Raw genomic sequence first — 144,179 nt, forward strand, 5'->3', positions numbered from 1 at the left:
GGGCAACATTCCTTCTAGAAAATTAATAAAGACCATTTGTATATCGTGATGTACCAATTAAACCACAGGCACCGGTTTAAAAAGCAATTTTCTCCAGCTAAATTATCTAATTCCGTTGATAACAAATATCTTATATGCTATAATAGATGATGGTTTTGTAAAAAAGAAAAAGAAGCTCGTTTATGATTGAATCTCAGAGGCATTCTTATCATTAAAGGGGTTCTTCCTCTGAGAGAAGAGAAGCTGGGTTCCTCCTTCTCCGCTGAGAGGGGATAAGCTGGGTTCCTCCTCACGTTCATAAACTCCCTAATAGCATAATACCGGTTTAGTTAACATAATACATGTTTTCATGAAAATTGAACTCTCAGGAAATTATATTTGATTAAAATAAATAAAGTAATATTGTATTTATAAATAGTTTTATATAACACAGACTATATTTCGAGACTGTGGCTTTATTTTCAGCACTAAAAAATAACAATCCATTATAATTAATTAATTTTAAATGAAATAGCAGAATATCTAAATAAAAAAGAAATACAATGACAAATGTGTAAATAAAAAAAATATTTATTTTGCTATCCGTGTTTCCAAATAATTCTCATTTAATCTACTATCTAAGTTTCCAACTTGTACTAAAAGTTCTTTCAGTTTTAATAATATAGATATGAACCGAAGTCTAACAAATGAACCTGTGTTCAAGATACGAAGTGAGAAATATCAAATATATATGAAACATAAAATAGCCACACTCTATGTCAATTATTAAAAGCCCGCAAAAAAAAAAACATATTTCCCCCAACATATAAAACAAAAATTGCCTGTAGTCTGCATCTACACACATGTGATATGTCAAATTGAGACATTATTATCTTCTGGTAAAGCAGTTGTTCTGGCCACTTCTGACAATTCCAAAACAATATAATACATCTGAAGTAATTCTTATATTGTATTTGACTGATATACCAAATACATATAAATCAGTTGTTAATGATATAGTGTCCGTATTTCATTCAACTCATCACCCATATTCAAACATGTATGATCATGCAAGTTGTTGGAATAAAAAATGTTACTTGGCTCATAAACATCAGAATTCCCTACCTAACCAATTATTATTAATATGGTGTTGGAGGACTAATATGAGTGAAACTGCAAATATGCATGTTACAAGATTCTCAAAGGAAAAAGGTATATCATAATTAGCTCATGAAAAAAATTTGAGCTCATTGTCCTTTTCACTTTTACTTTGAAAAATATTTGTGCTTCTTCACAGTTTCCAAAACTAAGATAATTCATATTTTTTGTGACAAAAAAAAAAAAAGATAATTCATATTTTTAGGAGAGGACGTATATTCAATCTAAACTTGATATATTTTTATTCAATATATATCCAAACATAAATTTTGTATTTTTATAAAAAATTAGTGTTATTTAATTAATGATTTGAAAATATACTACTAAATATCTTATTATTGAAAAAAATTAACTGTCCTTTTAAGAGATTACAATATATCCCGATAGATAGAGTTTCTTAGTTTAAAACTCATTTCTATATGTGAAATTTGATCTTTGTATTTTAGTTAGGAAGTTACATATCCAACCATATCCAACCATATATAAATCATGCAAATTTGTTAGGATCACTATTTAATTTTTTTTAATGATAACAAAATTATAATTAGGGCAATTCTTCAAATAGATTATTTTCAAGTTTTTGTCATAAAAAAAGTTATAAGGAGGAAAATGACCAAATGTTTCATTTAATAGGAGAAAAACTTGTATACCCTAGATATATAAATACAAATAAATAAATAAGAAGTAAATAAAAATAATAAATTTTTTTTATAGTTTCAGATTATAGGTTTTCAAATTATAACTTTTTATATTTTTTGAATTTTGTTTTCAACTTTTCTTTCGAAATTTGAAAATACTTTTTGAAACTATTTTTAAGATTTTCAAAACTTTAATATTTATTTTATTTTATAAAATTTTAAACCTTAATCTCAAATTTCCACCCCTTAACTATAAACCCTAAGGTATAAATTAGTTAACACAATAGGTAAAAGTGTGTATTTACTTTTTTATGAAACATTTTGATCATCTTGATCTTTATAGTCTATATTTGTGATAACAAACTTTTTTAGTGCTACCCTATGGTATTTCTCTATAATTATCCTTCAAAACACTAATCTAATAACATTACACTTATAATATAGTAAAATTTTCATTCAGATAGCATACAGTATATTAGTTAAACTACCAATTTACATTGAAAAGTATAATATAGATTTTTTCAAAACCATAGTTGTTTACTAGGATTATGTAGTCTAGATATTTTCTTATTATGTTATTTTATATATTTGATTCTATATCTTGGATCCTATTTTTTCAAAAAAAAAAGCTGCTAATTAATGACTGACAGACAAATAAAATGATAGTGTATTTATTTGATTTAGTATGTGATAACTGAATTTGTAAGGATATATTCAAATATTTATTAATAGATGTTTTCTGAAATATTAATAATAGTTATATGAATCTACTCTATTTATACTCCTAATTATTTCCTGTAAAATTCTCATACTAAAACATTTGGTATGATTTCGTATTAATAAGGAATTAGTCAATTAAGTATAGGCTTATAAATACACAATCTTTAGAGATCATTATTATTTAGCTCACAAATTGATAAAATAACACTAACGAGTATTTCTATTCACTTAGTTTCTCTCTAGTTTTCTAAATTTGATCTTCTTTTGACTGATCTAATTTACAAAAAGATATATAATACTGGAGTAAAATAAAAATATAAAAAAGTGAAGCTATTTGTAAGATATTAAAAGCTATAAAAATAAACAAATTATGTTTTGAAATATTTGAAAAACATATTTAAAATATATATACGTGTGTGTGTGTGTGTGTGTGTGTTAGTATTTATTTTTTTAGTATATAGTGTAGTGACAAAAAAAGTATATATAGTGTATTTTTGTTTCTCTGCCCTTAGGGGAGTCTTTACTAAAAGATAAAAGCATCACAAGAATATGGTATAAGGCTATAAGCTAAAGCTACTTTGCAACTTTTTCCCGTTACAAAAAAAAACAGAATATTTGTGCTTTACTTATCATTTAGCATTATAAAACCGGAAAAGAGATTTTTTTTCAAAAATATGTGTGATTGGTGGTACATATAAATGAGAGACGAGATACTTCTCCCACCAGGATATTTTTCTTTAAATTGTACAACCAAATTATATTTTCGTTGTCCAACGGGTTTGATCGATGGACTTTTTGTTTTAGGTGAGTTGTCCCAATTAACATGTCTTCATTTACATTTAAAAGTCTTAGGAATTTAGCATATGTATAATTATTTATAGGTAATATAGTCTAAAATCAAGTTACAAAAAAATATAATTTAAAATCATGGGAGCTTGTTTGTAATTTTTTACTTAAAATCAAAATATAATGGAAATAGTTTATACTCGAGTGATAGAAGCTTGTTACATTTGTAGTTGTATCCACCTGTTGGATTTGAGAATCTAACTCTAGACAAAAATGTATCCTCCTTAATCATTTATACTTTAATTTTATTTTTTATACTTTTCTCTCGATCATCGGACGATGCAGTTTCCTATGGTTTTTTGTATCAGTTGTCGAAATATTATTTGAGGTATTAAATGAGTGTCATATGAAGGTGGAGCTATATGGGATTTCATGTTTTATAATTATGTAGGTTTGCTGGGTTTGGATAAAGAAATAATATATATACTATTAAAGTACAAGCACATTTGGATTTTTACTCTATTTACCCCTATTAAAAAGACTTTCTTTTGTATTCATTAATGACATTTTGGACATTCTGCATTTGTTTCTTTTTTAATTGTTTTTGGTTTATCATTAACCACCGGTTTCCTAATTCAATTTTGGTATGTGATTATTCTGTGTTTGATACTGCATTATTTTAATATTTTTTCAACCGGACATGTTTGAAACTGCATCGTTTTTTCTCAAACTATTTAATGGTTTGGTTTTAAACCGCTTTTTCCTAAATATAATCCCAACTATCTAACAAAAATTATTTATAAAAAATAAAAATTGTTTATTGGTTCAACCAGTGGTTCAACCGGTAACTGGATTTCGATTTTAGTAGTTTTTATTGGATTTTTAAATTTTGTTTTTTTTTTCAAACCCAAACTGAATTTATCTTTGATCAACCGGTAATCCGTTCAACCACAGGTCTCAGTCGAATTTCAAAACACCGATCAAAACTATAAAACTGTTATATTGATTTATATTTAAAATATCTAATTCAAAATTAAAAACCTAAAAATACATGTATAATATAGTTTTACCGAACATAAATCTGGATATAAAATACATATATGAGACGGATTATATAAATACATATACAAGATAAATGTGATTATATAAAATTTTCACCAAACATAAATCCGCGCTTTGAAAGCGCGGGTCAAAATCTAGTATGTTATTAAAGATTATGGACATTTCACATAAAGTAAAAAGAGTTTGCTTGAAGAATAAGTTAAAGGAAAGTTGGTTAATGTGGAAAAACAGTTTCAAAAAAAAAAAGTTGCTTAATGTGTATTTGAAAATCCTGAAAACCAAGTTTTGGTCTACTATATATGGAACATACATCGGACTTAGTTTGTTTGGCGTTGGTGTTAACGATGTTTGTGAAAGAGTTGGCCATTGTTTGGAGCTTGTGGTAAGCGTGTTGTGTGTTGAATTGTCATACTCGTGTGTGTCACTGATGTGCATTGGGTACTGATGTACTTGGTGAAGTATTTCTAGAAATATGGAAAATGGAAACTTCGAATCATGGAAAATTTATTCCATGATTTTGGTAAAATCTGAACTCTAGTCGGAGTTTGCTCAAGGTAAATTTACTTCAAAGAGTCCATATAATAGAAGAGAGTGAAAATTCAAAAGGAATGTGCTAGTTTTACGTGTTTGCGAATTGGTGCGTAATTTTTTTCTTGTTCTTGTGGATTCGCAATCTGGACGAGGTCAAGATAATGTAAGAAATTTCGTGAACAAAATTTATGTGCCTTTTACTTTTTCTATTTTATTTTTTTCGTCATCGCACTTACATTATCTACAAATGAAAAACTTTGTTGATTTTGTTTTTAAATTAATATTTTTCTAGATATCAAATTTGAGTATAAATGATATGAATAAAATTAAGCCTTTGGTCAAAAGAAAAGAATGGATGAAATATTTGGAAAAGCTGGTATGATATATTTTGATTCCAAATTATAACTGAGAATGTTTTCTTAAGAATGAATAATTAAAATGGAGAAAAATAAAACTAAAGACAAAAACATTTTAATTGAAAAGAAGAGTTAGAGCTAACTCATAAAATGATATAGATGTCCAAAAATGATATAGATGTATAGATGAAGTGGGTAGACAAATTTTTATATATACTTTTTAACTTTTTTGTGAAAGATATATACTTTTTAACTTGTCTAAATAAGTTGTTCAGATTTCTGTTAGCAATTATCATTAGCTTTTTTACAGTTATACTCATAATTTGTTTCTATATTACTTTTATTTTCTATCTTTTCCATTTTTAACGTTTTAAAAAGCATAAACTGTAATTATTTTATGTGAGATGTGTAACATCAAGTTTGTCCTCAATAAAAAACTTAGACGAAGCAATAAAATGCTAGAATGATTTTATGTGAGACAATATGTGAATGTCATCCATCGACTGAGAGTTAATTATGTATAAGATTAGAAAATGCTTAAAATGATTGTAGCAGCTCTAAGAAATTTGAAAATAGGGCTCATATTTTATGATTTGAAGCTATAAAAAATCAAAAATATTCATTATCAATGATCAAGGTAAACACTAATTTAAACAAAAAACATGTGAAAGCTTACAAAAACTATGAATTTTCAAAATAAAGTTTAATACTTATAATACTGAAAACATATTTCTATTTTTTGTCAATATATACATTTATATTTTTACCATCTTAACATTATAAACTAATTATAGTATTATCAATCGAATTTAACTACCTAAATGATGAACAGTTTTTAGAACAACAACTCTAAGACATCTTTTCGCAACATATTTATATTATTAGAGACACTTCTTGTTATGACTAAAAAGTATTTGGTATAAGTTTCGAAAACGGTATGAAATTTTCAAAAAAAAAATAATTTATGGCCTTTCCTAGGCTTACTCAAAAACGTGATTAACAAACAGTATACAGCCATCTAACGTTGCTAATACATATAAATTTCTGTTAGCTCAGATGGAAAACACAAACAAGTTGTTTATCGGTTAAAAAGGTAAAGCGTATGTTATTCCAGCAAGTTAAAAAACAAAACTTAAAAAGGCTAGTTTAGCAAATTGGTTCTCTATACAACGTATAGTTGTGTCACGAAATGTACATATGGGGCGAGCAGTAGTGGTCAAGCTAGTCAAAGGAAAAGCAATGAGAAAGTAGGAATTAATAAAATAGAAGCCTATTGGTTTTGTAGGCTCAGTTAGTGTCTGACCCTTCTAAGTCATGAACCCTAACTCCCTACCTATATCTCTCTCCACCAATTACATCTTCCTCCTTTTCTTCCATACATGAAGAATCAAATAAATCTTAAAATGACTACCAAATTACGAAGTCTTAAACATTTTCTTTGAGAAAAGGTTTTCGAAAAATAATAAGAACTTAAAGACATACAATGACAAAGATGTCGGGTAGATTTAAGCCAATCATGATTCATCCATCTAGAAACAAAAATTAATTTTTAATAGTTACAACTACTTGTTACAACAACAAAAAAAGAAGTCGGTGTTCTCAAAAGAAAAAAGGAAAGGTTTATTAGCAAGACAGTAAAATTTAAAATAGTAACATAATCTACATCGGTATGGTTTTTAAATTAAAAACAAATATGATATTGAACAAACAGCAATTCTCAACATCATAAAAATGTTCTCCTTTGACCTCCAATAAGACGAATTTCGAAAATCTTATTAATCAATACATGTCTCCAATTACCTAAGCAAGAAAAACAAAAAATATATAATGTCCATCTTTTTATAAGATATAGATGCCAATATATATTTTGTAACTAGATGCCAATATTATCTTCCATTAAAGCACACAATCGAGAAAAAGAAAGAGATGGGGTTGCTATCAAACAACAAAGCAACGCCCACGTGAAGGGATAACCAAATAGGCCTTAGACTTGGTCCCTTTCGTTTTCTCCTCCCACTTTTCTTCATGTAGCTATCACCACATTTTCATTACCGTTAATCACTATCGCTCCCACAACCTTCTCCTTAACCTTATTCCATCCACACCACACCACACCAATTAAGCCTTTTATTTTAAAATTTTTAATAGAAGATTCTTCTTTACTTTTTGGTTTAAATAAAGGGTTTGTAGTATGATTAGCTACCCAAATAAGATATAGGAGTATGATATAATAATACTAACAAGACAAGCACAATTTCGACGTCAAGTTGTAAAAGTCAGGAAATTAAATTCGATATTGTGAGCATTTAATTAATGTTGCAACTTATTTCAACTCTGATTCAAAGATTGACCTACCGAACCAAGTCTTGAGTTTGTAGCAGAGAAAAACAAAGTCTATTGTGTCTGAATGCCCAAACTAAGCTATTAAGGCTATTTCTTTTGAAGCTTCTAACGTGAACTAACAATTAGATAATAAATAATTAAAGATATAGTTACTCGTTAATTGCTTTCAGTAAGCTTTCATTTCTATAAATTTGTGTCTTATATTCTAAGGGGATTACTTAAAACGAATATGTGTATTAATTCCACACAAATAATTATTAGGATGAGATTGATTTTTTTCCTACACGTTTACCAAAAGTATTCATTTTCACAATCGCTTTTTGTCCTTCTTCCTCAACCTATCTACCTTTATAGCACAAGCACACACACACTAATGAACCAACAGGCTTGATTGAAGAAGGGGAAAAACTGTGTACAGATTACCTATCTCTCTCTTCAATCTAATGTTTCCTTCTATAGACACCAATGGCTATGACCTCTTTGATCCCTTCAGTCTCCATGAAGCAACCATGCTTCCTTCTTTCACTACTCACATCCAAAGCCCTAGTTCTCACCATCATTACCCTTTGCCTTCTTTTCCTTTCTCTTCAGATTTTCTTGATGAATCTGTCTTGATAAGCAAATTCTTGTTACAGCAGCAAGATGATGTTGATTCTCCGAGAAAATTCTGCAAGGAGCTTGAGCAAGAAAAAAATAATGAGTGGGTTGATGGAACCACCTCAGAAAAGGTTTCACCAAGAAGAACTGGAAAGAAAAGGGACAGGCATAGTAAGATCTGCACCGCTCAAGGTCCTAGAGACAGGAGGATGAGACTGTCTCTCCAGATTGCTCGCAAATTCTTTGATCTTCAAGACATGTTGGGTTTCGATAAGCCGAGCAAGACCATCGAATGGCTTATCTCCAAATCAAAGGCTTCCATCAAACAAGTGAAAGAAAGTGCAGCTGCATCAGAAGGAGGAGGAGGAGGAGGAAAACATGAACATCTTCAGGTTAGTGAAAATGCAAATGACGAGACACTGAAAGTCTCAAAGAGAAAAACAAAGAGGGTGGATGACTCTTGTAAGAAGAAAGAGTCGAGAGAGAAAGCTAGAGAACGAGCAAGAGAGAGAACAATGGTGAAGATGAAGATGAGATTATCAGGACTAGTTGACACCTCGAAAACATTTTCAGATCCTAATCAAGAATCAAGAAAGACTAAGGTAACCGGTGGTGCACAAGTAGAAGGGCAAAACCTAGAACAAGAAAGGAGTGCAACTAACTTGAACATGGATTCTGTGAGCATTATAGAGAAGTTTCTTGGACTAACCAGTGAATCTAGCTCTACCATATTTGGAGACTCCGAGGAATCTTACACAAGTCTTGGCTTAATTAGAGGAACTGTTTCAACAGCAGGTGAGAACATTGTGTTAATTAAAAGCCCTAACTATTTTAGTAGTCATAATATTTTGGTTTTGGTCAAGAACTTCATAAAAGATAAAATATCTAATGTTGGTAATCTAGGAGTGGTGATACCAAGGGAACATAACACAACTTCAACAGCCTCAGTAGATAAGGAGAGAAACCATATTTCGACGTTTTCTCTATACGATTATCTCTGCAACTGATGATCATGATGCTCCGTTCTTATGAGGTATTTGGAGTTTCTATATGCATCAACATAAGAGCCTCATGAGCCAGATCTTTCACATATATAAGATTATAATTGTAGACATGTGTGTGTGTGTGTGTGTGTGTGTGTGTGTGTGTGTGTGTGTGTGTGTGTGTGTGTGTGTGTGTGTGTGTGTGGGTTTTGTCTGCTAATTTGGTTGAGGCTTTGGACTGCTTGATTGATGGAGAAATTTATATTCTATATTTGTTGTTTAAAATAATTAATTATTCAGCAAGTTTCTACTCTGGCCTTGATATCAATTTATTGTTGTTTTGCCTTATTTAGTTGGCTGCCTTTCTAAATATCAGTATAAGAAATGTTAACAGTTATGTCACAAACACACCGTTAAACACACAGCAGATGTAACATATAAATTATGATGATATATGGTGACTTCCATACTGATTCAGTGTTTTAATTTGTACGTGCAATCGTTAGTCTTGGGTAAAGAAGCTTTTATTAACCACATTTCTGGATGTGTAAAGCAATAATTTAGATGTTAGGTGGTCTTTTAGATATATACATTCATCTTTGGCGAATCTTGCATATATATGTATAGAGAAATGTTACCTGTTCTTTATATTTTTTTCTAAATTGTTATTGTTGTATGACTGAATTGAGAAGGTGATTTCCTATTAACTCAAACAATCCTTATTGTAAATTGCAAACGCCCGCACATCAATCCTGTCGACTTTCCTCCTAAACAGTTGTCGTTCTTTGTTTTCATAAACATTATGTCAAGGCACTGGAAGCAGTTTTATAGACCAGACAGTCACCCATTAATCATTTGAGTTGGATTGGGCGATATATATGAATAATGTTGTTAGACGGTTTAGACGTTAGACAATTGTCCTAGACACACTCGAGGCCGATTAATCATCCCTAGATACCATGTTTCTCTACATTTTCTTTCAATTTTTCGTTGGCCTATTTAGAAATTTTTTTTTATAACTCAAAGAACTTAATAAACATATTTGTATATCCATAGAAGATGAGGCATCATTAGTTAAACATGTAATATGTATAAGAAATGATGCCTACAGTCTTTAATGATGATGTTCAAATCAAAAAGATACCAATACATTTGAAAGCAGTATATATATAAGATTAATTATCACGTCTATTACTCATTACAAGTTCTTGTATCAAATCCAAAACGACCAAATAAAAGACAACATTTAGAGTTTACAAAAAAAAATTAGAGATGGACATTATTTAGATTTCAACGTTAAGTAGAACCACTAGAGTCATATTTTAGTCTATTATCGTCGTTACATATGCATATATATTTATTAATCTATTTCTTAAATTTATATATTTACACAAGAAAATTATAGAAATATTTTATTTTATCGTTGATTGAATTACATTAAATAAAATTAAAATTGATATAATATATTATATTATAGTATTTATTAATTTAACAAATATTAAGTTACAGAGATTTAACTATATGATAATTTTGTTGCAAGATATGTGACTTACACTAAGTTTATATATGTATATTAACATCAACATATTTCTTTTACAACATCTACATACAATTTACTATATATCAACATGAGGAGTGCACATCTATATTATGAAGAGTTTTTTCTTGGGTTCACCATAGAAACCAAGTTCAATGCCTATCTTTATTTTGTCTTTAGCTATTATTTAAAACAGCTAATAACTTCTGCTTGAAAATTTGTATGTTTATATAAAGTTTTTTTGGAATATCAAGTGTTTCATATTTAACATCAAGTAGTCAAAGAAAACAGGTTAAGTAATTGAGAAGATCAAGTATCAAATAAAATCAAGTAAAAAATAAAATCAAGTAATAAATAAAGTCAAGTAGTTTACAAGTATGCAAAAAATTTACAAGTACTTGATATAGCAAATACTTATTCAGAACGGGTCAAATACAAATAACAAATACAACTACTTGAACAAATCAAATCGGGTAACAAGTACTTCAAAAATGCCGGGTACTTCGTGCCTAGACCTACTACTGAGGAATCAAAGATATAATATGGGCCATAGGCTCAAACAAGTCATCAAGAATTTTTTAAATTAAAGGTTGGGTTTAAAAACACTCTTTATGTCAAACGGGTCGAACAAGCGATATAAATAAAACAAATCCTAACCATAAAATTAGGGCCGAACCAAGATTAGCAAATACCGAACCGAGATTTTAATAGATCTATTTATTATATATATATAAAGTGTATAATATATTATATCTGATTTTATTGATGAAACTGGAAAATATAAGGGTGAAATCCAAATGCCGGCGGAAACAACTTAACATTCCCGATACATAGCCCACAAAAGGGAAGCTCAAACTCAAACAACAGGTACCATACATCAACCACTAAGATCACTAGACTAATCTTCTCTTTATATTGATTAGTTATTAGCTTCTTAATAAGTAAAATATATCAAATCAAACTAAATTATTTTAAACCAGTGGAAGCCAACCCGAACTAGAAATGATCTATATAGGATTTCAGTTTTCATAACAAATGATAGATGTTCTGCCAAAACCTTTACGCTTTAGTAGTGTAGTTCTAACTTCTAACATCTTGTTCTAATTATATTTTGCGTAGTTCATTCGTATTTGTTAAAATGTATTGTAACATTTAACAACTGCAAAATATGACATATTAACTTCGTAGATTCTACAATTTTGCATACATATTCCCATCCTTTCTGTTTCAGGTTATTTATTTATCTTACACTAAAAATTTAAATACTCACGAAGACAACACAGAAGAGGCACTTCTCTCAGATCTAGATACGAGAAAAAGATCGAGAGAACTAACCTGTAAATGTAATTTCCTTCTTGCTTTGGCTTTCTCTCATGACAACCAAAGCTTTGATCATTGGTGTATCTATAACTATGAAACCTGTATATTCTGTAGTGTGTTTCATATAAAGCACAGTAGAAAAATAACTAAGACTGATAAGAATGGAGCCTGCAAAGATATAGAGCAAAATAAAGAAACACAAAGTTTCGTTAAAGGCCAAAACCTCGATCTCTGCTTTAAATGCCTTTTAAATTATATGGAGCAGATGAGAGGAAATAAAGACAGACATAAAAGTTGTAGACACCGACCGTTTCATCCGGTGTAGGAGTATTTATCAAGGATGAAGCTAGGATTTGATTATTTCTGATTTTATAAATAAATAAAAGAGAGTAGATTGGTTTTGCAGCCTCAAACCTGTATTTTTGAGCTAGGTCTAATCAGATTTTGGATCACCCTTTATTATTTTTCTTAAATATAATATAGGGATCATAATAATGATACAGAACTTACCTTATTACATGTGATACGTGGAAGAATACAGAAGTACTTTTGACATTTTTCACTAAACTTTATATTCTCTCTGTTTTACAATAGATGAAGTTTTAGGATGTTTTGATGTTTCAAAATATATGATGTTTTTAACTTTCAATGTTACTTTTTACTTTATTAAAAACTGTGTAACCAATCATACTCAACAATATCTTTTGTAATTGGCTAAATAGTTTTAAATTTATATTTTAATCATGCTTTTTAAAATAAATAACAAATTTCTTAATAATTGTGCACAGCCTAAAACTTCAACTATTTTGGAACAGAGGGAGTATGATTTAGTTAGAGTCAGACTACTCGGTCCACATTAGTTTTATTGTCAGGTTTTGCATTATTTCCACAAATAGATTAATATTGATTATTGGCATATCGTATGCTTGATAATGTTTTTTTTTGGGGTCAAAATGTTAAACATGCTTGATAATATTGACAATAATGTTTAGTTTCAATTGGTAGGCATTGTTGAAGGTTTTGGTTTTGTCTCCAAATTCTCTTTAATATGCAACAAAGTAATAACTGTTATTTATTTATTTGGTTCCATAACTTCTATTGATATTAGGAATGGAAAATGGGATATGCATGTCGAGAAGTATATCTTTTGGCAAGTGTAGCTTGCTTCTAGATCTTCATAGAGACGTAGACTTTAACTGCGGCTCGTACGGATCTTACCGGTTTAGTGCCCCAAAACTCTCACCTCATAAACATATTTATATAAAATGTACAAAAACAGATTTATACCCAAATATTTATCTGTATTTGAGTCTCTTGTCATTATTGCGCTCATATATTAAGTTTCACTTTTTTATACTTGTTAATTTTCTTAATTATAGTTATTACTTATTATCTCTAGTATATCACTCAGATATTTTTCATCAAAGTTTTAGGCTTAATATACCGAAAGATTTACACCTTAGGTCACTTTCTATGTTTATAATTACACCTTAGGTCACTTAGCACTACTAGAACACTTTATCTTCTATTTCACGAGCTTTTCTCTTATTCCCAACATGAGAAAACTCGTTTCTGCTCTTTTCATATTATCTCTAATTAAAATCAAACTAAAATATAAGAATTAAAATATGTGGCCACAGATCAGTTTTCTTTTCTTCTTATCGCATAAAACCAAATCACATAGTTCTCTTTCTTCTTCGTTATCCCTGCAATTTTTTTTTGTAAAATAGAACAATTGTTTTCTATCATCATCTTCATCATCGATTTCTTCTGGGATTTTAACATCCACAAAGAGAATAAGAGACCACAAAGTTGCCACGCTCTCTGTTGAATTAATCGTGACCATCTGCTCAATTCAACCTGCGGCTGAGCTCGATTCCAACCACCTCTCCATGATCTCCTCTCGCCGGGTTTGTGCTCCACTGTGACATGAACACCGCTGTGTTCACCGTCGATAAGCTCTGAAATCACTGTCTCTCCGAGTTCTCTCCATCGCCATCAATCGTCGCGAGTCTCAGTTCGCCGTTGCAGCTCCTCTCCACCGAAATCAAAGCCCAAGTCACATTGAGAGCAGTGTTCAAGCCGTGTACTACGTCGTTGTGCTCAGCTCTGCCGGTTTCGTGCTCTCTGTCGCGACTGTCCCAAAGCAGAGATCGACAATCTGGGTTGCGATCTGTCTGGCTCAATTTATTTACAATTTCATAAATGGTTCTTCGACTTGTGGTTAATCGCGACTTTGCCCCAAATATTTTCTAGTGGGCGGATTTATTTTTGATGGTTTTTCAATGGTTTGAAGGTTTGGTAATGGCGGCCATAGACTCATGAGGATTTAAAGGAGTACATGCATACAAAAAATTTACAATGTACATGTGTACAACAACTTCCCAATGTACCCGAACTTTACTATCGTCTATGGTTGATCTTACATACAACTGGTGTAAACTATAAGCAACAAAAGTGTGCAAACGAACATGTGGAAATCTACAAATTTGTACATATGCGTAAATGTGGATATCTACAAACAAGCGTACATGTGCTCTTTAAGTTACATATATATATGTACACATGTACATTATACATATAAGATATACATATATAGAGATAATGTACACATGTACATTCAAGGGTCTTGTACACATGTACACTTCATTTATGTTTAATTTTAATATTTTTTAAAGGAGAGTGGCAATTTTGTAATTAACTCGTCTTCTTCAAATTAGGGTTTCCTACAATTTCTGCAACTCATCTCCGAGCCGTAATTGATTTTTTTGGCGATTTTACATTCAGAACTTACAGATGTTGTATAGATTAACCGATTATGGTCAAAACACAAACAAACACACAAGTTTTCCCATAGGGTTTGGCTGCTTGACGGAGATACCACGCTTCATTATACATGCCATAGGGTTTGGCTGAATCAGAACTCACTATAGGGTTTGGCTGCTTCTTGGAGATACCACGCTTCTTCTTGTTGTTTTCAGATTTTTTCTGTTGTGAGACAATATCAAGTATTCGTCGGTTATGGCTTATGGGAGAGAAGAAGATGAAGAAAATAAAAAAAACAATTTAATATTTATGTGATTGTTATTGAATAGAAATTAAAAGATAGAGCTTTTAAGGCTAATATGGTATTCAACCACACAGAAAGTGTCTGTGTAGTTCAAAGTGATCTATGATGAAAGACAAAGTCAAAAAGTGACCTCTGGTGTAAATGTCTCTAATATACCGGTATAGTAAATCTCAATATTAACGCGAACTTTTCTTTTCGTTTCCCATCATTTAGATTTCTCATTTTTCATAATTATAGTATAATACACATTTATTTTATGCTTTGAGCTTTTTGTTATCAGCTAATTCTTTTAACCTCAATTTTATATTTTTAATTAATCAATTGAGATGTTGTGTTGATTTATGTTTGAATCAGATATATAAACATTCCGAATGCCGAAAACGTTTACATAATCGAGAGAGAAACCAGGTGGTCAACAGAGTCACGAAAGACTGACTCATTATTCTGAATCATGTCTATTGTTATAGATTGGGTGAAATATGTACTAGAGGTTAATAAACCATGCCATCATAACGTTTGAAATGCATGTTAAGTTGAATATGAGCCTAGAAAAGAAATTAAAAATGTTTTCACCAAGTGGCATATATCACTTTGGCTTTGTATTGGAATTAGAGGTTCGCCCTTTTCCTTGATCTTTAGGGTTTAAATGTGGACCAAATATGCCCAGGTAAAAGAACAAGTGAACCTTTTGAGAAGAGAACAAAAAGGTGAATGTCCGTCAAAAAAAAAAAAGGTGAATGAGATAGTAAGGTGAGTTTGGTGACAGTCATCGTAACGCATGAGTCCTAACAATGAATTTAAAGTAGAACCGTCGCGTTAGTTATTGTTCTCAAGAATGATTTTTCTTTGTCACAATTTTGTGATGTGATCTGCTTGTCTTTAAGATGCGTCTCGGGTGAGGGTATTACATAACACTAGAGTCGGGTCCGCGCTACGCGCGGATAATATATTTAAATAAAGAGAAATTGCACTCCACACATAAGGAAAAGTGGCTATTTAGAGCATCATTAACCATAGCACCATTTTGGGGGTGCTTAACTAATTTTTTAACAATAAATAGGTGTTTAGCAATTTTTTTAAGCACCTTCTAATTAATGTCCTCCAATGCAAGTATCTTTATTTAGGAGTTTAAAAAAAAAAAAAATTAAACATTGACTTTTTAAACATTGACTTATCGAATGCACTCCTTTGCTTTGATGATGCTTCCTCGTCTAACTTGATCCATGAAGCTCCACATACAAACAACACCTATATGCCTCTCCTCTTCCACCTCCATTATTCCCCTGCTCCCATACATATATATGTTCTCTCAGACTTGAGTTTCAAAACCCAAACATGCAGAGAGAGACAAGGAAAGAGAGAGGTATCTATGTATTACTTACCTGCGGATCACCGCACTGAATACGAACATGACGCCCAGATAGATAAGTCCCATATAAGCTACCACCGATATGAAACTGCACATATACTATTCGCATTATACTCTGCTACTTAACCATAAGCCATCATGTCTTATTTCCTTAATCTAATGAGAAACAAAACCTGAAGTTGAGATCATTGGCGTATGAAGAAGAGATAATGAGAAATGTTCCGAAGCCGAACACAAGCGTCGACCTTGATGCATCTCTCCACATCACAAGATCCTCTGTTTCATTTCATTCCATCAGTTATATATAAAACTCAATACTATTGACATTTAGAAAAGAAAACTGTGTGTTTCACTGAACACCATCGAGAATCTCACTCAGGCTCTGCAGTTTGCTCTGTGGATGAGTAGAGTTATCTTCTTCCTCTGCATACGTATCTGGAAATAGTTGTAGAAACAGAGGTTTTTATCGAATTGATAGAAAAATGACTGATGATGAAACAGAGCACTGAGATTCGGGATAAAAAAACCTTGCTTGGTCGGACCGAGTAGACGGAAGTTGCCCTTTTGATCACCGGACCGTACAAGACACGGGAGATTTGAGACGAGAATCATCATGCCGGTGTCCGATTGCTTCAAGGAGGCCGAGAAGAGAGCGAGAGAGACGACGACATATCATCCTTGATTTATCACGGCGGCATCGAGGAAGTCGATTTCGTCGAGAGAGAGATACAGAACAGAGAGAAAGACGAAATGAGAGAGAGATACGGAATGGACAACAGGTGTCCAATAAGACGCGCTGCCTATAGTGCTTAATTAAGCAGCGCATTCTTCTAATTAATCAATTTTCCTTTTTTTTTTAAATCAGAAAATCATTAAGCATCCCTTTAAGCATCTGCGTTAATGATGCTCTTAGGTGTATGCACTTTTGGTCATTTCTTAGGAATCATCGTCATGCTAATTGACTGTTTTATCCTTATCCCTTCAAAACTGATTATGTTTGTGTAACCCCCACATCTTTTTGATACACTATACATCATTGTAAACTAAACCTACAAGCTATCTGACCAATTCATATATTATAATATTATCCTAAAAATAAAGCCAATTACCCCAAAAAGTAAAGTAGATTTCTTGCAACTGAAAGTACCTTTCTTCAGCTTCTCTCTTTGGTTTCTTCTCAGTCTAATCGAAAACTTAATTCTTCGATGTTCATTTTACTGAAGTTTGGAATGAAGAAAAACCGTAGAAATAAGTACAGTTTTTGCTTTAATAGGTTGTGAATCTATGGATGTTGAGTCCTCGCCGCCGTCTGCAACAGCGCGGGGAACTACTGTGGTGGCGAATTTGCTTTCTTCACGGTTTCGATTTCATCCGACTAACAAGGAAGTCGTGAGCTATAACTTGAACATAAACGTTCTTGTTAAACTCGTACACTTCAATGCAATTGGGGAGGTTGGTATCTACAAGTGGGACTTGAAGGTTTGTTGGGTTTCTTTTGTCTCTTTTTTTTTGTTTACGTATTTGTATGATTTGGGTTACTCAGGTAGACCTGTGAGTTTGTTTCTTCTGATTTGGATTCTTTGCGGTTTGGTCTCTTGACTCAATTCTGGGAAAGAGCTTAGCTTTATGGACTGAATTCCTTTTCTGGGGAAGTTTCGTTAAAGATTTACCCTTTTGCTATGTTTAGACTGTAAAACTTTGACGTCAATCGATTTATTATTGTATAAAATCTAGTAATCTTTGGCAGATTCCTTAAGAGTTCATTGCTATGTTTGCTTGGTTTCATGGTCTCAACCATTTTCTTCTGGTATGTTGAATCTTTTAAGCTGGTTCATCAAGAGATTGCAATGAGTGAATTCTCGTTTTTTGTGTTAGATACCATCACCACATAGAGACGAAGATGATCAAGAAAGGAGTGCGTCTCTTTTGTAACATGGAGTGTGTCTTTAAAGGCAAAGCTCAAAAGTAGCAACTGAGGAAGAGCTTTTTAAATCACTCTTCGAGCTGCAAAGGAAGGAAGATATACGCTCCAAACTAATTTAGATGCATCAAGCGATTTGTATTTATGTGTTAAAAATTTGATTAGTTTTCTAAAAAGTTGTTTTGGCACGATAAACAAATGTAGTTGAAAGTCACTTAAAGATTTATTCTAGATAATAAAAGTTTTAGCCGTATATTATCTACATATAAATTCCAAATGATGTTTAAAATTCATTGTTAGATTGCTAACATATTTAATAACGTAAAGAACTATTGTTAGATGTCTAACCATTTTAATAGCAATAACAATTTGTTCATATATTTAAATGTATCATTGAATTTTTTTGTTAGCTTGCTAACATATCACCCAAAATATAATGATTTGATTGTCTACTGCCAATGGTTACACTGGCAACATTATATATTAAAAGGATAAATATATATATTTAACAAGTCAATAAATTATAAGACACGTTAAATATAAAAGAGATCATTTTTTATTTATTGATACATCCATATTGTAACTTAGGCTTATTATAACTCCTACACACTTTGAAGCTGAGAAAAGCAGTACTAGTATTGTACATAAGACAGATATTAAGGTCCCAGCATGATGCCACCGACTTTCCATACACCTCTTCCGTCACCAGTCACCGCTTGTGTCAGAACACAGACAACATTCATTGGCCCAAATTTGTCTACCCACCCTCACGTAACAAGTTATGAGAAAATACGTAGACTAATCATTAATAACCCCCCAGTTATATTTAATACCCGCATAACCTATTTTTAGCCTACACAAATTAGAAGCCTAAACGGAAGAAGGACTCTTCGGTCTTTTCCAGCCTTTTGCTCTGTTTTGAAGGCCCGCATAAATTCTATCTTGGGTATTTTACTAATTTCCATGTTCTTTTTAGATTATGACCCAATTCACCCAAATAAATTAAATTATATATTTATTTTGTTTGTGTAATGTTTATTATTGAATTTAGATACATTTATCAGTATGTTTTTAAGTCAATGACAAAAAACATTAATCTCTTTTTTTTGTCATCACAAAAAACACGTTAATCAGTAAATAATTATTAGTTTGAATAATATTAAGTAAACGCTGTAAAGGATTTGGTGGTTTCTATATGAAAGGAATTTTTTTGCGAAGCATTATCCAATAGAGTTTGTATAATATGGTGATGCGGTGATTACTTCCCTTTTTAAAATGACAGTAAATTTGAATAATATTTTTATTTATTGAGAAAAAAATGTGTGTTAAGAAGTGTATTTGAGTTCGGCACATTAATTGATTTAGACATCGATAATCATGTATTAAAAAAAGTGTTGTATTGTTGATTGCTCTCTTGTTGTTCGATCCCATGTGGAGCCATGGCTTCCTTTAAATTTGAAGACATCGTGGGAACTTAGCAAACAAACCAAGAAGACTCATGTAATCTGAGTTCTCTACGGTTACTTGCTGAGAGGCTGCGACTGGGACCAGCCAAAAAATTCATCCAATGTAATCAGAATTCCTAGCTTCTAAAGAGCCCAGAAACGGTCCCATGATTTCATTATTTATTTAGTTGGTTCTGTTTTGAGGAAAAAAATGAATTGTTGAAAAGAAAAACTAATACCAAAGTAAAAAAATTATTAGAAAAGCATGCTGACTCGGCAGCCTGAACTCTGTATCAGCCATTGATGGAGTGACATGAGTGTAGGATGAGCTAACCATTACGCCTGATGCGCTTTGATTTCTTCTCTCAGGTTGCTGCAGGGTTGTTTTGGCTTGAAGAAATAGGCATAGCAGCCATGTCAAGTGGGTGATCCTTCGGTGGTAAGACTGCAGGGGAGACTTTTTTTATAACAATCAAGGATAGTCTGTTTGATGTGAAATTGAAGTGGGCCACCTTGATCCTGAATTTGTTTCTGTCCTATGGTATCACTGAAACATTGTAGTATTGGGACCTCAAGCTCAGCACCATCACCACCATTTTCCTATTATAACCGAATTCATTTTATCAACTCCATAGCTATAAAGATGCAAGGATGTAGGAGAATAACACTAACCACAGCATAAATATCGATTAACTCTGTTGCTTTTCTGCATGTCAGCTCTTTCCCAGCATCTCCAAGAATGATGAAAGTGCTATGCTCCCCACTATCATAGACAGATATTTCCACCCGGTAGCTGTGCTAAAGGAGAAGTGATTATTGTACACTTTTCAGAATGCAAATATGTTTTGTCTGATAATCCTTGCAAGCAATGTAATACCACCCAGTGCCAAGCTTGACATCATCAATTGTGGCAATGCAGTCAAAGTAGGCAATCTGAAATTACATGTTAAACTTTGTCAGAAACTAAGGTTACATATGTGTTTTGAGCTTCATAAGCAAACAGAAATTACCTTAGAAGGCTGACGCTTGATGAAGGCAGCAATCTCAAGTATTGTGAGAGTTTCAACATTAGCAACCTCTACAGGGTTCCCTGACGAAGCAACAGCTGGATTCACAGTCTACCTTAAAGAACAATTAACGATCAGGTGATGATTAAGAGTTAAATTACAGAAAACTACAATACTAACCAGTTCAAGTATTCTTTGGTGGGGTCAACGTCGTGGTCCAAAAAAACTCTAGATGACGACATAGAGCTCAGGCACAATTTTCCTGCCATTTGGAACGCATGAAAAATTATACAAAAGCAGTTAGTTTGCCTGGAGGTTTTTGTTTTTGAGATGAGAGAGTTGGAGTTCTTATATGAAGACCGCCACTGCCATTTCTGTCTGAACTGGACTGTCTAGGTTCCAAGACATGAAATGGAAGCAGCAGCGGAAGAGAGACGACCTTCAAGACCGGTGTCTGAAACCAACACGATCATGAAACGTACAGACTCGAGCTTTTGAGAAAGAAGGTTAATTTCGATTGCTATACATCAGGTAAGCCATGTTTCCGACAAAGAGCATGATAAGATTTCTGTTAGAAGAAAAAAAAGATGTCACTAATCTTATAGCAGATCTCTATCAGAACTTCTGATTTAGAAGTGATGTTATTAGTCTCTAGACCCATAAGAGAGATTCAACAAAGATCAAAACTTTCAATCATTTTCTGAATATATCAATCAAAAAGGTTAGATCTTTGAAGAGAACTCACCAGAAAGCGAAGATCACTGAAGAACAGAGGCGGAAGCAGAGGACAGAGGACGATTATTTCAATTCAAAGGCATAACATCATCGAAGTCTTCGAGAAACAAACGCTCATGGAGGAGAGAATCTTTATTGGAGAGGCTTCAATGGAGGCAAGGAATCGAGGGAAAGAGAATCAAACTCAGTGAAGAACACTGATCTTTGTATATGTGTGTGTGTTCGTTGTCTTAAAGAGAAACTTACTTGCAAGGGCCAGCTCCTAGGTGTATTCTCCAGTATTAACATCGATTCATCCAGGTACTCTGAAATTCAAAACAGAGAAAATATAAAGGCCAAGAGTATAAACATGTTGGCGACATATTGCCGACTTACCGTAGCTGTAGCTTCTTATGTTCTTCAGGGGAGGTTTTCTATTAGGGGTGATTAGAAATCAGATGGAGCATTTTAAATAGAAGGAGAAAGAGGGGGAGGTGAAACGAAACCATTTAAGAAGACTTATACGCATAATAGATTGATGAAGCGTTGGTCAAGGTAACGGCAAATTGCAGAGAATTCAATCGGTGAAGACGAAGTGGGATTGTCGGGGAAGAATAAAAGTTTATGCCTCAGACGCGATATGGGCTTAGTTGGGCCGGTTAATAATGTAAAGATAACAAAATACACCAGTTTCGACGATGACATGGCAATTATAAGCTTTTTTATTGGTTTGAATTTGTTTGCCTACGTGGACAACCTCATTGTTCTAGTTCAAGAACTTTTAGTATAGTTTTGATTAAGGATAAATAACAAATTGGTTAAGTGAACCATAAGACCATCTGCAATGGAAATCCTTTCCAAATCCTTAACATGATTACTGAATATAATAATAATAATATTTTGGCTTAATTAGTGAAGGATCAATCCTTAGAGAAGGATTGGAAGGACTCAATCCTTAATACGTGTCTCTCTCTCAATCTCTCCTCCCTCGCTCTCTCTCTCTCAATCTCCCACCATGGTTCCTCTATCATCTTCTTCTTCTTCTTCGTCGCCCAACCCTAGATTGATCCCTCCTCTCCAAATAAAGAGAGCCCCCACAGAGTTTGATATAGTCCTTCCTCCTCCACAACAAACAGAGAAGGAAGGAAGCGTCGATTTGATCGTTCAGATACATTCAAATATCTTTTATTCACATCCGATCAGATTCCGGTCATCTTCTCCGGCTACACTGCCGAGTCGGAAGACTCCTCTTATTCCGAGATGTCTGATAATTCCATCACTTACTCTACTAAATCATCTGATCAGAAACAGGAGGAGGTTGACCAGGCAAGTCCTCACATCACCTCTGTATTTTGCGCCTGAGTTTATGACATGTATGAAATAAACGAGATTTTAATCACTGGTATCTTGTTAAAGGTGAGAGGAGTTGCTATGATGAAGGAAAGCGTACTGCAGAAACACTGGCCATGGATTATCACCGAGGTGCAGGTGTGGAGGTAAATTGCCCCTTAGATTGTATGATTGCAAGCCTCTTAGCACAGTAGATTGAGAAGTTTACATGATTTGCAACTCCTACTCGTTAAGATTTCATGTTGCTGTTTATTGTTGTTACATTTGAAGATGTTGTTTCTTACTTCTGTTGATAGGATAGTTTTGGATATTGGAATATTCAGAACTGATGGCCGTTTGCCTACATCAATGATATATGAGTGTTCTGTAACTATCTTTTTTTTTTACAAATTTTCAGGTTAGGATCGCTCGTATTTTCAACACGTATGGACCGAGAATGTGCCTCGATGATGGGCGTGTTGTTAGTAACTTCGTTGCCCAGGTTTTGCTCTTTCATTAACCCTTAAACCAACTCCTAATCTTTCAAGCCTTTTGGAAAGCACTCTCAGAGGAAAAATGTTTTATATCTATGATTGCAGGCCATCCGCAAAAACCCAATGACTGTTTACGGTGATGGAAAACAAACTCGAAGCTTTCAATATGTTTCTGACTTAGTAAGTAAACAACCTCTGTTTAACCCCATTCTGCTGTATGATTGGTTTCTCCAAGCAGTGTAAACTAATATATCTCTTTTTAGGTGGATGGACTTGTAGCGTTAATGGAACACGATCACATAGGACCAGGCAAGTCCTCACATAATCTGCAGCCTGCATACTACAATTTTGGTGTTCTGTACTCCGAGATGATGCAATATGACAGTGCCTTGGGCTGTTACGAGAAGGCTGCAATTGAGAGACCAATGTATGCCGAAGCATATTGAGTGTTCTGTTGGGAGAAGGCAGATGTGCAACAGAAGTGGCAGATGTTCTGTTGTCCTGATTCTTAGTGGCGCACACAAGTATGTGTAGCTGCTGTAATTCATCTCTTAGTTTGTACATAGCATTGTTCGATGGCCGTGAACGTGTGAAGTACACCCGTGAGCAGCTTCTGAAACTTAAAGAGGTGATTATCTTACTTTAGAAAACTGTAGAACAAAGCTTGTCTAATTTGAAATTGCAAATTTCATATGTTTAACAAAAAAAAAAAATTCTCTTAAAGACTCCTAAAAGGAATCCACCATTGGACTGCTTATTTTGTTAAGAGTCTTTAACTATTCAAAAAAAAAAACTAAAATAGTCCCTAAGGACTCCACAATGGAATCCACCATTGTGGATGCTCTAAGGAGCATTCATTTCTAATGATACACTATTTGCTTTTAAACTCTATAATATTTAATTAAAACCATTTCTTATTCTATTTTTATTAGTCTGACAATATTTTAAAGGAGTCCAGACTAATCTCATAAAAAGAAATACAGTTTATAGATGAATCTTCCATCTTAATATTTAAATGTGACCGAAAACATGATCCATATCTACATTGTCACACATGGCATTCTATATCTTTTTAAAAAATGGCATTCTATATCTTATTCTACAGATAAAATTCAATAAGGTATTCCAGATTTGAAGTCATTGTTATAATGAAAACAAACATTTTTTTTAGTTTAGGTTTCAGACGGTACATTCATTTGTAGTGTATTATTATATGCTTTCCTTAAATCATTTCTTCTTCTTCTTTTTTAATTTCCAGTTTAGTTAGTATAGGATAAAATTAACAAAATTCTCTCTCCTCTCTTTTACAGAGAGAAAGCTCTCTCTATTGTCCTTGTTCTCAATCTTATATCTTTCACAAGGAATAGAGAGAAAGAGAGAACAGAAGAAAGAGTTTGATTTTTTTGCGCCGGTTTAGTCCCGGCTCCCTGATTCCGACGACGCTCCATCTTGGTGGTCGTTTGGCTTCGACTCCGGTATCCTCATCTATCCGTTTGGTGGTGGATATCTGGCTTCAGACACCGCGTCGTGGTTCTTCTCGAAGACGACGGCGGCTCCGGCTTCTTTAGGTTTATCTTGGGTTTGTTCCCATCTACGCCTCTGTTCTCTTCTTTCGGTCAATTGACTCTTGAACATCAAAGTTCCATGGTCCCTCCTTGTTTCTGAATCACTTGAGTGGTATATCAGCGCAAGGAAATTGGGGTTTTCTGTTCGATTGTAGACAATTGTTATATGCTGTTTAGAGCGTAGAATTGTTTGGCGGGACAGACTCGAGGATATTCTCAGGTGGAATCAGTGTAGGTGACGAAGGTGGGCGCGATGGTTTGTCTCCGGCGTGTTCCGGCGAAACATGTTCGTTTCGTTTACTCCGGCGAAAGCTTCAGCCTTTGGACCAAGAAGCGTGTTCAGACGACGGGTGTCTCGTACTTTCGGTGGGGTTGAATTCCCGGCGAAATCGGGTCGCGGTGGTTCGGTTTGCAGGTTCCGTCTGTGTGACGCGTGCCCTGTCGGTGTGGAAACTTCAACACGTGGCCGCTTACGTGTTCGGCTTAGACGTGTAATGGGTTAGTGGTTGGGCTGGATGGTAGGCCCACTGTTCTTAGCTTGCCCTTTTTGTTGGGCCTCTTGTATGTGTTCGTTTAGGGCTTTAGATCCATAATAATAAAATTAGATGGAAAAAAAAAATTCCAGTTTAGTTTTCTTTTATTTGACCATTTGTAATGCGTGACTATAGTTTTGTGGCATTTCACAATTTATATTTCCTATTTATTGTTTGCACTTGATTTTTAAAGACTTATGATACTGCATACTTTCCCCCTATATAAGAAAAAGATTTGATGATCTCTTTTTTACTAGTGCAATCATACTTCGAGCACTGAACTTTAGTGGAAGAGATAACATAAACAGTTAAAAGGCTGGTTTGGAATTGCACATTGCCACCAGTTCCCCCAGTCCACTCAAGAGCCTCTTTCGTGCACTGGAAGACCTTTAATCAAATTTACAATCTCGTCATGTTTTTTCTTCTTCACTATGAGAGATTCACAATCCAAGTCAAATAAGAAAATTTAAGTAAATTCTGAAACAAATTTACCTTTAAGACGTCCATAATCGAAATTACAACGGAAACCTTTGGAATCACGCCCTAAACTCTGTTATGAATCTTTGATCTCATAGCCACCATGACAAATGTCTAACCACATAGCCACCATAAATTATTGTTTAGATCGTTTTTAAAACCAGTGATTTTGTATAGTAGTTTTTAATACTAATTATAAATGCGCGACAAAAAAAATTGTTAACAGCTTGAATACATGAAAGATTTAAAGTCAACCGTTTTATGAATCTTTGATCTCATAGCCACCATGACAAATGTCTAACCACATAGCCACCATAAATTATTGTTTATATCGTTTTAAAAACCAGTGATTTTGTATAGTAGTTTTTAATACTAATTATAAATGGGCGACAGAAAAAATTGTCAACAGCTTGAATATATGAAAGATTTAAAGTCAACCGTTTTAATACAGAAACAAATTTATCATGGAAAATAATAAATATTACTCCTATTATCATTCCATTGAAGTCATATATGGAAAGTGGTTTCATCAAAAGTCCACGACGCAATTTCTTAATTTTCAAAAGCACATGTATAATCAGGGGATAACTAGTCTGTTCTCACGTCGACTATAATTAAACCTATAAACACAATATGAATGATTGCAATCCTCTCCTGGAAATATAATACCATCGATTACACAACTTTGTAATCAAAGATTTCATTGTTCCAAAGATATTTTCATAATTGCTAAGTTGTAATCATGCCTCTTTTTAATTCCTTGAATTCTAAGAAACCTCGATGCATTAGTTTTATTTTCTTTACACGGTTTATTCTCCACAATCATGGTCGTACCTTTGTATGTCAATAATTGATCAGTGTAGATTATGTTTATGTAGGTACTATTTTCTTGAATATCCATTTTCATGATAATGATTTTAAGTTAATAAGTTTAATTGACTTTATATTTTTTGGTGTATATTTTCAAATATTTTTTTTCCAACAATGTTTGCACTAGTCATGCATATTATCGTGACTGGTGACACAAAAATAACAAAAAATAACATATAAACACAAACATAAATCTATATTATTAAGATCGAAATAATTTTGGTACTATTTGAAAACATGGATAACAAGATAAATGAGATTGTTTGCAAAAATAGATAACAAAATAAATATTTACTTTTATTTACACATTTAATCATTGCATTTACAATTAATTAAGATTTCCTTTTTATATTTCTTTTTACAGATTCTACCATTACATTAAAAATTAATTTAAATTAATTAATTACAATGGTTATTGTTTATTTGTGGTGAAAATAAAAACATAAACTGAAATTTATAGTATATATTATATAAAACAATTTTTAAATATAGTATTGCCTATTTAGTTTAGTCAAATATAAAAAATTTGGGAGTTCGATTTTCAACAAAACAAAAATATCATAAAATTAATAATAATTCATAGAAAACTAATACAAAAATTAAAATATTTAGTATGTTGTTTTATTTAAAATAAATTAACAAAAAAGTTAATATATGAATAGTACAATTACACAAATTGCATCAAGTAATAATTTTTTTAAATATAATATTATATATAAAAAATATTATTCAAACATATATATTATAAAATAATATATTTTATCCTATATGTAAATTACAAAATATGAAAAATATACATGGAATTTTTTCTTATAAAACTAGCGGTTTATGAGTTTACATTGAACACAAGTTAAATCAAACATCTGCGCGGAGGTGCGGATCAAGTTCTAGTTATCCTTAAAACTATAGACTGTTATATATAAAATGTAATTATTCGGTTTTCTACCAAAAATCATAAAATAAATTTATTAAAATTTAACACTAGAAATCATGATTATATCGATATTTTCTAATATAGCGTATGAATTTTAGATTGTTTTACTAGAAATCAAATCTATTAAAATATAAAAATATTTTTAGTACTTTAGTTTTTAAATAGTTTCTAAACAGTATCTATGTATTGTCCAAATATTAACATTCATAGAGTTTATATACTATTACCAAAACCAATCCATTTTCTCTGTATTTTGATCAGTTCGGTTTTTATTAGATTGATCACAGATTTAGTAGAAGACAGCAAAAAAAAATCCGTTCTTAGGATTATCAGACTTTCTTCTAAAAAGAAAGAAAATTAAACACGGACTACCACCAAATCTAAAAGGATCGATCACTTGATTATGCCCCACTTTTATGACAATAGAGCACACATGACAAAGCATTCTGCGTTGAAAAGACAAAATCCCACTCCGTGAGACATCTCTTAAACTTTACACTTTGTCAACTATATTATATATACATGAATATTATATATATGAGCTCTTACCAATGTCTTCCAAACCGTCCAGCAAAACTTTCTTTTGTTTTGCTTTCAGATACATACACAGACATTAAAACGATATTTTTGGCCTTTTCTTATTGATTAATAATTCTTTGGCAGGTTATAAAAAGGAAAAAAAAATAGCCTCTTCTTATGCTAAGTTTCCTTCATCATCTATTTACTTCCCTCTCATCTTCCATGGCGTTGAAATTCTTTCAGATTCTCTTAAGAGTTCTTTGGCTCTCTCTCTCCTTCCTCCTCCTCCACCACTTGTACTACGTCAACCTCCACCGTCTCTACTCTCTCAATGTGGAGGAGCCGTCGGTTTTGAAGCACCACGATCACCGTCGTCTCTACACCATTAATAGATTAGTCAGCAGCAGAAAAGCTCCCTCCCACAGTTTTGACTTCACACCTTTCCAACACAGACAGAACAACCACCATCAGCCTCGTTCCGATCAGGGACACGGCGGCGATGAGATTGATCCTCGTTACGGAGTGGAGAAACGCCGTGTTCCCTCCGGACCTAATCCGTTGCACCATTGATGAATGACGATGACACGTGCTTAGTTTGAGTGGTAACATAAGGCAAAGATAAAACTTTACCTAGCATTTTTGTCTGAAAGGGGAAACTTAAAGATTTAGAGTTATTCGTTTTCTTAGATACGTTTTACAATTTGGGTTTTGATACGTTTGTCGTCTTTTAATCATAGTAGACAAAGGGTATTTTAGCTTTTATTTTGATTATTATATCTGTAAATATGTTTCTTTACTCAAGAAATTGACATCTTGATTGTTGTGGAAGACAAAAAATATTGCTTGGTTTGTTTACCTTTTTGAACTTTTTCTTATTTTATGTAAACTGTTATGTATATTAAAAATTTATTTGATACAAATTGGTCGTGTATTACAATGATGGATCTTTAGATAATTATTTTGACTTTGGGATTAGCCAACAACCAGGCAACCAGTAGCTGCGACGGCACGTCACAACTCAGAGATATGTTATTATACCAAATACTCGTTCTATTTTATAAAGAATATATCATTTTGACTTTTTCAGAATATAAAATGATTAAAATACATTTAAAGTTTTTTATTAATTACACACATTCTACCAATAATATTTGAATAAATAAAATTATATATAAAATCAATGTATTTCTAACTAATATTGAGCTAAAATTGTATTGAAATTCTAAAATGACACACTTTTCGTAACAAAAAATATGTTAAAATAACACTTAATATAAAACAGAAGGAGTATATACTAAAGCGCAAGTTCCCTGTCGAATCAAATCCTGACACGTGGAAATTTTAGAAAATGAAAAAAACAAAACAAAACACAAATAACTTAAATAACCAACTTTTTCAAAATAACTTGACAAATTAAATTATGACATATGGAATATATGTTAAAACAGAAAATAATATATTGAAGTTTCAAAATAAATCAAATAACCAACATTTTCAAAATAATTTGACAAATTAAATTATATATGACTTGTGGAATATATGTTAAAACAGAAAATAATATATTGAAAATATTTCATCCCTAATTTCTAGCAATTATATCCACAATTTTCCCAGAATATCTCATCCCATGTTCAAAATCAGTTGACAAAAATTTTGAACTGTTTTCTTCCCCTATATAATTTTTAATCTATTAATTTATTCTCTATTTTTCTTTATTTATCTTATGCATTATCAAATATCGATGCTTTTCAACAAGAGATATATAGCTCAAATGGTCTAGTGGTTATTCAGTTTTAGTTTTGAATAAAAAATAGAGTTTGAGAAAAGTTCAACAACAGAAAAAAGGTATCTGAATTTCTAATTTTTTATTGTAAATTGAGTATTTACAATATTTTTTTGTGCCTTATCTTTACGAAATTACTATTAATTTTAGTATTTCGAAAAAACATGCATGGTACTATATATATAGGGAACAAAATCTTTTTGACATAAGTAACACTCTATTTCAACACAAAAGCTAAAGAGAACAAATGTTCATGCCACATATATGACACGCATGAAACCCCACATTCTAATTTGACGTTTAAATTCTTTAAGTTTTTACATCTATTTTTAGCCAAGGTGCAAATTTAAATTGCCTTAGATTTTTAAGTAATTTTTTTGATAATCTTAATTGTTAATGAACATGAGAAAAGGGGTAAAAAACAATATTTCTCAAAGATTTTCATAAAATTAGAAAATCATAATTTATTTTAGGTGTAAGAAAAAAATGTAGTCATTACAGAAATATAGGGTTTTTGCCAAAGATGATGATCGATCCCTTGTTCAAAAAAAAAAAAAGATGATCGATCCCAAAGAAAGGTGGTGAAAATTTCCAAGCTAAATGCAACCTCTATATAAATGCCACCATCTCTTAATCATGTTTTTAGAATATTTGGCTAAAATAATATTTCTTATATGGAAAATTATTTTAAAATTTCATGATCAAATAATTTAAGAGTATAACTAGATCTCGACCCGCACAACCGTGCGAGTTTTATTTTCATTTTTATATGTATATATATTTATTTAGATCATTAGTAGTATACATTTTTAATTTTAATCATATATTTAAATATTTATAAAGCTATTTCAAATATAATAATGTATAGTTTGCATGTTGTAAATAATCAACTGTTTAAACCGTCGCACGTATTTGTTGCTTCTTATTATATATTTATCTTATTGTATTTGCATTTAGTTATTAAACATATTAATATGGGTATGAAAAACATATTTGACAATTATTTTTTATTTAATTGATGTTAAATTTTTACCCGTCTTTTAAAGCTAGATTTTTTCTAGCAGTATTTTCTATGTTTATTCATTTTACACAATATATTATTATATCTACAAAAGTGAAAGATATGTTAATTTGTATACATGTAGTATATAGTCTGCTAATGTTAAGCCGCTCTATCATATTATATTTTTAACATAAATATTTTCTATTTATGAAAATAAAATTTAAAATTTTATCAATTTAATATAATTTTATCATATTAAGTTCAATATGATAAAAAAATTGACATGATTGATTGTGATTATATAATAGATAAAAATAATATATAATATTTTATTTTTCATTTTATAAAAACAGCTGAGTATATTAATGTATAATAATATTTCAAAACTAATTACAGAATTAGTTATTTACATATAATTTTGAAAATTAAGATCTTGTTAAGATCTTGTTAAGATCTTTTAAAAAGATTTTTCGAAATTTAAAATATATATATTTAAAATTTAAATGAAAAGATATCAAAATATATTATGATTAAAGTAGTTCAAAGATTAATAATGATTAAAAATGTAGTGTGACCAAGTCTAGTAGATAGTCCATTTTTTAAAAAATCATACATTAATTAGAAGTCATGACTTCTGTTTTAATATAATAGATTTAACCGTTCGTGTAGCACGGGATAATACTAGTAAGATAAAATAAAACACATGAAGAGAAAGTACTAATTTTTGTTTCACACGATCGAAGCTAGACGACAAATCCATTGTTTATTTGGACACGGGATAATACTAGTAAGATAAAATAAAACACATGAGAGAAAGTACTAATTTTTGTTTCACACGATCGAAGCTGGACGACAAATCCTTTGTTTATTTGGCTGGTTTGTTTATAACATAGGTCGGTTTATTTGTGTGGATCATCAATTTATATTTCTTAAAAATATACATGTAGTAATCGATTTTATTGTAGTCTGTGTCATATTGAAGTTCAGAAGAGGAGAGATGCAGCTTCAGTTAGACGCCAAGCTATCTCAAAAGAGCTGGGCCTCAAGAAACAGGTGTTAAGTGAAGATGATCCTCTTTACGGGGTATTAAGAGAGGATCAGGTGGGTATCAATTTTGCCACAGGAAAGCCAAAGATAGTCAAAGAAGTGCTCGACGAAATGAGGCAATACCTGTTGTTAGCCACCGATGAGGATAAAGTGGTTCGTGAGGAGCGAGTGAGAACCTCTGTCGCTGAAGTTGAAACAAATCCTATTCTGCAAAGGTCGGTGTTAAGACTTGAAGCGCCACCAGTTATCTCTCATGATTTCAACAAAGGAAAGGGGGTTGTGTTCAGCTACGACAATCTCAAAAAAGATAAAAGGGAAAGAGATCAGCAAGATAAACTGATGGCTGTTGCGATTAGAGCTGGAACTGCAGGAAAATGGAATGCATGAAATATAGAAATGGCTGAAAGCGAGGAGCAAAATTTTGGTGGTAACTTCAGGACTTCTTTTCAAGGTTCAACGGTATTTAGCACAGGTTTTTCGGAACCATGTGCTTCGCCCGGAACCAAAAAGAAGTCGTACCAGAGGAGAAGGCCATCTAAATCAAAGAGAAAGCCAAGACCTTATCTGCTGGCTGAGAAAGAAGAGGGAGTCTTATGGGATAAAGAGGCAGATAAAGGTGAAATGAGGAGCAAAAAAAGAAAGGTAGAAACAGAAGTTGGGGATCTTCTAGTTTCGACGAGGTCTAAAACCCTGAAGGTGGTCCCAAGGGAGGGATCGCCATGTCCCCAATGAGCATATTCAGTTGGAATTGTTAGGGATTGGGGCGTACACAAGACCTGACAATTCAACGACTCCGGGAGATTCGGCGCACGCATTTTCCGGAGATCATGTTCTTAATGGAGACGAAGAAATGTAGAGATATTGTAGTTGACTTGAAGCAGTATTTGGGTTATGATAGAGTTTTCACGGTGGATCCAAGAGGCTTGAGTGGTGGCTTGGCAGTATTTTGGAAAAGCAACATCAGGCTGGAGATTAAATATGCAGATAAGAACCTGATCGATATGCAGGTTCAATATGGTGAAGTCAGTTTCTTTTTGTCGTGTATATATGGAGAACCTGGCCAAGAAGGAAAATACATTGTATGGGAGAGGATTTCTAGAATCGGGGTTGGCCGAAGAGAACAATGGTGCTTGATTGGGGATTTCAATGAAATCTGCAACAATGATGAGAAGCTGGGAGGCCCATTGCGATCTGAAGCGTCTTTTCAACCCTTTAGATATATGCTCTCAGTTTGCGGCATGGAGGAGTTTGAGTCATCAGGAATAAGATACACCTGGACTGGACAGAGATGGAAAAAATGGATTCAAAGCTGCTTGGACAGAGCTTTTGGTAATAAGGCATGGATGCAGGAATTTCCTGGCTCTAATCAAAGATTCTTAGACAAACGTGGGTCTGATCACAGACCTGTTTTGCTGAAACTCCAGCTTCCCAATCAAGAAATGGGAAGCTCTTTCGGTTTGACAAGAAATTTATTTTTCAACCGGGCGTAAAGCAGAAAATTATTGAGGTCTGGAGGGGTGAAAGAGAGACGTCTACCAATCGATGCGTTGCAAAAAGGCTAAGAGACTGCAGAGGTGTACTCAGTGAGTGGAAGAAAAAGAAAACTTTCAATGCTAAAGATCGGATACACTTACTGGAGGAAAGATTGGAATGGTTCCAATCAAGAAACTATCCATGTTGGCACGCAATCAGGGTGATGAAGAAAGAGCTCTGTAGAGCTTATAAAGAAGAGGTGCTATACTGGGGCCAGAAGAGCATGGAGAGATGGTTAAAATATGGGGACCGCAACTCTAATTTCTTTCATGAATCGGTCAAGGCAAACAGGGCAAAGAGGATGCTAGTTAAAATCAAGAATGAAAGAGGAGTTGAGCAGTGGTCTGAAGCGGCTAAGGCACAGGTAGCTACTGATTACTTTAACACGCTCTTCCGATCCTCCGACCCTCCTAGTTATATATCACTCTCTTTTCTGGGATATGAGACCTAGAGTTTCGGAGGCCATGAACCGAGACTTATTAGCAGAAGTCACTGATGAGGAGGTGAAAAGCGCGGTCTTCAGTATCAAAGCTTCGAGTGCACCCGGTCCCGATGGAATGTCAGGACTATTTTTCCAGCAGTATTGGGAAGAAATAGGTCCAAAAGTATCTCTTGAAGTGAAGAAATTCTTTGAGGGAGGAAGAATGCCGCCGGACTGGAACTTCACCTATCTTTGCTTGCTCCCAAAAGTTTAAGACCCAAAGACTATGTCGGATTTAAGACCGATAAGCCTTTGTTCTGTCTTGTATAAAATTATAGCAAAGATTTTGGTGAGGCGTTTGCAGCCTATCTTACCGGAGATCGTTTCAGTTAATCAATCTGCTTTTGTGGCTGAGAGATTGATTACTGATAACATTGGGATTGCACACGAGGCAGTTTACGCCCTCAGAGTCAACCCGAACATCAACCAAGACTTTATGGTGGTGAAGACTGATATGTCAAAAGCATATGACAGGGTTGAGTGGAGCTATTTGAGGAGCTTACTGGAGGCTCTCGGTTTTGACAGGGGATGGATCGAACTGGTTATGGCTTGTATCTCTTCGGTCTCTTTTGCTTTTCTGATGAATGATCAGCCATTTAGGATGATCACACCGCAACGAGGCTTACGTCAGGGTGATCCTCTTTCACCATTTCTCTTCGTCTTATGCACTGAGGGGCTTACACACTTGTTAAATGAAGCGGAAAAGCAAAATCTTCTCTCTGGTCTACAGTTCTCACAGGCGGGTCCATCAGTGAATCATCTGCTTTTTGCAGATGACAGCCTATTCATGTGTAGAGCGAATGAGGACCAAGCAAAGATTTTACATGAGGTGTTGAAGGTGTATGAAAAAGCGACGGGTCAAACAATTAATCTGCAGAAATCGGCCATCTCTTTTGGAGCTCAGGTTGATGAGGTTTCCAAAATGGCGATTCAAAGGCTGCTAGGTATTCAGAATGAAGGTGGATCGAGCAAATATCTAGGCCTACCAGAGTGCTTTAGTGGGTCTAAGATTGAGATGCTGGACTACGTAAAAGGGAGAGTGAATGGAAGACTAAATGCGTGGTATCTAAGGAGATTGTCTTAGGGAGGTAAAGAGATTCTGCTCAAAACCTCAGCCTCTGCTCTTCCTGTTTTTTCCATGTCGGTTTTTAAATTACCGAAGACAATTTGTGCTAACATATCATCTGCAATGGCCAATTTCTGGTGGGGTTCTGATACTCATCTTCGGAAAATACACTGGATTTCATGGGAAAAGCTTTGCCTCCCGAAAGATTGTGGAGGAATGGGATTTAGAGAGTTGGAAGCTTTTAACCAAGCTCTTTTGACAAAACAAGCTTGGAAAGTTCTCTCTTCTCCCCATTGCTTGCTGGCACAGCTGCTCAAAAGTAGATACTTTCCGCATTCTGACTTCTTGGAGGCGAAACTTGGGGAAAGGCCATCATATGGATGGAGAAGCTTACTTGCTGGAAGAGATCTTCTTGTCAAAGGCCTGCGGAAAAAAGTTGGGGATGGTAACTCCATTTCTGTTTGGTGTGATAAGTGGTTTGAGGATGAGGAAGATGGTAATGACATGAGAGCTCCTTGGATTAAAAACATCTCTTTTGATGTAAATCTGAGAGCAAGGGACCTCATTGATTTCCAGAACAGAAGATGGAATATGCAGGCGTTAGAGGAAATATTTGTACCGTCTGATATTCAGGTGTTACTGAGGAATCAATCGGTGACTTCAAGGGAGGATTTTTGGGTGTGGAGATATAACAAATCTGGAAAATACACTGTCAAATCTGGTTATTGGCTTGCCTTGCAGGAAAAAACCAAGGTTCTCCGACAGACAATAGAAGCACTCCCCTTGATCAACGGTCTTAAAGCTCAAGCTTGGAAAGTGCAGACAGCACCAAAAATCAAGACATTTATCTGGAAAGCTCTCTCTCAAGCTCTTCCTGTGTCTGATTGTCTAAAGGATAGGGGTCTTAAGTGTGATGAAAGATGTCAGCTTTGTGGGTTTGAAGGTGAAACAGTCAACCATGTTCTATTTGGTTGTCATCAAGCAAGAAAATGCTGGGCTCTATCAAACATACCCAATCCGCAGAATGGCTTCAGTGACTCCTCGATCTACACAAACGTTTATTATCTCCTAAACTTGAAAGCGACTCGAAAAGGGGATGAGGAAGGTTACAGGTGCTGGCCATGGATACTCTGGTATCTATGGAAAAACAGAAACTCTCTAATTTTTGAGGGTAAAGAGTTTGAAGCGGAGGACATAATCCTGAAAGCAAAAGAAGAAGCTGAAGCATGGTTTTTGGCGCAGGAAGTTCAGGAAGGTATGGAAGCGGAGGAGGAAAGTGTGACACAAGTGGTTAACTCCTCTACTGTCCAATCTATCCCGCACGGGTGGGTTCAATGTGAATTCGAAATGGATTGGTCAAAGAAGGAAAGCTCGATGGGAGCAGCATGGATTGTAAAGGATGAGACAGAGAGAGTGTTGATGCATAGCAGAAGATCCTTTGTCAACATAAAAACAGTGGAAGAGGCTAAGTTCCAACTGTGGTTGTGGGTCTTGGAAAGCATGAAAAGCTTAAGGAAGAGGAAGGTCAGGTTTATATCTTCCATAGAAGACTTCGCTGAAGCTATTGGTAAGCCTAATCTGCGGCCTGCACTTTTGTTTGAAGTTGATGAGATTAGAAGAGAACTACAGGCCTTTGAAGCTTGGGAGTTAAGAATTGGTTCGAGAAACACAATGAGATGTGCCTCTTTCATTGCTCAGAGCGTCAGAAGCTTAAGATTTACACAATCTTATGTTGCAGCTGGTCACCCACGTTGGTTGGACCATTGTTATGCAAATGAAAGAGGGGTATCTTCTCGCTGACTGTGTGTTGGTTATTTTTTGGGATCATCCGCCTGTTGAGATGTTGATGTGTTGTGGTTGTCTGTCTAACCATTTTTTGAGTTACTTGGGGAGCAAGTAAGTTGGTTGTTGTAATGATGTGAAAACAGTTTTTGGGTATATATAAAGTTTCAATTTGCGAAAAAAAAAATCTATTTTATCAAAAGAAAAAAATATACATGCAGTAAAAGTAACGAGTTGTTAATAAGTATTTGAAGAAACTCACCCGAATGTCTGAAGAAAAACTATGTATAGTTGTTGAGCCATCTCGTGAAGAGAGTAGGACTGGACATGACTTTGCCGCGTATAAATAATAAATGTATTGCTGTCCTTTCGATAGAAATAAGGAACTTTTCATTTTACATAGAGCCTCACTTTAGATTGCACCTAAAAAGAAATCTCAGGATGTGCCGACTTTTTCCTATTTGGTCTCTTTATACACCAACTAATTTGTTCAATTTTAATATTCTTTTTGACAAAAAATTAATATTTATTTTGCATTAAGTGCAGTGAAGATGGACCAAGAATCCAGTGCAAATGAACTGACTATACAATCTTGAGTAAACAATATCGTCTTCTAGCAAATTAAATCCATCGATTTATTATGTTTTTTTTTATTAATGTTGTTGCCCTTCATTTTAGTCTACCGTTGTGTGCCCGTCATTTTTTTTTTCTGGGACCTATTTTCAAGGATTGGGTTTGTGTGGCGTTGTAGATTAGTTATCTGTTTAATATGAATTCATAAAAATACAAATAAAATAAGAGTCAGTAACATAAACAGATTAATTAATAGTATAAAACATTACTGTCTTTCAAATATATCAGATGATACGAGTAAAGAGCATCTATAATCCATAACAATATTCTAGTGTCAAAAGACATATTGGAGATGATTGGTTCAGCTTTATCTTTCTATTTTTGTTAATCAAAGCCTAAAACAAATTACTATTAACTTTTACCAATTATGCTTTAGATTTATTTTTAAAGCTACAGCAAAAAAATCTTAAGCAACTTTTTTTTTTATGTATTTTAGGCAGAAAACCTACGTTCTTATTTTATTGGCTGTAGAAACTTTAAAATGAAAAAACTATTTATAATATCAAATAAATTAGATTATCATAATAGAAACATTTATAAATATTTTACTTTAATTCTGGGTGTTTTCAAAACTGTTGAAATATTTTAAATAACATAAAATATTATTTATATATAACATTTTAAATAACAGTAAACTTTGATAATTTATAATAATCATTAATAAAAATTATTTTTAGTTGATAAAAATAACTATTTTATATATACATCACATATTTTATTTTGAAATATCTACAATATATAACCTACAGCTACAACAAATTTAACTACAACAAAAATCTCTGCAAAAAAAATCTGCAGTAACAGCTTTACAGCTACAACCAACTTACCTACAGCTAAACTTTTACAGCTAAATTTTTACAGTAATAGTCGAACCAATCACCCCCATTTATTTAGGGTGATTTCAACACAAAAAGAATTTATCTCCAACCTAATTTCAAAACTTTTTTATTGTAACAATTTTTTTAGTTTGGTTGAATCTAGAAGAATCGCAAATCCGCGGATGGACTCCTTCTGTAAAGCATTCAAATGGGTCATAAAACATGGATTCATATCCGCATTAAGTAAATAGAATAAGATGACTTAGTTTCACATAGCAGGAAAATCGAATTTGAAACATGTTAGCGTCCCATATCTGTCTATTTCCACTTGACTAAAAGGCCCGTTCCCAACTTCTAATTAACCCAACACTAAAAATTGTACTATCTTTATGTAATACTATAGTTTCATACCAAAACTATAGTATTACATCAAGGTAGTATTACATTAAAGTAGTGCAACTTTTAGTGTTGGGTGTGAAATGTTTCGTGTAAAAATCGTACTAAAACATAGTCATTTATGTTTAGGTATGAAAGTCTCATTTATGCATAATCCTTTATCTAGTCTCCTTAGTTGAATTTGATGAAATACTTGAGAGTTGATTATCTTTCCGGAGCTGGGGTACACGCGGCCAAGTTACAAAATCTTTAAACAGATGGCTAATCCATTTGTGGATGATCAACATAAATTAAATCTACTTTATTAAAAGAAAAAAAGTTTTAATAAATCTACATATGAAAGTTGTTTTGACTCTTTCATTTTATTTTTTATTTTTTTTGGTCTTATCTAATATTTCTCTAATGATCTCTAACTATAAGGATCTTACCATATATTTCTCTAACTATGCATCTACACTAATACTGTTACTATGGGTCGAAAAGTCTACCTACTCATTATTAATTATTTCTATTATATATAATTAAAGTTTATAAGTATGTTTTTCAACACGTATATTCTTTCGTTCTCTTTCTGCTGATACAAACTTTTCTTTCAGCAAAATATACTTACATGAAACAGACTTACAAAATAAATATTTATGCCTTATTGTGTCTTTATTAATAATTTTTTGAAGCTTGGTGTTACAAAATAAATATCTATACAACTTCAAATGGCAAATATGAAAAAAATGTATTTTATATTTTCTTTTAATTTTTATAATATAACATGTATAATATAATAAAAATCTAAAATAATTAATGATATTCAAAAGTCAACTTTGATAGTTCAAAGATATCCTAAATTAAACCTTAAATCTGTGTAAAATTGTTAGTACAAGATTTTTTTTTTGAAAAACAAGATTTAATATTTATTTGATTGTAGTTAATTAATTCTGATTTTGCGCTGATTTAGATGACATTTAATTCCATTTACACGAATAACATTCGCATTAAATTCGAAATGAACAATTATACTACTATATTATACACCTAAATGATATCTATATATGTGACCAGATTTTCTGCTCATTAGCAGAAAATAAATACAATAGTGTTGACTTTAAATTATATTCGTATAGAAAAGATAAAGTTCAGATATACTCTTCTGTTTTCCGTATATCTATCTTATTAAAACATAAACATTCTTTTGGACCTAACATTATTTTGTAAGTTTTTAAATTAAATACACATTTATACTTTATAGTTAAACCCACATTAAATCACTAATGTTCTTTTCTTTATACTACTATCCATGTTTCCAAACAATATACTTATTTCTTTATACTACTATCAATGTTTCCAAACAATATATTTTATATACTACTATCAATGTTTTCAAACAATACAATAATTAATCTTAGTTATTTTATATCCATCATTTTCTCTTTCAAATTTTGTAGAAACGTCATAATTTCAGAAATTACAAAATAATGAACTTTAAAATTTGGATTATAAGATTATAAATTATGAAACTATTACAATTTTAATCAAATTAGATTACATATCGGTCATCCATTAGTTCAATCGGTTAGTTTCGGGTTTTAGTGACTTTTTAATATGAATATTTTAAAAAACTAAATTGAATTGTTAGATCTTCGGATTAACCGGTATAATCACAATCGGGTTGAATTTAAAAACACTGATTTAAATACAAAAATATTTTAAATACACACTCTTTAAAAGTTAACAAAATATTTGTTAAGTTATTAATGAAATTTTTCATCGTAAAATATTCCGCGCTTCCAAAGCGCGGATCAAGATCTAGTTTTATATTTTTAAAGGTCACAGTAAAAAAAATCACAAAGATCTTTTACAACATCTTAGTGGCTATGATGATTATTTGTCCGACCCAAGAGAAATGCTGATTTACAACATTTATTAACATATTAATTTGAACCAAAATTGTATCCACATAATGTGAAAAATCATATAAAGCATAATTTTTTTATAAAAAAACTTTTAAGTTTTCTAATTATATTCAAAATTTTCTCTAAATATGCGAAATATATTTTTAAGAATCGGAAATTTTACCCGAAACTTGAAATAATAACCGAAACCCCAAACCTGAAATTTAAAACAATATTCGTGATATCGAAAACATATTCGAAACAACAAAATATACATACTATTTACAAAACATTTCAGATATTTTTGGTATAGGGTCTCGATAGTATCTAAATCCGAATCGAAACCGCGGGTCCAAAAATATCCAAAGATATTTCTACTTAAACTTGGATCCGAACCGAATCTATATTTTCGGATCGGTGGATTCAATTTTCTCGAACCAGATAAAATATCCCATCCTAAAATAAAGTTACATAAGAACGTATATACAAAATTTCAAATAATTATTTCATAAATTTTAAACAAATTTCATACTTTGATATCTTACGACTTTGTCACATAATAATATATACCAATTTTAAAATGTTAATTATATCAAATTTGATTTACCGTCAAAACTCCGTGTTTTTAAAACGCATATCAAAATCTAGTGAACATATTAAAATATATCTACACAGTTTTTTTACAAATTTAAACGAACTTTCATATTATATTTTTTTAGTCGGTAAAATTAATATGGGAAAGTAGTAAAGTAATACATGCATGGCTAGCTCGAACTTTGGAGCCGTAAAAGCAAACTTGGGCCAGTCGACATAGAAAATGGACATAAAAAGCCCATACAGGCCCAGTAAAAACCATCACGGAGAAAAAATCGTCGTTTTGCTAGTTGCAAGTGGAAGGAAAAGACACTCACTCCCCAGGAGTTGAATCGGAAGAGAAGTAAAACACTTCCCTAACTGCTCCCACGACGGCGCGTGAACCAAACTCATCCGTCAAAGTTATTGGGTTCTACGCTCTTCTTCGATTCCCCCGTGTAAATGTTCATCACTCCCCTCGAGTTACGAATATACAAATTCTTGATTTGGGGGTCTCTCTAGGGTTTCCACAGAAATGTTCACTCCCCAGAGGAATCAGTTTCCGGCGACGGACCGGAAGGGAAAGTCCGTAGCTTTCGCCGACGAAATCACGACCCCTCCCCGATTCAGATCGGTGGGTGATGATGATTGGAGGACGTTCAAGGACGTGGGTTTGCTCGACGAGGCCTCCTTGGAAAGGAAAGACATTGACGCGCTTATGGAGAAGAACCTCAAGCTCGAAAAGGAGGTAACTTTATTTTCAGAAACTTACTAAATTAATTAAGGAAACTATATACTGATGAATCTTCTTTGTTCTTGTTGTTGTTAGCTGTTTGATTACCAACATAGCATGGGGCTACTGCTTATTGAGAAGAAGAAGTGGACTTCGAGCAACGAAGAGCTTCAGCAAGCGTTTGATGAAGCTAATGAGATTCTTAAGCGTGAGAGGAACTCGAGTTTGATTGCTTTGAGTGAGTCTGAGAAGAGGGAAGAGAGTCTTAGGAAAGCTTTGATAAACGAGAAGCAGTTTGCAGCTGAGGTATATCTTTTGTGTGTGTGTGTGTGTGTTTATGGCTTTTTTTATTTGGTGTTTGATGTTTGTTTTTTTTTTAGCTTGAGAGGGATTTGAAGTACTTGCGACAAGAATATAGTGAGGTGAAGTCTACTTCCGAGGCGAAGTTAGCTGAAGCAAATGATTTGGTTATGGGTATTAAGGAGAAAGCGTTGGAGGTGGATAGAGAGAGGGTTATTGCTGAAGAGAAGCTCTCTGTGGTTAGTAGGAAGAGTTCTGAGTTGGAGAGGAAGCTTAAGGATGTGGAGACTCGCGAAAAGGTGCTCCAAAGGGAGCGTCTTTCTCTTGCTACAGAGTATGTAAATATCGTTTTTACTCGTCAGTTCTTTACTTGATATACCTCTGGCCTCACGCTATCTCTCTTTTTGCTTATGTTTTTTTTAGACGAGAGGCGCATGAGGCAGTGTTCTACAAGCAGAGAGAAGAACTACAGGAATGGGAGAAGAAGCTAGCGGTGGAAGAAGATAGGCTGTCCGAAGTTAAAAGAAGCATTAACCATACAGAGGAAAGAACAATTGAAAGTGAAAGAGAAATCAAGAAGAAAGAGAAGAGCCTCGAAGAGATGCAGCGAAAGATTGATACTGCGAAGTCAGAATTGAAAGAGAGAGAAGAGTCTATAAACAAGATGTTAAATGACCTTTCTATGAAGGAAAAAGTGAGTTTTCTTTTTGCAGTTATTTTTCTCTTCCTGCATTTATATATCAACTGGGTTGTTGTTTCAGGACTTCGAGGCCATGAAGACTAAGATTGATATGAAGGAGAAGGAGCTCCATGAGCTTGAGGAGAAGCTTATTGTGAGGGAGCAGGTTAGTCTCTTAATTTCCCTAAATCTTTCTTCTATTTCTTTACTTTGAAGGTTTCTTAGAGTAGTAGCCATAATAAAGTGTTTTAAGCTTTTGTCTATTACTATTAATAGTCTCCTGGGTCTTTGAAGATACCATATCTTTTTGTTGTGGTGAAATATAAGAACAATATAACCTGTAAATTTAGAGTTTGTATACAGAGATACCATGTTGATGATACTGAAATTAATAACTGATTGGAACAATTTACATGTTTTGAGTAAAATTAGAGTTTGTATACGGAGTTACAGGTTAGATTGTTTTTAGAATACATAGTGACACGTTGGTTAAATTTTTGAACAGATGGAGATAGGGAAGCTCCTTGATGATCAGAAAGGTGTTCTAGATTCCAGAATGCAGGAGTTTGAAATGGAGCTCGAACAGAAGAGGACATCCCTTGATGAAGAACTTGAGAAAAAGAGAGGTGAAATCGAGAAGCTGCAAGTTGAGATCATCCACAAGGAAGAGCAGTTGGGGAAGAGAGAGACAGCTTTAGAAAAAACGAAAGAGAGAGTGGAGGAGAAAGAGAAGGATCTTGAAGCAAGGCTGGAAGCTGTGAAGGAAAACGAAAAATCTCTAAAAACCGAAGAGAAAAAGCTGCATGTGGAAAACGAGCGATTGCTCGAAGATAAGGAAAGTCTGCGTAAACTCAAAGAGGAGATTGAAGAGATCGGAGCCGAGACAACAAAGAAAGAGTCAAAGATCCGTGAAGAGTATGAAACTCTCAGGATTACAAAAGAAGAGAGACTCGAGTTTATAAGGCAGCAGTCTGAGCTAAAGCAGCAGATAGACAGAGTTAAGCGAGAGGGGGAGTTGCTCTTGAAGGAACGTGAAGAACTGAAACAAGATAAGGGAAGATTTGAGAAACAGTGGGAAGCCTTGGATGAGAAGAAGGCTGATATAAAGAAAGTTGCTGAAGTAAAGGAGAAGAAGGTGGCTCTGAAAGAGATGGAAGAACTGGAATACGAGAAGCTTGCTCTAAAGAGGGAAAGAGACGAAATATCTGTCGAGAAGAAGCAGTTGAAGAAACTTCATGATGAGTTGTATAAGGACGTAGCTGATGTAGATGCGCTTAGAATCTCTTTGAAGGAGCAACGAAAGGATCTAGATCGTTCAAAAGAGCGTTTTGCAGTATTTCTGAAGAAAGTTGAACTCTGCAGTACCTGTAGAATACCATTCCAAGAGTTTATAAACTCTGAACGAGTACCAGATGTTGAAGATGGTGATAAACTTCCCAATGATAGCAGGAGTACATCTTTTATTGGGAAACTCGGTTCGGCTGCGGTACCAGAATCTTCGCTGCCTGATGATTCTCTGGATACAGCGGCAGGCGATGATCATGAACCATCTGCTACTGAACATAGTTTCTCAGAAAGCAAAGGTGCTGAAGTAAAGAGTGATAAACCTAGACGTGGTAGAGGTAGGAGTAAGTCTGTCAGAGGAAGATCACAAGCAACAACATCTGCAACTAATGATTCAAAACCATCTGATGTGAAAGTTCCAAGGAAGCGACAGCGAGAACAGGGTTCTAGAATCACAGAAAGTGAACACGCAGAGGGTGATAGCGATGGTGGTGTAGACAGCGTCGCAACTGGTGGACGTAAGAAGAAAAGACAGACGGCTATTCCTGTCACTCTGGCACCTGCGCAAAGCCGATATCATCTCAGGAGGCATAGAAAGTAAGCTCCCCGCTTCTCTTCTAATTGGAAAATCGCTGGAAATTGAGTACTGTATGAAACTTATATGCGTACGGAATATCGTTTTCAGTGTAGGAACAGAAGAGAATAAAGCACAAGAATCAACAGAGGCCATGGAAAAACAAGAGAGTGTCAATGGTGATGATATCAGAACAGTGGCAAGTCCCAAGGATAATCTTAAGGAAAATGGAAAAGCTGAAACAATAGTGGAGGCGGTAACACATGAGGAAATTGTTAAGGTATGATTCTCTGATAAATTGTTAAGGTATGTTTTCATCATGCAGATGTTCTTGCTTTCTGTCTGAAGGGGTGCTTTTGGGCATGTTTGATCTTTCAATTTATTTCTTCTTCTGAGAAATGGTTTATTTACAGGTTGAAGCAGAGACTGAGTTGAAGGATAAGAGTACTGGGAAGAGACCAGTGGAAGAAGATCCACAGTTAGAAGCAGGAGGCAGCGGTGAAAGAAAAGAGCATGGTGGTGAAGAGGATGATGGGACTTTCAGCATGACCCAAGAAGAGAACGAAGAAGTAGAAGAAGAAGAAACAGAAACAGACCACCCAGGTGAGGCTTCCATAGGAAAAAAGATTTGGGTCTTTTTCACAACCTAATCTCATTTTCTCAAAGACAAAAAAAACTATCCCACAACTAGGATTTTCCAGTGAGAAAAAAAATCTTGTTATGTTTTTGTTTTTAAATTTTACTCTTTTTTTTCAAGCAACTGAAACAAAAGAAGTGTGTACTCTTGGAAACTAAGGGGGTTTGTTGGAAATGCAAGCATTTGATTCTAAAATGCTTCTTCATGCGCCATAAGAGACAGAGTTACCATGTCATTGCCATGGAACTGACATCCTTTTTTGGTTATGTTTACCTGAAAAGAAGAAAAGGCACGATCTCGTTTTGTTTTGTTAGATTCAGACCTCAAGTCTCTCTCTCTCTCTCTCTTCAGTTGCTTTACATCTCCAAACCAATATCTAGCTCCAATCTAAGGTGAGATGTGGTTGGATCTCTCAAAGAACTTGGAGACCCTTGAGATCAGATCAAACCGAGGACTGATAGGTGGACTCCATTCTTTCATCATTAATCTCACAACCTTCAATTTTTGGTGGTGTTAGAACACCAGTCAACAGATCCAGTACCCAAGAATTTAGCCAAGTTAACCAGACTGAGACACTTATTGCTGTCTGGAAACCGGTTCACAGGAACAATTCCGGAGGTCAATGGGTTAACCGGGATACTGATAACGGATCTAAGCAGGAACTTCTTCTCTGGATCGTTGCCTTTAAAGCGTTGGAGGATTGAAGTCACTGTTGAACTCGATGTTAGTAACAATTACTTGGAGTTAAAGTTACCTGAAGAGCTACAGTCCTTATAGAATCCGACTCTTTTGCATCTTAGGAACAACAGATTCCCTGATGGGTTGACCAAAGAGATCCAAGAAGTGAGTTCTTTGGTTTTTGGACAAAACCAGTTTAACCAACAATCTCAGGGGCATGTTTAAACGCGGGAGGTATGTTTTGGATTTTATTTTATTAAAAACCGGAGGGAGTATTTCATAAACGTAGGAGTGTATGACTTTTTGCGACATGTTTAAACGCGGGAGGTATGTTTTGGATTTTATTTTATTTTATTTGTTTTCTTTGAATTTTATTTTATTTTGGCATTTTGTAAAATACAGGGAAAATGTGTAGATGAAGAAATCTGGTGGATATCCAAATAAAAAATAGAGTAGATGAATTAAATATGTGACTCATGAAGCCACTTATCAAGTTGCAAAATGTGGTTTATACGCGAGTCAACCCTCAAACTATTTTATTTCCAAAATACCTTCACACGCAAAAGATTTAGTTGGTAGGTATACATTGTTTTTATGTGTTTCTGCATGAATTTTCAGTATCTATGTTTTATTTTTATTATTGTTTAAGATTTAGACATACATATTAAAAAACATTTAATTTTTTATATTACACAATAAAAATATTATTACCAATACACCTAACCACATTTGAATCAATAGAAAAATAGATTAGAATATAAAAAATAAAATTTGCATTGAAATTATAAAACTGACACTTATTTAAAAAAAAAATTGTTATATAACATAACTAAATCAAAACGGATAGAGTAGCAGATATATATGGAATCAGAAATATATATCTTATGTTTACAAAAGCGCATACAATTAAATAATTTGCACATTTCATACCATGGTTATCCTACTAAATATTAATTATTAGTTTCCAATCCTTCTAAGATAAGGTATACGTACCCACTTTCATCGATCCTTCCAGTTCGTGTTTAAGTTGAATATACTTACGTTGACGGCCGGCTCTTAGCATAATAATATAACAAGAATGAACAACTAATTAAAAATTGTGTATAAATGATCTGACTTTCAATCTCTAATTATTTTCAACCTCATGTGTCAGAGCAATTCATGCTGACCTTTTGGTAACTTAAGATTTAATTAAGCTGCTCAATATATTCTATGCATCCGCATTTGACTGTTTTCAAGTGGCAAATGAAACCTGTGAACGTTTTAGAGCTATTCATGCTTTACCTTTTGGTAACTTCAAATTTAAGCTGTTCAGTATATTTTTTGCCTAGTGATAGGTGAGACCTGAGAATGTCATACAACACTTTCCTCTGGGGTTTGAACTCCTCTTGAAACAAAGTCACAATTATTAAGTTACTAAAAAAAAAAAAACAAAGTCACAATTATTGGCGAAATCTAGGTTTGAGATTTGGTCCATACAGTTTATGTAGTTGTTTGATAATAGGCGATCCAACTATCCTTTAACATTATTTGGAAGATATTCTAAATTTAGATCAGACAATATGATAACTTTTTTACTCTGTAGCACTAAACTTTACTTATATAATCAATTGGATCAGTGGATAAGGCATATAAATTTTCTTTTTCTATGGTTTTAGTTCTATTTTCCAACAGTGCTGACTGCTGTATATCTTATTTTCTAAGGATATAAATTCTGTTTCATTGTACCCGAAAATATTGTGTTTTCAAGAGAGCTCGAGTCAAGTATTGATACTATGATTTTACGAAACCAAAACCAAAAGCTAATCTTATTATACTATATTACTATTCCAGTATTCCTATACAACCTATGATGATTACTGTTGAAAGTTGAATATTATAACAACAAACAAACAAAACAACCGTGACGATGTTCATTAAACCATTAATTATTCTTGTCAACGAAGTTGTACGTAATAAAATATAAAATCTTGAAAAAACGAAGGTCCGTTCAAACCAGATTCCCATTTTCTTTAGTATGAAATGGACTTATTTTTATTCAAATAATATAGAAAATAAATAAAAGTCGACGGCAGCAACGTAAAAATTTCAGAAAACACACAGAAGAAGAAAAACTCAACCTTTGAAAATTTCGATATTAAATAAATAAAGGAAAATTCAAAGTCTCATTACGTATGGTTCACTCCTCTCTTACCATTCCACTCTTTTCCCCACATTTTCGCCACACTTATTTCCCATCAAATACACACATACACATGTTATATATAGACATACACTTACACATTATTCATTTCATTCATTACTTAGAAAAGCAAGTGAAATTCAAGGAAACAAAAAAAAAGAGAGAAAAAGCATTCGTTATTACCAAATGGCTCCATCTCGTACGGTAGTTGTGCTCTGTCTGCTTCTGTTTCTGGCGGCGAGTAGTACCTCCGCAAGAATCGGAGCCACCGTGGATATGAAGAATAGGAAGAGCTTAGGGTTTAAAGACAGCTATATTTTTGGTTACTTACCCAAAGGAGTTCCCATTCCTCCTTCTGCTCCTTCTAAGAGACACAACTCTCTTGTTGACTCTCTTCCTCATTGATTTCATTTTTTTATTGTTCAGTGTATTTTCTGTGTGTTTGTTTTGTAGATTAGATACATACATGGTTACATTCTTCGTTTATACTTGCATACTATTGATTTTTTCATATTTTTCCAGACTAATATATGTCTCATGATGGCTATAAAGATCAAGAAATTCAATTAACTAAGCTTGTGTATGCCTTTGTTCTAATTTATATACATCACCAATCAGCCGCTTAATCAAAACAAGTTAGTACCAAAATTGTCATGTTCTTTAATTATGTTCTTATAAGCTAATTATTGAAGTTAACACCTTCTAGTCTTCAATTATTGACTGTGCAACTTGAAAAATATCTACAGATTGAAAAACAAATGATGGTTTAGTGACTTTAGTCTTTGAGAAGAGAAGTCAATCTACTAAAGTTGTCAAGATATACATAATAATTGCATACCAAATACACTTTGTCTTGTAACATTTGTCTTTATATCAAGAAGACATGCTTAATAAATGCAGACCAATTATTACCAAACTCACTAAGCATTGTCAAAGAGTTTGAAAGAAAACTAGTAGTGGAATCAAACACAGATAAATAAAATCCAGAAAACATAGAACAAACATGTAATGCAATACAATCTTTAGTAGCGGAATCAAACGTAGATAAATAAAATCAGTAACACATAGAACAATGACTTTAATCGTGGAATCAAACATAGAAAAATAAAATCCACAACACAGAACAACACATGTTCTGCAATAAAATCTTTAGTAGTGTAATCAAACATAGTTAAATAAAATTCATTACATAGAGAAAAAAAACATCTTATGCAAATACAGTCTTTAATTCTCCTCTGGATGATTAGAAATGTCCTTCAAAAGGAAAAAAAAGAGGGGAATTCCGAGAATTGAACTCGGGACCTCTCGCACCCTAAGCGAGAATCATACAACTAGACCAAATGCCCTTCTTGAACCATTTAATCAGAGAAGGGATTGAAACCGCTTTTAACCATTTTCTCGAGCGGCCAGAACAAAGGCGTCGGGAGATCGAACCAATCGTACCAACCCCAACCTTCGCACTTCTCAGGCTCCATATTCACCGGGTCCTGATTCGGATCCACGAGCGTCGCACGCAAGAACACAGTGACGTAGTGAGACGGCTTGGGCGCTTCCTTGAAGACGTTGTTGGTGACAGTCAAGAGCTTCGTCTTCTCTATCTCAAGCCCCGTTTCCTCCTTCACTTCTCTCGCTCCGCATCCTTCGAAGCTCTCTCCTGCTTCAAATTAAAAACGAAACAAAAGATTAGCTGAGACTTTTTTAAAGAAACGCGACGAGTGAGAGAGAGAGAGAGAGATGGACCGAATTCGAGGTGGCCGCCGGGGAGAGCGAAGGTTGAGTTTCCGATTGATGAGCGGCGCTTCCCTAACAACACCGAGTTTCCTTTGACGACGAAAACCACCACGGCGACTCTCGGCGTCGCTTCTCCTACTGTCTCCATTTCTTTGGGGTCTCAGTGAAAACGCTTCTTCTCGCGGTTTGCTTTTTTTTCAATAATAGCGTTTTCTTTAATTGTCATATTCACTCGAAACGATGTCGTATGAGTATTTTTTCAATCAGTTTATGAGCCCAAATGGCTACACTAGTATCACTCCTTTCTCTTTTGCCAGTGAGGCCGAAGGATAGAGCCCAACAAAATATTTTCAAAACTTTTTTTCTGAAACTCTAGTAAGCCGCCTCTTCTTTTCAAATTTCTTTTTCCAACTTTATTTATTAATAACATGTAGTATCATTTACACAATACATCCAAACTTACACGAAATACATTGGATTACATGATTGATAGGAAGGAACAATAACACGTAGGAAGTAAAATTTGAAGATGTCTTTCCACAAAAGACCTTACTTGTTATCCGAGCTTCAAATGTAGTATCAACTCTGCTATTTTTCTACTGCAAATTCACTCTCGATCTCATATGATTTTCGTATTTGGCTATCATCCACAAGGTGAGACTCCAAACCTTATAACGTAACATAATACATATAAACACCAGTTCCCTTTGTTGTATAACATTCACCCACTCCCAACTAAGATGTAGACATATTTTCTCATATACAATATAATGAAGTTATCAGCTTTCAACGATTATATGATTCGGTTTATATGGCTTCATCAGTAATTCGGTTTTACCACATATTATATCCAACTATGAACATTAACAAATTTTTCTTTCAGTGATGAAATTCTTGTTCTTTTGACCAGTGAAAAGTTCACAACAGACTCTAGTGACCAAAAGTAACAAGTCGCTTTTGATTCGTCATATAAATTCTTTAACTCAAGTTCATCCATCATCAGAAGAAAAAATGAAGACCTGATGAAGATATCACCTTAAAAGTTTGTCTTCTTAGTGAAACCGCATATTTAGATATTTTTAAAAATGTCCAGGAGAAGAAGGTACATGAATAATAGTATCAAATTGAGTAAAGGTGAAATTTTTCTTAATGCCAATAACATGTTTAAGAATTTGTCTTTTTTGTACAATGACATGTTATGAATTATCTTGCAAGTTCAGGTGTAAATAAAAATATATAATTTTTGTACCTCATATGATTTTTTATTACATAAAAGTTTAAGTTTCTCATGTTAGAGTGATCCAAGATATTTGTGTAATAAGGATACTAAAGGTTTTTATGTATTTTATATGTTTCCCCATTAACTATACACATTTGATTTATTTTAGGGAGAATTTGCTTAATACCCTCAATTGGTATCATAGAGAATCTATACACGATTTAACATAAAGGCAAAATATTGTAACATTTATGTTTTGAATTGCCGTAAATATTCCTAATCTCCTCTATATCGCTAAATCCTTTGTCTGACACTTTCTTGCCCTGCTTTCTTTTCCTTCTAACATTCTCTTTCCTCCAATTTCGACCCTTTTTCTTTTTACATTTTTTTCCTACATTCTTTTTTCTCCTATAATTTTTACCTGTAAAACACTGCATTTTTTTCATAATACAATCTTAGTTTGAGATAGAGATTTGATCTCTGAAAAAGCTTGTCGACTTTCCTAAATTTTGTAGCATTTGATAAAAAGCGTAGATCTATGGTAATGAACTACGGAAAATGAAAATCTACTAACTACTCATTCATGGGTTTATAAAAAAATAAGAACTCATGAACAAATTTGACAATCAACTACTTTACAAAATCTATTAGCTAGTTAACAAATTTGTAACATGTTAACTTTTTTAGTTAACAAAATCTTGAAGTGTTACAAATTTTGTTAACAAGTTATATTTAAAAGCAAATATTGATGTATGTGATTGAAGGAAATGCATCTGCAGTATGTGGATAGTATAATTTTTGATGTTACAAATATAATAATGAAATTAATATGCAAAAATATTGACAATAGAGTTATCCTCGGCATTATACTATAAAGATAAGGCATAACCTTCTCCTAGTATTCTAAATTAAACAAGATACAATGACAAAGTATATATTCATATTCGTGATACGTTCGTTGTTATGATATATGTATAATTTTTTTAATGATGATTAGCCGATTCTTTTGTTCTGTTGCAGTGATTCACATGTCTTTCTAATCAAGAACATTCAAAGAAAGACACATGATCCAATTTACTTTCCTCCTAAATTGACGAAACAGGTTTTTCATAGTACTGATTTGTAATATACTCTTGACCAAGAAAAAACAGTCATATATTCGAAAAAAATGTCGAGCTAAGGTTAAAATAATAATAATTATAATAGGTGTGGAATTTGTGTTTATAAATAGTATTTTGATCAAAAAAGTAATTTTCAATAAAAATTCAAAACTATTAACACAAAATTTTTACCAGACACTTATTTAAAATTTAATGTATTTTCAGATTCTACTATAAATAATATCCGTTTTTTTATATCTACTAGGAGCATTGACACCGCGTAAGCGCAGAATCGTGGACAGAATTCTTATTTTATCTCAGTATTTGATAGGGTAGTTGTAGTTGTAAAGTTTGAGTTTTGGGTTGATCAGTGTTTTTCAAGTTTTTTATTGTTATAAAGTTAGAGTTGTGGTGATGAAATGTGTAGGTATTGTTCTCTATTTCTGAAGTACTAAACTATTTTAGTATTGTGATCTTTATAGTTCGAGGTGTTGCTTGTTGTGTCACTGAGGCTTATTGTTTTTTTTTCTTTTGAATTTGTTTCTTGTACATTTGATAGAACATAAATTATATTAAGATTGTTGAGAGTATATTTTGTTTCTGAATATTTTTTCTCCAATTTAGTTGTATAAGTTGTGTGTATTAAGAAATAACTTTTATTATTCTTACTATTTTTGTTATATTTTTTTTATTTCTAAACTTGTCGCTTTTACCAAACCTTAAAAACAAATACATGAATATTTATAGAAATAACTATAAAATAAGTGACAATTCAGAATCTTTGAAGTTTAATGGGTTTTAAACGAATTTATGTATTTCTCATAAGAAGACAATAACATTGGTATGTTGACATTGGGCATGTAAATTATTTTCATAATAAAATAGAGTGAGTAGGTGGAGATGTTGTTGCCGTCTTTGAATCTGTCGGGATTGTCTCATGTATCTCTTGGTGTGTATGTATTTGTTTCTCTTTTATTTGATGGGTAATATGCAAACAAAAACATTGTTAGTTGTGTTTATCAGAGTTCATAACTTACTCTGCTTTTTGGTTTAGATGATTTCACTGATCTTGGTTGCCGTTTTCATTTTCTTTGTAATCATCTGCACAAGTAAGTTTGTGAATTGTTAAATATCTGGCATGTAGTTTGTATTTGTTTAGCTGACTCGATGTATGTGTCGTTGAGTTTTAGTTGAGGTGATTGATTTGGTATATATGTTTGAAGTTTATTTGTAATATTTGACAAAAAAAGAGAGGTGATTGTTAATGATTCGCTTTTTGGGATTTTAGTTTTTGGCGTTTTGATTGTTTGGATTGTTGTGGTTTCTTTTAAACTTTAAAATGCAGATTTATGTAAAATTAGTTTGATAAGCAAGGGAGATAAATAGACGACCACAGATCTTGGGTAGGAACTATTTTTAATCATTGATGTTAGCATCATATAAACAGTAATATGAATATACAGACAACGATTCGAGTTGTTTCTTTGGTGAGGTCAGAGCTCTGGACAGAACGGATTTTCCCAACCACATCTGCAAGTTTAAATATCAGTTATGATATCGAAACATAATGTAAACCCAGCTGCAATATGATAATATACCTGGTAATTCTAGGTTTGGTTCGCAAGCACTTGGAGATTGTCGAATAGCCTAATTATGACTAGAGATCGATCTTAGGAGCACTCATGATGACTTCATCAATAATGGTTGGTGGGATGAAACGAATGGGGAGTGTATGATTAGTTATCTTCTGCATGCTTGAGCACCTAGCAACCTCAAAACGATCGACTTTCACAATGGAACCGTCTTTCAAAGATGGCATGTAATGATTAGTACGTCTGGCGGGAATGAACTCATGAATCACGGAATATAAAAATAATATTATTCAACAAAAAATAGGAAATCAATTAAAAACAATTATTTTAAATAAGTGTGATAGATCAAAGATTAATTTACCTTTTCATCAAGAAAGAGAACTGTGATTCTCATAAACTCACTGTCTTTTTTGAAGTTCAGCGAATTCTAGAAGCGGAGGAGGCGGTGATTATGCTCTGACTACTACGAAAATGACAGAAAGACTCGAAGGTTGAGTGACGGATATCGGTGACGCCGGTTTGAGGAACTGGAGAAACAGAGAGAGACATTTTCTTGAAGATGGTTAAAGCTAAGATGAATCGATGAGTTTTGTGGAGATGCAGATTGGGCTCATCAAAGATGAGAATCATATATATAGAGTTTACAGAGAGGCTACAAATCAGAAACGTTTATGATTAAACGATGTAAGATGAGGAATGAAGAGTTCACTTGTGAAAACTTAGATTACGAACAGACACACAGTGCAACTCTCTAACCCAGATCTGTCTGAGACGATGATGAAAACAATCATAACTCATGTTAAATGACGACGGTTTATAATATGAGAAAATTATAACTATTGTTAATTTGAGCTTTTTCTTCATGTAACGTGATGAACCTTATTGAAAAATGAAGTCCATAATACACTTATAGGCCCGACTTTTAAAGGAAAGCAAAAAAGCAAAAGCTTTCGGCCTTCCTAAATATATATTAATTTTGACCAGCAATAGACAAATTATCATTTAGTTTACTGATATAAGTGTTAGTATTTGTCTCTTAATAATCCGGACTTTGACACTTTTTTAAGCGAGATTCATCTGATACTGATGTAGCAGTTTTGAGAGTGAAGAAACTTTATAATAGATTTTGAATAATTCAATAAGATAATGTATACATGATGTGGATTTTTTTCTATAAAATATAATGTATCCGGAGTAGTACCTTTTAAAATATAAAGTACCACAGCGATTCTTTGGATCAATTTTAGTCGAAGCCAAGTGTTGCTTTGTTAGAAGGCTAAGTGAAATCATTCATGTGGATATACCTCATTTCTTTTTCTTTTTTTTTGAACAGTTTTATTCCTCTTTTCTGAGTCATTTGAAACAGACGTAAAACTAATTAAGATTCCACGTTAAAATATTATACAATCATCAATAGAAAATTTTGAGTTCTTAAATATCTGAGTGCCAAATTAGGAGGGATGTTTCATCAAAAAAATTACTTCCTCTATTTCATATTTCAGAAAGATCCATACTCTAAAAAATAATTTGTTTTAAAAATATAAATATATATCTTTTACCTCTCCAATGTATCATTTAATAAAAATTGTTAACTTCAAAAGAATTAATGGTATTTATTGGATTTCTATTAGTTAAAAATTACGAAAAATTATTATTCACAAAAAAAAATTTTTACAATCAAAATTTAATGTGTTTTCTTAATATATGCCAAAAAACTAAAATATATAAACTTTTTTGAAACATAGGGAATAATAATTAATATCAAGATTTTTTTTTGGTAAAAATGTTAAGAATTAATATCAAGCTTTATTAAGGTTATCGATCCACAACTTTTCTTGTTTTGATCCACAATTTTGTTGCAATATTATTTAATACAGTAACAAAAATATATAATAGTTTAATAACCTTTTCTAGCTAAGATTATAATAACCATGCAACTTTTATTTATATTTACTAAATGTATAACCTTCTCATTTTATATTAATATATTGTCTAACGTTGCAAGATTTCTTTACCATTGAACTACAATTATTCTGTATTCACTGATACATAGATGTATTTAAAATACTAATAATACATATTTATTAAACATAATTGACAGGGAAACAAATGAAGACTTTATAATACATTCATTACATAATGAATAGTGTCTAAGAAATTGTCCAAACACATGGAATTGGTTCAAGTAGAAAATATATCATAATCATAGAATACCTCCAAGCAAAGCTTTTTCTCTAGAGGTTTGGTAGAGGATCGTGTGTATATATTCTCTTTTTTTTTTAAATGATTCGAAGATAATTGATTCGTAACAAACGGTTTGTAAGAATCCGAATCCAGATACATGCAAAGGAAGACTTCTAATCTATCGCTGCCTAAGTTGAAAGCATATGCTAAGACATATACTAATTAAGTTATCCATCGTTGTTACGCTTTTTAAGCTGTGTAAGTAAATCTAGTAGTGTGTATTAGTGTATTAGTATTTATTATTTAATATATATAACGTAGAATTGCACGTTGGCAAAATTTAAATAAAACAAAAAAATCTTGGACATACACGTATACTTTCTTGAGAGGTCGCTAGCTATATAAGTATATATTCTATAGAGACTAGGCAAAAATGTACTCTTAGGCCTTTTTGGTTAAATTACATCATTATATTTCCAAATATTAACTTATTTAATTCGGAACTTCCTTTTTTCTTTTAAAGAAACATAAACATTGTCTTCTTATTTTTATTTTTTTTTGCAGTGACTACACTTTTCTGGTTCAAAATCTTATACTTGGATGATCAATTTATTATCTAAGCAAACATAAAAGAAGAAACACTATGAATCTCCTAAACCACTACACGAAGCAATATTTTGCACAAAGTAAATATATACCATCTTTTCAAAACTATATAATTTAGAATGATTTAGAAGAAAACTGTAAATGTGCTTATGAGCTCGCTAATTTAAGTTATATATTGTTTTATTATAACATTGACTTTTGATGTAATCATTCATCAAAATTCCAAATAGTTTTAACATATATGATATATAATGAAATATACTTAAACGATGACAATATATATATATATATATATATAAATAGTTACATTTATATATCTCTATATACATGCTTTTTTTTTATTTTGATGCTTATGATAAATTATATATTGCTCATATTTTCCTATTGCACGAGTGGTTACCGGCTCATCAAAAAATTACAAGTTCTAGAAAAAAACCAATGTTCTGATCTGAAATTTATTTGTAAAATGCGTCAGAAGCAGATAAAAAATATTTGGAGATCAAGGGACGCACATTTACAAGTTTATCTAAGATCAGAACATTGTTTTCTTCTAGTTTCAAAGGAGAATTTATCTTTTTTCTCTTTTATTTTCTTTTTTTGGTGTTGAAAAATTACTCGCGAAATTATTACTAATAATGATCTAACAGACTAATGATGAGTTATTTAGGACTTAACTGGTTCAGATGCAGCGGTTGCGGTTGTGGTTGCAGGTATGAGTGTTTGCGGATGTGGCGTTATCTAGCATTTTGTATGACTGTTATAACTTTCGAAAATTGTTGCGTTTTCGGAATATTTGTTACTGGTTGATTATGAGATATTGCAGCGATTTAATAATAAATTATCTATATAAATATATATAACATTATAAAAATATAAAATATACTATTGTGATAAAATATAATAGTTATTTATATAATATGATTAATAAAAATGTTTTTTAATTATTTTTCTTAGTTAGCTGAAAATTAATTTTAATATTTTTTGAAGATTTATATAAAAACTTTTAAAATAATATTTTAATTCATTTTATATATGTGTATATATTTATATGTGTATGTATATTAATTTTTTAAATTCTAATAAATAACTAGTTTAAAGTTTTTATAAAACAAAGTATGATATTGTTTGTCAATTTAAACTAATATATAAAATGTGTATATATTTTTATTTATAATATTTCTATTTTCAATTTTAAATATTTAAAAATGTAATTTTATATTTATTTCATCTGCAATCGCAAATGCTAGCTAGAACCAGTTTTTGATTTTAAGAGGTTCAAAATGGTTTGAAGTGATTTGTAGCAGTTTGTGTGATTGTTTGAAACGATGTGAATCGCTACCAAAAACTGCGTTTGCGGATGACACCGAGGAAACCAGTCAGCTCTTTAGATGCAAAAAGAAAAAAAAATCAAATTGAAAAGACTTCATCTCTAACGAACGAAGAAGAACTAAAGACTAATAAGAATCACCGACATATAAAGGAAAAATAAGCAGTAAGTAAGGAGAAAAATCTGACTCTTGTACTAAGCAGCTACCAGAGCTGGCAAGAGGAGAAGACGATGGCCCTGATTGATAATTTGCAGAGTGGTATAATGATCTTCGTAAATATTTTGCCAATTAACAAAAGTGGAATACAAAAAACGTAAAACAATGCAAGTTATAAATCAATACTTCTCGGAATAGTGACTGCGGATTTAGCGATATAGGACAAGCAGTTCAATTACGGTCTAATTCTAACAATTATAAAAACGTATAGATATATAATATATTTAGAGATTTTTGTTACGGTTAGCTGTGGTGCAGGACATAGCGGTTTCAAATTCATTCAATAGAAAATGAGCTTTAATAGATTATTTAGAAAATCAATATTTTTATATTATTAAACTATATGATAATAACATTCTATTTTTAATAAATACAAATAACTTTTAGTGATAAATATTTATATTGCAAATAAAATTAAACTATAATTTGCTTTATAATATTCTAAGGTTTCAATCTATAATTAAAATTGTACTGAAAATAAGCAACTTTTATAATAAGAAGTAAAGTATTTTTAATAATTTTTTTATTTTAATAGTTTTTTTACCAATACAAAATGTACACCTATAGACTCAGTCTCTCAAAATTGTGTTGGAGTACTATTAGCAAGAGACCAATTCTTCTTCTCTCCTTTAGTTTTGTATGATCTCTCTTATTTTTTCTTACTTTTTATTAATTACTAAGTGGTGTGAGATTTTTTAATATATTACCACTAAGATCATCTTCAGCCTGGGGGATATTTTACCCATTGAAGTTCTAAAGATATACATATGTGTGTATTTATTATATATGCTTAAGCATTGTAGGATCCATAATTATATGGGGGGAGGGAGATTCTACCCATTGAAATTTCAAAGAGATACATATGTGGAAGGCGGGGGGAGGGGATATACATATATGTGTGTATGTATTAAATATGCGTAAGTATCGTGGAATCCATAATTATATGGAGAAGAAGGAGATTCTACCCATTGAAATTCTAAAGATATACATATGTGTATGTATGTATTATATATGCCTAAGTATACTGAGATTCATAATTTTATGGGAAACTTAACACAAAATTTCTTAAAACATTTGGGTTTTGTTTTAGGTAATTTGTATATATATGCGTAGTAATTTGTTTTAAAAAAATTTGAATTGAGTTTTCCATAAAATTACAGACCCAACAATTAAATGTATATAATATATATATATATATATATATATAATATATATATATATATATATATATATAAGGATAGAACCCCCATATTAAGTGTTTTAATAGTGTTCTTAGAACACCCCTAGTGAAAAGGTTTTAGTTTTAAGGTTCTAGTATATATAAGATGTATGTAATTTTCGGGTTTTAAGTTTTATGGAAAATCTATCACAAAATATATAAACCCGTTGGAGGCATACCACCCACAATTGTGGTGTTGAAATTGAGTTTCAGCTGATAAATACCCAAGTCATTTTTCAAACAAAAAAAAAACTGTTGAATACTCTACAACGATTGTATTAAAATATTGTGTCTATCTATGATAAAATTTTAGGTGGGCCAGGTTTGCCATATGTCGCAAATTGACTAGATAAAAATATTGTGCAGATTTTTTTTCACCAATAACTCGAACTCATTTATTATATAATATTTTTATTTTAAATAATAAAAATTATATCAAAATTCATAACTTTTAAAGATCTATAAATAGAGACTAATCTCATTTCATTTAAATATAGAAGAAAAAATATAATTTTCATATAATCAACTATTTTAGTGTTTTAGACCTTTTTGTTAAATATATTAATAATAACCTTTTTAAAATTCAAAATTGTTCTTATTAAAACTCACATTATTTTAGTTTTAAAATTAATTAGAATCAAAATATTATTAATATAGTTATTATATTATAAAGATAAAAATATGAATTAAAATAGTGGGGTAGAATGTTGAAGTTTTATAAATAAACTATTGTAGAGGTTTTTTCGCAAATTGAAATATTATATAAAGAAAGCCCAAGGCCCCAGATAACAGAGGAAAAACCCAATACAAACGACCCACCAAGGCTAGAGACCACAACAGCCCAAAAAACCGCTAAACACTTACACAGCCCAAAAGCCCAAAAAGCTAGACCCACCAAATCCGACCAACCTCACACCACGTGCTTGCATCCTCTTCACCCAGGCGCCACGCGTCGCGTCCACAACGAGTCGACCGTTGCCCCGCTGCCACATCGCCGGTATACGCGACCGGAAGCTCGATACGTCGGGGCCGCCTGAAAAAGATCCAAAGGACGCCGGAATCAGTAGCCAGTACCTCGTAATCTTCGCTTGGCTTGGTTCACGGAGAGCTTCTTCGGGACACACCCAAGATCTCAACCACCGCCATCGAAACCACCAACTTCATCTTTTTCACCCTCTCTTCCTTCAAAAAATGTTTTCACGCGACCATAAGCACAACCATAAACGAAACCCACCCAACAACAAAACAGAACAACAACAAACGGGAACATCTAACTACTAACCCTAACCGAACCGCCGCCTCCTAAGAACAAACTAGAAGACGCGGAGACTTAATCCGACCGTTCATCCTTGATGGAAAGGTGCCACGATGGAGGCCGAAGCCGAACGCCCACCGCGCGGAGGATGCGACGTCGGACGCAGAAGAGACAATTTTACACAAGCTCGGAAACCAAAAGGGAAAGGCACAAGACTGGAACGAGATTACGCCGGACCAACGGTGACTGTGGAAGTCTTCACCGTCGGCCGGAGACAAGGAAGCCACCGGATCTACTTTCTCTCTCTAAGATTCTCTCTCTCGCTTAAACTATTGTAGAGGTTAAAAGGAAGAAAGTGTTGAAAAATTAGATGTACGAAAGCAAAGATGATATGACATATGAAAAACAGAAAAGCAAGGTGTTGAAAATGAAATGGGTATTGAAACCATGGTCCTAGTAGCTTAGGCGAGTCACTCTAGTAGCTTAGTGGCGAGTCAAAGTAGTCAAACTAAAATGCGTACGGATTACTTAATGCGTACCTAGCTAGTATCTAACTACTGTCTATTTTATATAATTCCATATAGAATATGTTTTTGTCTTCCTCTCAATCAAGATGGCGTCTACGGCACTAGATTGCTCAATGTTAAGACAAAACGGATCATTTACTCCAATATTTTGGAGAAAATAAGTTTGGAGCATGAAGCAATTGAAAATAAATATTCTATTACAAATGATTTTATTGAAAATAAAACATATAAAAATGATTAATTATTCAAATAGACTTTTTAATAAGGATAGGTTTAATGGAAAAAGCTGGCTAATTATATATATTACTGAATCTAGCAGTAGTATAATTTGTGAAAAGATAATAAAAAGCGGGTGTTAAAATAAAATATGTGTAGACAAATAAATGCCGTCTGATTCAGACCATCATCATACTCCTGTCTCATTGGTTTTAGAATTTAATTATCGTATTAAATTACATAATTTATCATTTGTTTTATTAGCCTACAGATTATTTTCTTTTGGTGTTAAATTATTTGTTCCTTATTTTCTCTAAGCAAATGTTTATTATTATCTTACCTTTACCTATCCATTCATTTCCCAGCCCGTCGTGTTCGGAAAAAAGGACCGGCTTTTATAGACGGATAAGACTTGGCTTCACCTCTTATGGTGAACTTTTAAATTTACCACATATCTAATAACTAATCAAAATGTCAATTAGATTAATAATAAAATAATTAAAAATAAATAATGTCAATTTTAATAATGCTAATGTGACTATCTAATCCCTAAAATCAAACTATATATCTTAAATCCAAATTCTAAACTCTAAATTCTAAATTATAAACTCAAACTCTATATCCTAAACCCAAATCCTAAACCCTAAACTCAAACCATAAATCATAAAGCAAAAAACCTAAACTCTAAACCCAAAATTATACCCTAAACTCAAACCCTAAACCCAAATCCTAGACTCTAAACCCAAACCATAAACCCTAAACCCAAATCGTAGACCCTAAAACCAAACCATAGACCGTAACCCAAACCATGAACTTTAAATCCAAATTTTAATTTTTAACTTTAAATTTCAAAAGACCAACATCAATATTAATCCAAACATTTAGAGTATATGATTTGTGTTTAGTATTTACGTTTGGGTTTACAGTATAGAATTTGAGTTTAAGGTATAGGTTTGGGTTTAAAGTTCAGGTTTTTGGGTTTATGATTTATGGTTTAGGTTTAGGGTTTAAGATTTGGGTTTAGGGTATAGAATTTGAGTTTATAATTTAGAATTTAGGGTTTAGAATTTGGATTTAGGGTATAGAGTTTGAGTTTAGGGATTAGATAGTGACATTAATATTATTAAAATTTACACTATTTATTTTTTAAATTATTTTGGTTTTTGAAAAAATTATTTAATATTTTTAATCATTAATGTAGTTGACACTTTGATTGTTTATTAGGAAGGTGGTAAATTTAAAGGTTCACCATAGGAGGTGAACCCAAGTCTTGTCCTTTGTAGACAATGTTTTAAAAAAAAATTAGATCTTGACCCGTGCGACCGCACGGATATTTATTTTCTGTTTTTAGTTTTTTGTTTGTATTAAATGATGTATTTGTAATAATTGATCATAAATTTAGATCCAAAACTATTCTTTGCAGTTATAACAAAAATTTAAATTTAAATTTTAATAAAATATTCTAATATAAATTAAATTGTCCTAATTAAAATAGTATAGATCTGGGTCATAATGCTTTTAAATTCCAAATATTTGGAATTTTTATTAATATAAATTTGTTAAAAAATAATCTCACTGGGTATTTAATTTTAAATTTTAATTTGTTTGTGTACTAAATGTTATATTTGTAAATGTAATCATATTAAATTAAGTAATTTTATATTTTGCGTTTAACGTAAAATGTATCACCGACACTGGAGATCACCTAAACAAATCTAACATTTATATGATTAGATGTATGTGTAAATATATAGCAAACAAAGTTTTTGAATGATAAATATAAAAGTATAAAATATGGTTAATATGCTATTAAACATGATACATTAGTTATAAAATTTGTAAGAAAAAATAAATTGTTAGATTTTTAACAAATTTGTGACATATAAAAATTAAGATTAAAATTTGTAAGAAAATTAAATGTAATATAATATATATTTGATCTAACTGCTAATTTATTATAAATGGGCTTACGTGTTTAATAATTTTCAGATTGGATTTTGACAATTAGTTTTCATAATTATTTAGACTGATGGGAAAGTCAATAGAAAATAATTTTTCGAAAATAAATAAGGTGATTCAGTTTCTATATCTTGTAGTAGGGATGGGCGTTCGGATATCCATTCGGGTTTGATTCAGGTCTCTTTGGATTTTAGGTTTTTGGAGTGAAAGGTTTTAGCCTCATTCTGGTATTTATAATTTCGGTTCATGTTCTGGTTCGGATAAATCTTTTAATTTTTGTTAAAAAATTAAAATTCTTAAAATATAAAAGTAAAAATATATATAACAAATAAATTTGAATAATGTATGCCAAAAAACTTAAACTTAACATAAAAATTGGTTTGGTTCGAATACTAAAAGATAGTGACGGCACAATAATTTTCCTACCATACCATATGCGATTTTTATTATCATTAAATGTGATAAATTTAGAATTAGTAAATGTATTTATTAAACTGAAAATACAGCATTAATAAAACTATAAATAATTTCGAAATTGATTTAATAGAGGAGAAAAGTTAAATTTTATATTAGGATAATACATTAACTCAACTAAAAAAGACAAACATTAAAATATGTAACTTAATTTATATTAGGACAACACATCAACTCAACTAAAAAAGACAAGCATTAAATTATGTAATTTAATTTAATTCTCAGTGGCATAATAGTATAAATAACTTTGAAAACTTAGGGACAATTTATATGGGTACTTCTATTTTAATAATATAGATTGGACTAAAGGTGACCAGAAGAGTATGGTTTCACTGGACTAGCCCATAAATCTACTTTTCAAGTTTATAATATAAAATAATCGATAATAGTAGTTTAGTGATTTCCTTTAGAGGAGAAGTTGCTTGTATGTCCAAAGTCAGAAATCAAAATTTCTCAAACGTTAAATACAGACAAGTTAAAATGGTGATATGTTTTAAATCTATCAGAAAATCCGGTAAGTGGGATAATCGACAGCTACACTTACCCTTTTAAGGTCAGTGAGGTGTTAAAAAATCCAGACCACCCCAAACTATATAAAAAACTTGTATGTTTTTTTGGAAGTAAAATGTTAAGTTTTGCATCAATTTTTTTATTTTTGACATAATTACTAAGACTTGACAAAATATCTGTAAATTATTATTTGATTCGTTATCTAAACAAAATAATAATATGCAATATCCTTAAAACAAAGTAGATCACATAAACTAATATTTTCATGAATACATATTTAATATGATCGGTTATATATATAATCATTATATTTTATGTAAGTTTTACAATTTTCTATTTACTAAACTGATTATTTTAGTTGTCGGAGTTTAAAACGTAAATAATTTTTTATTTTTGTAATAAATATTATTATTTTATATTATCTTTTGATTTTTGATTTTTTTTTTACTTTTTTACAGATCAAATCAAATTTCAAATTAAAAATATAAAAAAATTAGATATTAGAACATCGAATATTCAGATAGCTACGAAACGAGTGTCAAGTATTTATGTCCAACCCTAAAATTCATATCTTACAATAATGATGGACTATTCTAAAGCAAAGGTATTTTAAATCTAATACTAACACTATAATCCAATAGTTTTCAGCCCCTCTAAATTGTAAAACTAAAAAGCACAGTTGACCTAAATCCATAAAATTATATTAAGATTATAAATTTTAGCTAATAATTTTCTAAAACTATTTCAACCACGAACCAAATTTAACTTTATGCCTTTGAATCAAACTTAATTTAATGAAACTATAGCGTACAACCAAATTTCAAAATTGATCAAACAGATATATTAATAATGGTATCAAATAAAGGGAAAGAGGAAAACACTTTATTGTTGTTGAATTTCAGACATTCAAACAAAACATAAGTAAATAACTTCGGATTTGATTCGCTTAGTGAATTTATGCCAAATTTTTAGGATTGAAAAAATAAACATCTCATTTTAAACGTATAAGTCCAAATTATCATGCTGATTGTGGTTTTATTTTTTGACCGACTGAATCAGATGTTAAAAGGTTTAGAAAATATCTATCTATCCAATTATTTACGAAGTGGTTTTTATGATTTGTCATATTCTTTATAATTTTGGATAATTTAGATCATTTATCGTGTTTCAATAATTTTAGTTAGTATATAATTTGACTTATTTGTGATCTTTTTAATTAATTCACTATTTTGAATAATCTCTATAATATAATTTTAAATTTAAATTTTGTTCATTTAGTTACATAAATTTAATATTTATTTGTTTGTACAACATTTCTTTTTATTTATGTGACAGTTCATGAATTAGTTGAAGATGTGAGAAAAGTAAACCTACTATAATTATATTTGATTAAGTTTAAATCTTAAACGAAAACATATTTAAAATAACTCACTATAATATACTGTCAAAAAATTACTTTTATAAAAAGTATATTTTTTATTATTTTGTTTAGGGATCGACCGGTGTACTTTATGTATGGTTAGAAATAGATATACTTATTTGATATCTAATGATAAATAAAACTTGACTAACAAATAAAATGTATTTTAGAGCATAATTCCTATATATATTGTGTTGTTATCGTAAAAGGATATTGTTTCAATCGTAAAAGTTAAAAAATATTTATCTTTACATTTGTTTTAATTTTTACTATTATTAATTATCAAATAACATTTAATTTTATACGTCCCAAATCACTAAAAATCAACTTCGAAATACTACTAAATGTTTTAATAAATAGTTTAAATATCTAAATCATCAAACATTTATATATTTAAATTTACTATCAATAAAAAAGGCAAACAATTTGTTATTCAGAGAATTTTTTGTCTTAGCACCAGAAGTTTTATCATTTTAGATGAGATGTATGTAATTTCATGTTATCTACTTTTCTGATGAATATTAATAAATTCAATGTCACATGCTATGGAAAATTGGACTGTTCCCCCCCCCCCCCCCCCCTCTCCCCCTCAAAAGAAAAATTGAAGATCTTGATAACTGATGAATAAATAAACAAAAAAACGTAATGAATATAGTGAATGTATAAAGAGATTTGTTTTTTTAAAAAAAGTTATATTAATTTGTGTTTCTATTTTTTTCTAAATTCAGTAAAATCTTATATATTTTGTTAAACAAATTTTCATCAGTAAATAGTTTGATGTTCAATTTAACTCTTTTGAGAACATAAATACAGTTTATTATGCTGATCTTTAAATTAATAGTTATGTATTAATAAATATTCATAAGATAATTATGTCTGCATGTGGGGATTAAACACCTAGTAATATCATATTTTAAGAAAAATAGTTCCCGAAAAATCAAATCTATACTATTAAAAGAGAAACATTCTGAAAAAATCTACTTATGCAAGTTGTTGGACCTTTTCATTAATGGTATAATAGTAATTTAATTAGTGGTCTTGCATATAACTATAACAAACATATTCTATATTCCTAACGTGTTTCAACTGAATAATATAAAATATGCAGGACATTTCTCTCGATTTAATATACAACGGTTATTGATGTGATTATTCTTTCTTTCCTTTTTCTGTTCGTTATGCGATTACACTTAAAATTAATATATCCATAATAAAACTAAAAGCTTACGCCAGCCGCTCAACACATACATACATACACATACATACGTGACCATATTCTACTTCTATGTTTATTAATACTTCAAATCTAAGTTTATGTTTTATATTTATTCAGCCCTCGCTAATGTGTTCGTAACCTACAATCATAGTTAAAAAATATCAAATTATTTTTATATACACTGTTTTCAAATCACTGATCAATTTAGGCAAAATTAAATAAAAATAATACTATGTTCGTCTATAGGGCCAGATCCATAATTATCAGTTATCAAGTCCTAAATAATTTGTAATTTAACCCATTATATGATATCTATATTAGTAAAAAACATTTTTTTAAAAATCTACTTATATACGATTACTGCATCTTTCATTAAAATATTAATACTTGGTCTTATCTCAAATTTAGACGAACAATATGTTACTATATATTTCTCTAACAATAATTTACTCAATATCTATCTTATTTAATAACCAAGTATTACAGCTGATTTACCAAATAAGTTGCTCTTGGTTTATATACTGATTGGTGTAATTATTAAATGGGTTCTTGTACGATAATACCAAACAAAATCCCATTCACGGTTAATCGTTAACCTGTGTAAATGACATTATTATTACTTGACCCCCTAAGGAGGAATTTTTTGGTACATATTTTATACATAATAACTATATAATTAATCTTAACTGATACATGTACAATACTCCATATTTTAAACCAATAAACGGTTTAATACTGATGCATGTACATTACTCTATATGTTTCTAGGTTTTTGCTGGGTCAACCGGTGTTGATTCACAGGTTAATGGTGAGTTTTTGAATTTTACCGGATTGTGAATTATTATTTTTTCACTAAATCCGAGTTTTATAGAAATACATTAGTTGGTGGAATCTCTGATAGAATACTATATAAAGAACATAAATCAATTGTAATTATATACGGTCATTGGGTCTACCGCTACGGCCACAGGTGCGGGTCGAATATAAAAATACTGTTATATCTTAGTTCATCTATAACCAATACATATTACCCATTAAAAGGAGTTAAATTAATTAATAAATCAAGAATGCTTTCTTCACACCATTTAAATGTAAATGCACTATTAATCTTCAACATTCGATTTTAGTTTGAGTATTTTGGTTTTTAGTGTTTTGGTTTTAGAAATTAGGAACCGTAAATGTATTTACAAAGTTTAATTTAGTTTCAGTTGGGTTATTTTGGCTTTATTCGGTTTAGTTAAAAAGTTAGGAATCAGCTAATTTTTTTAAGAAAACTTGGATCCAATTCAGTTATGGCATGATTCTGATTTTGGGTAACTACGGATTTATAGGTAAAAATATCGAATAATTATGGATTTTTAGTTTAAATATCGGATAATTTGGGTTCTTCGGATAGTTCAGATAATTTTTGACATTTTAAATAAAATATATTCGGATAATTCGGTTTTCAGATGATTCGGTTTATAAATAGTATTTTTAATATATTGGGTTATTTAGAAATTAAATATAGTTAATATTTGTTGGTAGATAATTTGTATTTTAATATTTAGATACTTATGTAGTTCTCGATTCGGTTTCAAATTTTTGGTTCCAGATATATATGATATGCTCGGTTGTTTATGAAACTCAGTTCAATTTTAATTTCATTTTTTCTGTTTGGTATAATTCAGTTCGCGGATCTGGAAAAAATGTGCCCAAAACTATACACTATATTATATAAAATTTATTTAAAATAAATTTATTTGATTTCGAAAACAAATTCGCGCTTTTCAAGCGCGGGTAAAAATCTAGTGTGTTATTATAGTTTAGTTATTCTATAATTAAAATTAATAATCGTTAAATAATACTTCATGTTCCTAAAAGATGTATGTTTATTTTTTTTTACACATGTTACTAAAGCAGAATAAATTTTGATGATAAATCTATTATTTTCTGTATTTACCAATTTCCCATATTTCTAAACTAATAGTATTTTAAAAAGTATATTTTTGAAGTTTACATTTCATGATTATTAATTAATAAAAGTTTGTACCGAAAGCTTAAAATATGCATTTAAAAAAACTGAAACATCTATCTTTTAGGAACCAAGGAATAATAGATTTGTAATATTATAAAAGGTTTTAGGGAATTATAGTTTTTTGGGGTTTCTTGGGTGGCTGTAGTGTGACTTTAAATTTTAATTTGTACGTTAATTTAGATGTATCTTTCAATGATATATGGACTTTCTGTGATCGGAAGGACGCCGTATGTTGCTTTCATAGTATTTTCCTTATATTGACCCTATGTTTTCTAAATTCATTAGGCAGAATGTACGAGGCATCAACAGTAAAATATAATTCATTATCCGAAAAATCTTTTTAGCAGACATTAATAGTTTGAAAAATATAATTCAATATCCGAAAATTCTTTATAGCAGACAATACTTTGAAATATATATTTCTTATCCGCAAATTTTTTACCATTTTTATTAGTAGTAGTACAGAGAATAGAATATGTGTTGTGCACATTATGACCACTTTCAATGCCATCCATTCGAATGGTTGCTCAAAAACGTACTTAGAAACCGCGTGCATAAAGCTTTATGGCATCCTCTGCGTTGTAATAATTTCTTGCCTAAAATATATAAAATAATGATACAACAAGCAAATACAAGACAAAATATTAGGATCTTTTTTTAAGCACAACTAGGCGTTTTCCTGCACCATGTGCAGTAAAAGAATTTTAAAATATTTTCAATAGATAAATATAAATTATATTTATTTTTTTATTAATATTATAAATTTTCTTTTTTCTTATCAATATTTTAATATAAATTTGATTTAACTGAACATTAAAATTAAGATAAAAATAATTTTGTTTATTTTGAATTATATTTAAGAATGTGCATGTATATATTTAAAATTATAATCTTAGGTATATTTTTCTATTTATTTATTTTAATTAAATATATTAAATAAATATGTAAAATTGCATAATTGTCAAAAAATTAAAATTAAACAATATTTATAAAATCTGTAGATGTATATAAGAAACTAATGATTTTACGATTTAATTTGATTTTATGATTTAATTTTTATAATTTTATAAAAATATGTATATATTTTTGAAATATTTTTAATTTCAATGATATTTCAAAATTTGAAATGCATAATTGAATATATTTATTTTAATGATGAGTCATGAGTTATTATCATATTTTTTAAAAGTCCAAAAATATAAATCTACAGTAAATGTAATATATGAGTTATTACTATATTTTAAAAAATTTACCAAAAATATAAATTAACATTAAGTATAATTGTTCATGTCATATTAATCTATAAGATATGTTATCAATTTTAGTAGCCATGTCACAATTATTTTAGTAGCCACGTCACAATTATTAGAGACATTGCCATTTGATATATGTATTTAAATTATATTTAAGAATATATATGTATATATAGTTAAAATCTTAGATAAAAAAATTATTTATTTCATTTGGTTAAATGTAATAAATCAACTTGTACAAAATTACTAAATCATATAAAATTTTATAGTTATCAAAAATTAAAACTATATAATATTTATATAATTTGTAGATGTCTAAAAAAACTAATGATATTAGGATTTAATTTTTTTTTAAATTCAGAAAATTTAGACAATTTTACATAATAATTTTTTATAATTATAAAAGTAAAATTATATAATATTTCGAAATTCAAAATGTTTTATTTAAATATATTTATTTTAGTGATGATTTATGAGTTATTACCATATTTTACAAAGTTTACCAAAAATATAAATCAATATTAAATGTAATATATGAGTTATTGCCATATTCTAAAAAGATTTCCAAAAATATATATCATCATTAAATGTAATTGTCCATGTCATATTTAATTATATGACATGTCATTAATCTTAATCGCCACGTCACAATTATTTTTGTGAGAACGATTGTAGAGAAGACATGTGGCAAATCACTTCGCAAATAATGTCCAGGGGATTCATTAAGTAGTTTAGGCCGAGCCTGATACAGAAAGACGGGAGTTATGCAGGACAAATATTAGGATCATACTACGAAAATGGCATCTAAAACTCAAATGATTGTTCCCTCAGTGAACATATTTGAAGTCCCATAATATTTGTTTATTACTAGAACGACAAACTATATTCATTGATATCACACAAAATATGGAAAGTTGGTGTAGTTATGCAAAACACAGTCAGTTAACTAAATCTGTTAAAGCATATATGTTTTGTGTTTGTTTGCAATACAACGTTTTACGCTTTTAAAATATTACAAATTGAAATTCATTATAATTTTTGATGAACCTGCTGCCTGCAATAGATTGCATTTTGTTTTTGTTTTTGTTTTTTTTCTTTGCAAACTTCTATTTCTTGATTTACATTTCAAATTAATGCTAGGACATTGCCGCCAGTTAAAAAATTGCAATAAGCAAAAATAAAAAAAATTGTAAGCATTATTTCTACATGCACATCCACTTTTCAATTGCATTGTAATTTTGTATTTCTGGAGTTGGATTATAAAGAACATCAATCCATGTTCTGATTGGCAGAAACTTACATTACCTGACTGCTATAACATGGTTCGACAATATCCGCAATGAAACTATATATATCAAAATTTGATTGGTTGTTGTTGTTCCTTTTCTTCTTTTTACGATTCTTTAAGATTGATATGTTTTCAAAATCTCATTACCATTCGAAAAAAAACATAGTGGAAATCGAGCTGGTCCTATCTGAGTTCACCTTTTGTGTCTCTCAGCACCTAATTTATTTTTGGTCCGTTACAGTCTACTTACTATTTCAGCTTATCCAATTCACAATAACCAGTTCACTCTTACCCGTTCGCTACAAGCTTCACTCATAGATGAAACATTTGTAGTTGTGGACAGTGATACAAGAAGCACCGGCAGCCAGAAAAGTATTGGTGAATATATTCCGGCGAGAACCATAGGTCCCCACATGACACAAGACTTACCTCCCTAAAAGCACAAGTGGAAGAAGCATAGGATAAAACAATTAGTACATGTGACTTGGTTTTAGGAAGGATATTTGAGAATGTGCTTTGTGAGGCATCATCAGTTGGAGCAAGCAAGCCAAGTCAAATATATTCTTCTCTTTCTCTGCCTTTTCTTTTGTCCACTATAAAAACAAACCTCATCGTCCTCTCTTGCCCTACACTCAACAAAACAAACACACTCACTTCTTCTCAAGTTTAAGAGACTTAAGAGAGAAAAGCTATGGTGAAGTTCACTAAGCAGTTTGAGGGGCAGCTTGTGCCTGAATGGAAAGACGCCTTTGTCGATTACTCTCAGCTCAAGAAAGACCTCAAGAAAATCCATTTGTTAACCAATGAAATTGAGAAGAAACACACAGAAACAGAAACTTCACTCATCAAAACCATCAAGTCTTCTCTAGGAAAGCTTTCCATTTTCGGTAACAAGGAACGAGAACGCTCTCGTGCCATCAAAGTACTAAAACTAACCTCCATCCCTTGTGATTTATCATCAACTATTCATTTTCTTGTATTAACGATTTTGATGCCTTTTGAATAGGTTCATAGAAAGCTTGCCTCTTCTGGGAGTAACAGTGACGTGTATGAGACGGAACTTCTGGAGAAGATTGCTGATGATACCGATGCTGCGAAAGAGTTCTTCATTTGTCTGGACACACAGCTTAACAAAGTGAATCAATTCTACAAGACAAAGGAGAAAGAGTTCTTGGAGAGAGGAGAGTGTTTGAAGAAGCAAATGGAGATACTCATTGAGCTTAAAGATGCTTTCAAACAAAAGCAAGCCAATGGAGAGTCTACTCAAGAATCAAAAGAAGATGACTCAATATCATGCACCATCTTATGTGGTAATAACAAGATATCACAAAACATATAAAATATTGAATGTTATATTTGCATGAATTTCAAGAATTGCTTTACTTAGTTTGCTCTGTTCTTGATGCAGAGGAAGACTCTATTAGGAGCAGAGCAGAGCAAACAGAACTTAAAGAATCTTGCTTAGAGGATCTGAAGAACAATGGGGAAGAAGCATTGGAGTCTCCGAGACCAGAAGAACCGATCAAAATCAACAACGAGGACTCGAAGCTGAGGACGGTTTCTGGTCGAGTTTTCAGCTGTCAGGGGAGGAATCTCAAGATAAAGATTCCACTGACAAACCCTTCTCGTACATTATCAGCTATAAGTTACATGATCAAAGAAGATTTGATAAACCAATCATCGTCCAAGAAATGTGGTCCAGATGGAGTAAACAAGCTGAGAATCAGCAAGAAAAAACTAAGTCACGCCGAGAAGATGATCAAAGGAGCTTTGACAGAACTCTACAAAGGGTTAAATTATCTCAAAACTTACAGAAACTTGAACATGTTAGCCTTCATGAACATTCTAAAAAAATTCGATAAGGTAAGCTTTAAAGCAGAGCAATTTTCAACAAATATTTTTTCCATTTTAATTACAAGACCATCCTATGATGTTTCAGGTTACTGGAAAACAAATCCTTCCAATTTACCTCAAAGTGGTTGAAAGTTCTTACTTCAACAGTTCAGACAAGGTAACTAGAAGATACTCCACTTTAGATTCTTGTTTTTTTATGTTTGTGCAAGCGGAAAATCGACACCTACACTCTTGTCTTCTCACTTTATCTAAAAAGTGATTGTAATCTTGGGAGTGACAGGTGATAAATTTATCAGACGAAGTTGAAGAATGGTTCATCAAGCACTTCGCAGGAGAAAATCGCAGAAAGGCAATGAAATATCTGAAACCGCACCACCGTAAAGAGTCTCACTCTGTCACCTTCTGCATTGGTGAGACTTTTTAGCTTTTAACATTTTACCTGTAGATGTTGTGACATTTTTATTTTTTTGCGACCAACCAAAAAAATGAAAAGTATTTGGACCCCATCACACGCAAACACATTAGGATTCCACAAATGTAACCTTTTAAGTTTCGTGGGTGGACAACTAAGAGCGTCACGTTCTGTTAATACTCTCTGTTGCATATAATTATCTTGTCTGCTGAAGAATCTTTGTACCATCTAACTTTCTTGTTTGAGATTATATCGGTTTGGTTTAATCTTGTCCTTATATTTAATCTCTTTTCAGGTCTCTTCACTGGTTGCTTTGTTGCTGTTCTTGCTGGTTACATCATTGTGGCTCATCTGACTGGAATGTATAGAAAACACCCTGAGAACACTTTTTACATGGAAACTGCATATCCTGTACTAAGGCGAGTTATTTAAATAAAAGCTTAAAGGCTAATGGTTATGTTAATATATATAGGAGAAATTAATCAAATAGTAGTTGATGCTAATTTGATATTTTTGTGTGTTCTGCAGCATGTTTGGGCTCTTGTTTCTACACTTATTCTTATATGGTTGCAACATATTTATGTGGCGAAAAGCGAGGATAAACTATAGTTTCATATTCGAACTTAGGTCTGAAAATGAGCTCAAGTTCAGAGATGTTTTCTTGATATGTACCGCTTCAATGTCTGTGATAACCGGTGTCATGTTTGCTCATCTCTCGCTTCTCGCAAAAGGTTACTCCTTTGGACAAGTTCAAGTGATCCCTGGACTTTTATTACTGGTAATTAGCAAACACTAATCACTCTCATCATGTGTTTTGCTTCTTCTTTTTTTTTTGTAAATTTGTAACTTAAATATGTTTGGTTCATTTTTGCAGGTCTTCTTCTTAATACTGATATGTCCCTTAAATATTTTCTACAAATCGAGCCGTTACCGGCTTATATCAGTCATCAGAAACATTGTTTTCTCACCTCTTTACAAAGTCGTGATGCTCGATTTCTTCATGGCTGATCAACTTTGCAGCCAGGTAATGACATGAGCTAAGACTCTGATTTTTTTCCATAAACCCTGAATCAAAATATGATCTTTGAAAATGGGTTAACTCATATATCACAGGTACCGATGCTAAGGAACCTAGAATACATAGCCTGTTACTATATAACAGGTAGCTATGCGACACAGGACTATGGGTATTGTATGAGAGTCAAGTACTACAGAGATCTCGCCTACGCAGTTTCGTTCCTTCCATACTACTGGAGAGCAATGCAGGTACAACAATTAAACTAAACATCCTTGCTTCTTCCCCAAGTTTATGTTTCTTCTCACCCAAGTTAGGGTTTCCACTTTAAGAAATACTGAAAAAGTATCTACCACAGTGTGCAAGGAGGTGGTTTGATGAAGGTGAAACCAGCCACCTAGTGAACCTAGGGAAGTACGTGTCAGCGATGTTAGCCGCTGGAACCAAAGTGGCTTATGAAAAAGAGAGGAGCATTGGTTGGCTCTGCCTTGTGGTGGCTATGTCCAGTATAGCCACAATTTACCAATTGTATTGGGACTTTGTAAAAGATTGGGGTTTACTTCAACGCAATTCCAACAACCCTTGGCTTAGGAACCAACTCATGCTTCGCCAAAAATATATTTACTACTTCTCTATGGTACAAATCCAAAATATTTTATTACCAAAGTAACATATGAATCTAGCGAAAATATTTTTTAATTATCCTCTCTGATGTTCTGTTTATAGGTTCTAAATCTTGTTCTAAGGTTGGCATGGCTACAAACAGTTTTGCACTCAAGTTTTGAGCATGTAGATTACAGAGTAACAGGATTGTTCTTGGCTGCTCTTGAAGTTATTAGGAGAGGACATTGGAACTTTTACCGGTAAAATTATCCCTTTTAAAGATCTTTTTGGCATCAGATTCAGGATTATATATACTGATACTTGTGTGGCCGAAAAAACAAAATCGTTGTTGCAGATTGGAGAATGAGCATCTAAATAATGCAGGGAAGTTTCGAGCTGTGAAGATAGTACCGCTTCCTTTCAGAGAAGTTGATGAAGAAGACTGATCTGATCGAATCATTGTATCATTATTAGCTTTGTGACTTTGTCAGAGTCAGAGATTTGAAAAACAAGTGAAGAAACAGAAGGGAGTAGAAGGAAGGATTTGTTATTCTCTTGATCAACCATGTATTTGTGATCTGATCAAGAATCTTATAAATTATTATTATTATTTTTATCTGAAAATTAGTGTAACTAAAGAATCTTTACTTCTCCCTTCTTCCCTCATTTTTCTTCACCAAGAAAAAAAAATTATCTGATTTTCCTGAAGAACTGCGAGTTAAATTCTTTTGCAACTTCATCTACATAAAAGTACTGTAATGTTTATTTGGTAGATAACCAAATCCAAATCCAAAATTGACAATATGATGACACAAAAGCATTTGGGTACCTAAAACGAAAATGTAAATACTATGTAAAATAATGTGTTATCAGATAAAACAATTCTAGCTTTCAAAAGAAGAAATTATTTTAATATTTATCCATTTTTATATTTGTTAAATAAAATATAACCCTTATAAGTTTTTTTCATAATTAATTGGCTCATGTTTGATTTGTATATTAAATAATATTTTTTTTGAACATTATATACTATATTATATTAAATAATATTTTGAAATGTTTTTAATTCTCCTCTCTGATGTTCTGTTTTCTTTTTCTGATGTTCTGTTAATAGGTTCTAAACCTTGTTCGAGGTTGGCATGGCCGCATGGCTACAAACAGTTTTGGAGTCAAGTTTTGAACATGTGGATTATAGTCACAGGATTGTTCTTGGCTGCTCTAGAAGTTATTAGGAGAGGACGTTGGAACTTTAACAGGTAAAGTTAATCTCCACTTTAAAGTTTTTTTAAAAAAATTTGGTATCAGATTCAAGATTAAATGTCCTGATGCTTGTGTGGGTAAAAGAAAAACAAAACCATTGTTGCAGATTGGAGAATGAGCATCTAAATAATGCAGGCAGGTTTCTAGCTCTGAAGACAGTACGACTTCCTTTCAGAGAAGTTGATGGTGGAATAGATTATCACTATTATTAGTAGCTTTGCTTTGGAAGAACACGAAAAAAAAAAAGAAGGGATTAGAAGGATTTGTTATTTTCTTGATCAACCATTTATTTGTGATCTGATCAAGAATCTTTCTAAAAGGAGAGGGCGTAAGCATGATCTTAAATTATTGTTACTATTATTCTAGTCCGGAAACTGATTTAAACTAAAAGAATCTTTAACCCTCTTTTTAGAAAGGTTCTTGATCAGATCACAAAAAAGAAAAAAAAATGAAAAGGAGAAATAAGAAAAGAGTTTATCTTATTTTCTTGAGAATTGCGAGTTAAATTATTTTGTAACTTCAAGGTTGTAGTGTTTTTTTTTTTTGACAACAAGGTTGTAGTGTTTATATTGTAAATCAATGCAAATCTAAATTTGGCTGGGGAAATATGTGGCGAAAATTTAAACATATATTTTGAAATTTTTGTACTTAAATAAATTAGAACATATAGTATCTATGTTATTATTATAATAAATTAAATATTTTGTACTTAAATGTGGACGAAAATTAGGTAACTAACAAAAGTAAACTATTCTGATTTTGCCAATCAGTAATTACAAAAGTAAATCGTGTTAAATTATTGTTTTTTGTTCGGACAGGAAGATTAAACTTAGAACAACATTATCCACAGAAACTCACAGGGTTTCTTTAATTTCTTTTTTATTTTATTTTTTTACTTTTTTCTTAAAAAATTAAAATTACATTAATCGCGGGCTGTCACGTGTCATAGGGCCCACAGAATAGTGACAGAAACACACAGAATCAGTTTCTCTATCTGGACTTTTTTCTTTTTTTTCTTCCCTTTTTCTCTGTCTTTCATGGACTCCACCCTCTTTAAAATCCCATTTAAAAACTGCAATAAGAGTGCTCTTATGTCTAGCTGAGGTGCTGAGACCTGAGACGAAATGGTTAAAATTAGAGATGTTTTACTTATACAAGGTTGTGAGATTTAGGTTGCTCGAGTCCATTCAACAATTTAAGAACCTTAACCCAAATGAAATGTTAGTGTTTAGAGCAATTTTAAAGCTGGGCTAAAAAACTTAACGGTTTTGACATGGTTAACTCTATTAGATAATTAGTGTATTTTTGTTAAAATTGCAATAAATGTTTTTTAATTAAAATTTCAAAAATGAGTTTTTTTCAGTCAAAATCGTAAAAATGAATTTTTAGTCAAGTCAATTTTTCCGCCAAAACAAAAAATCTTGTTTTTTCACCAAAACTGGAAAATCAAGTTTTTTGTCAAAACTGCAAAATGATTTTTCCCGTCAAAACCGATAAATCGAGTTTTTCCGTCAAAAACGAGAAATCGAGTTTTTCCGTCAAAACCGAAAAATTGAGTTTTTTCCACCAAAACCGAGAAATCAAGTTTTCCCCGCAAAAACGCAAAAAGAGTTTTCTCACTAAAACCAAAAAATCGAATTTTTCCGTCAAAACCGGGAAATCAAGGTATCCCGTCAAAACCGGGAAATCAAGGTATCCCGTCAAAACCGGGAAATCAAGGTATCCGTCAAAACCGGGAAATCAAGGTATCCCGTCAAAACCGGGAAATCAAGGCATCCCATCGAAACCGAAAATCGAGGTATTCCATCGAAACCGGAAAATCAAGTTTTTCCGTCAAACCCGGAAATCAAGTTTTTTCCGTCAAAACTATAAAATCAAGTTTTCTCCAAACTGAAAAATCGAGTTTTCCCCAAAACCAAGAAATCGAGTTTTCCCGTCAAAATCGAGAAATCAAAATTTTCCGTCAAAACCGGGGATTCTAGGTTTTCCTTCAAACCGGAAAATCTAGTTTTTCCATCAAAACCGGAAAATCTAGTTTTTCCGTCAAAACCGGAAAATCTAGTTTTTCCGTCAAAACCGGAAAATCTAGTTTTTCCGTCAAAATCGGAAAATCTAGTTTTTCCGTCAAAACCGAGAAATCTAGTTTTCTGCAAAAACCGGAAAATCGAATTTTCTCGCCAAAACCAAAAAAAAAATCAAAGTTTTTCGTAAAAAAGGCAAAATTTTGTTTTTTTTTCGGGATTTACAAAATCTTATTTTTCTACATAATCACAAAAATCTTAACCCAACGCTTGATGCATAAACTATTAGATTTAACCAAGAATTAGGGCTAGAATATGAGTGGGTTTATATTTTACAGGGCTGGGCTGGATTTGGAAACTCTATTTAACATCCCTAGTTAAAATCATCGGCTGACAGGGGAAACACTGAGACAATTGACGCGAAACATGGCGAAAACGGTGGCCGGTTTATCTCCGGTTATCGCTCCAATTTATTCTCCGATAACTAACCGGAAGCTAATCAGTTTTTACAAGCCGCATCTTCTCTCGTACAAGCAAAGCCCTATATCGTCTCTACACAGGTCCTAAGCCACACATCAACTTCTCTTAACCTTCACGAAAGGCTCATCCTTTTGTTGTTTCTCCAGCTCGAGAACTGTTCGTGTGATAGAAGTGGCACGCAAGCAAAGGAACCGGCCGTGTTCTGTTTTTGGGTCTCTCACTGATGAAGCAGACTCAAAGGATTCCTCAGAGGTAGTTCAATGAAGTTGTGTCTTCAATTGGTGTTTGTGTCTCTTTTTCTGAGACTTTGGTTATTGTTTGTTTGTTATGTCAGGGACAAGTTGCTTCTGTAGATATTAAACTACCGAGGAGAAGTTTGCTTGTGGAGTTCAGTTGCAACTCATGCGGAGAGAGAACGAAACGGCTTATCAATCGCCTGGCCTATGAACGTGGTCTTGTCTTTGTCCAGGTGAGACTTTGCTTCTGTTTGCTTAAAATGCCTAAGAGAGATGCTTTAAACACAAAAGATTAGTCATTTGGTTTGATTTGTCTTTGTCTTTCCTTTGGCAGTGTGGTGGATGTCTTCAGCATCATAAACTGGTTGACAATCTTGGTCTCATTGTCGAGTACGACTTCCGCCAAGAAACCTCCAAGGATTTGGGTGTCGATCAAGTTTGATAAAAGCTTGAATCAGTTTTGTTCTTTTTTCTATCAGATGTGTTATTTTACGCATGATAACAAGTAAAAGCTATGGGTTTTTCAAAGAATACAACTAAAGAATGGTATTGTTTTTGAATCAATGTGTTGGTACAGTGCAGTATTGAGTCACATTCCTACTCTTCCTTCCAGTTGATTCCAGGCATTTCCTTCACTATGTAAACCAGAGATTAAAGAAGAAGGTTATCATCATTCAGTCTTATATAGTTCATTTTGGTGAGCCTGTATTTCTTTCGAGAGATTCTAGTTCAGTGACTGTTAACGCATTCTGAAATGGTGATGGTTGCTTGCTGGTGCCGTGTCTTGAGGATCTGTTAGAACTGGAGGAAATAGAGGGCTCGGGTGGGGAATTGGTGCTGGAGCTGGGGGCATGGTGAATTGGTGATGCCTCTTGTGTTTGTGCTTGGCAGGAGCCGGCGTTAGAGCTGGTGGTAGAGTTATTGGTGTAGGTGCTTGTGCAGGGGAAGCTGGTGCGGGTGGGGAAGAGGGCCGTACAGGTGGTGGTGAGACGAATGGAGCTGAGAGGCGGGTTTGTGGTTGTTGTGGATGCCAAGTTGCTGGCTTCTTACTGGTACAACCTTTTGGAGTCGGTGATGAAGTAGGAGTAACTGCTGGTGGAGGTGTTGCTGGAGATGTTGGTGGAGGTGTTGCTGGAGATGCTAGTGGCGGAGTAAGCTGAAACCAGCGGAACAATGGTTGGAGGTGAAGCCGCAGGTCCTTGTGCATTTGCACTAAAGGGAGAGATGATATGAGAAACTTAAAGAAGCAACCAAATGATTGAATGTGAAGCCATTTTGTTAAGATGAAAGCTGCAGGAGACAACTGGTGGAAGCATTGTGTATTAAAATGTTTTTTCCCCAATAATAAACCGCTTTTTAATAAACTAGGAACATTTACCATTTTTAACAAATGATTATATAACCCAAATCTCAACAGAAAGTGTGCATTAACATTGCAATCACTGGCATTACAATAAACCAACCTGGTCTTTAGACGGTAACAAAGGACAGTGGAACATAAATATACAACTCTGAACAGATCAGATGCAAAAGTTGTACCGTGGTTTGGCTGCGTCAAAGATACATGAACACTTGAGGATTTGGAGGCAAAGCTTCTATAGACAGAAGAAGGGTAAGATTTGATGCATCTTGTTGAGGAGTTTCGACGGATGATGATGATGATGATGATGGTGATGGTCGGTAGGAGCGGGTGGATCTGAGTCCTTGTCTTTCTTCTTTCTCCTCAGCTGGAAAAACTGCTGCATTGTCTGAGCACATTCTGATTCCAGAACTCCTCGTCGGATTGTCATCTTAGGATGAAACGGGTGAACTGGAGGCGGTGGCTTTTCTGATACTTCTGATCCATTTCCTTCACCTCCAGGAAACAGCCTGAAACGTAATATTCTTCAATGATTTTTGACTCTGCAAATTGCAATGCTCTTAGAACGACACTTCTCAGTTTCAGAAAAGTTACCTGATCCAGCTGCCATCTGCTCCGAGAAGTTTATTGGGAGCACCCCACACGAGAGTGTTGACCCTTGCTTGAAGTATTGCTCCCGCACACATTGGACATGGTTCTAGTGTTACATAAAGTGTTGTATCCTGTTGCAAGAATAGGCAAGTCAAAGATACACGTATCAAACCCTGACTAGTAATCGTTGAGAACCCTTTTATCAAACCCTGAACTCTTATGCTCATATACTATTCCTGCTATTGCAATGTAACAAATGTGTATATTTCACCATCACCATGAGGGAGAAAGAAAAGTTTACCGCAAGCCTCCATGAACGAAGTGCTTTGGAACCCTCTCGAATGCAAATCATCTCTGCATGGGCGGTTGAATCCCGAAGATCCTCCACCCTGAAACACAAGACTTATGGTTAGATGAATCCAAAAAGAGAGTATAGAATTCAAAAAGGGTTTTACAGAAAATTAAACTTACAGGTTATAACCCCGAGCGATAATCTTCCCGTCATGGACGAGCACAGCCCCTACAGGTACTTCCCACATATCAGCAGCTTTCTTAGCTTCTACTAAAGCTTCCTTCATGAATATTTCATCAACTGTTCGCCTTTCAGCTTCTACTCTGTATGCTTCTTCCCACTCTTCAAAACTGTCTCTCACAACCTGTTTGTTCCTCAGAAGTTTCCTTTGTGTCAATGGGGAGCCTGCCGATGTGGAACCTGTTTCTTCCTGAGACTTTGCACTTAGAGGCTGTTGTTTTTCCACCTGCTCTCTTAAGCTACTACTGCCAGATACAATGCTAGGGAGGGATTTTGAAGGTTTCTTTACAACAGGAGACCTTAGGCTGCGAGCTGGAAACACTAACGGCTTTTGTTCTGCATCGGTTTCAGGAACAGGAGCTTGGTAGCGTCTTCCTTCTCCCACAGTCACGTTTTGCTCGGTAGGTACACTAGATTGTGATGGATCCTTGACAGCAGGAGATCTAATCAGGTTCCGACTAGGCAGTCTCATTGGCACCTCTGTCGACGTTGATTCAGAGAGACGAAACTCAAATTCTCTACCTTCATCATCTTCATTCACGCCAACAATTTGATTACCGGATGTGGAAGGCATGCGATAAGATGCAGAGCCACCTTCTAATATTGTGGATGGTGGTGAAGAGACTGCACCTTCATGCCTCCCAGACTGCTGCTTCCGCTCTATAGCATCAGAAGATTCAAATTGGGACGGAGTTTGACTAACTGCCAATTGATCTGGGAGAGCAGCTTCTTGTGGCGAAACTCTTTCAGCTTTTGTGTTATCCTCACTGCTTCCGTCATGCTCACGTCCAGAAAACCATGTTGCACTGCTAACTGACTCGTTGGGTGAACTCTTTCCAGTGGGCTTTGCACTCGAGGTCGGGCTTCCAGCTCGTGAGCCCCACCTAAGCCGAGCAATATCAGCGATAACGGTCCACAAGGACCTACCATTTCTTTTTAAAATAGCATTTCCCTCTGCTGCACTGCCTTCTGTGGGTACTGGTTGAGGAGTTCCCTGAGCAGAATCTGTGACCCACATTTCATCTGAAGGTCCCTTTGCTCCTGAACCACCAGATGAACGCCTTGAGTCCCGTCTCTTCAACTGACTGCTTTCAGCTCTTCGCTCCTCAGTCTCTGAAGTTGATGCTTCATGCTTGGCCTTTTTCACAAACTCCCCAACAAATTTCTCCGATGACTGTTCCAACCGTTGGGCAGAACCTAGAGCATCTTCCTGTGTTGTAAGTCTCACCAGTTCTCCAGCAGACTGAGTATTATCAATAGCTCCTGCTCCTGGATGTTCAAAGGCTGTGGGATAACCAGTTTCTGAAGTTCCTTGAGAAATTTCTTGAATGAAAGCTCCACCACTTCCATGACTTTGTCCTGAGCCTCTGCTTACTAGCTGAGAAGTAGGAGGAATCAGTGTTGTTTCAGATCCTTGCATCTCCTCTGAAACCAGATCCACCAGCTGCAATCTATTCCCAGATACCAAAGTCAAAGATGATTGTGAATTTGAGGACTCTTCAGACAGCTTTCCATGAGAACTTTGCAACCCTATTGTCGAGTTAGCATGATCTAGCCTAGAGTCTTTCCAAACACCGCTTTTTCCTGCTTTGCTGTCCAATTGCACAGTTGTACAACTTCCTTTACCAATTAGCCTCTTCTCAGATCTTCTCTCAATCTCCGTATACCTTACTACATCACTAGTATGAGATACAGACACAGAAGTTGTATCGGATTGCATATTTTGCGAGGTTATCTGTTCAATACGAGAATCTTGCTGCCTCCCTTCTGATTGCAAACCAAAAACCAAGCCTGCATGCACTTCTTGGTCTCTAGTCTGGTCTTCTCTTTGCGAGACATATGTATTTTTGATGTTCGTGTCATGGATCTCTGAACTTTCAGATAACCGCTCAGTACTCCTCCTCGTACCCCCTTGCATAGATATCCTTTCCTCCACCGGAGGTTGCCGATTACTTATCGGCTTTGGAACATTTTGGCGCACATGTATACCTTCCTCCTGGCTACCGCTATATTTGGTTCTCCTCCGCATTTCAGACACTCTTTCCTCACTACTGCTATAACGAGCACCAAATCTTTCCTTCAGTTGCTGCTGATGAGAGCTCTCAATATTTTCTCTTTCCGAATCATTGACAATAGAGTGGACTCTCTCGTCCTCCCTTTCACCAACGATCTCATGCTTTTGGGAGTTCGTCTCCGCATTGTTAACATGGATCTCATGAATTTCCATATCTTCTTCATAATTTCCCGTCGATTCAGACACTCTGTTACCAGTTAGACTAATCTGCTTCCTTCTTCTTCTCTGGTTCGTACTCACTGCCTGGTTTGAAGCTTCCCCTTCCTCAAAAACCTGCTGCTTGCCATAGCTCGAACCCACACCAGCAGAACTCTCCTCTCTCTTTCTCCTCGAACCCATCTGAGAGACTTCCTTTCTAGATTTCATTCCTTTAGCTGACTGTTCAACAAACTTCTTCTCAGAACTCCTCAAGTTCTCGCGACGAAACTCCAGATCCACATCCACATCCTCCTCTTCATCTTCATCTTCAGCTTCACTCTCGAAACCCCCTGAAGAAGCAAGAGAATAATACGACGAACAGCTCGAACTCTTTGTCCTTCTTGGTCTCACTTCTCTTTCTTCCTTCCTCCTATAAGTGTCCCCACCAGCAGTAGTAACCAACTTAGTAGAACCACGCCGAGTCTCACTCTCCATCTGAGACTTTTTCTTTCTCCCACCACCACCACAATGTTCACACTCATACTTCTCCTCCTCTAACTTCACATTCTCTCTAACAACCCCATTTCTCTTCTCCTCCCTCTTAAACCTACCAAATGCATCAACCTTTCTCACTTTCCTCTTCTCTTCAACTCTACTACGTGTTCTATCTTCATCATCAATTAGTTCCTCACTTAAAAACGAAATCATAGCCTCTACATCATCATCCGCGCAACTTCTATCATCACAACACTCATCCGAAACCCTAACCCTAAATCTTCGGTTTATTCTAGTGACACCACGACAATGCACATCGTATTCACTACCTAAAAGACGGCTCCCACCCACACCCACTCCAATCATCAATCTCGTAGGCCATTGGATAAGAGTGGATTGTCTGAGGCCATAGAGCACGAATCCAGGGTTTATAGATACCTTAGGCTTAACAAAGGACGGTGTTGAGTACGAGCAGCAGCAACAACAACAAGATCTAGATGGTTTGGCGAATCGGTAAGAATCAGATCTGTCGGGGAGCAAAGAGGAGTAAGCGTGGTGATTCCTCGGCCATAGAGCTGAGTTTGTTGTGTATGTGTTGAACATGTTTGGGCGAAGATGAGGTGACTAACTGGTTTAAGCAGAGAAGGGGGAGGAGGAGACCATTGTTGTTGATCTTCTTGATGATGATGATGAGATTTACATAGGGAGGGATTTGCAGGGAGAGGAAGACGACAAAACAAACCCAGTTCTGTACGACTCGGTTGGTAGAACTGAATCTGTCTGACCGAGTTGAGATTGAGGAATACACTGGGCTTTTTAATTAGGCCTATTGGGCTGTATGTTAGTTGGGAAAAAAAAATAAAAGGATCATGTATGGAACCGGTTAAAAATATATTTGGTTTTTGTTCCTCATTCAACCCTTTACTAAATATCCAATCTTGCAAAAGCTAACATTTATACAAAAATGGTAGCTAGAAACTACAACTTCTTGGTATTTGTATATCAAGAATTGTTCATAATGTGTTAAGGGTCTATAACTTGTACATCAACATCTGTAAATTTGTCCATGAAGGACCTTGTTTGTAAGATTATATATATACAAAATGTATTAATTTTGTTGTGTAATAGTCTAATAGACTAAGACTTGCATGTTTAGTTAAAATAGATGAATATTAGCAGTGTTTGGTTTTTATGATCAAATTGTGATAGACCAAATCATATTATGGTCAGCAATTGCCTGATTAGGAACCGGGGACGTATAGAACATCTGATATGTCAGAGAATTGCGTTATGGAACAGCTGAAGATGATACATCAGAGTTCCAGTAAAGAAATAGCCCAGTTGTTGCATCAAAGTCTTTTCTTTTCGTTTGCTCTTTCAAGACTGCCATTAGTCCTCTAAGTTATACTGTCATTCTTAGAGAAATGAAGCGTGTATATGGAAGTTACATACGCTTTGGATCAGTCCGTTAACCCTTCATTATTTGGATTCTTGAATCCAATAGGACATCTTGTGCAGTGCCAATGTGATCCATGACAATGAATTATCATTGCTTTCAGCTATTTTGTACTGTGATGTCAAAACTAGTTTTGGTTAATTAAGTGATGTTTAACATGAGAATTTTTTTTTAAATGGGGGAAAAAAGCTGTGATACATCTATTTTAGTGAACAATGGATAATGGGTTCATAATGCAACATAAAGAGCAAGAGAGCCATTTTTTTAATTAATCTGAAAGACATGCTGGCTGGCTGCAACTCTCAGCTTTGTTTTTAATTAAAACAAATTATTTTTACCAAACAATGAGTGATAGAACTACAAGTTCACTAACATAGAAGTTACTTAAGAGTTTCAAACTATGATTCAAAGTCACAAAAGTGGATACACGAGATAGAAGCCATGAGCATAACACAGGCGAGGACAAGACCAAAGAAACGGTCCTGGCTGATGCCTCAAAGACAGCTGAATAAGAGGAAGAGCAGGCGCGTATATGAGAGGCACCAAGAAGTTGAGCTTTTTCCGTAAAAATAATAATTCTAGAGCCTCAAAATGAACCCATGTAGAGCCTAAGAAAACATTAAGAACGGAAAATAGGCCCAAAAACAAAAACAAGAACGTGGGAAAATTCTCTTTTCGGAAAGTCAACCCAAGATGTGGACTTTTTAAACACTGGTTTTGTAAGATAAACGGATATTATAATATTGATTTGATTACTAGTATTAACTAAGATCCAGAGCAGGACCACGTTAGGATAATTAAAACAAAGACTTTTATGAACTGCCATGCAAATGATAGATTTGATTATTCTGTGAACTGTAAATGGTTAGTTTGGTCAATGAATTATTGATTCACGGCCTGCCACGTTTTACGTGCCTTCTTTTATCAAGCGTTACCATATTAATAAAGCACATCTAATTGTCACACCAAATAGCTATACATCCTCATCACACACGTGATTCTCATTCATCTTAGATCATTGATTAACCGTTTATAGAATACCATTAGGAACTGTACGTGCTGGTGACCCATAGTAGTAATGATAAACCTTCCTATTATATTCTGATCCTTCTCAAGGGAAAGTTCCTATTTGTGTTCTTCGATGATATATGTTTGTCCACAATCGTTCGTTATATGGTTGTAGCGTCCTCACACAAATGCAAATATACAAGCGACAAAAATGGATAAGCCTGATAGCTAATTAACAATGAAACTTGAAAATTATTTCATGTATTATTCTTAAAATCTTACAAAGTATATATGCCATCACCAAAATCTGTCAAAACTTGAACAGCAAAAAAAAAAAGTAACAAGGGAATATTCAAAGCATAAAAGCATACTCTTTACTTACCTCGTGTACATACTAACAAAAGAACACTCTTTGGTTACAATCTTACATTCACTTGCATCAAACCTACAAAATCAAACCCACACTACTATGACACAGGAGAAGAAGTTGCCGTGTTTGTAGATGAAGATGCCGCCTGTGAGTTGCACTGGCCGCTACTTCTCTCCACCGAACGCTTAGGAGATTGTGGTGATGTTGGTGGTCGCAGCGTCACTGGAGCATATATACCACCACCGTTGTTGGCTAAATCTGAAGGTGGAGGAACGTCTTGTGGCGGCGAAGGCACCCATATCCCTCCGACCACCACAAACTGCGGTTGTTGCGAGTTTCCGTTACCCTGCGGGGTCATCGACGCCGCTGGCCTTCTTGTGTGAAGTCTATATTTCTGAAATATTCAACAAAATGAAATATTAATTACCAATAAAATGCTAAAAAAAAATCTTAAAATAAATCTAAGAAAAAAGATTAGTAGTCACCTGTAAATGGCTTTTAACTTCATCGTTTGTTAATCCATCGACTTTCATATGATCCCTTATCTGTTTTGGAGTAGCAACTGCCCAAATAAAACAAATAATTACTTTATTAAACTAATCACAAATTACTAACGAGAGCCAATCAGAGAAGAGATAATTAAAATCGTTTACCATGTGATCCACCGAGCTGCTGAAGCGCGTGAAGGAACCGTCGGTGTAACTCCGGCGACCAACACCGCCTTTGCTTTCTACGCGTTTGCGATTGCGTTTGCGATTGTTGCTGATGTATATGTTCCTCTCCCCCTTTACCAACAACACCACATGTCTCCGTGGTGGAGCTAGTGGTCGTCGCCGGCGCCGGCGCCGAAGCAACCGCTTTCACCGCCGGAGCTGAATCAACCGCTTTCACCGCCGCGGGCTGCGGATCATTGCTCTCGGAGAAAACGCGTTTTTTCTCCCTCTGAAACGGCTGGAACCCACCGCAGTTGCTGTTGTTTGGTTTCACCTCAACCACTTTCGCCTTCTTACCTACTACACGTTCCGGATTAGACACCTCATTCGTGTTCGTGTTCGTGTCAGGTGAAGGATTCCATAACTGAACAGATCTGAGCCAATCTGATCTCTTAACGTTCTCTTCAGGTGGAGTTGGAGATTCGTGTTCGCCGTTTTCCTCGGTCTTCTTGGTCGGGATAAACTCCTCTAAGACCGGACCACCGGAAACACTAGTCGTCTGCTCCGAACACTGCTCTGAGGTCGTTGAAGTACTCGACAGCTCCTTCCGACACGCCTCTATAGCTAAAATAAATCGAAAAGAAAAAACATTTCAAAATAGATTAATATGGAGGCAGAGTTTTGAGATAGATAAGTGATTTTTTTTTGTTTTGGTTTAATTAATTTACCTTGCGTGACAAGCTCTAAACATAAAGGAAGCTCTCGTTGGAAAACTTGAATCTTCTTTTGTTCTTCTTCAAGCGCTTCAACGTATTCATGACATCTCTGCATTTTCTGGGCGTCCATTTTCTTATAATCAAAATCTGATATAATATTGTAAGGAAGGAACTGGTTTTAGATCTATAGAGGGAGTGGGTGTAGTTTGGTTCGGAAAGAATATTGGATCTAAATGGAATCAGATAGGAATAAACGTCGAGAGATAGATAGAGAGAGAGAGAGTTTTTAGGACATGAATGTAGGAAAATGGTTCGAAGTCGGGGCGTCGCGTACCCCTAAACGAATCTCTGAGAATTTAATTGTATTTGGAACCTTTTTCTGTAAGGGTAGAAATGTAAATTTGGGGAAGTGTGGGGTTCGGTGTTGTGTGAATATTCGGGGGATCAGATTCGGGTTTTTGGTCGCATCTGGATTGAGCTGGAAAAAGCTGACGTCACTATTCTCAATCTCTTTAAAGCTGTTTTAGATAAGAACGAAGACTCGACATTTCAATGTTTCTCTTTCCAAACTAACTCGGCACTTACCAATATTTCCTAAATTACGACTCATATTAAGAAGACTAAACGAATGTAAATTCAGATCAAAATCTGATTATATGGAGCTATTTAGCTCAATATCAAAAATAAGGATGGTAATCGCAGAAATGTGCAAATTTTTTAATAATTGACGAACCATGTAATTTAACGCACAGTTTTCCAATTATGTCTTTCACAACACACATGACCGAAAATTCAATGTAATATGCAACCGGAAGTTTTGACATTTTATCAGGTTTTATTTCACCATTGATGAGAGTAAACAAGCTTTCATATCCGGTTATTTTCGAGATGTCAAGTGAAAAGAAGAGAAGAAGATATTTTGATGAAGATAAAATATTTTAGAAGAGGAGAAGATATTTTCGGGTGGGATAAGATATTTTTAAAAATGAGTTGAGAAGATTTTGTTGCAGATGGTGGTGAAAAAAAAAGATAAAGGAGATGGTGAAGAGTCACAGCGAGCTTGCGAAGGATTGGCAGAGCTTGGCGCCGGAGCGTCGTCGGTATCTGATCGAAATCCAAAACGGCGGCGGAGGAAGAGGGATGGATGAGATGATGAGGAGATGGTGGTGGTGATGGTGATGAAGATGATGGTGGTGAAAACAAAAGGGATGGTGGTGATCCGAATCGCTCGAAATGGTGGTGAAAAAAAGGATGGAGGAGACGGTGAGGAGTCACGGTGAGCTTGCGAAGGATTGTGGAGCGTCGTCGGTATCTGACTCGACTCGTTATTCAACCACCGTATCGTCTTTCTCCATCTTCATGATTATAAGCTAAAGGTTTCGAATCAAGATCTGTAAAGGAGGTGCAAAAAAAGAAATTGTTTTGTATGAGATTCAAAATAACCGGTTTTGTAGGGTATTACTGTCAGTTTTTGTGGTCAACCGACGGTTATAAGAGAAAACAGATTTTGCAGAAACGTATAAGAACGATAACTGGAGAAAACAGATTTTGTAGAGATTAATAAGACCTGTGATTTGGTTTCGAAAAACACATACATTGGAGATCCAAAGTTAAAAGGAAAAATCTTGGGAGTTTTACACTTTAAAACAAAAGGGATATTGAACACTTTGTATTCTTTGCATAATTATCATTTTGCTTGTTCAACCGTTTCGACCTGTCATCCATCTATTATGACGTCAGCTAATTGACAGACGCATGTGCTACGATTTTCTTACCAAATTAAGGATATTTTGGTATTACCATAAAAGCTACATGAGCTTTACCACCTACCTAATATAATGTTCAAACTTTATTATCTATTGTAATTTACATGTATAAAAACAATATTTTATTTGTTTATGAATTTCTATTTGTCATTCTAAGAAAAAAAAATCTCGAGAAAAAGTTATTCCCTCTGTTCCACTTTAAGTGAAGTTCTAAGATTTTTATTTTGGTCTATAATATGTGATGTTCTCACTATTCTAGGTAAAATTAAATGTCATTCAAATTTTGTGACCAATTACAAAATCATGTACTATTTTGTTATTAGTTAAACTTGTTTTATTTAATGTGATTTTTATATAACCAAGATAAAGTGCATAAAATTTTGTATTTTCTTAATAATTGTGTAAAAACCTTAAACATCGCTTAAAATGGTAGAGAAGGAGTATCTACCTAATCAATAATAATTGTTAACTATAGCGTAAATACTAAATAGTCCAGATTCCTCATGATCATCTCACCAGCTATTTACGTTATTTGTTTAGATATTTTAGTAAGCAAAAGTTGAAATGGAGAATGAGTTAATTTGGTGAAAGGAATATTCTTTGAGGAGTTATGGAGAAAAACAAGAATCACGAGAAAACAAAGAAATTTTTCAAAAGAAGAATCTTAGCAAAGAAGCGTGAGACTCACAGTCTTGCCCCCACGCCGCGTAGGATTTTGATTAAAATTCTCTTTTTATTTATTTCCGACCTTTGATTCTCCCCAAGAGCCATTTTCCAGTTATCAATGTTCACGCGCTTCTACCGTGCGTGCCCACGTGACGAATTCTTATTCAATTTTGGTTGCAACCAGATTTGCTTTTGTCATTAGTCTAGCTTATTTTGTTGTTGTGCATTTGGTTTTGTAACTTTTGTTGTTATCGTTTTAGGTTTTTTTTTTCCATTTATTGTTTCGTTCATATAGACGATTCGATTCCCTTAAACATGTTTCAAACTTTGAAAAGGTGATATAGTATGCGGTGAAAGTGAAACTGTTGGTATAAACTCATACAGTTACTTAAAAAAAATCATACAGTTACAAAATGAAATATTCTACAAAAACTATTTGTACTTGCCAGATGAATCAAGGCTATGGTCTATGGACCAACAATCGCCATTGATTTATTTTTATTTTTGAAAAAGGCTAATAGACATTGATTTCCCCCTTTAAATGTGGGTCTACTCCTAATGACAATTACGAAACCATCAGCAGCCAGAGATAGAGTTTATAACATGATTTAATCAAGCTGATAGGACCATTTTCAATGGTTTAATTTTTTCTCAAAATAAAATAATTCTGTAATAAATTAAATTATAATGGTATTTACAGAGGAAAAATAGATAGAATAAAAAAATAAAGTGAAAATATAAAAAATTTATAGTAAAACAACAGATAGAATTGAAAAACGTATAAAGCAAAAAGTTGAATGATGAACAAAAAATTACATTATTTACTTTATTTATCGAGTAAATACCTTTGACAATAATTTTACTGTTTTATAAAAGTATCATTTTGCAACTTTTTCACAAATTGAAAAATGATTAAAATGTATTTAAATTTTCATTAATTACATACATTCAATCAATAATATTTGAGATAAATAAAATTATTTATAAAATTAATATATTTGTAATTAATATTAAATTTAAAATTTGAAAATGACATTTATTTTGTAATAAAAATGTTAAAATAATATATAAAATAGAGGAATATTATTCTAAACTCCAGTTCAGAGTGAAAATAAATTGGAATTTGAGATGTTCCTAGGCATTCATTTCTCAGCATATTTTTTGGTCGTCTCAACATATTATTTTGTCCAGCAAATCAATTTTTTTTCTTTGAGCAAATCAATTTGTTTTATTAAAAAACATGTGTTGGATGGGAATACATTTCCTGTCAAAGCACCACAAATATTGTTTCCAATCCTGTTTGGAGAAAGAAGCCATTTCGGCCAACACCATTTTGGCCCATATCATTTCGGCCCAGCCAAATTAAGTCATACCTAGACAAAGATTTAGAGGCGACAAATATAAAAGAAAGACGTTGAGATAAAATAAGGGGATCCGAAATCAAGTATACAACACTGAAAACGGTTAGAAATAGGATTTATCTTTTCCCGTCACTGTTCCGAACAAAGCTCTTTCATTTTTCTTCTCATTTTCAGATTAGCTCGTTCGATTAATCAATAAAACATCTTCTTGAACGTCTACAAATTATATTCTTCTCTTCAAAACAACCTGACCGAAATCAGACAAAACAAACATGTAAATTTACGTTTAGAGCATCCTCAATGTAAAGGTTACACCAAGTATTTCAATGTATATATAAATATTTATTTTTATGTTGATTTTGAATGCATTACAACTCTATCATCTCCAATAAAGAGAATGCTTATATGTTGTAAAGCAAAACTGAAATATATATATTGCATCAACTGTTTAATGATTTTATAGTTTCAGCTAGCCAAGGAGAAAAATAATGTGTATCTAATGAAAATTTTGCAGCAAAAACAAAAAAGATTCATGCGTAAGGCGATAACATTTTATCTTCAACCCAATTGCAAAACACTATTTTAATGTAATTTTCATATTAAAACCATATCTAACTTACTGAAAATGACACTATTTTAGTGCATTACTATAATTTCACACCAAATTTTAGTGTGATACTATTCAACATACTAAAATATTATTCACTCCACTTACACGATATTCACTTAATTTATTAATAAAACAAACAATTAAATAAATGGTAAATAAAAATAAATACATATAATATTATAAAATAATTTTTAGTGTGAATTCTGGTGTTTGATTGGAGAAAAACTTTTTTTAGTGCTAAAACTACACAAAAATAATATAATTTTGACATAAAAATACTCTAAACCGGAAAAGATAACCGGTGAAAAGAATTTGTTCAGTGAACCGGACGATCAGGCAATTAATCCCTAATCACTCGGACCTCAGTGATTTATGATTACTAATCGTAGTACTTTTAGTTTTAACTTTTAGGTAACTCTCAAAACGCAGCGTTTTGATTCAGAAACTTGGTAACCACGAATTTCTCAACTTTTTTTTTTTTTGTTCTTTTTTTGTGATGAAAATTGTTCGGTCCTGATTATCTGTGTGTGTTGAGAAAAAAAAAAATCTGTGTGTGTTGAGAAGTGAGAAGCATAGACGGAGGAGGAGAAGAAGACATGGAGAGTGTGATATGTGGGAGATTAGCTCTCGCACCAAGCTCTCTCTTCAATTCCAAATCAGGTTTTCTTCTTCTACTTCCTTACCAACATCACTTTTCTCTTATCATCATCGGAGTATATTAATTATGAGTCTGCTGAATAAAAGCTTTAAACTTTTAATTAGTAACAAAGTCCGTATCTTTCTGTGTATAATTTGCTCGTGCCAAGTTGAAATTACAGGTTTTCTTGGTCGAATTTGCGGGTAAAAAGAAATAATCGATTTTTTTTTCAGACAGCATGAGACAAAATTAGCTTTTGCAAGGATCATTCTGATAAATTAGGTTGACAAAACACATGTTGATGTATTTTCGGATATACACTTTCTAAAAAGATTTAGACCCTTTTAACTGTTTTGTGGCTTTTGTACTTGTGTCTTTTTTTTTTTTTTTTTTGCTTTTCAGCTATTTGCTTGATTGCCTAGTATGAATGTTATCGTCTCTATACTATAGGTTATAGAAGCCTTAAGGTATGAGTTTATTTTAGATTAATGTTGTTCCTTGTTACACTATCGACTTCGATCTTAGTCAAATTGTGTTTCAGTCATGGTTTCTTTGTTCTTTGTCTATGAACTTGTGTTTCATATTCTATGTCATTTAATTTCGTCTTGTGATAACAGCTGATCTCTCTCTTACTTGATGTGTGCAGGGGACAAACATTCTGTCTCAAAAGGACCATGGGTGAACAATCGTGGATTTCTCATGACTAAGTCTGCATTGGGTAAAGGAGGCGGTGTGTTGGACAAACCAATTATAGAGAAAACCACTCCTGGTCGTGAATCCGAGTTTGATTTGAGGTTTGCTTGCCCACAACATAGAGTTTAAGTCTATAACCCTGAACAGTTAACTTATTATGATTCGTTACATGGGTCTGGTTCAGGAAATCAAAGAAGATGGCTCCACCGTACAGGGTGATACTACACAACGACAACTTCAACAAGAGGGAATACGTGGTTCAGGTGTTGATGAAGGTCATACCAGGCATGACTGTAGACAACGCAGTCAACATTATGCAAGAAGCCCACATCAACGGTTTGGCTGTTGTCATCGTCTGTGCTCAGGCCGACGCGGAGCAACACTGTATGCAGCTGCGTGGTAACGGCCTTCTCAGTTCCGTTGAACCTGACGGTGGAGGTTGCTGAATATACTAATTAAAATTCGTATAGATTTTTCCACCTCCCAGGACTCTCTATTTAGTAAAACAAAAAAAGTCCTTTAATGTATATAAATATCAGAAACTTGGTACAAGACTGTTACAGAATGCAATGAACCTTTTGCCTTAATAGATCCTTTGAGCTTTAATAGTCTTTTAAAGCATACTATATCATAACTTTATTGAAATCAGACTTATCTTTCTGATTATGTAATCACTAATGCATATATCTAAGCAAATGTAAGGAGTATAACAGTTTCCTGTTTGAGCCAACAAAGGCGTGAGCATATTATTCTTGTCATACATGGAGCAGTAAGATTATCAGCTTCGGCAGCAAGCAAATGATCAGAAAAGTCATCAACTACAGCAATTGAGGAGCACTACTCGAACTAGCAACTATTAGAGACATTCTTCATGTAACTGAAACTAACTACTGCTTGGTGGCGCTTCATGGAAAGATGAGAAGGAGGCTGGAGGTATTGGATAGTCCTTAAGCGAAGAAGGCGTTCATCAACTCCAATGATTCTCCTCTATTGGTTCTACAAATTCTTCATTTGAAGAAGAGAAGCAATGTGAATGGCATTATAACAAATGAGAACATTGAGATATGATCATTTAGCCTTCCTAAATGACTGTACGCTGCATACTCTATCATACAAGACATACATGCGCTATCGAGATCTCAAGGATCTAGGTCTTTGACTACAAATATAGATGCTGATTATTTGCATATTTGTGTAACAAATCTTGCATCAACGAATTTTTTTAATGTGAGGATGTTTAGTGGTTTCAATAATTTATAATCATTTTTTTTAAAATGAAGATTTAAAAATTAAAATATTAAATTTTCAATATATATACAACGCAAATATCAAAATATAAATATGTATTTCATGTGATGTGTAGTTTAATTTAAACAATATGAAATATATATATATATATATATATATAATATATATATATATAATATATATATATATATATGTGTGTGTGTATATATTAGCATAAACACCTATTAAAATAAAATTATTTATTCATATGGTTTTATAATTATTATATCTTATCAAAAAAATCTAAAAATTGATCACAAATATTTATATGAAACTTTTAACAGTTTTAGTAGTTTATAAAAAATTCAAAATACAAAATATACAAAAAACCTAAATTTTTATTATATGATTAATGTAATTGTGTAATTTATTTTAATAATAAAGAATTAAACACAAATGATAGAAAGTATACATATTATTAGCAAATATTTATTATTTAAAATCATTGATTGCGAACATATATATTTTAATCACATTAGGTAATTCCGTCGGTTTTATTTAAGGAAACAATAAATTTTAATTTGATAAATGAATTTTCTTATAATGAATATACTATATAATATAATATAATATTCCCTAACAATTTAAGGGTTAGTTTAATATAAAATTAAAAATGGAAATGGCGTCTGGCGTAATTATATAGTTAGTTTAAGGGTTAGTTTATATTGTACTTTTTTTGTCAGCAACAATACAGACTTATATTGACTCTGTTAACCAAATTGGGGGATCGGCATCCATGTGAACGACGTAAGACGATTGCTTTCTTGCACTGCGTGCTAGACTGTCCGCCTTTTTGTTATTCGTCCTTGGTACATGGATGATCTCCGTAGCATTGAAACTACTCCTCAGACTTCTTATGTCTTCTAAATAATTTGTAAAGACTGGCCATTCATCTGGTTCTGAAACTATCTTCACCAACTGTGAGCAATCCATTGCAAAAGTAACATTATACTGCCTTAAATTCCTCATACATTCCATTGACCAAATAAGAGCTTCAATTTCTGCGTGCAGTGGAGAAAGACTCGCCCTTGTGTTTCTTGCTCCCATCAAACCCTCAAATCCTGGCAGAGTACTGTACCACCCCTGACCCGAAAACTTATCCTTGTCTTTCCATGATCCATCTGAGAAACACCATCTACATGTATTAGTTGGGACTTGTGGTGCTACTAATACAGAAGATGGTGCTGCCGGCAGAATAATAGAAGCTTGCGCTTCTGCCAGAGTCTGGATTCAGATTCAGCTACCTTAAGTGTATCTTGTGGATCAATATTTAAATTACTAAAAACTTTACTATTCTTTGCCTTCCAAATATACCATAATATCCATGCAAAATGACGATCATCAATTACTGGGGGGACCCGCCAGAATAAACAATCCATATTCGCAAATAATGATTCATTCGGAAAATTCAGTGGATTCGATGAGATCCTCGAGAGAGCCCATACTTGTACTGCTGGTGGAAATTCAGAAAATACATGATTGATTGTCTCTCCATGGTTTCCACATCTTGTACAAATAGTGTCTACTTTTATTCCTCTTGCATTGAGGTTCTTTATTACCGCTAGACATCCAGACAACATTTGCCATAAAAAATGCTTCATTTTAGGTGGGCATTTTATTTTCCAACAGAAAGCCTTCAAGGAGGTGATTGATGAGCCTAGCTGTGGTAAAATTCGTTTCTTATCTGGATACACTCTTTCAATCTGATAACCCGTTTTAACTGTGTATCTTCCATTATTTGTAAAGTACCAGCCATCCCTATCCATTAATAAAGTTCTGCTTAATGGGATACTTAGCATAATGTCTACATCCTCAGGATCAACCAGATTCTGAAGTGCTTGAATATTCCATGTCCTTGAATTCTCATTGATGAGTGAATCTATCATCAGGTCCGGGTAGAGATTGTGATTATTTTTATTTGTTGGTCTCGGGCGGGTGGATGGGAGCCAAGGATCATTCCATACAGAGATGGATGATCCTGATCCCACCCTTTTGAGTTTATATTGTACTTCAGACAATCTTTTATACCTTTTTTAAGGTTTGTTTTAATAGATTAGATATTATTAAAACTAAACTATCTTTTTAAAATAATCATTCATCATAATAATAACAAGTTATGCCCCTATCTTAATAATTATTAATTAATAAATTATAATTATTTATTTGTTTTATTATTCTCTAACCAAACTTACCATTATTCTCTAACCAAAATTACCATTATTTCCTAACTAAAATATTCTCAAATCAATTTTTACAGTAAAATTAAAACATTTATTTAAAATATGACATATAAACTTTAAATATTTTATATTCAGGCTTTCTTTTAATTTTATTTCACATAAAAATATAAACTATAAATGTTTTCTAAAAATATATAAAATTATTGTTCAAATATATGTTAAGTAATTTGATGTTTAATACTATTTTCGCATATATATTGGATTAGAAGAATACAATAATTAATTTAATATTTTCCTCAAAAGTAAACATAGAACATTTATTTGGTTTATATAAAACTTAGAAATATATCTATCTATTTTATTTGACATAAAATATTTTATTTTAAAAAGATAGATTTATTAATATATATTTTATATATAGATGATAATTGGTGTTTAAATAAATACATCAAAATGGTTATTAATTGATAGAATATGTTATATAATTATTATTTTGATTGTTTAGTATTCAACCATAATATGAGCAATCAGAAAACTACAGACAATTAAAACCGTTGATCTAAATATTATATATTACAAATCGAAGCAGACACTCATATGGATGCATTTATGCGAAACTATTACATTCTTGTACTGAGAGGTTATGTATTTATTATATTAAAATAAATACTTGTGTGGATATCCTGATCAAGCTCTAGTCTATTATCTTAAAACTGAAATAGAAAAATATAATTTCCTATTTTAAATGATTTCTTAAATATTTTTCATTCATTTTAACTAATTTTAACCACTTCATATATTGTTTTTTTCTACTTAATCCGTCATCATTTATTACAGAACTACAAAACATACTTTATCTATTTTAAGTGTTTTGTTATACACATTCTTTTTTTCATTTTTTCTAGCTAACTTATTAATTATATTTATCATAATAGTTCAACTTCATTTATTTTATGTGTTAACAATAATAATTTCAAATGTTTGAACAAAATTTGTCCATTCGTAATAAGATTTCAAACCGAACTAATAAAGATTTTTTATTTATTTACAAAATCAATTATACATAGACATTCATATACGTTTAGGTAGATCCGTTACTGAGTATTTGAGATTTTAAAATTAAACTATGTTCGGATATTATAAATTTATGAACGGGATTCGAATTAATCTTTCAGATCTAGGTAGATTCATAAGAATATAAAAATATCTAGAGATGTCACCAATTATCCGGGAGAAACTCTATCAACACTTATAATGCACCCTATTTCCAAATTTTGCATCATTTTCAAGAGACAGAAACTGGAAATCAAAATGGAATGCTCAATGTTTGTGTCTTAGGATAACGCCAAAATTCATAGGTTGTAATAATAGGAGAAAGAAGAGAAAATGAGGTTGCCTTGATAACCATGAACTAGGCTTTTGTCTACCATTTGTCCGCCACCATGCACAATTGTCTGGTTCGGTTCTTTATTTCCAAGGGGTATAAATTTATTTAATGCAACATTTCCAACGATCAAAAATTCAAAATAATATCTAAAACATAAAATATGATTATAGCAGTACTATTTTATTATCAGTTTAAATTATGTTTAAAAGAAATTATTTATAAATCATTCGATAAATGTGTAGACGTCATGAGTTCTAAATAGAAAATTTGTTTTTAGTTCCTCTCTTACTTCATTTTTATTAACTTTTTAAAGTAAAATTCTAGTAAGAATATTTGTGATTAAGGTGTTCTTATATATCTTTCCTTCGTTTTTTCAGTTATAAATAGTACAAACTTATATTTTGGCATCAGACATTTTTCATGATCCTCAATTGATATTTCCTTCTTCAGTTAACGATAAAAAGAATGTTTGTCCTCATTCATTAATCCAATAACATGCACGCAAGTCTTTTAAACAATAAACTTAACACATTTATATCATTTATACCAAAATTAAAGACTTTTTGTAAAGATGTGTGGAACTTCAATAAAATTCATTTTCTTAATAAACCAAAAGATCCAAACCGAAATGCATATTAGTTCCTATGATCTACAGCTTATGGAACATGAAAACAATTTAAGATATACACATATAAGAGCTACCACAAAAAAAAAAAAAGATACATGGAAAATACATAAGTACATAACTAAATAGAAGAATCACATTGGTGGATGAAATCGTCGATGTGGCATAACATCTCTTGAGTCATCGTGTGAGCAAGCTGGGACTTTCCAAGAATCTGAAACGCATGACCAACGCCTTGGTACACCACGCGCTTGATCATTTTCTCACTACCATCGCACATCTCCATCTCTCTATCCATCAGCACATCCATCTCCGCCACGCATACCAGCGTCCTCGTGTTGATCTTCACCGGTTTACAATACGGATGCTCTCTGTTTGCGTCACCTGGCAAAGCCAGCCTCCACCACGCGTCTGAGGCCGCAAGTGTCAGCACTGAGCTCTTTGCATTGTTCTCCACGCGCCTCTCGCTCTCCGTACGCGCCTCCCCACCGAAGAAAGGCTGGATCAAGATTGTTCCTTCTATCTTCAATGGCTGTATAAGAGCGTCAGCGGCTCGCAATCTCGCGGCGACATTGTGTGCGATGTTGCCTCCGGCGCTGTCTCCGGCCAAGAATATCTTCTTAAAGTCACATAGCGTGGACCACAAGTTATCCTTTCTTGTTTTCTTGAGCCAAATAATGGCATTGACTCCATCTTCGTAAGCTGCTGGAAGAGGATTCTCAGGGGCTAGACGGTAATTTACAGACATGATTATGCACCTTGAGCTAGCGGACAACCTGGCCAAGAACTCGTGGTAGCACGACCAAGAAGCCGAGCCGACGCAGAAACCTCCACCGTGGAAATAGACAAGCAAAGGGAGCTTAGAGTTAAAGACCGGCGAAGACTTGGTCACCAGTGGGACATAGAGACGTGCCCATATGTTAGTCAACTTGTCTATGTGAACATCAGAGCAAGCCACACCGAGATCCAGGGGTAGTGACGGACCCACACATGGCACGAGTTGAAATCGTTCCACGTGACCGTCTTTGTAAAATCTTATTAAGCCTTCCACTTCGTCTATGACCGGTCCATGAATGTTGGTGTTAATAGGGTTAATGGTCGTCACATGGGTCACTGTGGTTGCTCTCATTGTTTCTGATCTCAAGTATGGTTTTGTGCAGTTTCGTGACAAAATAGAGCTTCTAATAGAATGTTGATAGAAGAGAAAGAGAGTGCATTTAATAGAGTTTGGAGATTTGATATGTTTGTAGTTTTCTTGAAGGAGGATGTATAAATTATAATGGAGGGTGATTGAGACGGGTAAGGTTGAAAATAGTTCCAACTTTACTTTATTCATCAAAATAGTATTAATATTGAAACTAAATTTATTTTTGTGGGCTACTACTCTGTTTGTTATTTATTATGGTAGCTAAAAAATATGATTCTCTTTACATATAGTGAAGTTAATGTCTAGGACTGGTTGTGCCACGTGATTTTCTTTGATATAATAATTGTTCTGTCAGCAACAAAAATGATAATCTGAAGATTAGAGGTATAGATTAATCTTCCCTTCGAATTAGTCGCACCGATGACCTATGCAAAAATAATCTTTTTGTTATTCTTATTTTAGTAGAATTAATGCATGAAGTAGTTCCGTAAATATCGTCACTGCTGAGATAATAGAAACGTGTGAGTAGACTTAAAATGGCGGTTCTCATCCAATGGGTGCGGGAGGGAAATATTCAACGTGACTATTTCTTTGTAAGCTAGTCGATGGACTATAGGGATATAAATTATTATTCTCTTAAAATTTTCCATTCAACATTTGTGATATAATTAAACCAAAAAGAAAATATTTGTGATATATTTTTTTTCAAAAAAAAAATATTTGTGATATAATCTCTGTATGATAAAATTCGTAAGACGAAAGTGTGGCACGTAGACATCAAACATTGTGGTGGTGGCGATAGATAGTCTTCCAGTTTTCAACGGCATATAGTCAGAAGAAATATGGGATTGGTTGAATGGGTTTGTCAAAATGCACTTACCAAAAAGATACCGCCCACTTTTGTCTTCATTGTTCATGCACCTATCTTTTAAATAATTTTATTATGTACATACGTAAGTCGTAAGGGAACATCTTTAATTAAGATGTTGAGTCTATCACTAATGGTTTAGTTTTTGTATGTACAGTACGCATCATTAATGTGAATGCGAGATTTTTCTTGCTGTAACAGTAAGTAGAATTTGGTAAGTATGGTGTAACAATGAATGCATGATGGTGAAACTGAATGTTATTTGTTAAAGTTATTACGAAAATGGTTGATTGAAGTATGGGTGGTAAAAGTTGATTGGTGATGTTTAAAATGTGTTAGCCAATCAAAAGGGTGGCAAGTAGGAATGAGATTAAGTGGGATATACAATGTATATAATAAGAGGTTAAGAGGTTGAAAGTGTTGACAAAAGTGGGACAAAACCCATTTTCATGTTTGTTTGGTTTCGTGGCACGTATAAAGAAGGTGGCTCACAACACAGTTATAGACTTTACTTCTGGTTTGCTGATGCTCTCTGTTTACACCCACTGACCCACACTACACAATTTATCTCACCAAAGATATAAACCATTTTTGTAACATACTGGAAGAGTTGATAGTGTAACTTAAATCATCATTATCTATGGTAGCAATCGAATACTTTTAGTGGAACGCTTGTAAAGAGTTTTCACACACACAACCGGTGTTATTAATTTATTTATTTTACCAAGCTTCCATATTACCAATTTTCCCGATTTAATTTACAGTAATGCTATCTTCCAAAAACAGTATTGAGATTCCAAGTTCTTGACGTTATATATTGAAAACTGACTCTCTAATCTAGCTACAACTTATTTGAATTGAAGTTAGTTTTGAGGTCAATATTAAAGTGACTTTTTATTACTAAAATAATGACAAAAAGGTGAAAAGGAGAAAATAAAACGAGTTTTTAAAATGATTTTTTTTAAAAGAACTTGGGAAATTATTGAAACACGTAAATGTTATCATTTGGATCATACATTTTTAGTTTTAATTTAATTATACATTTCAACTATATTACTACATTATTATTATATTGGTGATGCCTTTTGAGTCTTCGTTTACACCTTACACGTAATAGATGTCCTAAAATATGCAATTCAGAAAATAGAAAAAGAAAAAGAAAAATTCCCATATTGGCTCTTTTGTCTTTTAAAGAGATTCCTTAGACATGTTAAAAAAAGAGAGATTCCTTAGAAACGAAAATGAGAACACTACTTTGATGACACGCACACACAGAGAGTGTTAACTAATCCGCTAAAGTATTCAACACATCATATGAGTGTCAATTATGAAAGAGTATAGATTAATTCACAGATCGACACAACTAAAAAAATAACATAGTTTATTAAGATGTATGTGACTAATCGTTAATACAGATAAATCAATCTGATTATCGTACCATATAAACAATACAATTAATTCAACCAAGCCATTGGAGATTAATGTAACGATGGAGGAACCACAGAATGTACAAAGGGGCGTTTGTGTCGAAGTATTGACAAAATCACGGCTCGCAGCAAAAGTGGAGGCAGCAATCGCAATATGGTCTCTCCTTGAGATTGTATTGAGCTCTGACTATAGTTCGGTGAAAACAAAGGTAAAGACTGATCCCCCCACCAGTGCATGTTTGCATATAACTGAACGATAGATATTGTTAGTACGTTTGTATCTAAAATCTAAAGAAATAGCATAAATAAAAATGTTTATTGATAGTCAATTTCATTATAAATATGTATGCAAACACTTATAACAACAATGAACTAGTGTGTTGAATATATAAATAAAGCCCTATATTTTGATTTATAAGTAGGAGGCCTCAGTCTGCTGCCTTTTTCTACGAAGGTAAGCACGGCTCTGTTCTCCCAACCCCCCTCCCCTCGAATTCCGTCTGCATAAAAAAAATCATTGCTTTGTCTATAATTTTATGTGATGTGTCCAAAAGCAACGATGGATACCAACAAGTCAAGCAGCATGAGTTTATGTTCATCCTGTTATAATGGATGCAAGAATATAAAGCGGGAACAATGAATAAACACAATAAGTAACTAGATTTTGATCCGTACACCCGTGCGAGTGTATAGTTTTATAAAATATGTTGTTTTTCATGTTAATATTAGAGTTGAGAAAAAAACCTGAATCCAAAAAATTAAACCGATCTCGATCCAAAAAGAAGTATGAAACACGAACAGAAACTGATTAAATATCAAAATTTTAGTATCTGAAACAGAATCAGATCGAATCGAAGTATTTCGGATACCAAAATGTATTCGAAATAGATTTATATACTTATATATATATATTATCGTTTAGATTTAATGTATATAAAAACATCTAGAATAAATAGTCAAATGTAAATATCTAAATAGTTAAAGTATACTTAAAACACCAAAAATAATTAAAATAATTATTGATTCTCTATCCACATATTTAAATCAAACCAATTTATATGTTAAGTTCAGGTATTCTGATATATGTTATTCAAATTTATATGTAATATATCACTTTGTTTATATATTTTGAGAAATTTAAAATATATAATGAATTTTAAAAATAATTTAAATGGATTATCGAAACCGAACAAACCCGCAAAGATTTTGAAACGAATCCAAATAAAATTTAAAAATATCCAAATGTGACTGAAATCTTTGACCCCGAAAACCCGAAACCCAAACATGCCCAAACCGAATCTGAATGGATACCCTAATACCCACTCCTAATTCACAATCTATTTTTTCCTTCAAAAACACAACAAATATAATTAATAGTATTTTAATATCATGTAAATAATTACATATATTATATTTTAAAAGTTTAATGTGAAATATAAAAATCATAATGTAAGTTGCTATATGAAATTTGACTTTGTATTGTATTTTTCTTATATATATAGAAAACATTTTTTAATAATGGTTATTGAAAAATATTTTAGTAAAAATAAATGTTTGAATATATGTATATTTTTAATCATTTTTTGATATAAATCAACAAGTGAGTTTCTTAAATGAATTTATAGAATTATCTGAAAAGAGTCTTCAACAAGTTCAAAAAATGTATTAACTTATTTCTTACTGCTTTGAAAGTGTGTCATTTTCAATTTTTTCTTAATATATAAAAGTACCATTTTAAAATTTCAATGCAACTTTGAACTTAATATTAATTACAAATGCATTAATTTTATAAATTATTTTATTTATTTCAAATACTATCGGTTGAATATGTATAATCAATATAAACATTAATAAACTATAATCTTTTTCTTAATTTGTTAAAAAAGTTAAAATAGCATTCTTTACAAAACGGATAGATTAGGCATTTTATGACCAAGAATCTATGCGCAGTCCAAGAACTTCTCAAAACTAAACATTTTAACCATTCATCACATCTGAATCAGTGATCTTTCATTCTGGCTTCTCTAACATTATTGAGAGGTTTCTTTTTCATGGATCTCCTTTTAAATGATTGAAATTTATTAAAAATAAACTTCAATCATATTTGTTTGAAATATTCTAAAAACAATTCCAACCCACTTTTATATGTATATATTTTTGATGGAAATCTTTTATATATATATATTTTATAATAGTATTTTTCAAAAATTATTCTAATCTATCTCTATTCTTTTTCGGAAAGAAAATTGGAAACAAAATAATGGGCCAAGTCAACAAAACACATTTAATTTCATAATCAATGGTCAACCACTTTGGAGCTCGACTACAAACATATTTTCTCCTTTATCCATTTGCATAAAGATCTCCATTGCTCTCTAGAGTAACAAGAAAAATGATGCCATCAGTGGCACTCCACTCATCACTCTCATCTGCTTCTCTCTGCTCTTCTTTCATCTCTCAACATCCAAAACTCTCCGTGACAGCTTCTTCTCCATCGTTCCATAACCAATCCACCAATCCCATCTCTTTAAACAAGAAAATCGTGGCTCTTGTAGCGCCAGTGACACTCACTGCTGAAACAGTCACTCATGTTTCACACACTCCACAACCAAAACAAATAAATAACAACAACACTCTACTTCTTTGTTGTGTTTCAAACAAACTCACAAAACGTATTTGTTGTGTTTAGGTTGTGAAACAACAAGAAAAGAAGGAAAAAGTGGTTCTCAAGTTTGTGTGGATGGAGAAGAACATGGGATTAGGATTAGACCAGCATGTTCCTGGACATGGAACAATCCCACTTAGTCCATACGTGTTCTGGCCAAGAAAAGATGCTTGGGAAGAGCTTAAGCTAAGCCATGGATCTCTCAGAAGAAGATGATCATTGACATCATCAATATCTGGCAACAAAGTGGCGGCAATCTAACTTCCTAATAATCTCTTTTCTTTTTCTCATGTCTGTGATATTTTGCTATTGAGAGTTACTTGTTACAAACATATCTAAACAGTGATTTTATTGCAAAGAGGGTGGTAATAAAATCAAACACTACGATACATTGAGTTGTTGTTTCCTGGAAGAAGGAAATATCCTACGCTTAAAGGTGGACATTTTGCAGAGAAGAGCTTCACAATATGATTTGGAGACTTTTTGTTCACCGGAATATGTACATGTCAGTGTCACTTTCTTCTCCAACACGCTCACCAATATCGAGTATGTTTTTGCTTTCCAAGGAAACAGAGAAAAACAGAGGAAAAGACTGTTAAGAGAAAGGAGCAAAACCAAGACAAGTTAACTATGTCTTACCGATCATCCTCGACATTATGTCAGCGATTTTCTCCTGGCAGTTAGTACATTGGATGTCTGCTGATAAAACAATCTCCTGAATCTGATAACAGACAAAATCATTACTCAAGACCAAAAAAACAATCACAAGTTGAATCAGTCTAAGAAGTGTTGAAAGAGTAACTACGAACAAGGGGCATGGATAAGGATGCAACAGAAGCTAGACTGCTTTCACTTGTTATTGAAAGCTTGCTTCTTGGTGATGCTACAAGCTCTTTCTCGACGATTTCAGACAGAGAAGCCATAACAGTGTCTCGTTGTACAAGAAAGATAAATAAAACAAGAATCAAGAATCTAAGATTGGTAAACGAAGATTGTCGCTATCAGAAAAGGATGAATCAGCAAATCTTGGGGAGTGGATGACAGAAGAAGCCCATCTTTTCTTTTGCTTCACTCTATAGAGAAAATCAAGTTTAAAGACGCAAGAGACATGTCAACACACAAGACAAGACAGACATATACAAGTATGCTTTGGATCCTTGACTTAATCTACATATTTCTAAGTGAGAGAAAGTCTTTGGTTTCCTCTGCATAGTTTGAAAAAGATGCTTCACTCACAAAAATGCAACCCCACCAAAGTCATTCACACTAAGGATTGATTTTGAGTTCTGACTAACTCTCAATAAACTTATTTAGCTCTCTACCTTTGTGTTTCCGTACCCCACTTTGGTATAGCCAATCATAAATAGTACAAAAGGGATATAAGGTACAAAGTTAAAAAGGAGTTTAAGATAAAATAACTCACCTTTTCATCAAAGCTAGTGGTTTATTACAAGCGCTCTTATAGTCTTTGCACATAGGACTAGGTTCTTACCTGAACAAAATCAGTAAAACCGAATTGGACCAAAAAAAAATTATTTTCTCTTCAGATATGGTTATGCGTTTCGGTTAAGTTCAGAAATTTTTTTTTTATAAAATGTCAGTCATTGTTTCAGTAGCTAAGTAGCTTGGTTTTTTAAAAAGAAAAATATACCAAATTAATCGAACAAACAAAAATTTTGGACCTAATTAACCGAACTAACCAATATGACCAAATCTAACTGAAATTATTTAAAACTTTAACCAGACTAAATCAAAATCTAGCTAAAACCAAAAATTTAGATTAAATTCGACAAATTTTTTTCTTAAAAAAAAAACAAAATAACTGAATCCCAAACCAACTGAAGCAATTTTTATCCATAAATTTTTGTAAGATTTTGAACTAACCAAACTAATTAAGCCACTCAAACCGAAATATCCGAACGAACCGAAACTGCGTGCTTATTTGCACAGACTGTAAACAAACGAATTAGTTATAGCAAAATAGAATAAATGATGGCTTTGATGTAATGGTCCCAATTTTCACAAGACATCAGTTGTTACCAGCTAAACGTTACTTGCAAGTTGCAACCAAAGAGTAGCCATTTCATATACTGGTCCCAATTGGTATAATCATGTGTCCTGCAACTTCGGAGAGAATCAAATCAAGTTCATAAACCAATGCTTTAAGTTCAAACTCCAAAGAAACATCTGGAGTAGCCATAAATATACGAGCCTTACATCAGTAAGATCATCTCCAATATAAAATTCTATTTTTTTCTTTCAAAATAGAGTAATATTGATTATGGAGTAAAAATACTTTAACTCTACTTCATTTTTTATTCTATAATAGAGTAATGAAAAAACAAAAAATAAATTGATCTATTTATAGAGTAAATTTCATTATGAAGTATGAAATAGTAAGATTGAAACATGTGTTACTCTATAATCACTTGTATTTCATTTTAGAAAAAAATGGAATAAGATTGGAAATACCTTAAAGACATCATCGTCGTCGATTGAAGAATATCTCAACCATAAAAAAATGAATTATATAGTAATGAATGAAATAGAAAAAGTAAAAGAGAAGATGAGATATTATGGTTTGAGAACCTTTAAACAAGATATGAGAAACTCTCAAGCAAAATGGCTTTATATCACTAATCTAATTTTTTGTTTAAATTTTAATTACAATGAAAAATTACATTAATATAGTATATTAGAGATACTTCGGTGAGAAATAAAGTAATGCTGATGCAATCTAACACAAGTAAGAAAATTGTATTATATTATATAGACAATGAAGTTGAATTTTAAGGTAAAAAGCTTTATTTGATGACACATTGATTGCATGAAAAGAAAGATCCCACCGTACCAAAAAAGAAAACAAATCACATCTATAAGCTAAAGAGAAACGAAGAAGATAATTAATTATAAAGAAACAACTCAATGTTAAGGGCATCTCCAATCCCACTCTATAATTTACTCCAAATTGAGAAATGGAGTGGAAAATGGAATGGAAAATGGAGTGATGACCGAAAAATAAAAACATTACTCCACAAATAGAGTAATGCTTTTATTTTTTGGTCATCACTCCATTTTCCACTCCATTTTCAACTCAATTTCTCAATTTGGAGTAAATTATGGAGTGGAGTTTGAAATGCTCTAATGACTTGGGGTTTATTGGCAAAGCTTTTACAAAATCAATATAGCGTTCATTTTATTCAATCAATAATTATTAAAATGGCGTTTAAAAAAATATTTATAAGATGCTAATGCTCTCTAAACAGTGGCAGGAGCAGGCACAAATGAGAAAGGTTACATGTCCCATATATTACATGGAAATGGAAGTGGAAACGCGGAAGCGGAAACATTAGGAAACGCGGAAACGTATATTTAAAAATATTTAGGAAGCGGGTACATGTTGGAAGCGTATATATATATATTAAACACAAAAATTAATATATAGAATAAAATATTATAATTAGTAAAATCTAGTGCATAATTCATATATTATAACTAAAATAAAATAAATATGTATAGTTACAAAGAAAAAAATATAATAATATATATGTAAATCTATGTATATTTATATTTCTTTGAAACTGAAAAATAAAGCATTTCAATTAATTAACTCATACACAGCAACCGAATAATACAAACAACATGAAACAAAACGAATAAGTAAAAAAGACTATCATTAGATTATTATTCAGAAAAAAAAACGTACAAAGTTGAATGGACTTGTATTTTTTTTAGTTTTAACTCTATTGTTATATATATTAATAAAGTAAAGTAAGTTGGGCCATAAATCAATTAAATTAAGTAAGCCCATAGAACAGAGTTCTTCTTCTTCTTCTTTGCACATCAACATAACCGTCAAGCTTCCGATCTACAACCATCAACGCTTCCACATACGAACCGTGCGCATCCGTCACGCTTCCAAACACCACAATTCTGGAAACGCGATTCCGAAACGATTCCATACGATTCCGAGCGCTTCCGCTTCCGATTCTGCTTCGGAAACGAGAAACGCACCTTCATGGGCGATTCCATGTAACGTAGCATGTCCCCAACAAAATTTTATTTTTCAGCAGTAACTACTTTTAGTTTAAGAAATGCTCTATAATCCTACAACTAGACGTAATGAAATAAAATGTTGTGCCCCATTTAATAATGACTCTGCATCCGCTGCTATATTTTTTTGTCTCTGAATTGTATTATTAGCATTCAAATCAAAAAGTTCTAACCAATGAAAACCAGTAAAACAACATAGAAAAGAGATACACCAGTAGGGATCCAAAATAAACTAACACATCTATTTTGCGTATGGATGACTAAAGATTTTTCATATAAAAGCTTCATATTTGCATCTGGAATAGACGAACCTCAAAGGAGATAACGTTCATATTAATCCAAAAGCACTACGCTTCAGAGTGAGTTGAAAACGATTGTCATTCTCTTTTTATTACTCCAGTAGGAGCCACCGAGATAAGACAACTCTCTATTTTGCTCTATTATCAGAGTCAAAGAGATTACCGTTCCATAGAACTTCATGCTGCCTTTCGAAGTAACCATAGTTTGCAGCAAGAACTCCATCACCATCGAATGAAGAACCATCAACGATTGAAGCCGGTAAGACCCGTCGCCACCATCCGCAATAGATCTGTCAATTAACTTTTCTAAACAGTTCAACTGAACCGAAAGTTTTATCTTTCCAAACCAATTGGAAGAAGCATACGAAAGAGCAATAAAAAACCTTGCCAGATTCAAAATAAATTGGCAATAAAACAGCGACTGGAAACAAAACAGATCCAAAAAAGAGATGCAAAACGAATTAAACAAGCCGATGTCGGAGCTGAAGAAGCCTCCGATCATCGGCTTGAAACTATGTTTTTTTGTTCAATGCTCTAATATAGAGTTTCTAGTAGAACATCTCCATTTATTATATAAAATTAAAAATAATTATCTATAATTAATTTATTTGATTTAATAATATAAAAATATTATGTTTATATACAAAAATATTTTTGTATAAAAATATGTTTCACATTTAAATATACTTTAATTTATATAATTAAATAGGATTCATTATTTTCAATAACAAGAAAATAAAAATTAATATATATTATAAATATAAATATATCTCTATTATTTAAAATAAATAAACTATTAATTATATACTAATATGTTATGATAAGTTTATATATAAATTATTAACTTCTATAACAATCGCTTTATTAAATACATTTATGAAAGCACACACAATTTATGCTCTATTTTTATAGCAAATTACTACTGTTTTTAAAAAAAATTCCAAAACCCTAGAGAGACTATGCTTTAAAAAAATGGTAAACCATTCCTCAGAAAAAGAATGTGAAAACCCCGGTGACTACGCGCTGTGAAAATCTAGTGTGATGCGGATTCAAACTCGGATCCTTTAGGGATCCACGGAATGTCTTGACCACTCGACCACAGAGCGTGGTTAAGATTATGCTTTTACGTACCAACTAACTAAAAAAATGACCATAAGATGACTAAAATATAATCACCAACTAACTAAAAAAATGACTATAATATTCAACATATTTTCTATTTTATTTGCAAAACTACCCCTAAAAATAATTGATACAGTCGGTTATATATATATATTTTTTTGATAATCCAGGTATCCGGATCTTTCACTTAGTCCGACTATCCCACCGCGTCCAACCGGAACTGGCGAAGAAAGTCCTGGAGGCCAAACGGAAACCATGTTAAATCCGCTGTGGCCGGGGCTCGAACTCGTGATAGCGGGTACCTCAGCCGAGGTTCTTTTACTACCAGACCACGAGGCCCGGTTGTCGGTTCTATTTTTTCGCATGTACAATCAACACTATCATCACCACCAAGTCGCGACTGTAACTGGTTTCGCCACTGTCTCACCCCTTTCCACTGTATCTTCTTATCTTCTACCTAATTATCAACGACAAAATTTCGTCCACCACCCCCATTAGATGCAATTTCTCATCTACTGTTATCATATGCACACTTCTCTTCCATCGCCGTGAGTTACAAAAAAATTGATCGAAGAAGATAAACACTTTGTTTATTGTGCTATATTATATTATATACATATATAATTGAAGTGTAACCCAATATGTATTGTTTTGTTTCATTTGATGGTCTATTTGACTTATGGAACACAATCCTCCTACTATTATACTATTTTATCATGTTTGATTCTTTGATGATTTCTAAAATGTGTTCTATATTGCTTGGAAGTATAGTTTGTACTTTTCCTATTTTATTATAAACATTGTTTCATGTATTTTAACATTGGTAATTTCTAATAAAAGAAAATTGAGCCTTGTACTATTAAACATTAATAGTATTTCTCTATATGCTTCATCTTTTAAAAATCTATTTTACTAGTGTAGCATTTGTAGAATAAACAGATTTTCTTCTTCTTTTTGATCACTTGTGTTGCATACATTGATGTCATCAAATATCTTTACTTTTAACGAATACCTATAATGCACAAGGTCAAAACCAGAAAAAAATGAAAGAAAATATTACTTATTTAATTATTTCAAAATCAATGATATATTCTCTGGTCGACAAGGAACATCCAAAAAAACTTCTGTTAGAAAGTTATGACGTCTTTTTTCTCATGGAACATGCGCGGATTCAATATGTCGCGCAAGCACCGAGCTCTCCGAAGTTGGATACAGTCAGAAAATCCGGTCTTTGGTTGTCTAATGGAAACACGGGTACGAGAAGGGAACTATCAAAAGTGTATGGCTGCTGCGATGCCATCATGGAATGCAATAACTAACTACGATCACCATCAGTTAGGGCCTGATAAAGTTGTTGTCACGCTGTTACATAGGAGTGCTCAGATGATTACATGTGCCATTCAAATTCCCGATACCGGTGAACAGTTCATTTGCTCTGCAATATATGCTTTTAACACAGCATCTGAGAGAACACAGCTTTGGAATGAGATGAGGGAAACTCAGCAAGTCTATGCTCACCTGAATTTACCTTGGATTCTGATGGGGGATTACAATGTCTCGCTGTCGTCATCGGAGCACTCGCGAAGTATGGACTATCGGAGTGATCAACAAAGTATGAGGGCTTTTCAGGAGGTGGTGACGGATTGTTCTCTTATTGATCTAGCTTATGGAGGGGCTTTGTTTACCTGGTGGAATAAGAGAAATGAGGATCCAATAGGCAAAAAGTTGGACAGGGCGCTAGTCAATGGAGACTGGATGCGTTTCTTTCCCAACTCCCATGCTTACTTTGATGCAGGAGGAGTCTCTGACAACGCTCGCTGTCTGGTCAAATTGACTGGGATCCAGGATGAAGCAAGGAGACCATTTCGTTTTTTTAACTTCTTAACTGAAAGTGAGGAGTTTATACCTTCTGTCCAGGAATCGTGGAGTAACTCTACACGACTATTCCACTCTCGCACTGCACTATCTGATTTCCACCGAAAGCTCAAGATGTTGAAACCGGTCCTTCGAGCGCTCAACCGTACGCATTATGGAGATTTACCAAATAGAACAAAGCAAGCATTTGTGGAGCTGTGTGAGTGTCAAAACATAGTTTTGGTAGATCCTTCTCCTGAGAATTTTGCGCAGGCTTCTGAAGCTTCAGACAAGTGGAATAAGCTGGCACGAATTGAAGAGAAGTTTTATAGACAGATATCTTGCATTCGTTGGCTTCAGGCAGGTGATCAGAATACCGCTTTCTTTCACAGATCAGTTCAAAGCAGAGCTGCACGGAACACGATTCGCAGACTGGTCACAGAGCAAGGGGAGGTTCTTACAGTTCCAGGAGATATCAAAAAAGAAGCCGTAGCTCATTTTCAAAGGTTCTTTCAGGCGCAGGAGCAATCTGAGGACATACCACTCGCGTCCCTACAAAGCCTGCTGACTTACCGTTGTCCCACTGCTGTGTCTGCAAATCTTGTAGCTCCGGTTACAGCACAGGAGATCTATGTAGCTCTAATGACCCTGCCCAATGATAAAGTGTCGGGGCCAGATGGGTTTACCAAAGAGTTCTTTGTGGCGGCTTGGAAAGTAATAGGACAGGATTTCATCACTGCTATTCAGTCCTTCTTTTTGTTTGGGTTCTTGCCATCAGGTATCAATGCTACTATCCTCTCCCTTATCCCAAAGACAGAGAACGCAGAGAAGATGAAAGACTTCCGACCAATTGCGTGTTGTAACCTGATGTATAAAGTCATCTCTAAGGTCCTTGCAAATCGTCTGCGACTTATCTTTCCTGATGCCATTGAGCCAAATCAGAGTGCGTTCATCACGGGTAGACTGCTTCTGGAGAATGTTCTGTTAGCTTCAGAACTGGTTAATGGCTACCACAAGCCCACCAATTCGCAGAGAAGTGCCATCAAGTTTGACATCTCTAAAGCTTTTGATACGGTTAAATGGTCTTTTATAACCTCTGTTCTCAAAGTTATGGGATTACCGCTGCAGTTTGTCCATTGGATACGTCTATGCATATCTACTGCTGCTTTCTCTATATCAGTTAATGGCAGCCTTGAGGGATTTTTTACAAGTGCAAGAGGTATTAGGCAAGGATGCTCGCTCTCCCCGTACCTCTATGTAATTCTCAGTAATGTGCTCTCTAAGCTCCTCAACAAAGCAGCAGAGGCAGGGGGATTTCAGTATCATCCTCAATGTCAGGAGGTTAAACTTACACATTTGAGCTTTGCGGACGACATAGTTGTCTTTACAGATGGTACAGTGGCTTCGCTCCTGGGGGTGATGGAGGTTATGTAAGATTTTGCGGAAATATCAGGGTTGCATATTAATGCAACTAAATCCACCATATTTGCGTCGGGACCTGATAAGGATCCGCTTACAGCAGCAGCTACATCTCTGGGAATCAGCACAGGTACCCTTCTGATTCGGTATCTAGGAATGCCTTTAACGACTAAGTCCCTTACTCCTCTTGATTATGAGCCACTAATAGACAAGGTGCGCAGTAGAATGCTATGTTGGTCCAATAAGAGCTTGTCCTTTGCCGGCAGATTGCAGCTTATCAACTCTGTTATTATGAGTACGGTACACTTTTGGAGTTCAGCATTTATTCTCCCATCTAAGTGCCTAGACACTATAGAGAGTATGTGTTGTGCGTTTCTGTGGTCAGGATCTCCGACTCAAACACACAAAGCTAAGGTGAGCTGGGCTGATTTGTGTTATCCTAAAAACGAGGGAGGCTTGGGAGTTAGAAGGTTAAGAGATACCACACTGGTCTCTGCCTTAAAACTCATCTGGCGCCTTTTTACTCAGCATACATCACTGTGGGTCTGCTGGGTGAAGGTCTACTTACTTCGGAATAGCTCATTTTGGGATGTCAGGGATACTCAGAAGGGATCTTGGATGTGGAGAAAGCTCCTCAAGCTCCGAGAAGAGGCTTACCGTTTCTTCAAAATGGAGGTTAGGGATGGGCAATCAACATACTTCTGGTTTGATAACTGGCTGGGCAAGGGGCGGCTGATCGATATAACTGGAGCAGTGGGAACTACCTATATAGGACTGCCTCGTCGTGCTACAGTTAGTGATGCAGTAAAGCAGAATTCGTGGGCCATTCGTGGGCAGCGTAGTCGTCACTACCATGGCTTATATGATACCATTGTGGCAGAGGCAGTTCCTGCTCCCCACCGAGGAAGAGATATCGTTTTTTGGAAACAGGGAGAAGATGACTACCAAGAAAAGTTCTCGACTACTAAGACCTGGGAGCATATAAGAGTGAAAAAGGATACAGTGCAATGGAGCAGGGTGGTATGGTTTGCGCAAGGGATTCCTCGGTTTTCTTTTATTACATGGTTAGCAGTCAGGAACAGGCTCGCAACGGGAGACAGGATGCGCGCTTGGGAAATGATTCAAGAGTGTACTCTATGTGGCGAAAGAGATGAGACAAGGGACCATTTGTTTTTTGCATGCCCGTACTCTTTCACGGTCTGGCATGGATTAGCGAATCGCATCCTAGGTACTCATATTGATCCTGACTGGCAGCTGACTCTAGAGAATCTTCAAGGACAGAGAGCTGGTACTTTAGATACCATCCTCTTAAAAATGCTCTTCCAGATGACCATCTATCATCTATGGCGAGAGCGGAATGCAAGACGTCATCACACCAGTTGGATAACAGCAGAGGCCATGCGAAGGAAAATTGATAAGATGATGAGGAACCGTATTTCGTCTTTGAAATACAGAACTGGACACAAGTATGCAGGGTTGCTTCAGAGATGGTTTTCACACACTTCGTAAGAAGGTTTCTCCACAGTTATTTTTTCTTAGTTTTCACTTTTATAGGAAAGTAGCTAAAACATACATATGATTCTTTTGTAAATGCCAGTTCCCGAAAAGGATGAATAAATTTGAAATTTCATCAAAAAAAATGATATATTCTATGTTTTATTTTAGAAACTGGCTACTTGGCAATTTAATAAAAAAATTGTGTAAGATAAGATAAAACCAAAATAAACAAAATAGTGACATGTTAAGATTCGTAGTTTCAAAAATATCAAATAGTTAAGAAAAATATCAACTTTTGTTCTACAAATTCACCTTAAAGATACGTGATCATGATCCTTAACAATGCTACATTTTTCTGCATATATTCTTCAGTCACCTGTGCATTTGTTGAATGATAACATTTTTAAGAAGATCTTGGACCCTAGATCTTGAAGAAATTTAACAAAATCTTTTTAGAAACATGTCCTTTACCAGTGCCAGTCTAATGTTATCCATTGCCCTATAAGCCAACTTAAACGTAATGCTCTTATCAAACTATATAACAATTAATATGCAAAATAACTTAAACTTTTATAAAGACACTCTACCAATAAAAGATGAGAATGAATGAAATAGTATTAATTAAAAACTTATTCAGAAAATAGAATAAAATCAGCTGTTTATAAAATAACTAGGGTCGGCCCGCCCTACGGACGAGATATACATTATTGTAATCTAAATTATTATTTTCTTATGATTCTGTGTTATGTTTTTGGTTTCATTTGCAAAACAAATGTGTATAAAAATATATTTTTTTTTCTTTTAGAAAGTTTTAGGTGAAGAGGGATTATATGTGATAACATATATTATGCTTGTTAGCAATAGTTTTAAATGTTCTTTATATATTTTGTTCTACAATTATATTTTTCTTAAAAATTTTGCTTTTGTATTTTGTATAAATTGTTCTTTATATGATTAGTATATTTATTCTTTTGTAATTTTTACTATTAATTTTTTTTTTGTAAAAGATTTATTTTTAGTCTCGTTGAAGTTAACTAATTTTTTTTAATGATTTGAATGAGAGTATATTCTATTTTTATTATGGTGGTGTTATTTTTTATCAGCTTGTTTTTTTTAAATCATATAGTCACTTTTTATTGATCTTTCTTTCATATTATGAAATTATATATTTAAAATATTTTAGCCTTTCATTATTAAAAGCATAATTCACTTCTTAAATTCAATACATAATTTATTAAAACCATTTTATATTTTTTGAATATAATAACTTCACATTTATCAATATATCATCAAAACAATGTTTTCATTTTTTGTATTAGCAAGATGTACTTACATATCATATATATTTTACCATTAATCTTTAGTGAATTAATTATTACTAATTATAAGTATTTTTAATTTTTTAAAAAATTTACAACAAATTTCATTATCTATTTTATTATTTTATTTCTATTCAGATGCTTGTTTCACCATTAAAATTTGTGGATATATTATTTTCTTACCTTGTCAGTTGTTTTACTTTGATTGTAAGTAGAATAACTTTCTAAAACCGTCGGTGGCTTGGCACATTTTTCAATTATATTTATTTACATTTACATAATATAATTTCACACATATATATATATATATATATGTTAAAAATTAAATATAAAAATATAATTACACACACTATTTTTGATCAAGTCAGCTTTCGTTTGCTTTGTCTTGTTTCATGCATGTGCTTTTATTAAAGTGGCTCATCCATTCTTGCTTGTAAACCAGTCTTCAATAGGAGATATAAATTGTCACTCATACCGTCAGTATCATTTCACATAAAACATAGAGAGTAGCATCTATGAGCATCATGAGCATCATTCGTAGCTAGAGCCTAGTTCTTAGTTCTTGTACCGATGATACTAATATGTTAATGCTTTATTATATTGTCTCTAAATATCTTTACAGTCATGCTATCTAATGTCTGACATAGGACCGTCGTGTTCTCAGATGGCTTGACCCGTTAGGATGATTGTCACCATTTGTGTAAACTGGGTAGGGATTGTTGTGTGGTTTCGATCCGGAAGCCAGAGCCAGAATCTACCTCTGGATTAAACGTCTCGCTCATGCTTGTCTGGTTAGTCTCCCCTAGTCGTTTCTGTAAATAAAGATAGAAAATAAAACAATCCAATCCGAGAAATAAGATAGAGAAAGCATAGGCTCATATACACATGTATGCATCTAAAAGTCTTGAAAGATACCTATATTGATGCCAGTAACTCTGCATTGGCACCAGGAGCAGGTAGAGCTCTTGATTCTTTTGAAAACCTCTTTTGTTCATTCTGTTTACTGCTCGAACCTTTCCTTCTGCTCATATGAGCCTTGCGAGCTACCAAACTGCTCTACCCCGCGATGAAACAAAAAAACTTGGACTAAACTGAGATGTTTTTGCTGGTATTGATCCAGATTTGGATGCTCAGGTGGAATTTGGGGCATTCCAAAAACTGCTGCGCCTCAACGCATTTCGGGGAGAACCAGCTAGCTCTGGGTTCGAGTGTGTTGGGTTAAGTCCCGCAACGAGCGCTACAGTGTATTAGAGTTCGAGCAACAGATCAAGGTTCGAGCTAAGCTAATTCCGAGTTTTCGCGGGAAGAAGTACGGTTTCGGACGTCCAAAGTTCACTGAGTGAGAACCATTGGATGTGTTTTAATTGTTCACAGAGATGGTTCTAATAAACAAACCCGAAGGGTTAGAATGATCTTAATCTTACCGTCTTGCTTCCTCTTTAAAAAGCCTGATATCAAATTCTTTCCTTGGCTGATATCTTGGTAAGCTTGATGGGTCGCTTGGAAAAGGTTTTGTCGTAAAGAACTGAGGAAAAAAATGTCAGTACGTAAATATTGAAGACCGAATCTAGAATAGTTCATAAATCAGAACCTCGCTTTGAAGGGCAGAGGATGTGGTTCCATGTGCTTCTGGCTCCACGTGCTGAAATCTTGATCTTCTCCAATACTCCTCAGAAGGTGATCCGGAGAGTCTAAAGATCTTATGAATTTGTACTACCTGTTCATACCAGAAATAAAACTCTACTTTAATATCTCCATTTTCTTCTCTGACATTATATTTTAAATGGGTTCATAGTGGAAAAACACCTCTGTTCTTCCGGGAAGAAGAGGCTTTCCAGTAAAGAGCTCAGCAAGTATGCATCATGTGCTCCACAGATCAGCCGTGACTCCGTAGTCTGTGGAACCGAGCAGAAGCTCAGGCGGGCGGTACCACATGGTCACAACACGGCTAGTCAGAGACTGTTTCCGTTGGTAAAAGTAGAAAGACTAAAATCAGAAATCTTGAGATTATTGTTACGATCTAGCAGAAAATTTGATCCATTGATGTCACGGTGCAACACACCACAGCTATGGCAATGTTCTAAGCTAAGCAGCAACTGCTTCATATAGCATTTAATCTATAGCAAAATAAACAAATTCAGAATGTTATAAAAAGATTATAACCACACACAAAACTCAATTTGCTACAAACTTCCGATGTTTTATTTATTTATTTCTCACCTGTGCCTGAGAGAACTTAATCCCAGGGGTTGAAGCAAGGCCAGTAAGATCATGATCCATGTATTCAAATACGAAATCAGCTGAGCATGTCGATCCACACCAGCTCCCCACCATGCTTGACATTCCTGGCCACCTCAAAAATCTAGCCTCCACGACGGACAAACGCATCCCGGACTTCAGATCAGGGAGAAAAACTCTGGAATTAACCATTTCAAAATCAATCAGTATAAGACACAAGAGATAGGAAGAGGAGATGGGTTCAAGGGGAGGAATCCCACCTCTATTTATACAGATCCTGGCACCGCCTCTACGATTGAAAGGAAGCTTTGAAGATGTTAAATCACAACGGTTCCGTTACAGAGACTTAATCGTCTTCGGCCGATCTAAGAGAGGTAGAACACAAAGACGCACAACTGGAATTAGGGTTTCTTTCTGCGCGTAGGGTCACTGGGCCGCTTAGACAGAGCGCGAGTCGAAGCCCGTTTGAAGTGATTAGGAAAGATGAAGCTCAGTGCAGAAACGCGACACGTGTTATGCTCTCGTCGCGCGAATTTCCAGGCTGGCGTCTGACGTGTACAGTCTCAGGAGTGAGAGAACTGTACTTTATACGCGAATTTCCAGGCTGGCGTCTGACGTGTACAGTCTCAGGAGTGAGAGAACTGTACTTTATATATAAAGATAGTAAACCATATGATAATCCACACCTTGCACGGGATAATTATTTTAACTATGGTGTATTTAAATATTATAAATAATACTCATTTTGTTATCGATAACCTTTTTATATTTTATTAAAGATGGGTATTGGGATATCATTTGGTTCGATTTGGTTCAGTTCAGTTTGGATCTTTACGGATTCAGTTCCGTTCGGTTTAGTTCGGATTTTTGCGGATTTGGTATTCTGATAACCCATTTATTTAAAAAAAAAATTAAATTTCATATATAATTTTTATTTCTAAAAATCTAAGAGTAAAAATAATATATAACATATAAATTTGAATAATGTATGCCAAAATACTTAAATTTAACATCAAATTGGTTTAGCATAAATATTTGGATAGAAAATAAATAGACATTTTAAGTATTTTTGGTATTTTGAGTATCGTCGAGCTATTTTAAACATGTTACTTTATTTGTATATATTTTCAATTATTTTGAAAAACATAAAAAATATTATATATATTTTGTATGTTCTTTTAGATATTAAATTTAAAAATAATTAATATATATAAGTACATAAATCTGGTTCGAATATACTTGAACACCCGAAATATTTTGGTTCAGATCAGATTCGGTTCCGGTTCTCTAAGTACCAAAATTCTGGACTCATTCGGATATCTAACCAACTTTGGTTAAAGTTCAGTATTTTTCAAGTTGGATTTGGTTTGGTTTTTTGGATCCAGAATTTGCCCAACCCTATATTTTTTATTGTTACAATATTTTGAATGAAAGTGATGATGATTTATATTTATTTTAGGTATGCAACAATTTTTAAACAAAAACACATTAATTCTATTATGTAAGTGATCCATTTAGTTAATCATTAAAATTATTCTAGGCGCATATAAAGAAAATGATGGACTCGACTAAAAAACGTTACTATATCAGATTGACAAATTCCAAATTATTAATTGTTAGTTTTGTAATGAAGAGAAAAGGGTTAGGGTAAGGAAAGAAAATTTATTGTGTAATAGCTTCTGAATAAATCTTTGATATACCGATCTCTTGTACGATTTTTGAAAAATAAAATTATTAAAATCTTACACTTGCTAAAATAATCAATTGTTTCTTAACTAATATATATATATATATATGGATTATAATAATCACATAAATCAAAACAATACCTCTTGTTTATTTACAATATTTTTATGGTAAGTAAATAAAAATAATTATTTTACTTCTCTATGTGGTATATAATTAAATTTGAATGATATTGACATAGATATATAATATATTTAAATATAAATATTTCTTATAATATCTTTTTATTAACATTTGTATATTTGCTGTAACAAAAAAAATAAACCATTAATCCCAAATTTTTTGATGTGATAGCTTTTCAATGCAAATTTAAATATTAACATATTTATGTATTTTTACATTATACATATTTTAGTTTAAACAATATTATTATATGAATATATGTTAAATTAGGAATTCATATTCATACGATTTTATGATCATTGTTTATTTTGTTATAACAAAACAAAATTCTTTCATTGATCATAAAATTTTCAAAGTGAGATTTTTAATATTTTTAGTAATTTATATTCATTTTTAAAATCAAATATAACAGATAAGAAAAAAATCTAAATTTTCTTTATTAATATTGATGTGATTGTTTAACTTATTTTAATAATATAAAGTTAAACAAAAACTAGAGAGGATACAAAAATTGTTAACAAATCTTTATTATTCATTATCATTAATTTATATATATATATATATACTATTATTTATGAAGTGATTTTGCTTATGTGTCATGTTCTCCATGATTTTAGGTATTTAACTTATTATATAATTAAAAATAATTTTATATTAACAATATTAGATTATATTTTATATTACCTAATGATTATAAATTAATGTGATAATTTCTCAAAAAAATAGTTTTTTAGAAAAATAAGATAGTTCTCATATACTTATAAACGAATTTTATATTAATAATATTAGATCTTAAATATTTATATTACTTAATTGGTTATAAATTAATATGATAAATTATCAAAAATATTATTTTAAAAATAAGATAATTCTCATATAGATATTTTGTTATTATAATAACAAAATTCTAGATATTTTGTTATTATCTAGAAAATACAATTGCTTATGTGTCATGTTCTCCATGATTTTAGGTATTTAACTTATTATATAATTAAAAAGAATTTTATATTAACAATATTATTTTATATTTTATATTACCTAATGATTATAAATTAATGTGAAAAATTCCCAAAAAAATAGTTTTTTAGAAAAATAAGATAGTTCTCATATACTTATAAACGCGTTTTATATTACTAGTTACAATAAGCAGTCAAAGGCTGCCCAGCTGAAGAGCCAAACACAGAAGTTCTCTGAACTTTATATCCTCACAATCCAAGGATTTCAAAGATTTTTTTATTTACATTTAAAATTGTTACTCAAAGCTAGGATCGTGCAACAGCTACTAGCAATTCAATTATGTAACTCTGCCACAGTTCATCACTAAAAATTGTTCGAAGATGGCTCATAATAGATCTAAACTTTGTCTACCAGACTACCACATCCGAGATTTTGAGAAGATACATCTTCAACCCAGTTGAAATCGATTTAGGTGTTTGGGTTAAATATTTTGGAGTTTTAGGTTTCTCAATGTTATCTCAGTTTTGGATCGGTTTCTTTATCCATCTTGAACACCAATCTTTCTGTTTTTATTGATTTTATAAATACTATTATTGAATTTACATTACACATACACAAGAAACTCATGCATCAACTAAATTCCTATTGGATACTTGTAATTCATCTCTAACTGGACTATTGACTTCTATACTATGATGCACTTGAACCGGTTTGTACGTGTAAATCTTTGCACACCAAAGATAATACACGAGATTAACAACTTGTAATAAGGTGATTAACCAGTAAAAGTATTCAAGCTTTCCTCGGTTTAAATTGTTATCTGGTAACCAATTGCTCCCATCCGGTTTACCGCTGAATTTATGAACCAAAGTCACAAGCAAAGTGCTCACATAGTTCCCGATCGAAATCGCCATCCAAAAAAGCGCCATCGCTGTACTCCTCATACTCTCAGGCGCTTGGTCATAAAAAAACTCCATATGTCCAATTGACATGAAAGCCTCTGCAACTCCATGGAGACTGTACTGAGGTATCAACCAAAGAAACGAGATAGGAACCATTGTGTGTGGTTTATTCAAAAGGCCATGCTCGATAGCAACATGCTTGCGTTTGATCTCAACAAATCCAGCGACGAGAGTTGCAATGATCGAGATCACGAATCCAACTCCCATACGATGGAGGAATGTGATGCCTCGCTCGAGACCGGTGAATTTTCTTGCTATTTTTACCAAGAAGCGGTCGTAGAAGACAATAGTGGAGAGCATTGCAACGGTTGTAAAGACGGACATTGAACCGGCTGGAATTTGGAATGATTTGGTTAAGTGTCGATTTGTAGTTTTGGCTTGTTGAAGAGAGAATGTTCCTTGTTGAGCATATGCTGTGATTAGCAGGATTCCGGAGGCTCCAATTGGACCCATTCGGATCACAGATTTAAGCTCTTCGACACGGTGGACTGTGTTTAGTTTCCATAGGTTTGGGATTTCACCCGGTTTCAAATTATCTTCTTCAGTCACTATTGCTGCTTTGTCCAAGAAACTAAAAAGAATTAACATAAGAGATAGTAATTAGTAAACATAGCAAGCATAAACAACTAAAATACAAATTTTATTTGATCATAATGTATTAATAGACTATATATGTGAAATGCAATGATTTAGAGGATGTTGTTCCTTTGATTTTGAAATTTATATAGGATTTACAAAATCAAAGTTTCCTAGTTTTAAATCTAACATATAGCATTTTGTTTCATATTTATAGTTTTTCCTGGGATTCAGTATTTGTATTTTTAATAAAGAAATTCTCTAAATACATTGTGAAATCAAATCCATTAGTAAAATATATATGATTAAATAACACATGCTTTAAGTTATGATTTATAAATCATCAATAACAAATGATTTTAACATGTGTTTTAAAATCATAGAACGAGTACGATGGTAAAATTGAATAACGCATGGTTTAACTTATGCTCTGTCAATAAAATCTTCAATAACACATGATTTATTTTAAAAATCATAGAACGTACAACATCGAGTTAGTTTGAATTTCTAAATTCGTCAAAATACACAAACAAATAACTTATACTCAAACTAATGTTTTAGATCTTGAAAACTGAGCAACGCAAAAGAGTGACAAATGAACAATTAATTACTACTACTAATTATCAAATTATTACTATTTCAAGATGTTTATATTTTGAAAATTGAAAATTACTATTTTCTCCCTTTAAATTTAGTTGTCATTGTAAAATAAAATTCATAATATTTTATATTTTCAAAGTATAATTTATTGACTTTATATTCTAATTTTTTTCGGTTAAAATGTTGATTAGATGTGTTTATAATGATATTTTTATTTAGTAAATACATAAAATTAAATATTTTTTAATATGTGTATTTAAGTCGAAAACGACAATTAAAATGAAACGGACGAAGTACTAGTTATTTTAATATTACTATTTTCGAAATGTTTAGATTTTGAAATGAGAAATGATTATTAATTATATAACCATTACTATTTTAAAATTGGCTCCAATAAAAGTCCAATTGTTGCAGCATATATTATATGCCAAAACAATAATAATGACAACTTTGATGTGTTTGTCGTGGCCTGAACTATATTTTTGGAAATTTTAATTTTCAATGAAAATCACCGATTAGAAATTAAGATTTATTTCTTTTGTTAAAAAAAACTTTTGTTTTGTCCTGTTTCACCCAGTGGACAAGTTGTTGTACGATTACTCAATTGTTTACGTCACTATATTTGATTTACGCTTCAGGTCGTATCATTTTCTAGTTATATATTTAGATTTTCTACGAGTCCTCGTGACTATCTGGATATATAGTCATACGGATACTTAATCTGAAATAAATAATGCGATACTAATAAAGTGTTAGTTGATACTACTATATAAATTTAGGATCGAAACTATCAGTAGTATATTTTATGACTACTCTTCGTTTAAAGAAGTAGCTCTAGTTTTCTATATGTGAATTTCTATGCATTTATAAATAGAAATATAGAAACCGGAGAAGAAAAGTCATCAATATAGCCCTTTTTCAAAAAAAAAAAAGTCATCAATATAAATATTACCTCATGTGTTTGGTGTGTGTGAGTTTACCACCTAAGGAGATAGAAGCATCAATTTCATCGTTGGTATAGAGAAGTGTGGGATCAGAAACCATCCTCAGTTTCCTTTTGCGAAATGCTGAGACTGCGACTTGTATTAAACGGGTAAACGGACTACCGGATGGAATCAAATGACGGTAAAGCCGGAAACCGCCGACAAAAGCAATAACGGATAAGAACATAGCAACTGTCGGGATGCCTAAACCCAGACCCCACCCAACGTTATCTTGGATGTACACAAGAACTGTCACCGCCACTAAATGTGCTGCTCCCATGCAAAAATAGTACCTAATATTTCAAATCCATCAATAAACTTATAACTATTTCGGGTTATAACTTATAATATCTACATAGTTAACTAGAAAGAAAACTACTCTATCCATCAAACACATGATCATAATTCTTTTTTTGTGCACAAAACACATGCTTTTAATTCAAAATGCGACTTTTGAACATCTATATGATTACTTACTTTTTACTTAGAGACATTTAATTAAGAAATTTGTTTTATTGGTTTGCTTGTGATACATGCTCATCCTTTTTTTACATCATGGCAGAAATCTACGAAAGGAATCTAATAAGTTATTTATATGTATATAGGTATATCAAGAAAAGTATATAATAAGTACCAGTTGAAGTAGTTCCAGGTTTTGGTGGTTTGCTTAGGATCCGACTCGTCGAACTGATCCGCACCGAAAGCAACAACACATGGTCGTATCCCTCCCGACCCGAGAGCTCCAAGAAGAAGAGCTATGTAAAGTATACTTAACTGTGCTGTGTCTGCCACTACGCAAACCTCTTCACCTTTACATGGTGGTGGTCTTAGCGTTGGTATTATTGCTGATATTGTGAGTAGTGTCATCCCCTATTATTTTTTTTTTCAATTTACCATCTCTAAGTTAGAACAGTAAAATCGATGTAATACAGCAAAAAACGTTATTATAAAAAAATATTCAAGAAATTTTTGAATAAATTTATATATAAACGTACAATTTGGTAGATGATGGAAGCAATAGTGATGGTCCAAAAGCGGCCGGCGAAGGAGTCGGCGACAAAGGCACCGAGGAGAGGAGTGAGACTCGAAGTTCCCGAGAAGTTAGTGAGAGTATTGGCTGCTTTAGTTAAGGGAAGGTGAAGCTGTGTTGTTAGATAACTTATCATGTTTGCGTGAAACCCAATCACCGCCAGTTTCTCACATATCTCGTTAGCTGATAACATATAATCCATCGAATTATTAATTAGAAATTATCAGATTCATCACATAAAAAGCTCAAATAATAGTCATAATGGATCATACCGAAGATAAAAGGCATAGTAATCAATCCTCCTTTTGGTCGTCCTGGCCTCCCATGAAGCTGTTCTTCTTCATTATTGATCTTGTTCTTGCTCTTCTCCTCCATGTTCTTGATTGTTGCTTGTAATGATACTTAAGTATGTTTATGTATTTTTGTTTGTTGTAACTTGTAAGTGTTGAAGTTAGTGTTAACCAGGGGGGCTATATTTATAGGGTTTTTTGGTTTATAAATTACTGGGTGTTTTTGATAAAAAAAAAAAAAGAAGAAAAAAATTACTGGGTGCTTTTTTGTGGACAAAAATTACTGGGTGCTTTAGTGGCTTTGGTACGTTTGAGATCTATAAAGGAATACGACAGTGACGTCTACTGATTCACCTAAAAACAGTTGTTTGATTTCATGACCTTATGAACTAGTTTATTTTAGCATATTCTTAAGTTTTTTTTTGTTTTTGAAGAAAATCTTAAGTTTTTTTCGGCACAAATATGTTTTTTAGTGGAAAACATGGACTTAACTGAGGTTTAGAATGGTAAAAACAGTTCAAAATGTGGAGATCAAGCGGATCATGCATATCAAATAAGATAAGTGCAGATCAAGTAAATCAAGTAGGAAATAATAAAAATTACAATAAATATATATGTTTAAATAATAAAAATTACAATAAATATATCAAAACATATGGAAATATAATACATAAATAACATGTTACTACGGTTTTAAGAAAATCAAAATATGAATGACATTAGAATTTAACAAAATACATGTTACTGCAACTTTAACGAAATACATGTTTCTGCAATTTAAAATCAAAATATGAAAGGCATTAGAATTTAACCAAAATACATCTCTATTTCATTAATTAATATACATATTTAAACTATATTATTTTATATTTGCATAATACATATTATAATAAAACATGCATTATATAAAAATAATAATTTAAATAAATATAAAATATATGACGAAAAATAAGTGTACAATGAAAATATTTGTATTGTTAAAGTTATAAGTAAAATATAACAAAAATATGGCATATTTATAAAAGAAAATAAATAAATTTTAAAATTAAATGTTGATAACAAAAAAACATATGAACAAAACCAAATGTATAGTGAATGAGATTTACATGAAAATCTTCCATTTTCTCCAGATAATGTAAAAATAAGGGAATACGACATATTCCCACACCATAACTATCATATAGTAATAAATGTATCCAATTTTTTAACCTCGTCATAATTGCACACCATTTAAGTATAACAACCTATTTTTACACATGATAAAAATTTGAACCATGTTTCCACCTAAAATTTGAAAGACGAACTAATAACAACAAATAACGATTTAAAATTGGTTAATGCTACATAAACCCTAAATTTAATCAATGATTGGCTTATTTAAACCAGATAACGATCCGATTAGAAAATTTAAAGTAGATTAAATCAACTTAATATATCTAATAAACAGACACAAGATCCGGCTTAAAAAAATTCAAAACCGTAAAAATATTATTTTGATTAGGTTGTACCAATATCAACCGATACGAGCTGGTTTACTATTGGTTCGTATCATAAACCATTAAAACCAAGCTAAATCTTGGTCTGTGTGGAAACGAGTTTCAAATATTTATCGTGTGTAAAAATAGGTTGTTAAACTTAAATGGTGTAGAACTAAGGCGAAATTGAAAGACCGTGTACATTTGTTACTATATGATAGTTCTGGTGTGGAAATAAGTCATCTTACCTAAAAATAAATAGGGAACTACATGCATATTTTCTGCTAATTGCATTTTAGAAACTGAAAAATATGAATGTGATTTTTGTACGGAAGAACTGCATTTGTCCCGCTACACCATTCCAAGCCTAAGTAGTGTCACTAAACACATAATTTTCGAAGGTAAAAAATTGATTGAAATGTAAGGTCCATGATTTTCTAATGATTTACGATGAATCAATCATACAAGTTTTTGTTGTTATTGATTTTCTAATGTTATTGTTGTGTCTGTTCTTACATCTTCGTTCAGCCACATTTTCTCAGTTTTATATTATGTATATAATAATGTCTTTCAAGAAAAGTTTGTGCGGATCAACATCGTTAACACAAAATCCCATGTTTTGAGGTGTTTACATCATCACATCAACAATAAACTATTTGCGTTTCTTTCGACCAGTTGGACAAACTTGTGCTTTGATATAAAACAGTTATTTAAATTTTTGTGATAACGTATTCATTTAAATATTATATATAATTTAGAAATTCATCAATATTCATATGTGAAAATCATTTTAAATTAGTAGACAACTATTGTGTAAAGCTATAATATAGTATTAGTAAGTCTGTATAGTTTGATGTGTTTTTTTTTTCTTGGAGAACTTAGTTTGATGTGTTGATATGTCTTCTTCTATCCTGCAGAAACATGTCATTTGTGAAAGAGGAATTCCATACAAATAATGTAATTTTCGTAGCAAATAAGAATATAGCTACAATAGTTCCTATATAAGTGATGTGATTTTCGTAGCAAATTAAGTGATATTATTACTAGACATCAGATTAGGTTTACTGTTTATGCCTATATGTTTACGGTCAAATTAGAGTTAAGTTAGAGATGTATTTAGGATTCCTTTTATATTTATAGTCTTGTTCTCTTTCCATCACCATACTGTGTCTAAAAACTTTGTTTGATGTCTAGTAATAATATCGTTCGTAACCAAAACAACGCTACTGAAGACATAGATTAATGTGTTTTTTTCTCCTTATATTTTCTTGCCTATTATCCGTTTTCACATCCCTCATCATTGATAACAGATTAGTTTGAATATAATTTTTAAAAATAAAATTATATTCTAGTGCTAGTCTGTGTTGTAGTATATTCGCATGCGTCAGAAATAGATCCCAAGAGAGTAGTCAGAGTGATATAGGAGTTGCGGAATTAGATCATCCGAATGCATATCACATGGCATTGTGGGGACTTCCTTTTTGCACAGCCAAACCCATTCTCTAGTCCCATCCAGTGACTTCCACTTCCATACGACTTTTCTTTCTTCTTTTACTCTTCAAGAATAGCTTTATGTAAATGATTAGAAAAAAAAGTGTTGCAAAAAAGTGTTGCAAAAAATGATTAGAAAATATACATAATAAAAATTTAATACATCTCTCATGCTAATTTTATTATGTCTTTTTGTGCAACGTTAATTTATAATGTGTAAATGATTATTACAATACAATTTCATATTCTCCTCACGGATATCTGTGTTAAATTGTTTATCATACTGACATCAGAATATTAATGCTGTATCATTTGATTTTTGTTGATCATAGAGTAGTCAAACTGAAAAGAAAAATGGTTTGCTTTCTTAAGGGTGATGTCTCTTTCACCTAGAAACAAATTTAAATGTTGATATGATCATTTTATTTTATTGCATCGATTAATAACTTATGTTTGTCGTATATACGCATTTCTTCACATTTTGTGTTTTATTCATTTTTGACAAAGAATAATGTAGAAATTTGTTATACCATTCTACTGATATTGGTTAATCATTGATAGTTTTTATGTAGATGATTTTTGTTGTCAAATATGTTGACGATTTGTATGGGGAAAATCAAATCTGCATACTGAAATTATATGTCCAGTTAACTGAATAATTACACTAGAGATTGTTTACCTCAACTGAAAAAAAAAAGAATTTGACCACTATGTTATAAATCTCTGGTTCCAAATTTTACATAATGTAATTTTTAATATGAGAGATTATGAGATTCGGTTCCGAATTTTACATAATGTAGTTTTGAATATGAGAGATTATGAGATTCTGTTCCAAATTTTTTGGTCTCAGAAAAAACTAAAAAAATACATAATTCTTGTTTTAGTACTTTAAAATGTTTTCTTAAGCACGTAAATGTTTATATAATTGATTGATACACGTATGAGGCTCCCTTTATTATAAAATTTTACCAATTGCTCAATTTTATTTTATCAAGACAAGATGCATTTTTGATATTCTTTACTTAATTCAGCTGTTGCAACTTGCAATAATACAATACAACTTCATAAATTAATATTCAAAAAATTAATAAGTTTCGCTAGTTTTAAATTGTATCAGTATGAAATATGACACAATTCGATAAAATAATAAAATAATAATTTCTAAAAATAGACTTAGGTCTATTAATATTTATTGTATATAAAATTTAAATAAAATATAAATAATATATTGTATAGTTAGCTTTTAGTAATTCTTTATGTTTTCTTAAGATTCCTAAATATAATTTTGTCATTTTACACGTAAAATAATTTACATTTATGGTACATATTTTCTACCAAAAATTTGAAGAAGAACAATATAAAATGTGTATATATAAAATTTAATCAATACATTACAGTAAATTATATATTTTTATTTTTAAATAGAAACATAATTTAAATATATAAATCTAAAAAATAAGTTCTATAAATTAATAAAATATCAAAGTCTAAATTTATTAATTTATAGAATTTTTATTGTATACAGATGCACATTGAAGGTATCGGATTTACTATAGATCCATCTAGGTTAAAATGCATCAAATGAAAGTATCTAATATAATTAGTTGAAAAGGAGTTTGCAACTATAATAAATTGTCATTTAAACGAACTTAACTATTAAAATTATTATAATAAAACATAAATAAAATTAAGATTTAATTTTTAAGCATCGTCATAAAAGTGTAATATAATAGGGGATTTAAAGGCATAACCTTTTGGGATCTTAACCATCATTGCTAAACTAACAGTGATAATTGAGTCTTAATACAAAAGTGAAAAAACTAACAAAAAATAAAAAATAGTAGGTTAGAGCATTTTCTACAGCCCTTTGTCCCTTTATTTTTTTAAAAGGTTTTGTATTCCAATCACTCTTTATCCATTTATTTTTTAAATGGGTAAATATTACACCTTCAAAAATATAAATAATCACTCTCGAGACCCTTTAAACACTATAAATTTTTCACTTTATTCCCTACAATTCACAATTTCATGATAACTTTTTATATATTATATTTTAGTAATTATCGTTATAGTTTCTTAAAACTATTTCAAATAAAAACAAATTATTAACATTTTTATACTATTTAAAGTAATATTTGACTACATATTATTATATATTTTTCAAAAATACTTTACTTTAATATCTATCAAATAGTTATGTTATTGAATTTTGAAATTTTAATGATTATATTTAATTATTATACTATTTAAGACTAAAATGTAATATATTAAAAATTTAAAGAAAATATAAATGACCACTGTTGGAAAACTATCATTTTATTTTAAATGAGTTTCTCCTTTAAAATAAAGGGGGTTGTTATAGATGCTCATAAAAAGAATTAATCCGGACTACAAATTATAGGCCAGAAATATTAAGTAAATAGTCGAAAACACATCAATTATCATAAAATATACAAAACTCAAAAAATAAAAAATGGTACAAAGAAATCTAATAAGAAAAAAAACTAAAACTGGTAAAGGAAGTATAATTATTATAATATTAGGATTTAGATAAATGAAAAGGTATAATAATCAAAGAAATCTTTATTTACCCATTATAAAAGTAGAACGATGATAAATAAAAATGTAAAGAAAAAAAATGTAACCAACATAAACATATCATTTATAACAGATACTAAAACAATATTTGTGGATTAGCATATAACTTTCTTATAAATTATTAAGAAAAATAATAATAACAAAAATTTAAAAACATATAAATTTAAACAATACTAAGTACTTACAAATTAAAACTAAACTTCCACATTAGCATAGAGTCTCTTCTATTGGATATAAAAATGGTGGAGGCAAACGATTCATTTAATTGATTTATGAAAATGAGAAAAATTGCAAAACAATTTGAAATGTAAATACCAACTTTTAAATTGTATAATTTGATATTTAAAAACAATTATTTATAACATTAAAATATAATTATACTAATTTTAAGGAACACAAATACGTACAGTACTATTTAGTAAAATAGAAAAAAAATCTTTTTATTTTTATTAGCTCCATAAAAAAATCTTCAATCTAAAGTTTCCAAATATAATCTTGTCTAATGAAAAGAATTGATCACTTCCAACATCTCACATATGCTTAGGACCATTTTACTAAGAAGCACTTTTCTAGGTTATTTAATCAGTTAGGCAAATAGAAATTATGGTTTAATTAAGTTACAAAACTAATAGATATAAATTTGAAAACATAATATGAAATTAATAATATAAAAATGTATAGTACAACATGAATGAAATACGTAAAAGAATGAAATAAAATTTGTCTCATTCCTTCTAAGTCAAAATCATAAAATATATATATTCTTATGTATTTTGTTTATATTTTTGTGCAACTGATGGAATCATCATTCAAGTTCAGTGGTAAAAGAAGTTGTGAAATTTAGGGAATGAATCATTTAAAATGATTTTATTCAACAAATTTACAATCAAAGTTGCACCCTTCATATCTTTTAACACTTGTAGTATTTTAAGTATATATGTTTCCATCGTGTCTTCAAAACAAAATAAAACGAAAAAAATAAAGTTTTTTATGAAAAAAAAATAAGTTCTTTTTTTATGAAATCAGTGCGCGCTGATCTAGTGGTGGTTATTTAAGGGAGTTTGGTTCCAAATACGGAAAACCACCTGTATTTGGCTCATGCTGGCCATTCAAACTGCTTTAAATGACAAGAATACATGAAGTACCTTAGACTCCAGGAGATTAGTCAGTTGGTCTCGGCCGCCGAATCACCCCTGATTAAACAAAAAAAATTTATGAATTGTGTTTCCACAATGTTTCTATAGCATTTTTGGAGTTTCTTATTTAAAATGTCTTTTTAATAGATACCTCGGACAGAGTTTTATGCAACCAACATTAAACTATTCGTACAGTTTCTAAAACTTAATGTGATTGCTGGACATTTTGATTGATTGGCAATGTACATTTCAAACTAATTTATTTAAATAAATACAATTCCTGTCTACAATTTATTTTAAAACACCAAGAACTATGCAACTGCAATTCAAATATTTTCCTAAGATTTAAAGTATATTCAAGAATATCACAAACTTAAAGTGTAAAAAATATACCAAGAACTATGAAATTATAATTCAAAGATTTTCCTAAGATTTAAACTTTATCCAAAAATATCTGCATGATTTATTTATATGCGGATGTATATACATCCTTATCATGGACAATTTTTTTAATAAACAAACAAGAATACATTAACTAATACTAAATATAAAATGATCCATGTATGATCAATGCGATCAATCTTCTACCGATGATTGGTTGGTACGGTGCTCTAAAATAGTTGTTAGTGGACTTCAAAGTCTTTTTAATATTATTTTCATCGGAAAACATGTAATGATAAAAATCTTTCCATAACAAACTATGAAGCGTCAACTTCTTTATTGAGATTCCACTAAATTTATATTAATTCGGGGAAAATATGTTTCTTGATAAGTTTTTATAAAATTCAAGTTGATTTCACAATATTAAAATATATCCAGTATTGTCAAGAATTTGATATAACTATTCAGCAATCTTATTGTTGCCGTCTAGCATCGTCTCGTCATCTTTAAAATTTGGGACCAAAAGAAAGAGTTACAATAAATTTTACTTTGGTAGGGTTTTTCATCACATTTCAGAAAAAAAAATGAAGTACGCCGTATGCTAAAAAAAAATTGATACGGAAGTTAAGATGCAGAAATGGCAAAGATTAGATAAGATATCGTGGAGATAGGGAGGTAGCAAAATGAGACTTTGGTCTTCAGTGTGGTTTTTGTATTGTGGTTAATACTTATATAATAGCTGGTTCTCTTTGCATCCACACACGTGTGATCAGCTTCTGTTCCCATCTCCGTTAGCCTACGTTTCTCTTCTTTCTCCTTGCCTACGTTTCTCTTCTTTCTCCTTTGTTTGTTGTTTGTTTTTGTTTCTTTTGTCGGCTTGTTTGTTTTTGTTTTAGTCGCTAAAATGGGGACGTATTCGGTTCTTTACAAAAAAATGAAACGAATTTGAGTTTCTATTAGTATTTACTTTGTATTGATGATTTCTTTAATGTAATATGTATTGTTATTATCCAATGCCAAAACGATTAAAGATAGGATGTTGTGTATTCGAGTGAGATCCTATGAACGCTAAACGTTATACACAGATGAACAAAATGAGACAATTTGCATGTTTACAGGTAAACTTCGCAATATAATAAAATCAGTGTTTTTTTTTTTGATAGAAATAAATCAGTGTTTTAAAAACCTAATTGAAGTGGAAGCCCCTTTGGTCCAGTGGTTTGACTAAGGGTTCAATTGCTTCTACACCCGGAGGTCTGGGGTTCAAACCTCAGAAAATATCAAATTATGCAGATTATGGAGAAACATGTTACATGAGATCTTCAGTTTGGTGCATGGCGTACCATCGAACATGAATCTCATAGGACGACTCAAAGTGGTGCGGTCAGGCGTGTATTCTTACATGGTGGTAGAATTGTCGGCTGTAAAATCGTCTTTGTAATATTCTCATCGTTGTAATAGCATAATTAATCGATAATAATCGATTCAGACGTTAAAAAAGAAAAACCTAATTGAAAGTTGAACCAGAAAATATTTGGATTATATTTCAATATGGTTCAATCGGGTCAAATCTAGTTCCATAATTTGGTTCAATTTATTTTAACACTGTATAAATTTAAATTAATGTTAATAAATATGATATATAATTAAATATCAAATATAAAACATTGTAAGTATAAACTATTTTTTGTTTATATAGTTGGTTAATGAATTTTTTATAGTTTTAGTGATTTTTATTTAGTTAAATAGTTTTGAGATCTATTCCGAGTCGAACCAGTTATTATATTCAATCTAGCTACGTGACGGATTCACAGTCAAACCTAGTTCAACCATTGGATCGATTTTAAACACATTGGATAAAATAGCAACTTTATCGTCCTTGGAGATGCAAATATATTCATGAGTTTTACAAATACATGAAAATGATTTTTTTTTATAAAGTTTTCTAGATTCACCTTGAATGTGTAGGTTCACCAATCAATAATAATATGTAATTTCTTGTTTCTTTTTTGGAAAAGAAAAAGTAAAAAATAATCAGAACTAATATTATTTATGAGAAAAACTTTTTTTGACGCTAACTTGTTAACGCCATCCAACTCAGATAAATTATAGAGAAGAGACGAAGCAGTGTTTCTGTGTTTGTGATTTCTGAGTCTCCGATTCGTTGTTTTCAAATCTGATTCCGAATTCACCTTGGACCAGCCAAATCAAGCCATGTTCATTGAGATACGAAACACGATAGATAGATTCCCAAACTAGAAATCCTACTTGCGGATTCCCAAACTAGAAATCCTACTTGCGGATTCGAAGTAAGAGGATACACAGATCCAGAAGATTATCGTAAGGATAGAAAGATCACCTCAAAAGACTGAGCTCGTATGCTAAGTTCTATGTGAACTTGTGCAAGATAGATTCAGAGATAATTAGGTTGAAGAATGTAATATTATTATTGACTGAACTCATCAGCCGCAAGGCTTACACTTATATAATAAATAGTAAAGAGAATATTAAAACCTAATGAGAAAAGGAAAAGAAATAAATCCACACATGAAAAGGAAAACCTTAATAATAAACCTATCAATGGTGAATCCGTATCCTGACTTATCATGTCACATTCATCCATAGCTTTTCTTCTTCCTGCTATTCCAAAATCGCCAGCGTGAGAGAACCAAAATCGATTTTCCCAAGTGTGCTACAGCAAAGATATCTCACAAAAGGGTGCAACTACAAAAGAGAAGTTAAAATAGAGTCATCACTTTGTTTCTTTTTCTGGTCTCTAGGGTTTAAAGTTCATAATATAGAAAGAGAGACATGAAGATCAGCTTTAACATGTAGAGGTCTTTTGTTTAAACGTGAACCCCAGCTTCCGGCGGATGAATGTCCAGTGGTTGGATCTCCGACCAACACCAGCAGACTCTGTAGAATTTCTTCGTTTGATTGTAAAATCTTTTTTTTTTAATTGTAAAATCCCTGAGAACTTTCTTTTTTCATTTGAATGTGTTAAGAGGATTTATCTGTTTCCAGCAAACTTCAATGTAGCTCAAATCGCAAATATATCGCAGCTAATCAAAATATGTGGAATCGAATCAACCGAGAAAATAAACAACACAAGAGTTTTTTTGGTAACCCCGGTGTTCACCGCACTCCTTGATGTAGATAAGTTGCTATACTCACACTAAGGAGAATTAAGTCTCTTGACCTTTCCAATAGATGAACTGAGAAGAGTACAATCACAAGAGACCTTCTTCCTATCTACCTCTGTCACAATCACCTAGAGTCTCTAGGCTAGAGATATGAGTATGATTTAGGAAGAAGAAACAAGAGGATGAGCCTAGCTAGATAAACAGAGAAACTCCTTCCCTCACTAGCTCTCTCTCACTCACGATCTCTCTCTTCCTCGAGCTCTCTCCCTCCTGAGTACGAGCTCTTTCTCTCTTCACTGTTCTGTTATAGACCTCGACATCGTAACTTCTTAGTTGATCGAGATGACGATGTAATCTGATGAAGATAATATCTTCAGCTCCTGATCAGTTACACTTTTGACCTTGCTTTCATTTAATCAAAGACTCCAACTCAAGTGACTTCTTCATGGCAACTAGAAACTTGAGTGAAACCTTTCTTTTGAATAAGAGTCTTCATTTACTTGGCATTCTTAGATCAGATGACACAAACCAACAAATCTTCACCTTGTCATTGATCTTCTAATTCATGCCTCTCTACCTTCCCTTGAGCTTTCTCCTCATGTATTTGAGCAAACTTGCTCATCTTCTGCACCTCCTTGCAGATTCCTGTATCCTCTCATGTTCATCTCTATATGAATAAAACTCATCCAGCTTTATCCAACTTTGAGCTTCACCACTCAACATCCACACTTCATGAAAATAGTTTCCTCCAAGAATCTAATGATGTATCCATCTTGATACAAGCCGAAGACTTTCTTGCCACTGCTCTCTTGAACCTTTATACCCAGCTCCAGCCTTGACCACTCATAATCTTCAAACACAATCAATCATCAATGAACCAAACATGTAACTCACGAGCCACGCCCATGTTTTTATCTGAACTTTACACATTATCCCTTGTTTATAAGAAAACATGGAATCTTAGTTAATTTGCAACCGTTTATTAATAGGTAATATATGTCAAAATCGACACAAATGATTGTTTAAATATACACTGCAATATATTTTTGATCTAGGCAGGCTAAATTTGATCCATATTCGATCTAAATCCACATTCCACTTAGTTTGTGATCAAATACACATTTCAATGCGAGAAAATGACTTTTTGTCTAATTCAAGAAGAATAAAATAAAAAGACAATATCAGGCATAAAGATATCTTCGGAACAACTATAATGTAATTCAACTATCCGTTCTTTGGTTCTTAAAGGCGGCAACCGTTCATTATGAATCACAATTTATGTTCTTCATTCGTAGTGGTGTCTCAGTTAGTTTAAGTTTATCTTAGTATTGATTGTGAGTCGCTTGATCTACTGGTGATGATGTACTTGGTTGTTTTGTTGTGCAGGTTGTGGGAGACGTTGCCAGACGGTGTGTGGTGTTGAGTTAAGCACGGATTTGGCAGCGAAGGTAGAGCTGCTTACAAATTCCTAGTTCCTGATTTCATGTTAAGTTAATAATAATATTTAGAGGGTATTAGTGGAAGATACATTTTTAATGATTGTTAAAATTTAAAGAATAATGTTATTAATTTATAGATTCTCTTATTCCTAATAAAATTTAGTATTATTGGACTGATGATTTTATAATTCTATACATAATCCTTGGATACTCAAAAAGTTTAGATTTTAATGATTCTATAAATTTATTAGAGTTAATGTTATTGGAAGTTCTTAACTAAATTTGTTTTTATTATTATCCGGTCTATATATGTTCTATTTAAAATTTTTGATTTATAATTAAGCTCAACTAGTTAAAACAAGATTTTGAAAATGCTACATATATTTTTAGAATTTTAAAATTATTTAAGTATTTATTTTTATAGATTTTCGCAATATACAAATTTTTTTCTGGCTCTTTCTATATTCAAGAAATCTATATACTTTTAAAATCAATAAATTCTCTATAAATCTAATTCCACTTATACCCTTTTATGTTTAAAAAAAACTCAGCATATATACAAAGGTGAACACAACAAATATATATGCTCATTAACAGAAGTAAGATCTATAACGGCTTTCTGGTTTATGGTTGATTAGTACAATACAATAGCTAAAAGCTATTTATTTATGTATTACAGACTATAGAATACAAACATATAAAAATAGTTTGTGATAAGAAAAATATGGTCCAAGCACGATGAACTTGTCTTCTTCCTGTGGAAGTGATCGAATTAAAGAAGTGGGACAATTTGCCCAAAAAAAAAAAAAAGAAGTGGGACAATAATGGTTTATCTCCTTAAAAGAAAAAACGGCCGTAGCGGCAGAGAGGAAGTCACGAGAGTGGAGGAAGAGATTGGCAACGCATGAATTTACACGTGATGAAGGCCCTATTGTACCACGTTTAAAGGCCCACTTTCTTCACGCCGATTGGCCCCCCGTTCTTCTTTCTTCCTTGCTTTCAAAGCCCTTTTCCAAATCTGTCAGAAACATAAAAATCTCTGATTTTATAAATGAGAAAGAGAGAGGGTGATCAAACATACGTCGGTATAACAAATACTTTTGTGTTAAAAGATTTATTAATGAAATATAATATCAAGTTACATATATGAGAACAGATTCCATGAAAATAATATTATAACATATTATAAAAAGATCAGACAGACATACAATGGATAAACAAAATAAAGATGTAGACATACAATGAAATTTGTTTTCACGAAAATTTGAATGGCATATAGGTCATCTTTTTACCTAAAGTATATTTATTAATTTATATATCTTCAATTTTTTTGGATCAAAGATATATCTTCGGTTAATATGTAGAAATCTTTGGTTTTTGGTTTAACACGGTTAAGTAAGAAATAAATTTAAGATTTTTTGTTTATGAAACTGGTTACTAATTAATAATATGGTAGTCGTTTTATTATTTTATTAAAAGAATTTGAAATGGAAGTGACCGAGATCGAGATCTTGATTTAGATTTGCCTTAGTATTAAAAAACTACATTGATTCTTTCCCCATAAATCCTTTTCTTGTCTATTCTGTTTGTTTTGTTTAATTCAGTTTTATAGGTTACTAATTGTGTGAAGTAAAGGTAAATTCAGTTGGCAGAAAATTATTAAAATATAACATTACATTTTACTCCCTCTGTTTCTTAATAAGTGTCATTTTAGAGTTAGACACACGGATTAAGAAATCATTAAATTTTACATATTTTCCATACAAAAACATCATTACCCATACATCTCAACCAATAGAAAAATAAAATGCATAATAAAATTAATAAATTTTGCATTGAAAACTTAAAACGACACTTATTTTACAACGAAAAAAATTTCCTACAACGACACTTATTCTGATATTTATATTATTAGATACTACCAAAATCCCAAATTCCAAGAGGTGTATTTAATTTAACATTTGATGTAATTTGATTTTTAGTGGGATTTAGATGATTTCAATAAGTTGTAGGGATTTATGTGATTTTTATTAAACTATTCTAGAATATTACTTAAAACCATGAGATTTGAGTTTTAATTTTTTAACTAATAAACTTTACCCAAATTTCCTAAAATCACATGAAAATTTAAAACTCCACTACTAAAACTTTAAAGTTCAATAACTTTGGATTTTAAATAAATTTTTAAAATTTATGTTTGAATAATAGTAGATTTGTCATTTTAATACAAATCACCTAAAAGTCTCAATTGAATACACCCCCTAAGATTACGGAGTCATAGATACTTGTAGATTAGTTTTAATAACTTATTTTGATCATCTATGGATCATATGATTATGTATAATAGTAGCTTTTAAATGTTTCAAAAAGTAGCTTTTAAAAGTTTAGCAATCAAGGTAATTTCCCATATTCGAGCTATAATAGTAGAAATCAAATAATTAGCTGGGTGTATTTTTCTGAATTTGATATTTAAGTGTGTTCTTCTTATTATCCGGTCTATATATGTTTTCCATTTAAAATTGAGAAAAAGACTAGGATACCATCAAGATTATAGAGTCATAGTTGAATACACTCCCTAAGATTACGGAGTCTCAGTTGAATACATTCACTAAAAGTCTCAGTTGAATACACTCCCTAAGATTACGGAGTCATAGATACTTGTAGATTAGTTTTAATAACTTATTTTGATCATTTATGGATCATATGATTATGTATAATAGTAGCTTTTAAATGTTTCAAAAAGTAGCTTTTAAAAGTTTAGCAATCAAGGTAATTTCCCATATTCGAGCTATAATAGTAGAAATCAAATAATTAGCTGGGTGTATTTTTCTGAACTTGATATTTAAGTGTTTTATTCTTGTTATCCGGTCTATATATGTTTTCTATTTAAAATTGAGAAAAAAACTAGGATACCATCAAATCAAGTTTTTGTCACAAAAATAGCATCACGAAGAGGAAAATGACCAAAAAAAGTTTTATTGGAGAGTAAATGTGCATTTATAACCCTTGGATTAATTAATCTAAGACTTACGGGGGGTTATTGGTAGAAAGATTCTAGATGAGTTATAAAATTTTGGAAATCCATGGTTATTGGTTTGTAAATTTTTAGAATCTTAGCCAAATCCATTGTTATTGGTTTAAAGATTTTTAAATTCCATTCAAAATCTCTTGTTATTCAAAAAGTTTGGGTTTTAATGATTTTATAAGTTTATTAAATTCTATTGTTATTGGGATGCAAATTCTCTATATTTTTACTCATGAGAGTAGATTCTGAAAATACCATGTTTACTCACAAGATTTTAAAAATCCATCTAACAAAAACATACTCATATACAAACAACTCTTCCTCATCTCTTCTGTGATCTAGATGAAATTGAAAGATTCAAATTCAGAAGATGAAATTCAAGCAATTCATGTTAGAACATGTATTGATATTTTAGGATCGATGTATATAGTGTGAGAAAGTGTTCTTCATTGACTCCTCTCCTAAAGCACCACATGGAGGATATTGAGAAAAACCTATTATATATCAACGTATTTATAAAACAATTTGTTATACATAAAAGGAAAATATTTGTATGTAGCTATCAAAGAAAGGTCTGTAACAATGTGTTAACTGATAGATGGTATATTTTTTATTTTTTTGTCATCAGATGATATATATGTTTTACATCAAAAATGTTTTAATAAAAACGTGTGTGTATTATCTTAGAAGGAAATAACTTCAAGAAAAAATATATGAAAATCTAAGATAGTTAATAACAATCAATGGGAATCAATACAAAATATTTGATGAAAATTCATACAATATTGTTAAATTTACTTGAATTTTAAAAATCTCTCAACTTTGAAAATTTTCAAACTCTACATAAATTTTGGTTCCAATAACCCCTCCTTAGTGTTTAGAGTTAAGGTGTGGAGTTTTAGGAATGTGTTCAAAATTTTAAAAATAAAAAATAAATATTGAAATTTTCAAAACAAAAAATGTGCTATTTTGGTCATTTTATTTTTTGAATGCTATTTTTATGACAAAAACTTAAAAATTTTATTTTAGAGAATTGCCCTTTAAAATTTTTGATTTATAATTAAAAAATGTGAAAAGTGTCTAAGTGACACTCTTTGTGAAACGAAAAGAGTAGTTAATTTTCAAAAATGGGCTAAGTGAAATCGTTTTGGTCTAGTGATAAAAAGATTTGAGTAGCATTGACTATATAACCGCAATCTAAATGGATTTAATCACTCACAAGTAACCGACTATAATATCCCATGGTCAGTGTTTTGAAAACCGGATCAGACCGACCAGTCGGACTGTGACTCACTTTTCAAACTGATTCCAAGTTGTGTTAAAAATCAGATTTTATATTAGGGAAAATTTGGAGAAATACACTTATATGAGATTTTAATTTGAAAATTACACTATCATTTAATACTTTTTGAAAAATACACTTTTGTATTTATGAATTTACTAAACTATCCACACTTAACTTTTATATCATAATTTATTTAATATTTAAAATAACAGTTTTAACAAGAATAAGATTTGTTTTAAAAAGAAATCTCTATAATATCCACACAATATATTTTTAATATATCTGAATATAGTTTTTAGTATGAAAAGTAACAAGCTAACGTTGTCTTGTCTTCTTCCTGATATTCTGTCCTCCATTTTTTTTTAAAAAAATATTTATCTCTGGATTCAGATTTATTCTTTATGTCATCAGAAGTTGAATTAATTTTTCCCCACCCCCTTAAGTATAATTGGATTTCGCAAAGTCTATTTTTCTATTATTGCACACATCGTATATTGATCTTCAAACACAAATTTGATCTCTGTAGCTTTCTCACCTCGATTTTATGGTTCTCTTAGATCTAGAGAATTGGAATCTGGTTTTGATTGTTCAGTTTGGTTGTGACCTTGAGTAATCAAAATGTGTCTTGCTTATAAAAAAACTGAGCTTTGAGATAACAAGTTTTTTTTTTTGGAAAGGCTAGCACTGACGTAAACTAATTCTTTTGGCTATAAAACATAAAGAGTTATAATATTATTAAACATAAAGAATTATAATATTAACATTATTATTAATTATTAAAGTATATTATAATTACCGAGATATGTAATCTGGATAAAAATGTATTTTTACATTTAAAAAAGTGTAGTTTTTAAAAAATAGAAAATACGGTATAATTTTCAAATTTTGAA

General features: G+C 32.4%; 15 protein-coding genes, 1 long non-coding RNA gene and 1 pseudogene across 19 annotated transcripts; 9 read left to right on the top strand and 8 right to left on the bottom strand.

The window, feature by feature from the left end:
- Positions 1-7,862: 7,862 nt before the first annotated feature.
- Positions 7,863-9,455, top strand: LOC108841192 (transcription factor TCP12). Its single transcript, XM_018613970.2, has 2 exons — positions 7,863-8,965; positions 9,074-9,455. The coding sequence occupies exons 1-2, from the start codon at positions 8,017-8,019 to the stop codon at positions 9,175-9,177; spliced, it is 1,053 nt and encodes a 350-aa protein (XP_018469472.2). The 5' UTR covers positions 7,863-8,016; the 3' UTR covers positions 9,178-9,455.
- A 10,521-nt stretch (positions 9,456-19,976) lies between these two features.
- Positions 19,977-22,168, bottom strand: LOC108821459 (uncharacterized). 4 transcript variants are annotated; one of them, XR_001944552.2, is made up of 8 exons: positions 21,933-22,166; positions 21,804-21,862; positions 21,568-21,701; positions 21,262-21,390; positions 21,003-21,084; positions 20,826-20,937; positions 20,488-20,748; positions 19,977-20,415 (listed from the first exon to the last, which is right to left on the bottom strand). It is a non-coding gene; the product is annotated as an uncharacterized LOC108821459 (long non-coding RNA). The 4 variants fall into 4 exon arrangements; XR_001944551.2 differs by having other exon boundaries at positions 20,826-20,933; positions 21,933-22,165; XR_001944550.2 differs by having other exon boundaries at positions 20,826-20,933; positions 21,003-21,390; positions 21,933-22,168.
- A 325-nt stretch (positions 22,169-22,493) lies between these two features.
- On the top strand, positions 22,494-24,036 carry LOC130502658 (UDP-glucuronic acid decarboxylase 1-like). The gene is made up of 4 exons (XM_056997424.1): positions 22,494-23,032; positions 23,284-23,367; positions 23,465-23,539; positions 23,623-24,036. The coding sequence occupies exons 1-4, from the start codon at positions 23,003-23,005 to the stop codon at positions 23,803-23,805; spliced, it is 372 nt and encodes a 123-aa protein (XP_056853404.1). The 5' UTR covers positions 22,494-23,002; the 3' UTR covers positions 23,806-24,036.
- Positions 24,037-28,264: 4,228 nt separating this feature from the next.
- LOC108840313 (CLAVATA3/ESR (CLE)-related protein 12-like) lies at positions 28,265-29,096 on the top strand. The gene has a single exon (XM_018613147.2). It carries the CDS (start codon positions 28,435-28,437, stop codon positions 28,825-28,827), a length of 393 nt encoding a protein of 130 aa, XP_018468649.1. The 5' UTR covers positions 28,265-28,434; the 3' UTR covers positions 28,828-29,096.
- A 12,484-nt stretch (positions 29,097-41,580) lies between these two features.
- Positions 41,581-45,660, top strand: LOC108842755 (protein CROWDED NUCLEI 3). Its single transcript, XM_056996116.1, has 8 exons — positions 41,581-42,006; positions 42,088-42,297; positions 42,372-42,625; positions 42,715-42,985; positions 43,053-43,136; positions 43,476-44,851; positions 44,940-45,108; positions 45,242-45,660. The coding sequence occupies exons 1-8, from the start codon at positions 41,794-41,796 to the stop codon at positions 45,476-45,478; spliced, it is 2,814 nt and encodes a 937-aa protein (XP_056852096.1). The 5' UTR covers positions 41,581-41,793; the 3' UTR covers positions 45,479-45,660.
- A 2,768-nt stretch (positions 45,661-48,428) lies between these two features.
- On the top strand, positions 48,429-48,899 carry LOC108840947 (protein IDA-like). The gene has a single exon (XM_018613747.2). The coding sequence runs from the start codon at positions 48,512-48,514 to the stop codon at positions 48,728-48,730; it is 219 nt and encodes a 72-aa protein (XP_018469249.1). The 5' UTR covers positions 48,429-48,511; the 3' UTR covers positions 48,731-48,899.
- A 484-nt stretch (positions 48,900-49,383) lies between these two features.
- LOC108839909 (nudix hydrolase 1) lies at positions 49,384-50,255 on the bottom strand. Its single transcript, XM_018612688.2, has 2 exons — positions 50,066-50,255; positions 49,384-49,979 (listed from the first exon to the last, which is right to left on the bottom strand). Exons 1-2 carry the CDS (start codon positions 50,202-50,204, stop codon positions 49,684-49,686), a joined length of 435 nt encoding a protein of 144 aa, XP_018468190.2. The 5' UTR covers positions 50,205-50,255; the 3' UTR covers positions 49,384-49,683.
- Positions 50,256-72,227: 21,972 nt separating this feature from the next.
- On the top strand, positions 72,228-76,197 carry LOC108841689 (phosphate transporter PHO1 homolog 1-like). Its single transcript, XM_018614447.2, has 12 exons — positions 72,228-72,577; positions 72,662-72,965; positions 73,064-73,518; positions 73,595-73,666; positions 73,790-73,919; positions 74,217-74,340; positions 74,450-74,699; positions 74,796-74,945; positions 75,035-75,187; positions 75,295-75,573; positions 75,663-75,799; positions 75,895-76,197. Exons 1-12 carry the CDS (start codon positions 72,347-72,349, stop codon positions 75,983-75,985), a joined length of 2,376 nt encoding a protein of 791 aa, XP_018469949.2. The 5' UTR covers positions 72,228-72,346; the 3' UTR covers positions 75,986-76,197.
- Positions 76,198-79,187: 2,990 nt separating this feature from the next.
- LOC108842510 (uncharacterized) lies at positions 79,188-80,130 on the top strand. Its single transcript, XM_018615441.2, has 4 exons — positions 79,188-79,380; positions 79,447-79,552; positions 79,635-79,769; positions 79,871-80,130. The coding sequence occupies exons 1-4, from the start codon at positions 79,247-79,249 to the stop codon at positions 79,976-79,978; spliced, it is 483 nt and encodes a 160-aa protein (XP_018470943.1). The 5' UTR covers positions 79,188-79,246; the 3' UTR covers positions 79,979-80,130.
- Positions 80,131-80,225: 95 nt separating this feature from the next.
- LOC108842509 (lysine-rich arabinogalactan protein 19) lies at positions 80,226-80,852 on the bottom strand. The gene is given in 3 exon segments (XM_018615439.2): positions 80,226-80,297; positions 80,300-80,690; positions 80,692-80,852. Coding segments are annotated over 3 exon segments (624 nt in total).
- Positions 80,853-80,909: 57 nt separating this feature from the next.
- On the bottom strand, positions 80,910-85,496 carry LOC108842508 (tRNA(adenine(34)) deaminase, chloroplastic). Its single transcript, XM_018615438.2, has 4 exons — positions 81,959-85,496; positions 81,789-81,876; positions 81,491-81,618; positions 80,910-81,405 (listed from the first exon to the last, which is right to left on the bottom strand). Exons 1-4 carry the CDS (start codon positions 85,327-85,329, stop codon positions 81,132-81,134), a joined length of 3,861 nt encoding a protein of 1,286 aa, XP_018470940.2. The 5' UTR covers positions 85,330-85,496; the 3' UTR covers positions 80,910-81,131.
- Positions 85,497-87,429: 1,933 nt separating this feature from the next.
- LOC108815802 (transcription factor HHO2) lies at positions 87,430-89,282 on the bottom strand. The gene is made up of 4 exons (XM_056996135.1): positions 88,942-89,282; positions 88,214-88,837; positions 88,046-88,122; positions 87,430-87,954 (listed from the first exon to the last, which is right to left on the bottom strand). The coding sequence occupies exons 1-4, from the start codon at positions 89,057-89,059 to the stop codon at positions 87,658-87,660; spliced, it is 1,116 nt and encodes a 371-aa protein (XP_056852115.1). The 5' UTR covers positions 89,060-89,282; the 3' UTR covers positions 87,430-87,657.
- A 4,547-nt stretch (positions 89,283-93,829) lies between these two features.
- On the top strand, positions 93,830-95,273 carry LOC130503481 (ATP-dependent Clp protease adapter protein CLPS1, chloroplastic). Its single transcript, XM_056998095.1, has 3 exons — positions 93,830-93,992; positions 94,616-94,763; positions 94,847-95,273. Exons 1-3 carry the CDS (start codon positions 93,929-93,931, stop codon positions 95,106-95,108), a joined length of 474 nt encoding a protein of 157 aa, XP_056854075.1. The 5' UTR covers positions 93,830-93,928; the 3' UTR covers positions 95,109-95,273.
- Positions 95,274-100,094: 4,821 nt separating this feature from the next.
- LOC108840223 (probable carboxylesterase 6) lies at positions 100,095-101,421 on the bottom strand. Its single transcript, XM_018613057.2, has one exon. It carries the CDS (start codon positions 101,268-101,270, stop codon positions 100,263-100,265), a length of 1,008 nt encoding a protein of 335 aa, XP_018468559.2. The 5' UTR covers positions 101,271-101,421; the 3' UTR covers positions 100,095-100,262.
- A 4,390-nt stretch (positions 101,422-105,811) lies between these two features.
- Positions 105,812-106,517, top strand: LOC108841815 (30S ribosomal protein 3-1, chloroplastic-like; annotated as a pseudogene).
- A 63-nt stretch (positions 106,518-106,580) lies between these two features.
- On the bottom strand, positions 106,581-107,574 carry LOC108841814 (uncharacterized). Its single transcript, XM_018614580.2, has 3 exons — positions 107,058-107,574; positions 106,888-106,969; positions 106,581-106,805 (listed from the first exon to the last, which is right to left on the bottom strand). The coding sequence occupies exons 1-3, from the start codon at positions 107,169-107,171 to the stop codon at positions 106,630-106,632; spliced, it is 372 nt and encodes a 123-aa protein (XP_018470082.1). The 5' UTR covers positions 107,172-107,574; the 3' UTR covers positions 106,581-106,629.
- A 15,378-nt stretch (positions 107,575-122,952) lies between these two features.
- Positions 122,953-127,481, bottom strand: LOC108840804 (protein NRT1/ PTR FAMILY 3.1). The gene is made up of 5 exons (XM_018613624.2): positions 127,299-127,481; positions 126,992-127,209; positions 126,631-126,866; positions 125,966-126,289; positions 122,953-124,408 (listed from the first exon to the last, which is right to left on the bottom strand). Exons 1-5 carry the CDS (start codon positions 127,399-127,401, stop codon positions 123,499-123,501), a joined length of 1,791 nt encoding a protein of 596 aa, XP_018469126.1. The 5' UTR covers positions 127,402-127,481; the 3' UTR covers positions 122,953-123,498.
- Between the last annotated feature and the right edge of the window lie 16,698 nt (positions 127,482-144,179).

This window comes from Raphanus sativus, chromosome 2 (assembly GCF_000801105.2).
Source record: "Raphanus sativus cultivar WK10039 chromosome 2, ASM80110v3, whole genome shotgun sequence".
Lineage (NCBI taxonomy): Eukaryota > Viridiplantae > Streptophyta > Magnoliopsida > Brassicales > Brassicaceae > Raphanus > Raphanus sativus.

Excerpts from the sequence above, each read along its gene's own strand:
- LOC108839909 (XM_018612688.2), bottom strand. The coding sequence starts at position 50,204 with ATGGAGACAGTAGGAGAAGCGACGCCGAGAGTCGCCGTGGTGGTTTTC. Across the intron at positions 49,980-50,065 it reads CGGCGGCCACCTCGAATTCG|GAGAGAGCTTCGAAGGATGC; the intron begins GTCCATCTCTCT and ends AATTTGAAGCAG.
- LOC108840313 (XM_018613147.2), top strand. The coding sequence starts at position 28,435 with ATGCTAAGTTTCCTTCATCATCTATTTACTTCCCTCTCATCTTCCATG.
- LOC130503481 (XM_056998095.1), top strand. The coding sequence starts at position 93,929 with ATGGAGAGTGTGATATGTGGGAGATTAGCTCTCGCACCAAGCTCTCTC. Across the intron at positions 93,993-94,615 it reads TCTCTTCAATTCCAAATCAG|GGGACAAACATTCTGTCTCA; the intron begins GTTTTCTTCTTC and ends TGATGTGTGCAG. Across the intron at positions 94,764-94,846 it reads GAATCCGAGTTTGATTTGAG|GAAATCAAAGAAGATGGCTC; the intron begins GTTTGCTTGCCC and ends GGTCTGGTTCAG.
- LOC130502658 (XM_056997424.1), top strand. The coding sequence starts at position 23,003 with ATGGATTATCACCGAGGTGCAGGTGTGGAG. Across the intron at positions 23,033-23,283 it reads ACCGAGGTGCAGGTGTGGAG|GTTAGGATCGCTCGTATTTT; the intron begins GTAAATTGCCCC and ends ACAAATTTTCAG. Across the intron at positions 23,368-23,464 it reads TTAGTAACTTCGTTGCCCAG|GCCATCCGCAAAAACCCAAT; the intron begins GTTTTGCTCTTT and ends CTATGATTGCAG.
- LOC108841689 (XM_018614447.2), top strand. The coding sequence starts at position 72,347 with ATGGTGAAGTTCACTAAGCAGTTTGAGGGGCAGCTTGTGCCTGAATGG. Across the intron at positions 74,946-75,034 it reads CTGATCAACTTTGCAGCCAG|GTACCGATGCTAAGGAACCT; the intron begins GTAATGACATGA and ends CATATATCACAG. Across the intron at positions 75,800-75,894 it reads GGACATTGGAACTTTTACCG|ATTGGAGAATGAGCATCTAA; the intron begins GTAAAATTATCC and ends TCGTTGTTGCAG.
- LOC108842755 (XM_056996116.1), top strand. The coding sequence starts at position 41,794 with ATGTTCACTCCCCAGAGGAATCAGTTTCCGGCGACGGACCGGAAGGGA. Across the intron at positions 42,626-42,714 it reads CGTCTTTCTCTTGCTACAGA|ACGAGAGGCGCATGAGGCAG; the intron begins GTATGTAAATAT and ends TGTTTTTTTTAG. Across the intron at positions 45,109-45,241 it reads CACATGAGGAAATTGTTAAG|GTTGAAGCAGAGACTGAGTT; the intron begins GTATGATTCTCT and ends GTTTATTTACAG.
- LOC108840223 (XM_018613057.2), bottom strand. The coding sequence starts at position 101,270 with ATGAGAGCAACCACAGTGACCCATGTGACGACCATTAACCCTATTAAC.
- LOC108815802 (XM_056996135.1), bottom strand. The coding sequence starts at position 89,059 with ATGGACGCCCAGAAAATGCAGAGATGTCATGAATACGTTGAAGCGCTT. Across the intron at positions 88,123-88,213 it reads GCAGCTCGGTGGATCACATG|TTGCTACTCCAAAACAGATA; the intron begins GTAAACGATTTT and ends TTATTTGGGCAG. Across the intron at positions 87,955-88,045 it reads AAGTTAAAAGCCATTTACAG|AAATATAGACTTCACACAAG; the intron begins GTGACTACTAAT and ends TGAATATTTCAG.
- LOC108840804 (XM_018613624.2), bottom strand. The coding sequence starts at position 127,401 with ATGGAGGAGAAGAGCAAGAACAAGATCAATAATGAAGAAGAACAGCTT. Across the intron at positions 127,210-127,298 it reads TACTATGCCTTTTATCTTCG|CTAACGAGATATGTGAGAAA; the intron begins GTATGATCCATT and ends ATATGTTATCAG. Across the intron at positions 126,867-126,991 it reads CTTCCATCATCTACCAAATT|GGGATGACACTACTCACAAT; the intron begins GTACGTTTATAT and ends AAAAAATAATAG.
- LOC108841814 (XM_018614580.2), bottom strand. The coding sequence starts at position 107,171 with ATGGCTTCTCTGTCTGAAATCGTCGAGAAAGAGCTTGTAGCATCACCA. Across the intron at positions 106,970-107,057 it reads CATCCTTATCCATGCCCCTT|ATTCAGGAGATTGTTTTATC; the intron begins GTTCGTAGTTAC and ends GTCTGTTATCAG. Across the intron at positions 106,806-106,887 it reads CATAATGTCGAGGATGATCG|CAAAAACATACTCGATATTG; the intron begins GTAAGACATAGT and ends TTCCTTGGAAAG.
- LOC108840947 (XM_018613747.2), top strand. The coding sequence starts at position 48,512 with ATGGCTCCATCTCGTACGGTAGTTGTGCTCTGTCTGCTTCTGTTTCTG.
- LOC108842508 (XM_018615438.2), bottom strand. The coding sequence starts at position 85,329 with ATGTTCAACACATACACAACAAACTCAGCTCTATGGCCGAGGAATCAC. Across the intron at positions 81,619-81,788 it reads TTCGTTCATGGAGGCTTGCG|GATACAACACTTTATGTAAC; the intron begins GTAAACTTTTCT and ends TTCTTGCAACAG. Across the intron at positions 81,406-81,490 it reads GCAGATGGCAGCTGGATCAG|GCTGTTTCCTGGAGGTGAAG; the intron begins GTAACTTTTCTG and ends ATTACGTTTCAG.
- LOC108842510 (XM_018615441.2), top strand. The coding sequence starts at position 79,247 with ATGGCGAAAACGGTGGCCGGTTTATCTCCGGTTATCGCTCCAATTTAT. Across the intron at positions 79,553-79,634 it reads ACTCAAAGGATTCCTCAGAG|GGACAAGTTGCTTCTGTAGA; the intron begins GTAGTTCAATGA and ends TTGTTATGTCAG. Across the intron at positions 79,770-79,870 it reads GTGGTCTTGTCTTTGTCCAG|TGTGGTGGATGTCTTCAGCA; the intron begins GTGAGACTTTGC and ends TTCCTTTGGCAG.
- LOC108841192 (XM_018613970.2), top strand. The coding sequence starts at position 8,017 with ATGTTTCCTTCTATAGACACCAATGGCTATGACCTCTTTGATCCCTTC. Across the intron at positions 8,966-9,073 it reads AGGAACTGTTTCAACAGCAG|GAGTGGTGATACCAAGGGAA; the intron begins GTGAGAACATTG and ends TTGGTAATCTAG.